Raw genomic sequence first — 144,179 nt, 5'->3', positions numbered from 1 at the left:
TCTAATTTTATTCCTTTCATTTATTGATCTTAAATAATGAGTCAGAAAAAAACTACAGAGCTTTGCTTCACAATTTTACCAACTTAAGAAAAACATTACAGAAGGGCAAACTTCCACTCCCCCATCTCACGTGACGCCTCTTGATCTATATTCCAGGTTAAGATGGTTTAGATTTGGTAATTTAAGTGAACGTGACTCAACGCGAAATGGATAATTTTGTACTTTGTCTCATCTCTGTGACCTGGTTAAATAATATTCACGTGCATATCAAATAAAAGAATTCGGGTACAATAGCAAGGAAGCAGACAAAGAAGTCACTGAAGGAAAAGGGCACATGAATAAAAACAAAAGACTTTCTAGTCCTCATTGGAATAAATTTGAAAGTGGATATTATTGGAGAGCGGTTGTTGTGGATAAAATTTTTCATAATATCCATTCTTTACACTCACATCGACATTTTCTGCACTGAATAGATTTAAAGATGAAGGGATTGAAGGATGAGAATCCTTATGCGGTAGAAAAGAATTCGGGTGCAATAGCAAGGAAGCAGACAAAGAAGTCACTGAAGGAAAAGGACAAATGAATAAAAACAAAAGACTTTCTAGTCCTCATTGGAATAAATTTGAAAGTGGATATTATTGGAGAGCAGTTGTTGTGGATAAAATTTTTCATAGTATCCATTCTTTACACTCACATCGACAATTTTTGCACTGAATAGATTTAAAGATGAATGGATTGAAGGATGAGAATCCTTATGTGGTGGAAAGGAATTCGGGTGCAATAGCAAGGAAACAGACAAAGACGTCACTGAAGGAAAAGGACACATGAATAAAAACAAAAGACTTTCTAGTCCTCATTGGAATAAATTTGAAAGTGGATATTATTGGAGAGCGGTTGTTGTGGATAAAATTTTTCATAATATCCATTCTTTACACTCACATCGACATTTTCTGCACTGATTAGATTTAAAGATGAAGCGATTGAAGGATGGGAATCCTTATGCGGTAGATATGCCGTTGTTCCGTCTATGAAAATAAATCCAGTTTCGATCTAACAATTATCTTTCTGGGGCTTCTTCTTCTGCTTATTGAACTTGTCGTCTTCTTCCTTCTTTTCTTTGACAGGACTGATGTCTTTCGTTTCTGACCTGAGTAGAGTCTGATGAGTGGTGCGCTGTTTCTCAACCTCTTTAAAGAGGTTGGCAAACCAACTGCCAAGACCATAGCCAGACATTGATGAACGACCTTTGTAATAGTCCATTCTATTGCCCAGTTGTCTTGGGCCAAGAGTATTAACATAGCAGTCATTATTAGGACAAATGAATACCACTTTTTTATTAGACATCTTGCTTGTTTTGAACACCGACAACGATGGGTCGAAAATGGCATGTAATCACAGCCAAACCTTTTGATATTGCTAGAGGATCACCTAATTCAGTTCATAGATAGATAAGATATTTATTTCAAAAAGATCACTATCACAAGCCCACAAAGGACCGAATTCGGACTTCGGAGTCGACATTATAAATGGTTGCACTAAAACTGGCAAAAATGCAAAAACAACAACGAAATAGAAAAGTCACTTAACATTCAATAATTAAAACTGTAAAAGGTCAATTAAAAAGTTAAAAAGATAAAAACTGGCCAAACTAAACTTACACATATACGAATCGGAAAAAGAATTAGAACGGACATAAAAAAAAGGAAGGGGGGGGGGAATAAGCGAATATACACAAAAAAAAGAGCGAGACATAAATGCATATAAATTAAAAGGGACACTAAGAAAGTATCAATAATCCAACTACAGTAAGTCAAAAAAAGAGTTAAAAAATAAAAACTGGTCAAGAAAGGGGGGGGACAAAAAAAGAGGAAAAAAAGAAACTATTGGGACATTTTATTCATTTTTTCTGTAATAAAGGGGACAAAAGTTCTTTCGTATCTCGAAGTAACGCAGCGAATGGGGGACAAAACAGGGATGGGCTCAGAAACAGCTCGAGGCGGCCGTAATCTGGATGGGGAGTGATATTTGGGGAAAATACTTGCCGTCCGAGGGTTTGTTATGGCATTTTTTGCAAAACGGAGACACCAATTATTTCTTCGTCTCTCAAGGGTCTCTAGTTTTGAAATATTTAACAAATGCAAATATGGTATCTTGCACTCTTTAAAAATAATTCTTAGAGCTCTCTTTTGGACATTTTCAATTTTTGTGTTGTTTCAGTTGAGAGTCCAGGGTGCCACACAGGACAAGCATACTCTAATATGGGACGCACAAAAGAAATGTATACTTGTAGTAAATGTGATTGGGGGCAACTAAATTTATTTAAAAGTTTAAGGAGGGAAAGCGAGGAGTTTGCTTGTCGTATGATATTATTTATATGGGCATCCCATTTCAAATTGGAAGAAATTGTAACTTCAAGGAGTTTAAGAGATGTGACACAGGTTTCAGGAGGAATAGAACCAAGAAAAAGGGGAGGGGAGTTCCAGATAGGAAGTGTTTACGGGGATATACTGAAGATGCTTTATATTGTAATGATGAATATGATCTTGATTGGTTTTTCGTTTTAGAACTCGTAAGAGGGGAACATTGCTTTTGCCAACTCTGATGTTTCAACAAATGAAGTATAAAGATTGTCTTAGATTCTCCTCAAAGTGTTCAATTGGTGAAAGGACAAGTTTTATTGCAGTCAATTTGTAGGGTTTAGCCATCTAGAGAAAACTGTTTACATGTCCTGCGATTATTGGCAGTAAAAGTGTAAAAAAGCTACCGCCCACTTGAAGGAGACGTTTTCTTTTAAAATCTTTTCCATTGTTTTTGTAATCCAAGAGACGTACAGTGGAATGATGTTGCTTTGTCTGTTGTCTAACACCTTCTGGCAAGTTTATATTGCCCTCAGTTAAATTTAAACAAAGTTGAGATATTAGATTAATAAATTCTTTGTCAACACCATGTTTAAGTAAGGCCTTCCTGAGTGGGGGTTTTGAAGTGCTTAGAACGGAAAATAAGCGTCTATTTTCGTGTAGTCTCTTCAGTGCCATGGTGGCAACTAATAGCCCTTTCTACTGTCCACCAGAAGATATACACTTACAAAAAGTTTTATTAATAAAAAGATGTTTTTGTTGTTCTTGTTGCTATTGAATAACGTACAAGGAAATAGCTGCTACTCTAGGGAAAATTATTATTATTATTTATTCAGCAGGAAAGTATCCTTTACAGTTAGTTGTAGTCCAACTGCTGTCAACAGAAGTGAGTATCCACTAAAAACATTATTCTGATAATTTCTCTATGGTCTGTCAATGTCGGGGAAAACTTTTAGCTAAAATAATTAAAAATTGTAATAAAATGTTTTTGGAAAAACCAAAGAAAATTTACTATTGCTATAGTATTTGGCAAGATTCCTATGACCAAATAAAAGCTATTGCCACTGCTTAATCTATGTCAGTATAATTCATACGGGGACTTGACGTTTTCAATAGTATTGAGCAAAACACATGGCTGATTATTGATAATTTAGCTGAATCCGTTAAACAGTTATCACAGGAAATGCTACAACTGTTTACTGTTCGCTTTCATCATGAACACATTTCTACAACCCTAGTTCTACACAATATGTTTCATCAGAGCAAGTGTATGAGGACCCTTGCTTTGAACTGCACCGTCTATATTATCTACCGAGTTGTTCCTGATTCAAGTTCTCTAATAACTCTCAATAAACAAATATATCCAGGTGCCCCCAAATTTCTACTTTCAGCCTACAGTCAGGCGACAAATACACCCTACGGGTACATTTTGCTGGATCTTAATCAGAATACACCCGAGGATTTACGTGTAGTCACAGATATTTTCGACAAAGAAATTACTGTATATCTTCCTGTGAACAGTAGAAAGGGCTATTAGTTGACATCATGACATTGAAGAAACTACACGCAAATAGACACTTATTTTCCGTACTAAGCACTTCAAAACCCCCACTCAGGAGGGCCATACTCAAACATGGTGCTGACAAAGAATTTATTAATCTAATATCTGAACTTTGTTTAAATTTAACTGAGGGCAATGTACACTTGCCAGAAGGTGTTAGACAACAGACAAATCAACATCGTTCCACTGAACGTGTCCTGGCTAGCAAAAACAAAGGAAAATATTTAAAAAAAACGTCTCCTTCAAGCGGGCGGTACCTTTTTTACACTTTTACTGCCAATAATCGCAGGACTTGTCAACAGTTTTTTTCTAGATGGCTAAACTCTACAAATTCACTCCAATAGAATTCTTCCTTTCACCAATTGAACACTTTGAGGACAATCTAAGCGAATTCATTAATGATGAAAATATTGACGATGATAAAAAGCTAGTTTTACTTCAAGATGAACATCGTCGCGTCGACAAACATAGACCGTATCGTAAGAGACCCGCCGCCATCAATGTCACTGATCCCCACCTCCCCTCTCCCCCCCAAAAAAAGGAAAAATCTTCTCAAGACTCTGCAGCAACAACAACACAATTAAAGGAGAAGGAATTGAATTCAATAGTGACACAAATTGGAAACCTGCTGCCCCACACCTATCGAGAACAAAGTAAAAGAGTATTAACATATTTCATGTTGGAAAGTGGTGATGATTATCAAGTTCAAGTCGATAGCACTGGAAACGAATTATAATTCAGGGAAAAATTTATAACCTACTCAATTTAATTTGTGATATGGTTCCAAATCGTAAAGGACTTTTATCATTTGACAATAATCTATACAACTTTCTAAATGCATCAAACTTCCCCAAAAGTCTTATTGGCAATAAGCAATTTCTAAAGAAATGAAGGGAATATATTAGGGGTATCAGCCCTCTAGCAACGTCATTTAAAAAAGAAGTAGAAGAAGAAGATTTTAAATCAATCTTAGAAAATACTAGCAATCCTAGTAGCAGCAGTGATTTGATACCACCGAGGATGATCGCTAGACAAAATTGAAGACGTATTGATGTCAACTCACCGTCACAAGCATCACCCTCCAGTGTGAAAAAGGGTAGTGGGCATTACACTACGTGTTTGATTTCAAAATGGATGAAGTTTTAAAACATGTCTAAGAAAATATTGGTGAAGCGGGAAGTCAAAGTTCCCCCACAACACTTTCTAAAGTTGCCTCTGACGTCGGTGGCAACAGCGGCACTTTAAAAAATGCAAAAGAGTATCTAGAAAATGAACCGAGTTACATTCTACATCGGAATCGCAGGCTTCGTGACAAACAATATCGACAAACTAAAGCCTTTTTCCCTCTGCATATAATCCCAACAGATCGTTTAACTCTAGATGAGATTCAAAAACGTCATAATGCACCCTACAAAAATGTTCTAGTGGCCATCAGTGTCTTTAGTCGCTATGCATATGTCATTCCATTGCAAAAAAAGAGAGGTATTGAAGTTGCTCAGGCCTTAGAAAGTATTCTTGAACAAGATAACTATAAAAAAACAAAGTGACAATGGTAGCGAATTTGTTAATCCACATATTCAAAAGCTTCTGTTGAAATATAACACAAATCTCTATTATAGTCGTAGTCCGATAAAAGCTGCATTGGTTGAACGATTGATAAGAACTATTCTTCTATTAATTTCGAGATATTGTACACTGAAAAATACTGCTGCTTTTATTCATGATTTGCAAATATTTGTTATATATTTGCAAATCATGCAAATATATAACAAACGACCTCATCAATCTCTGTCCAGTGTTAGCCCTCAGGAAGTTCATTGCAGTAAAAATACATTTGATACTTTTCTCAAACAATATTCCAGTAAAAAAAAATTGTGAAGAAAAAATTCAATGATGGCGATACTGTTCGAATTAATAGAGCCACCAATATTTTTGAAAAGGGGAATTATTTATGGTCCACTGAACTTTTTAAAGTGTCCAAAATCCTAGACACCGAACCCAAGACATATCGTCTGCAAGACACCAAAGATGATGAGATCCTCGGCGGTTTTTTTGAATATGAACAACAAAAAGTTAGAAACAGTAGTGAAATTTACCAAATTGAAAAAATATTAAAGAGCCGTACTCATGGGGGCAAGAGACAGTTGCTTGTTCGATAGCTAGGATACAACTCTGATTCTTGGGTTGCAGTTGAAGACATTAACAATGCCCAATGATTTCTATGTGACATTCATGTCCAGTGTCTCCGACCCTCTCTACAATAATTTGAATAAAACAAGTGATTTTTGGACGAAACTCTCTCCCACTATCAAATTTGACGGCGCGTATGAAGTGACTCTTGTCGACTGTATTCTCAAAAATACCTATGATATCCTGAGAAAAGATCGTAAATATGATACAAAAATTAGACCCTATGATTGGCCACCAGCCGTTAGCGAACAACTAAAAATTCAAAAGATCAATCGGTTGATTTGTCCATATGTTGAATTACCATACGAGGAGCTCACTTGCATGAATGATTTATGTCGTTCTATCAATAAAAGAATTTCCGTTCGTAAAAAAGGTGCCTTTCATTTCAAATATTCAAAGGAAGAGGGCAAGATCTACATTAGTTCACCCATTGCCAGTGAAGAGTTTATTCTTAATGATAATCTAAAAGATGTTCTTGGTTTTAAACTTAATATAATGAATGGTAAAAGTGCTGGAAACACAAATGTTATTTTTGCTAAATACCCGCCGGCATTCTCCACGAACACTTGTATATTTCTTTATGTTTCATTTTTTGAAATATCCAGAGTTGGCGATAGCAATGATCCACTCCTACGAGTTCTTGAACGAAAAACCAATCAAGATCATATTCATCATTACAATATAATGTACCTACACTATATTCCTGTAATCATTTCATATTTGGAACTCTGTCAGTTGACACAAAGAACTGGATTGGCTAATCCTCTGGCGGTATCTAAAGTTTCGGCTGTGATTACATGCCATTTTTAACCCGTCTCTGATGATGATCAAAAACGAGATTTCTAATAGAAAAGTGGTATTCATTTGTCCTGTTATTGACTGCTATGTTAATACTCTTGGCCCAAGACAATTTGGCAATGGAATGGACTATTACAAAGGTCATTCATCAATGTCTGGCTATGGTCTTGGCAGTTTGTTTGCTAAGCTGTTTTACTCTGCACTACCTCTGGCAAAAAAATAGATTGTACCTGCTGAGACAGATTTTGCATCTTCTACACTATATGATTGGGGGTTTGGCAAGGATTTTAAAAAAGTTTTTCGAAAATTTTTAGGTCCAGTGCACGAACCCTTGGCGAGCAATTGAAATCTCGACAAAATGGAAAAGGTTTAAAGAGGTTGAGAAACAGCGCACCACTCATCAGTCTATGCTCAGGTCAGAAACAAAAGACATCACCCCTATCAAAGAAAATAGGAAAAAGACGACACGTACAATAAACAGAAGAAGAAGTCTCAGGAAGAGAATTGTTAGATTGAAACTGGATTTCTTTTCATGGACTGAACAATGGCATATCTACCGCATAAGGATTCTCATCCTTCAATCGCTTCACCTTTAAATCTATTAAATGCAAAAAATGTTGATGTGAGTGTAAAACATGGATACTATGAACAATTTTATCCACAACAACCGCTCTCCGATAATATCCACTTTCAAGTTTATTCCAATGTGGACTACTTTATGGACATATCTTCGACATTTATAGATGTACAGGTGATAGTCAAGAAATCCGACAATGGAACGCCAATTCGTGCTGATGGAATATCCTATGAAAATTGTATATTACATAATTTATTTCGTCAAATCAGTGTCTACATAAATGTCATATTGGTGAGCACAAGCAACAATCTCTCATATTATACAAGCTATATGCAGTTCATGTTGATGACACCCAAGTCATACAAGGAATTGAGAGGCACCTCCAATGGATATGAATATATTACAGATACTGATAGTACAGATGCACTTAAAAATGCTACAACTAGCGAATTACATCTAGTTGATAAAATATATCATGAGATATTTAATATACCCCAATGGCTACCACCAAATATTAAAATGGATATAAAATTGACGCTTGCTCCATCCAATTTCATTTTAAGAAAGGAACTTCCTGCCAATCCTGATGTAACTCTCTCCCTCACCTCAGCAATACTACATGTACGAAAGCAGCAGGTTATGATTTCAGTTGCTTTGGCAATGGAAAAACTGAGAGCCATAGGACATAATATTAAACTGCTTTTTCCTCAAACAATCACCAATCAACGTCATATTGCCACAGGCTTGCACACATTCACCGACTCATCCTTTATCAATGGCGAAATTCCATCAAAATTAACATTGGCAGTTGTAAAAAGCGCTAGCGCAATAGGTTCGTGGACTGGCTGCCCACATAAATTTGAGATGTTTGGGCTTTCATCTCTTGTCTGCAAAGTAAATGGAATCCCATTCTACAATCTATCTTTTGATAAATCCTATAGGACATTGTATGAGTTGACAACGCAAACCCTAGATCATGATTCACAACTGTTTGAAAATGGTATAACCGAATAAATGTTCGCTAAAACACATGGTATCATTGTACTAGACTTGTCTCGCACTCAAATATGAGCATAGTACACATAGACGTTGCGATGAGATCGCACAGTATCGGACCCATTGCCTGAAAGTCCCACCCTAATTCTGTTAAGTCAATCTCCAACCAATAGATACATCTATACTAAAAGTTGTGCTTTGATACACCCAGTGCTATAAATAATATTCAAATAAGCAATGTATTTAATATGGACCTCTTCATGTTCATATACATATCAAATAGTTTACCATCGGACTTCCTTGGGAAAATTCAATGTGTAAGCAATACCCTAATCATTGTTAATAGAAGTCCGTCGACTGTGAATACCGCTCAAAGGCTGTGCATCTTTCAAACAACGAAGACTACTGAATTTTTTTTATCCTATCGGCCTATTCTATTCATTCTACACTCCTCTCATCAACAACTATATTGAAAACAGTGGAAAAACTATTATTCAAAATCGGAAGAGAGTGCAGGATCTGACGACTAAAAGTTTCAGTTTTCATGAGCTACTATATTTCGTCTTTGGATGTCCCGGTCACACCTACAAGCAGTTTCTCAACATTCAAGTAGACAATCCACGTCTGAACGACTTTATAGTGGAAAATATCTCAGACCTGTATATTCTTGATTTTAGTGCCCTACGAGTAAAGTGTTTCAGATATGTATGTAAATTTGTTTATTAATAAAAATGTACATACACAACAACAAGTACTTTATTATATAATTTAGATTTCTTCTTCTTCTTCGGTGTATAGACAACTGTCGCGAAACAATAATGCTGGTAGATCATTTGAATTCACTGCATATTGATCTTGATTGGCTGCAAAGTGGGTCACATTTTCTACGGTGCAATATAACTTCACTCTTATCGTATCTCTTTGTATAGTCAACGATACTATTTGTATTCATATTGTGAAATTCACGTGTTTCAATTTGTCTATTTGAAGCAATATCACATACAGTGTTTTCAAGTAGTGAATCACATTCTATAACAGCCAAATAAAAATCAATAGGTTTATAGTAATAATAGGCAGTGTCGTTACATAAAAGTAACTCTGTGACGTTACATAACCTGTTTTGAAGGGAGAGTCATTTACAAAGAATCTATGGCAATGTATTCAAAAGTACATCCACGATATTATTCTGCTTTGTTTTAATTAATATATCAATAAATTGAGTAAAAGCATTTGAGTCAAGTCGTTAAAGCTTCATACAATAGTCCAACGGTGGAGAATCATTCTCCATTATATTGTCAAGTTTTCCCTGAGAAAATATTTTCCGTTGAAGAGATAACTCGAGAAAGTTGTCATATAGAATCAAAAATTTTTGCATAATCACAAGATTCGAGTTAATTCTCTCTTTCTCAAATTCATTAATTTTTCAATCCTAACATTATCACTGCTGACTATAGACTAACCACGATTCGTTCTACTACGAGAATATTCGATAGCCTACTTTAAAAAAAATCTAACAAAAAGAAAGGGAACATTTTCCATTTCGAAACAATTTTATTGTGTGAGCGTAATTACAACAATGATATATTACACACATAGAATTACCGATATAACTTATTGTCCTCTATATACTTCACTATTACATTTAAAGCACTTTGAAGTCTGTGTATATGTACTATATCGACTTCTGCAGCGAAGCACAATTGGTCCTCTAATTTAAATTTGCTCAAAGATAACACGTAGCTTGCATATACTTCTTCCCACTCGAGATCCTCTCCACCACAATGTTTAGTGCTCCTGTATCATTGCTGCTGCTACCGGCTCCACTATCAACATCAAATAGTGTAAACATTCCACTCATTATTGCAAATATATATCCTACCAAATAAATAAACGAGGAAAGTCAAACTGTTCTCACTCCTTGAATTCTATTCTCAAACTAATAACAACTATACTGAAAATCATGTGAATTTACTGCATATTGATCTTGATTGGCTGCAAAGTCAGGGTCAAATTTTCTACAGTGCAATGTAACTTCACTCTTATCATATCTCTTTTTATAGTCAACGATACTATTTGCATTCATATTGTGAAATTCACCTGTTTCAATTTGTCTATTTGAAGCTATATCACATACAGTGCTTTCAAGTGGTGAATTATATTCTATAACAGCCAAATAAAAATCACTAGGTTTATAGTCATAATAGGCAGTGTTGTCGCAACCATGACGCAGAAAATAAATTGTCTTGTTACCCCAACAAATGAATCATAGACCTGATTCTTCCTCCCAAAATAATTTAAAACTATGACGACACAAGTCTGGTAGAATCAAACTAAAATCTCGTTTAGAGTTCTTTCCAATCATACCAGGATAAGTATTCTCCCAGTGATCACATTTGTCATAGTGAAAATTGGAGAATATTTGGCCTTTAGGGTGGGAGTCACAAAACCCTTTATGACAAAAATTACAGTCTTTAATTTGTGCTGCATATCCATTATGCAATTTGCAGGTATCGCATAGTTTGCACTTTTTATTATACTCAGCAATCATTGTACAATTTTCAAGTGAGGACCAACTGCCAAGAGTATACATACATAGTTTACATGTATAGAACATTTTTTTATTTCCGGTGTCAACTCTTTCACAGCTGAATATAAACTAATCCACGATGGATAGTTTCGGAAGGGGGATAGGAGAGAGAGAGGAATTACTCTGTGACATTACATCACCTGTTTTGAAGAGATAGTCATCTACATAGAATCTATGCCATCGTTTTCAAAAGTATATCCACGATATTATTCTGCTTTGTTTCAATTAATATATCAATAAATTGAGTAAAAGCATTTGAGTCACGTCGGAAAAGCTTTATACAATAGTCCAATGGGGGGGAATCATTCTCCATTATATTGTCAAGTGTCCCCTGAGTAAATATCTTCCGTTGAAGAGATAACTCGAGAAAGTTGTCATATAGAATCAAAAATTTTTGCATAATCACGAGATTCGACTTAATTCTCTCTTTCTCAAATTCATTCATTTTTCAATCTTAACCTTATCACTGTTGACTCTAGACTAACCATGATTTGTTCTACTTCAAGAATATTCGATAACCTACTTTAAAAAAAATCTAACAAAAAGAAAGGGAACATTTTCAATTTTGAAACAGTTTTATTTTGTGTCTTCATAATTACAACAATAATATATTACACATATACAGTTACCGATATAACTTGTTTTCCTCAATATAATTCACTATTGCATTTAAAGCACTTTGAATTCTATGTATATGTACTATATTGACTTTTGCAGCGAAGCATAATTGGTCCTCTAATTTAAATTTGCTCAGAGATAACACGTACCTTGCATATACTTCTTCCCACTCAAGATCCTCTCCACCGCAATGTTTGGTGCTCTTGTATCATTGCTGCTGCTACCGGCTCCACTATCAACATCAAATAGTGTAAACATTCCACTCATTATTGCAAGTATATATCCTACCAAATAAATAAACGAGGAAAGCCAAACTATTCTCACTCCTTGAATTCTATTCTCACACTAATAACAACTATACTGAAAATCCTTCCTTATATTAGTGCGTCACTCTCGTTAGTATTTCTAGCTCTCCGATTGGTCTAGAAATATGGTGTGGTCTTGTACTGTTCGTATTTCTAGCTCTGTGATTGGCTGTGATCTTGTTCGTCCCGTTGTTCGTCCCGGAGTAATATCTGGCCCTCTGTGGTCTTGTTAGTTTCGTATATTAATGCCTCCCTCTACTACTTCCTTTATCCCAATATATTCATAGCCTCCCTCTTTACATCCTCCCAAAAAGGTCCCATTTCCTTTAAGTTTTTCTTTGATCCTTACAGAATCCTCCCACCCTAACCGAGTACGACTTGCTTTAAGTTTAGCCCTACACGGTTGGCCAAAAAGGACAATCTCTGTTAATCTGTCACCCTTCATCTGCAGAGCGTGCACTAGCCATTTCAACATTTCTCTTATTATAGCCCTAAAAAGCGGCATTTAACCACACTTTTCGTACAGCCTACTGTTTGAAAGGGTGGCCGGCATTTACCCCCGGGAAAATATTCCCCCCCTGCGGAACACTGCCCCTTGAAAATACACCCCCTCCCAGATAATACCTCCATGGAAAACACCCCAAATAAATGCTCCCCCAGAAAAAATCCCCCCGGAAAAAAAATCGCGGAAAATATCCCCCGAGGAAAATCCACCCTCGGAAAATACCACCCTCACGCGGCTGGTTGATCTCTATCACTTTGGCCTTAAATAAAGGACTAGAACTCCTAATTTCTGATATAATGAGCAAACTTCGAAGTTTCTGCGACATTGAGGTGGAGGTGGTGATTAGGATGAGGCAGTCCTCCTCCTATACCGAATGAATTCCAGGGGTATCCAGGGGTGTCGTTTGGGGGGGGGAGCAAGAATGGCAGTTTCCCCTCCCCCAATAATATGAAGAAAAAAATTATTATATATCCTATGGTCCTTAACTATCCTGATATGAGTCCCTCTTCCCCCCCCCCCAAAAGAAATGCTGGAGATTCGCCCCTAAATCTCTCCCTTAAAACTAATTCTGTATTTATCTGATGGCTCAGTGAGAACTGGGATTTTCTGGCGTTAAAATTCTCGCTTTGATGTATCTCCCTCCTTCCCTAACTACAAAACAATTAGAGAAGTTTAAGAAGTAGAATGGTAGAAGTTTAAGTGTCTTTTTAAGCTCTGTAATTTGTCCATTATTCACAGATAGTATTTGTTATTGGGAAACATTCGAACAGTTTTTGCGGGGGAGTTTTCTGCAGGGGGGAATTGCGAGGGGGAATTTCCTGTGGGGAGAAATTGTTGGGAATAATTTCCATTTAGTAGGGATCAAATTGTCTGGCAAGAATTCTCCGTGGAAAAATGTGTGAATGTCCACAAGGGTGCTGCAAAGTGACATCTCCCTTCTTATTGCACAAAAATGTTTCTGGCGTTTATTGAGTCAAGCTCAAAACGAGCAAAAATTAACATGAGTAGGGCTTACACCCTCCGTGTCTTCCAAATATCATAACATAATTTGCACTTTACAGAAAACAAAATACATTTTGAATGTTTTCACTTTTTTGACTTTAATAAATAACGAATTATTAAGACTTTAAGGAATAAATATCAGTATATCTATATCAAACTGACGATCCACGATTATTTGTCTATTTTTTTATTTTTTTTAGTAAAGTGCAAATTATATTCTGGTCTAGAGAAGGCATGGGGGTTGTCAGCCCTACTCCTGTTAAATTTTTGCTCGTTTTGGGTTTGACTAGGTTATCTATTGTAATTTCCGTTCGTTTTTTGTTTCATTTATTTATTAATTGTGATTTGTGGTAGTTTTACACTTGGAAGACATGAAAAATTAACTCGTAAAATTTGACAACGCTTTCGTCCGTAAAAACTTTCGACTATGCTTTTTTTATAATCCAACTATGCTTTCAAAGGAAAGCTAAACCTTTTTAAGCTTTTCGGTGCCATATGTTCTTAGCTTGATTTTGATGATTTTTCACCTACATCTTTTTATTCTTGTTCTTTTGTCTGCTTTTTTTTTAATTTGGCGCCCGCTACTGGCAAAAATTGCAGAACTTCGTATGGAAGTCTTTTCAACAAAAATTCAGTTGCGGTTTTCTTCTGGACTTTTAAGATGCTTATAGTGTGTACATTCTTCTTTTTCACTTCCCTTAGCACTTCTCAACTAAACTAACAAACATACAACTCAAATAAAATTCTCAAATCTGGAAAACCCAATTTTCTGCGGGGGGAGGGGGATGTATTTAGGGGGTGGGGTGTTTTCTAGGGTGGGGTATTTTCCTCAAGGGGTATTTTCCGGGGGAGGGGTGAATTTTCCATGTGGGTAAATTCTCAACTAAACTAACAGGAGCTATTTTCTGCGGGGGGCATTTTCCGCGGGCGGATTTCCCCAAGGGGTATTTTCCGCGAGGGTATTTTCTACAGTCAAGGGTATTTTCCGGGGGGCGTAAACGTCAAAGTCATTGTGTTATGACTTTGGGCAGATAATTTCCAGTGCAGCAAGTGAAGAAAGCAAAAACTTGCCACATTAGGCTGAGGTCTTATACACTTTTTTAGGTACTTGTTAATTATGGGAACACACTCAAGATTTTCGCTCTATAAGATCTAATAAAAAATGGGTTCTCTCTGTATTTCAGTATGTTCTTGACAATAATCAGCTTAGCGTGAGAGAGAAAAACTACCATGTGGATGCATTTTAATTATATATTTTAGTTAGTGTTTTGGTTAGGCCTTTTAGCATAATTAATTTAAAAAACGTTTTCCCGAGGGAAGTAAACAGCAAAGTTGAAACTTAAAACGGACAAAAATTATTACTTCACAGCCTATTTAATATATATATTGATATAACTAGTATTAATTAGCCAACTAATTATGTTTCCCTATGCTTTTAGGATTATACAAAACTAGCGCTTTACTGAAAACAGAAAAGTCAAGCATAAAAAACAGGATTATTGATTTAAGAGTCTAAAAAAGAGTATGTAGCCTGACAGCACTAAACGAATCTATAAAGCTTTCCATAGTCTTACACCAGTTTCGACATTAGTAACTTTCAGTATACAATTGAAATTATCTTAAAAACAATAAGCGTAAAACTAAATATTTTTTTAACAACCGCGAAAAAATTGAACAGCATACAGAAATATTGGATTGCTTAATCAAGAAGGATTTTGCTCTCACCAGCTATAATACTAATAGTGGGTAATATACAGTCTTAAATTGTAAGAAATATGTTTTAGTATCACTTGAAATGAAGATCAAATAAGACATAATATGAACTCTGGAAATCCAATTATTTCTCTCTATACAAAAGTGAATTTCAAGCTATGATACAAATTCTAAAGCTAGTCTATAGTCCTAATACTATCAAGATAATCTTACCTTTGAACTTGTGTACAAACTAATCATGATAATTCCTTTTCAGAACCAAAACGAGAGCCAGTCATTGGACTAAGCCATTGTGCAGATGTGACTCCAAATTAAACGTAAAAAAATAACGACAATTCTAAAATGGATTGTTGCTTTATCTTAAAAGGGATTGATTCTAAAAGGGATTGATAATATTTTGATTCTATAAAAAGTGCCCTTAATTGGTTTGCTTTTACTGTACCAAAAGTCCTTTATTATGTTGTGTTTTCAGTAAAGCGCTAGTTTTGTATAATCCTAAATAAAACATAAAATCACGAAGAAAGGAAGAAAACGAGGACAAATAACAGCCAGTGAAAAAATTGAAAAATTGTGCAAATATTTCGGTCAAGACCTCCGCTTGACCGTCCTCAGTGCAGAATAAAACTGATAAAAATATAAAAACCAAACCTTAAAATAAAAACACAAAACTAAAATTGGACGACCCTTTCTTAGTAACGGTGAAAGGGTAACCGTTACCCTTTCGTAGAGGTTCCAAGCCCATATCTGCAAAAGTATCGAATTTTGTATTTTTTGCCAGAAGAAAAAACCACGGATGCGCGTTAATCTTCTTTTTTCTCAGAGTTATCGTATCGAAACAACGGTTCTAGAACATCGGAAGAGGGCTCATTTGAACGGAAATTAAAATTTCTGTTGTCGCTTTTATTTGACCAAATAGATTGAACGGTTACTAGCCCCCCTCTCACGTCCTTTTTCCCCCAAAAATTGTTCGATCAAAAGTTTCAGATAGCCATTTTGTTTAGCATAGTTGAAAGGTTCCAAAACTATACCTTTATATCTAACATAATCCACGCAGCCCCTGAGGATAGGTGTTGGGATGAAAGTATGCTAAGGATAATGAAAGACCTACGAAAACCAGTTTCATTCCCACAAAGACAAAATAACGGGTGATAGAATGGATTGGACTTGTATAACTTGGGCTATATATTTGCACATTAGAGGGGTGGGGATAAGGTTAGGTTACTTTACCCCCACACTTCCTCAATGTAAACTGTATAGCCCAAATTATGTTATTATATAAAGTAAATTATTATTTTCTTCATCATATTTTGGCACATTTCATTAGGATTAACGTACCTTAACTTTTTGGGTGTGTTCCGTATAATTAACAAGTACCTCTTTTTTTTTAAGAACCAATAAGACCGATGCTTATTGAAGTTTGTGAAGAGTGGGATACATTTTTTCCATGGACTTATAAAAAAGTCATTTCCAAAATTGTCGCTAGTGTCCTAATCCTTATACTAGCTCAACGAGAGTAAAAAAAAAGATGGTTTCTAAATTTTTTGGGGAAAAAACTGGGGTTTTGGATCGACCAGGAAAAAAAAATAATAAGATAAAGTGAATATATCGATTAGATCCCCGATAGCCAATTTTCGGTGATCGCAGCATAAGCTAAGGGTACCAATTCGGGAACAGGGAGGAAGCAAGGACTTTCTTCCATTCTCTGCATAAAGATGCAAAAAGGCATTTCTCAAAATTTCAAGGGTATTTTTCGCTTGAGGAAACAAAAACATCAAACTAAAGGTATTTTTCCACATCTAGGGTGTAATTTTACCCCCTTCCTGTATTTGGGCCTGTATAGAACATGGTAACTGAAACAAAACAATTATTAACTACAATGATAAAGAGTATTATAATTTAGTGATTTCTGGTCAATAATCTAGTGATTTGTGTGCTTATTCAGTGATTTTTTTTCACGAATCTAGTGATTTTTTTTCTCACTGGGTGGCGACCCTGAGGAGAAGAGGCTTTGGGTTCCAGCCCCCACACGCAATTATAAAATATTTATAAATTATAAGCTAATTTATATATTTATAAATCGGTGGATGTACAAATCTTTGCTTTTGTTGCAAGCAAGGGCATCGTTTGGGGGCGGATAGGGGCAGTTCCCGTCCCAATAATTTGGAAGAAAAACTATTATACAGCCCATATCTATTGTATATCCGAATAGGGACCCTTCCTGACCCTCTTCAGTAAAAATGCTGGAGCTAAGCCCCTGGTTGCAAGTTACAGCTGTGGTTTCGTCACAATTGATATAGCCTATTCACGGTGAAACCCTTTGAGAAATAGCGCAAAAAGTGCCATTTTAGTGCCATATGGCACTTGCACATGGCAGAATTTATGAAAAGTAATTAGATATGAGAAACAGCTTTTGAATGAGCCATTAAGAATATCTTTATGATGTTGTAGTAGCCCGTTAGACCTGTTGAAAGAAAGAAAAAAAAAAAAAAAAACAAAAAAAAGCGGGAGACATATCAGTGCTACCGATGCAAAAAAGTAATTTTCCTGGCTTTTCAGGAAAGGGGGCTGTAACTACTCTGTACAAGGTGTTGACTATTTTGATTCCAATGGTATACTTTTAATTTTGATCTGACGCCATTTTCGAGGGGTTTCAGGCTTTCTTCAAAATCATCATAGATTTTCTTTTCGCAATAAACTTTTACTTTTAAGACATACCGAAATAATATTTAACATTCCTGAATCAGTGTCAGATGGCAATTCTTTTTCACGATGCAGTTTTTTTTCAAAACTCGTTTTTTAACTTTGGTTACTATGGGCTGTGGTTCGCTCTTTACTAGGTTGCAGCTGCCGCTGCAACCATGAAATCTTGCCGGGACAGGCTTTAAAACAATGAGCCTAGAAAATGACTGAAAAAAAAACAACAGCGGATACCGATATTCCCGATACGATACATGCGATACCAATACGCACGATACCGATACGCACGATATCGATACGTCAGATACCACACACAGCCCTTCTCCAGGGACTATGGAGGGTCATATCATCATCAAAACCATATATATTGGACCTTTTAACTATGTTAAACTAAATGGCTTTCTCAAAATTTGGATCTTGTTGGGGGGAGGGGGCCAGTAGGGAAGAGGGGCTATTTGCCCTCGAATCTTTTTGGTTACTTAAAAAGAGCACTTGCAAATTTAATTTACTTTTGAATGAGCTATCACACATCTCTATATGATGCTCTGGCCACCCCCTAGCCCTTCTAGAAAAACAAAAAAAAAAAAAGGAGACACATTAGTGCTACCCGCGCCAAAAAGTCATTTTCCCTGGTATTCTAGGTAGAGGAGTGTAATTGTTCTACGAAAGCTGTTCAACCATGCCGATTTCAATGGTGCACTTTTATTTCGATTTGACGCCCTTTTAAACGGGTTTCAGGCTCTTTTTTGAAATCACCATAAATTCTTTTCGCAATAAACTTTTACTTCTTAAAATAACTGAAACAATAGTTACCATTCCTAATTTAGTGTTAAATGGAAATTTTTTCTCACTAGACAGTTTTTTGAAAAACACATTTTTTAACTTTTGATTACTATGGGCTGTAGTTCGCTCTTTACTAGGTTGCAGCTGCCGCTGCAACCATGATGCACTCTGGGCGGCCTGCTTTCCATAATTTTTGTTGTATTTTTCGTATTTTTGTTACTAAAGTATTATATTTTTATCATATTTAGGTATATTTCATTGGGATTAACCTAACTTCACTTTTTGGGTGTGTTCCGTATAATTAACAAGTTCCCTTTTTTAACCTAAGCCGTTCCGTACTAAATTATTTCGGGCGAAAACCAATTCGTTGCTCAAGCAATTGGGGTAAAATTTTAAGAGCCTTAAAAATAACTTTGATCCTTGTTTATTATTAAACTAATTATAGATATTTCATAGGTCCAAAATATTCAAATCCTCTTAGAATCCTGAGGGTATCTGCAGTCTAGACAGCAAACTAATTTTTAAAATGATACTAATATGTAAAAAAAAGTCCGACTCATTAAACGATGTGCCTAAATTTTGTAAAATAAATGCCTAGAAGTTATGGCTTTCCTTGAGAGAGATTCATACGAACCAAATGTATGTTTTTTTAGAAAAATTGGCAGGGGGTAGTATCTCGTAGATATGGATGACTTTGGTACTACGATCCTATACTGCACCGGCATAGAAATCCACTGATAATAAATTTGATCCTTCCTCCATGATTATGTTCGACCTTTTCTAGGCTGGTTCATGCCTTTGGTGAAAAGAGTGAGATAGTGCGTAGCCCCTTGAGAGAGTACCATACACACACTTTTTGATTATTTCAGTTAAATTGATCGAACGGAAGTGGTAGCCACGTTTAATTCGTCTTTTGGTTTATAGTTGTTATAGTAACCTTGACCTTCTAGAGGAAGAGCGTGTCTTGCAGCGATGGGAATACTTCGGATAATAACCACTAATTCAGTTGTAAGGAGTAATGCGTCTTTAGTAAAAGTTGAACTCAATCTTTTCTTCCAGTCACCGAAACTTTTGCGGTTTCTTTTTTGTTCTTGTTGCTAAGCTTTAATAAAAGTTGTGTCTGAAGGGCTTACGGAAGAAGATGCATAGAACCAAAGGATATAAAACGCACACTGTGGATTTCACGTCCATGGTTGAGATAATTTTCATTCATAACCAAAAAATATATAAATAGAAAAATGACATTAGTACCCATAAAGGTTTCATGGCCTGTAAAACGAATGGGGAGAATCAAATATTTTTAAAAGATCAACACAAAAATAAGAAAATAACAATCAAACAGTTCGTGTAACCGACTGCAGGTAAGGAGCGACTCAGGCAAATAGTAACCGAAACTCCATGAAACAGAATTTTGATAACAATAAATCAAAAGAATTGACTTCTTATGCTTATTCCAAATATATTACATTTATTAAGTTTAATGTTACCCATCAAACGCTAGGAAGCTATGAAAATTTTCCTGATTTTCCCAAAAAGTTAAGCGACCTTAATGTAAATCACACAATCAGATTCAGCATATCAGAGAACCCAACATTAGAGTTTTCAAGCTCTTATCTACAAAAATGTGGGATTTTGTATTTTTTAGCCAGAAGAAATATCACGGATGCGTTTTTATTTGTTGTTGATTTTGTTATTTTTTCCCCAAGGGTGATTGTATCGAACCAATGGTCCTAGAAGATCAAAAAGGGTTCATTCGACTGAAAATCAGAAGTTACAGTGCCCTTTTTAAGCGACCAAAAAGATTTGAGGGCAGTATAGCCAATTGATTTAGTATAGTTGAAAGGTCCAATAATTATACCTTTCGAGATGACATGAACCCACATAGTTTCTAGGGAAAGGGCAGTAAGTTACGCAATTTTCCCGCTCTTCGGATACAGTATTTGTTATTAGTAAATATTACGGATTTTTTTTTGGAGGGAGGATGGATTTTCCATGGGGATAGTTTTCTGTGGGGAGGAAATTTTCTGGGGATTTTCCAAGGGAAATTTCAAATTCTATACACTTTGCAGGGGAGGGAATGGGATTTCCTGACATCATTCGAAAAATGGTCAGAAATTTGAAAATAATTTTTTCAACTAAAAGTAAGGAGCTACATTAAAACTTAAATTTCTTTAAGAAAGACTGCTCATACACAAGGGCAATTGAATTGAATGAAAAGTATTTTAAAGTAATTTTAAGACTTCAACTTAAAGAGCTAGGGACTGAGGAGGGGGCAACCCCCCCCCCCCCTCATATACAGAATAATTTCTGATCGTTTTAAGTTTTAATGTTGCTCCTTACTTTCAGTTGGAAAAACTTTTTTTCCATTTAATAATAACAATAAATGATTGAAAAATTACCTCGAATAAAAAAAGCTTAAAACTAAAGAGGGCTTCCATTCCATCCTAGATGCACCTGCATCAAGAGAAAGAAATCAAATTAAGCACAAATTAAAAAACTGTTGTACCAAGGACAGTGAAAATGGCATCTGACTGTTTGAACTGCTTAAGTGGAAACTTGCACAACTATATATGTCTAACAAATTAGGAAAATCGAGAATGCGATTTCTAATAGAAATATGTCAGTATGGAGTTTCTGGTCGTAACGGCCATCAAATTCAGAAAAAAAGAAGAAAGTGGGGAAAATTGGATAAAAATAAGCGAACAAGACATAGGAGCTTAAGATTTAACACATAGGACCAAGTAGCTTAAGACTTTAAAGGTTTACTTATAAGGTATAGGCTACTTGACTTTAGGAATCAAAAGATTGTTGATTTTCGAATTTTTACGGACGAAAAGCGTTGTCAAAAAAAGTGTTTAGTTTTGCCTCTGTATTTCCATGGTTTAACGTGGCAACACTGACGATAATGTGATTTTGTCCTTAAAACTTCTTAAGTTTGAAACAACCAAAAGAAACATCCTAGAAAATCCCGGTTTCCAGGTATGAAACTAGGATGGTTCGAGGAGGGGGGGCAAAAATGTTTTATTTTGATGTCCTTGGTACTTAAACATTTTTTTTAAGTGGCGAATAAATAGCATCTTGGATTGAATTCACATGACTATTCCAATCAACATGCCACGCAGCCATAGAATTAAAACCCAACCTTACGGATGAAGTAACGGGAATATGAATGTGATTTGGGTTACAGCAACAAACATTCGTAATACATGGTAAAAAAATAATGAACGTGGTACAAAGTAAATAAGCACTTTCATAGGGTGATACGTGATATTAGAGGCATGCCTTTTCACAGATGCCCATACGATTCCATTTCAATTAATTTAAATTTATTTTTATCCCATTATAAACCAAAAATCTTAGAAAATCGCGGTTTCCAGGTATGAAACTAGGATGGTTCCAGGGGTGGGGGAAATGTTTTATTTTGGATGTCCTTGGTACTTAAACATTTTTTTTAAAGTGGCAAATAAATAGCATCTTGGATTGAATTCAGGTGACTATTCTAATGAACATGCCACGCAGCCACAGAATTAAACCCCAACCTTACGGATGGAGTAACGGGAATATGAATGTGATTTGGGTTACAGCAACAAACATTCGTAATACATAGTAAAAAAAATAATGAACGTGGTACAAAGTAAATAAGCACTTTCAAGGGTGATACGTGATATTAGAGGCATGCCTTTTCACAGATGCCCATACGATTCCATTTCAATTCATTTAAATTTAGTTTTATCCCATTATAAACAAAAAATCTTAGAAAATCGCGGTTTCCAGGTATGAAACTAGGATGGTTCCAGGGGGGGGGGGGCAAAAATGTTTTATTTTGGATGTCCTTGGTACTTAAACATTTTTTTTTTAAGTGGCAAATAAATAGCATCTTGGATTGAATTCAGGTGACTATTCTACTGAACATGCCACGCAGCCACAGAATTAAACCCCAACCTTACGGATGGAGTAACGGGAATATGAATGTGATTTGGGTTACAGCAACAAACATTTGTAGTAAATGGTAAAAAATAATGAAAGTGGTACAAAGTGAATAAGCACTTTCAAGGGTGATACGTGATATTATGGGCATGCCTTTTCACAGATGCCCATACGATTCAGCTTCAATTAATTTAAATTTAGTTTTATCCCATTATAAACCCAACGTAATTTCATCACAAAAGAACAAGGGGAACTACTTTTACAATCTTGCGACAAAAACTTTATTCTTTTTACCGGATATAAATTTCACACAGGATAACTGACCAGGTGGAATTAGATTTCCGTTGTTATTACCGGCTTATAAATTAGCACAGACAAACAGCAGAGCCAATCACGTTTCAGAGATGTGGGGTTATGTAGCTTCCCTTTCTGACAGGCGCTTAAAAATTGACAGGCTTACAAAAGAATGGCCATAAACATAAACCAATGAAACTGAAGCACACTTGTTACCATGGAACTATTACGAAGTAATCCTCCTTTTCCTATAACAAAGTATGCCTTCTTTTCCTTTTTTAATTTAGTTTCTACGTGATTAAGAAATTTTTTGCTTAGTCTTGTAGCCTTGCTTTCTATTGACCTCGATCTCAAACTCGAACTACTGTTGTAAATATTGTTACAGTTAGGCCGTTCAGATATTTCCCCATATTTTCTATATAATTCACTTAATCTTAGGGGTGTTGCTGAAATTCTCCCTTCGAAATGTGCACCCCCTCGAAATAGATTCAAATAAACATGCCAGATAATAATGTAACCTTTTTTGTATAAACCATTAGGTGCCTAGGCAATACGAGGGGGGAGGGTACCATTTTTGAGCCCCTTCCCCCAAAATTGTGGCCCGACTCGTAAAACACATCAAAAATGCATATAAGCAAACTTTCTTGCATTTTTTAAGTCCCCCCCCCCCCTGATAAAAGGATACGTCCTTCAATACAGAAGAAATAGTTCATAAATATTGTGCATAGAAATAAAACCAATTCTCCTTGTGTTCATATAGATGGTTCACGTTAGAAATTTAAGAAGGGGCCGATGGAATTCTTCCTCCTAAACATTCAGATATTTCCCCTTATTTTCTGTATAATTCACTTAATCTTAGGGGCATTGCTGAAATTCCCCCTTCGAAATGTAAATTATTAGGTACGTAGGCAATACAGGAGGGGGGAGGATTCCAGTTTTGAGCCCTTTCCGCCCAAATTGTGGTCCGAATCATAAAAACACATAAAAAATGCATATAAGCAAATTTTTTTACGTTTTTGAAGTTTTGTTGTACCCCACCCCCGAAAAAAGGGATACGCCCTTCAATACAGAAGTAATAGCTCATGAACACTGTGCTTAGACATAAAGCGATTTTCCTAATGTTCAAAAATTTGGCCTTAAAATTCTGTGGGAGAAAGGTTGGGGAGGGTGGGGTGCTAATCAAAATTTTACCCCTTGCGCAAGAGACCAGAACCATCACTGCTAAAATCATACATTATTATGCGGTGATAGACGATTGTCCTTCCCCCTGCTCCTCAATCTATTAATCTACATGTAACTGGGCTCTGAAGTCCAACAAAAGCCAGAAAACACAGAAACAAAAAGTTGTCGAACTAATCCCCAAACTTATGGCCATTGCTCAGGGGCGGATCCAGGATTTATTCAGGGGGGCGCAAAATAGGTTGATCCGATAAACTTGTGTTAGGAGCAAGTTTAATTAACGCAAACTTGCGTTAATTAAGTATATTACACTACTTTAGACTAAATTAGGGGGGGGCGTCCCCCCCCCTTTTCTGGATCCGCCATTGCCATTGCTGGTTATCGGTGGTGACAACACACCTATTCCCTTTCGGCTCAAACCACTGACACGGCGCAATTCATATTTCATTTTATTGCTATTCAAAGGAGAATTACGAAAAAAAGCATGAGGTATTTTTTTCACCTTTTTTCTTTAACCAGTGTGTGCTCTTCCTTGAACTCTTTGGATATAATTTTGATATGACAGCTATTACGTCATTAAGAAGACAAAAAAAATTCATGATTTTTTTAGTATTCCATAAAAAGTCATTCTTCTGGACATTCTGCCAAGACCTGTTTTAATGTATAGTTTAGTATACCATCGACAACATTCAATCTTAGGGGCTTTTCCCATCTTATTTTCTTTTCGTACGACAGCTCCTCCCATATCTACCGAATCCTCATTTCAAATTTGTTTTCGATAAAACATTGAACAATTGTGTTTGTGAAACGACTTTTTTCAAGGAGAGCTATACCGCCTGAAAGTATTTTTTGAAAGGGGGTGGGGCGGAAACTACTACTTTTTTGTTTCAACCTCAATTTTAATGGGAGTATTTCTGGTTTTCTGTTTTTGATGTTTTTTTAATTGTCTTCTTGTTTTCCAGGAAGGGAAGGGGCATCCCCCTGACCCCTAACTAGCAGCATAAATGGACCATTTTCAGTCTATATGCCTTTTGGGCGTCCATAGTACTTGCAGCAGGTGATAATGGTCCCGACAACGACATAGACAAGGAAGATGATAACGCTGGTGCTCATGATTCCAATTAGACCCCGGCGCCGCGCCGGTGGATCAACGCCGCCGACGAGAGGCCCGGTCAACCACCGCCGAAGTGTCGCAACGCCACCGGCTCGCCGCCGCCGGCAAAGGCGGCGGCGTTCGGTCGACTTTAGATTAGTTTTGCGGCAATTCTTTTTTGCGTCAACCGCAAAGTCGGAGCTTTTCCTTTTCGTGTGGTTTTGTATTTCGATTTTCCTGATTAGAAATCAAGCAGGGCTTGCACTATCCTCGAATTTTCGGGTATTTCCCCGATAATCTATGAGTCACCCCCCAAAAAAATTTGGTTCCCCGAATCCCAGAAAATCACGCTATCACGGTGCCACCCCTCGCGATTTACCACCAGTGACTTTCCCTGCCAAATATTACTTTGCATACCATAATTCTTCACTACTCTCTGGTTCGTCAATTTTCGTCTCTTTTATTACTTTGCATAAGAACCAGACAGATGCAATGTGCAATTGTATTGCAAATATTGCAATATACACAGTTCTTCATATGTTGACAAAAAAAGTATCGTCTTTATGAAAAGAGTTTAAATAATATCGAATGCAGTTTCCCAATTACAAGTCCTTACATCACTCGTAGTCAAGAATTTCATTTTCAAGTTGAATAGAAATATATAACGCATTCACTACATTCACTACAGTTGGATATTGAAATTGGTAGCAGAAAGATCGTTTCTACAGGTGAATTTAATAACCAGTTATTTTATTGAAAGCAGGGATGCCAAAAAGATATTTATTTTTTTCATTTAAAGCGGAGATGGAAAAAAATACTATCAAATTTACTGGGAAACCTTTGAAATATTTTGATAGACCCAGGATCTCCCATTCGCACTTGTTCATTGTCTTGGGTATTTTGCGATTTCTCACAGGCTACTGGCATAATTTGGTTTTTGTGTGTGCTCCCTTTTAATTAGATTCTTTGGATCTTATTGAATGCCACGGCGAATCTATGACTCAGTTTTCCAACAGCTTGAGGTATATCTGAATAATTTCGACATTTTTATTGTTGTCTTTGTACCCCTTTACTCATACCCTAAATTTTTTTTTCAAGTTTAACATTATTTCTCGTGTTTGTTTGAACCATATAGTGACCTAGTTAATTATTAAGTAAATTATTTTTTTAATGTAAAGCTGAGACGGTATCCTATCAAGGTGGTATCCAGAGGGGGGGTAGGGAGGTATTACATTTAAATGATAATATCTCGAATTTTTTTTAATTGAAAGCAGGGATGCCAAAGTTTTTTTTTTTTTAATTTAAAGCAGAGACAACATCCTATTAAGGTGGTATCCAGAGGGGGGGGGTTAGGGAGCTATCATATTGAAAGTATAAGAACGCGATTTTTTTGAAAGCAGGGATGCCAACAAGGTAATTATTATTTTTTTAATTTAAAGCAGAGACTGTTTCCTATCAATATGGTACCCAGAGAGGGGGGGGCATAGGGAGTTATTTTATTTAAGTTATAATACCTTGATTTTTTTTTTTTACTGAAAGCAGGGATGCCAAAAAGCTATTTTTTTTTCTTTATTTAAAGCAGAGACGGTATCCTATCAAGGTGGTATCCAGAAGGGGGGGGGGGTAAAGAATTCTTATATTTAAATGATAATATCTTGAATTTTTTTATTGAAAACAGGGATGTTAAAAATTAATTATTTTTTTAATTTAAAGCAGAGATGGTATCCTATCAAGATGGTATTCAGAGGGGGGGGGGGGCATAGGGAGTTATTATATTTAAGTGATAGTACCTTGATTTTTTTTATTCAAAGCAGGGATGCCAAAAAATCCAGAGGGGGGGGGGTTAGGGAAATGATAATATCTTGATTTTTTTTATTCAAAGCAGGGATGCCAAAAAGTTATTTTTTTTTTAATTTAAAGCAGAGACGGTATCCTATCAAGATGGTATCCATGAGTACAGGGAGTTATTATATTTGAGTGATAGTACCTTGACTTTTTGTCCAACAGATTTTCGTGAGTTATACTTGATGTTTTTTTTTTAATTGTTATTAAAAACCAGTTTTTAATACAAGGAAGGCTTTTCAGGAATCTAAAAGATCAAATAAAAAAAAACATCAATATCAAAGTCGCCCATTTCAACTGTTTTAAAGGTGACAAAACAGATATTGGCAAAGGGCATTATGAAAAAATTAAGCTTTTAAGTTCAAACTTACATTCCAAGTTTTTACCCAGATACATGACGAATTTTGTGATAATGTATTTGAAGTTTGCATGCAGCATCTAGTGATGAAAAAAAACTACCAAATCTAGTAGTTATTTATGTTAAGAATATTTAGCTAATAGATATTTCAACTAGCAAGCAAGGATTCTGAAACTCCATAGTCAATTCGTTTCAACGAGATTTCTACTTTTCTTGATGAATAACAAAGAAGACCAATTTCCAGCCAGCGACTTGTGAAGTTTTGAGCTCATGATTAGGCTCGAATCTGTTATAAATTTAAGCTCTGATTTGAGAAAGACTGATGAAAACATTAATGTTTGCTGTCAACATTGATCGCGCCGGCGGCGCGCCCCCCACAACTTACCGGCGGCGGGCCGCCGACATCTTACCGGCGGCGCGGTGCGCTTGTTTTGGCCCCGCCGCCACCGGTCTTCCCTCATCGGCGCAGCGCCGGGGTCTAATTCCAATAAAGTCAGAAACAATGAAAATGTCAATAATAATAGCTATGCGATTGATGATGTCGACGGTGATTAAATTGACGATGACGACGGTGATGATAAAGATGACAATGATAAGAATGACATTTGCTTGACTTGCTCCAGGACTAGGCGTTATCCGCCACGCAGGGCATATGAAATTCAGATGTTTCGTTGGAAACTGTTTAACCACAGGCTCCCCAGACTCACTGTCATTTGATATTTCGGCCATAGTGGGCACTGGCGCCGATTCATGAAAATATCGGCGGGCAAAGTACATATTTCAAGATAGAACTAGGGAACATTTTTTTTTCTTCGTTTTCCCACTGAAAATACCAAAAAGGGTATTTTCCAATGTGACTATCAAGAAAAAGGTAGTTACCGAAATCTAAGGGGGGAATCTAGGGGGACAATGCCCTTCCCGATTGGCACTGCTTGTAGTGAACCTTTCTAACTAAAAGGTGAAAACTTGCTACCTTTGAGATAAGCCTCTGAAATTGAGAAAATATAACAGTTAGATTAGATTCTGGCAAACTTTGAATCATACTTACACGGGTCTGAAGCCCCCCCCCCCCTTGTGACGCACGTGGCAATCAATTCATATCCCTGAAAGCTTGAAAAGAATCTAGATATTTTTACTGTTAATCCCCACCCCCAGTATAAAAAAAAACTCAGTCAAGGGCTTGCGTGTTCATAAGGTCTGTTTTATTAAGGTTTTCACAAACATTTTTGTCTGTCTGGTTATTTTGAACCAAGCAGAATTCTGGCATTGTGCCCCCCCCCTTACCCACAGGCGTTGTTGAGGTTAGAATGTTTGATTTTTGTTTTGTTTTTCACTGAAAATCCTTCTTTTGTTTCTGACTGAATGTATTAAAAATATATACTATTATACCTACTAATACAGAGGAAACGTGTCCTATAAAAAGTTCATTGTAGATATACAAAATAACTGAGTAACCATGTTGAGAACTGGATATATATTCTTCAGCAGGAGAATACCGAGATTTTCTTTATACTGGAGACTTGAGCGCCTTTTTCTCCATGTGTAACTTCCGCTCAGTTATACCTACGTTAACCCCCTCCGGTAAAATTGTGTACCAGTGTGTTGGACAATCGGAATTAAGTTACCAATTCGTTATTTAGTTGCAACAGGACATTTTCTCCGACGAAATATTTTCATATGGATGAATTATGCTGAAGAGGGAATAATAAATTTCAAAAGTAAAAAATATACTCTAGAAAGTATTCCACAAGAAACAGAGACAAACTAAAATTGTCAAAAATCTTTTTATTCACATGATATAAATACCACAAAAGCTTAAAACTTCGAAAGCACACAAAATAACAACTGGTCCCATTGACCATACACAAATAGGTCAATTACAAGTTTTATATTAACAAGGCATTATTAAAAGGCACTTCGAAACAAAATTTCTATCACAAGATCCAAAGTCATGGCGATAATCAACCTAGAGCGCCACCTCGAAATTTTTCCAGGAGGGGGGGATTACTAGTTGCTTTTTTAATAGGACTAAAATTGGAGGATTCCTCATTTACTCTTTTTATAAATGTCTTCTTCTTTCCCAGAGGAACATCGACCTGGCTCATACCCGGTGGCGTCCAAGTAATAAACCAATAAAAAGCAGTTTCTAATTCCTTGAAAGATTGAAAAATTTTCACAGTAATTAGCAGAATTGGTTATCCTCTTAATTAGCTATATTCCAATGCGACCTAGGCACCGGCCTAGTGGGATTGTACCAAAATTCCTACTATACTTTGAAACTACTGTTTATTAGCTGTCATAATTTAAAATCAATATATATATAATTCTTGTAAATCATCGTTCAATGTAAACAGCAATTTAGAGAATCATAACATATTAAATCTCCAAAGTAGGATTAGTCCCTTCAATACACCGAAATGTTTGGTGTCACATTCGGGTAACTAAATACAAATTTATTATATGCGTAAATTGCACAGCAGCATCATATCTGCACATCAAGAAGCAGCACATTATATCAGCAGCATCGTATCTGCCTATTCTTATGCCAGTTAGGTCTTTTGGGTGTCCGGGCACGTTACATGTGTAATCTACACAATATATTATCAGGGCTTTATCAAAATACATTTTCAAAATGTTTTTTTTTTTTTTAATGGACCTTAATCCGCTGAAAACAACTTCAAAGGTATTCTTGAGATAAAATTGAGGGGGGGGGGGTCATGCCTCCAGATTAACCTGTTAGATAGTTTTTGGCTGCTATATATCAAAATGAACCTACATTGTTCAAGTACATAGTCTTTACGGATTTTTTTTATTTTCAACCCCCCCCCCCTTCCCTCTAACCAGGAAGAAAGATAATTTCATTGAATATATACCAGAATGAAGCCATGCTCCGCTACATAATTATTCTACGGATTTTTGTTCATACTTAACCCCCCCCCCCCCCCAGAGGAAAAGAGAAAGTTCCCTGTGATATATACCAAAATGAAGCTAAATTGTTCAGTTACACAGTCGTCTTATGGATTTCCACTTGCTTTTGAGCCTCCCTCTGCCCAGTAAAAAAAAACACTGCTCCTATGGAAAATTTCACAAATTGTACTTAAAGTTTCTTGTAAAGTTTTGAAAACATCATATAATTACGTACATCGATTTTGGGTGTGACAAAATGTCCTGGAAGCACTTAAGAAGACTGTTCTAGCAAATCACAAGAACGTAACATTTTATTCAAAGCCTGGGCTATTCAACCCAACCCACTTTCAGATTGCATGCCAAGCCGAACTGTTCCAATTCTCTGCTATTGTAACAGAGGAGGAGCATCATCCCTCTAATTTCAATTTGGCACATGATTCAGCGTTCCTTAGAAATTCAAATACTCGAAAATACATGTGTGATTTTTGTGTTGATTATGACCAGGCTAGGTATTCTGAAGGGGAAAAAATTATGGTGTGACACAAGGGGGGGGGGTATGCACAATACTTCCAAAGGTCATAAACCAATATTTATTAATTAAAATATTTCTCAATTTCCAACTTAGTTCAACATATAGCCTGTAGGAGGATTTATGTTCAAGACCTCGATGTCAATCGTATCTGGTATCTTAACGCTTATAAGACGATTGTCAAAAACCCGAGGGGATGGCTACTTCCTGAAACATGGTGTATATCTCACAATTCCTCGTGTGACACACAATTCTACCATGCTTGGCAGTTCCCATGGAAGATATTTTAGGGGCGCCAAATTTCAAATAAAAATCTAATGGTCATAATCATTTAGTAATTTTTGAAATTTTATTTTTGCTAAAATAAAGTAGGTGTAGTTAAGAAATGAAATTAGTTAATAAATTGATTAATAAAACAAAAATAAATTAAAAAATAATTGAAAAATAACAATCAAACTAAAATCATCATTATTAATTTATTAAAACATCGAAAATAATTTTGTTATTAAACAAACATTTTGTTAAAATTTGGCCTTAAAATTTTTGGGAGACGGGGGGGGGGGGGCTTAATAAGATTTTGCCCCGGGAGCAAGAGGCCAGAACCGCGACTGGTAACAGGACAGCATAGAACAGGAGTATCGAAGTATGTATGGACAAACATTGCCCCACTGATCCTCCAATTGAGAACAGCTTATCAAAAGGTTTTAAAAAAATTTATCTCAGTTGTTCGGAATATTCAGACACGACCTTGTGGCGACCCAGCAACCCTAAATTGAAAGTTCTCTTCAATATCTTTGGATGAAAAGTTTTCAAAATTAAGGAAAAAGTCAATACTTATTACATCATTAAAATCCCACTTTTTAGCCTTAATTGAACGAATATAAAGAAGTAATTACAAAAGGCTGCCGCTAAGTAAATCATAATTAAAACGCTGAAAAATAAAAAAAAGTGATTCGTGGCTATCACACAAAAACGCAAATATCACCGAGATTTCAGATTCTAATCTCAAAAATTCACTTTGAGAATTAGGCTTCGGTGTTCCGTTACATGGGAAAGCGTAAATAAATTATCGTCTCCGATCAAGTACCCAAAATTAAACATTAATCATTACTGTCGACATCGGTCAATTTCTTTACTAACACTGGAAGGTAAAACTTCATGGTATAGTTATTGGTCCAGTCGTATTTCTTTTTATTAAAAAATAAGGCTACAATTCATGATCGGCCGTTACAAAGATCGTTGAATTATTCCTGCAGCTTCTGATATTCTTCGTATAATCCATACGTGCCCGTATCTAAGATTTTTGTTGGGGGAGGGAGCGGGTTCAAAAAAAATCAAAAATGTAGTATTTTTATTACATTTTTACCAGTCGGCCATACATTTCAGGGAATGTGTCCAAACCCCTTAAGCCATCCCCTGAATACGGCCTTGAATTCATCCTATTTTTAACGTTTTTCAAGTCTGCGAATCCTCCCCCCCCCCCAAAAAAAAAACAAATCAGGTATAGGTGTGAATAGAGCTTCAACTCGGAAAGAGCAATTTGCATTTTTTTGAAAATGACTCGCGAAAAAAAATCCGCAAAAATCTTTTTCTTGTTAACCGACAATTTGGTGAGATTCCAGGAAAGTTTCTATGCATCTTGAAAGGGCTTCCTCCAACCTTAAACCCGCGACCATAATTTTTTTTTTTTGACAGGGTTATCATTTGTTGATTATGAACATTAGTGTACAAAAAGAATAAATAAAAAATTCAAACAAGTAAAAGTAAGTAAAAATAAATAAAACGCGATCTGAACATTATTTTCAATTTCTTGCCAAAAAAATCCCAGCAATATACTAGGGTGTTCCGGGACTAAATTATCATTAATGATCACTAATTATTTGTTTTAATTAAATTCGGTTATTAAATAGACCTGGTAACCGGTATATAATTAAATTTTCGGATTAAATCAGGTGTGTCAGAAAACCCAACTTTAACAAAACAAACTTTTACGTAGAAGAACTATTGAAACATTGTATTTATTTTAAGAATAATATTGACAACTTATTAACTACTTTTGTTTCTAAATGTAAACTTCGTAGAATCAAACAAGGGCGGATCCAGGATTTTTTTTCGGGGGGGGGGGGGGGGGGTACTAATTTTTTACTTTTTCGGGGGGGGGGGGTTACTAATTTTTGACTCAGTTTTCGACTAATTTTACTGATTTTTACCTGGGTTTTACTAATTTTCGACTTATTTTCGACTCGGTCAAAAAGTTTTTTTTTTTGGGGGGGGGGGTCAAACCGGGTAACCCCCTCCCCCCGGGATACGGCCTTGGAATCAAAGATACACATTTTTCCTTCATTTCCACCAAAGCTTCTTGCATTAAAAAAAATCCTGCTATTTTCAACATTCAATATTTGTTCACGAACGTAAATATATTCAAACTAAATCTCATTAAAGAGTTTCGTAATTAGATTAGATCCGAATTCATTCTACTGAATATTATTTCTTGAGCCCACGTACTCTTTTTAGGGCGTTTTAGATATTTAGGACATTATTCTCTATACTCACACATGGCTTAAATATCATCTATTACATGAAATACTAATATATGATGAAAAATACGAGAAAAAAGATTGTCATGGCGCAAATGAAAGAAGTATATCATCTTGAGCAAATAAGCGTACAATAAATTTTAATAATAATAATAATTATAAACAATAATAATTAAGAAATAAGCATTACAATAAATGTGCGAGGAAAAAAGAGGGGAAAAAAGAAGGAAAGAAGGAAATTAAGAAGGAAAAAAGACTATTCATCCAAAAGCCCACCAAAAGCTATGTCACTGAATTTTATGATATACCAGTGCTTCGACTGTCCGCTATTCCCCAGGGTTTTCCCGAGTTTTATCAAAAGATAAATGAGTTTTCCAAAATCTACCCACAAATCAATGTTCGTAAATAAGCGAATGTTAACATGAAATATAACTCATTAATATTCGTTAGCGGTAATTTGGGGAAAATTGGGTATTCTCCCGTAGATACAGCCATGGCTATGGACAACACTGCAAAGCATAATGACAGGCACAGCTTCAGATATTTATATCAGAGAAATTGAAATGCTCCCTTGAAATTCTAGTACATATTTTCGTCTTATTGAGCATTAAACCCTAAATTTTGTTGAATTTCTGGGCACTCTCTGCTCAAATTATCCATTTTTTTGTTATTATTCCGCCTGGAACTTCTGATCACCCCCAGAAAAGAATTTTTCTGGGTACGTGCCTGCTCCTAATTTTTAACAACTTTTGTTAAAACAGTCTTCAGCACAATTTGTGCTGAACAACCCACTAACTATTCAGCCTCGAACTCAGGGCTGTTAAATGACCAGAAAATCCCAGGCTTGTGGAAAAATTTACAATTTTCCGACGATACCGAGCCCAAGACTGAATTCTTGGGGGAAAGATTAAGGTTTGGTAGCTCTACTTGAACTAACTGGGCAGATAGCACACACCCAATCTCCCAACGACAAATTCTTCATAGTCAATTCGATGGGACTTTGCCGCTGATAATAATAAATTAAAATTAATTTAAGACAGAGGGAATTTGTTGCAATAGAGGGAAAAGATTATGCACAATATCTATTACATGCACATAATGTATCTTAAATATTCAGAATTTATACTAAATATTTATAGTATATATGACATATACACAGTGTATCTCGTACAGGAAACTCGGAAGGCGTTTCGGTGCACATTTTTATATAGTTTTCAATTTGTTGCTAAAATTTGTCGGTGTAAAAACTTATTGGAGGATAAAATTAATCATGGTGTTTGTTTTTACATTTTATAAAAGTTTTTAAACCTTAATTACTTATATTTAACTTTATTAAAATCTTATTATTGATCATAGTTTTGTTAGCAGATATTATACACACTGGGTTGAATTATGCTTGCCGAACGTGAAGCAGGATTCGGCGTTATATATATATTGTTCTCAACCCTGCTATATCGATTGTTATAAACTGTGAAATTGTTCGATATTCAACATTTATATTTTGTGATACCACTTCTTATAATTAATGTGCTAAAATTTACCTGTCGCAAATGCAAAACATCACTATACTGCCTCAAAAGGTCTTGGAGGGGGGATGTGAAACCGTCGGGTCTTTTTGACAACGGCATTGATAAACGAAGTATGTAGTAATAATTTGAAGATAAAATCCCACATTTTTGTCAAACAATAAAAAAAAAAAACTTAAAAGCAGATATTATGAATTTTTCCCAAGCCATGATCACCACAAGAAGATTTCTTTAAATTCATATTCCTTTTTTTATTTAAACATTATAATTAACATTAACGACCATTTGATTAAACAAATATATAATTTCCAAATATTTTTTTTTTCAATTTCTCGAGACTAAACTTCCTTTAAAAATATTTATGCTACATTTCTACGTGCTATGACATAAATAAAAGCTACTTAGCTTTAAAAGAGAATCATGAACTTACAAGAAGGTGACCAATACGTGAACATTCATAAGTAAAAGCTGTTTAAGATATAATAAATAGTGACATTAAATTTAAATAACAATTTACCAAAAGACCTTTGGTTGGTTGGGGGTGGTTTGAGGATTTCTTACCAGCATTATATAGAAAAACTAGTTCTCGGAGGAATATTTTCATGATTTAAAAGAGGGGGAGGGAAAAAAATTTATAATAAGGGTAGAAATGTTGGAGGAAAGGGTAAATAGAAAAAAATTATTTTCAAAGTTTCTATCGAAGGTTACTTCAGGCTTAATATTTTATCGTTTAATTTCAGTCTCGCACTGGTCGCTCAAATTCAAAACCATTTAAGTGCAAAAAATAATACTTGCAGACATGAGGAGATTTAGAATTGGATGAAATATATATTATTGACAGTCCTACTGAATTGATTAAAAAGGTCTGAGAAATTTCTAAACGGATCGAAAGACTTCAAAAAGTCCACTTAATTATAGACCATTAATTAACCACTTAATTAATTCTAGAAGAAGTATGAGCACAAGTCAAAACTTGTAAAAAAAAAACCTAGCACCTGTTATTACAAGACTCCGGCAAATTTGTAAGCAGGATTCAAACCTGAGGTTTAAAAAGGGAGGGGGGCTGAGCTTCCTTTTCCAATAATCAGAAAATTTCATGATTTTCACCAATAGTTCATATACTTTTCATACAATTTGTCTGTCGTAACTGTTTTCCAAACTAACCTTGCCGCCCCCATCAAAGAAATTACTGGAAACATGTCCAAGTTAAACAGACAAGCAAAAATCATTTCAGGTATGAGTCAACAACTATTTAATTACTCCCTTTTATCTATTTTAGATCGAACTTCACTCTAGGATGGCATTTTAGTCATAGAAGATTTATTTTAGTAATAGTAATTTTAGTCATAGTAATTTTAGTCATTTAGTAATTTTAGTCAATCATAGTAATATGACAATCATAGACAATCATAGTAATATAACAATCATAGTAATTTTAGTCATTTAGTAAATTTATAGTAATTTTAGTAATTTTAGTCAATCATAGTAATATAACAATCATAGTAATTTTAGTCATTTAGTCAATAGTAATTTTAGTCATAGAAGATATTTCGGAATTTGAGGTACAAATAAGTATCAAGATTTTTAAAGCCGCATGTAAGAAAATAAAAAGAAAGCGCATTTCATCATTTTTTAGTGTGGTTTGGTGTTTTAAATTTTTTCGTTCCAAAAGTGCCAAAAAAGGTTGGAAAGCAACTGTTCAAGAAAGTAATTTTGCTACCTTTTCTATGGAAATATTAGAATACAATTTTGAAACTATCATTGAACAAAAAAATTGTAAATGTGTATAAAGTAAGAGTAATCTCAGCAATTTTATAGCAAATATTTTTCTTTGCTATTTTCTTTGTCTTTTTTTTTTGCTTTTTAGTACAATAAAAAAAAAATCAAATTTTGCAACTCCCACAAAACGTATTAAAAATCACAGTCAAAAAAGAAGTATCTACTAATCAACGAGTATTTTCAACTAAAATTGTACAAAATAACCGACGAAAAAACCGGCAAAGTTACAAAAAAAAATAAAACAAAACAATGGCACTAAGCGGTGATGGCTTTGGACTCACTAGGTTCGTCATGAGTCTTTTCCTGAGCCTTAGGCTTAGGCGAGGGAACACTCGGAGTTGGGAAAGTGAAATGAGAGCCAGTCGCGTGCGGCGTTGATAAAGAGCTTGATGGTGCTGCGGCACTTAGCTGCGGAATAGAGAACCTTGGACTTGCTGTAGCTAAAGGGCTAAGTGAGGACCAAAAATGAAGAGCCCCGAAATGATTGGAGCTTGGAGTCTTTAAATGCGTATATGTAGACGGGTAATAAAATGCTCCAGGAGATGGTGGAATAATCGCCATGAACGGAGTATGAAGGGCTGACGACGGACTATGTCCATGAGGAGAGGCACAAACAGGAGACCCAGAAATTGATGACGCAGAAGAGGGAAGCAATGCAAAGGGACTTAAGGGGAGGGGTGAGTGAGACGATATGGAGGATGCACTTGGGGGACCCGGTTTAAACAAAACCGAATCAGGTACTAACGCTAAAGGCCTTGGTTTCGGTTTGGGCTTCACAACCTTTGGTTTCACAATCTCTTCCGTCTTTTTTGGCTCAGTACCTGAGTTATTTTCAGGTTCTTTTTTGACAACACTGGATATCTCTAATTCTTCATTTTTCTTTTCTTCCATTTTATTTGGCCATACGTGATTAGCCACTTTGCGATCAGCATCTGGGCTTAAATTCAAGGGCGTCGCCTGATATCCATCGGGCCCAATGGCAATCTGATGTTCAGCGGTCGTCTCTTGACTTTCACCATCAGATTCCGGCTCTATCTTTATATGTGGCGGGGTATATTGTCGCTTAAGCGCCGGTTTGTCGCACGTCTGCGACTCGTTTCCGTTCATATCAGTTCTTACATAATACGGATACTCTCGCTTGTAAGTTTCGCTATTATTTTGTATCGATGGGACGAGCGGAGGAACCTGTATTTTGCTTTCGGGAGATTGAGATCGCAATCGTTTTGGCTGATTGCCGGCTTCGGGCGACGCCGCTCGTCTCGACAGGTTGACAACATTGTCTAACTTTGTATTTTCGAAATTAAAATAAGTTCCTCCCCAAGGAGGTTGCATTTCAAAAGGAGATGTGGGTAAACGCATCCCATTTGGTACGTATGAAGGCCCAGTCTGGAAACCTTGATATCCCATCCCTGAAAAAGAAAAAAAAACAAATAGTATACCTCAATAAATACCACGCAAATAAGTATAAATTATAACAACAATATGTAACTTGGTGACTATATATCAAATCATACTCAATCAAATAAACCGTACACCCGAGCAGGGTTGGGGGGGGGGGTGAGCTTTAGGTCCGGTTACCCCTTAATCCGAATTTTTAATGGTTATTCTTATTTAAATTATTAAAAAAAACTGCCCCCTCCGAACATAAACAAATCTCTACGTGCCTGATTTAAACGACCAGAGTTCGAGTTTATCGAATGACTCCGGAGGAGTGAATCTGAGTGAGGGTCTAGCAATATAATAATAACAACATGGTTTTTAAGCCGGAAAATCCAGTTTTTTATACATACGACGTAGTTTTCACGAACATTTCCTTGAGGAAATCACTTCCAATAACCTTTGCCATCCCTGCACAGTTATGGATACACCTACCCTTCTTCCTCCCTATTGTACAGACATATCCTACATCAGCGCCAAGAAAAGACATAAGATTATTTTTCTATTTAAAAAAATATAGAAAAGCGACAGAAGAGAAAGAGAGCGGCATTTCACAAAAATTGCTGTTCATCCCACTATGGGAGAAAATAGGTTTATATAAAAAGGAAAAAAAAATCATTATTGCCATCTGGATGCTAATGGGCAACTAAAATTACTATGCTAAGCTGTCTAGTACCTTAAATCACAGCTATTATGAAACTAAGTTAATTTTGGTGGGAAATCCAAATTATCCAAGTCACGATTAAACCACAAGACGCGTCAAAAAAATAAAAAAATTCAAGGTTAACAAAGAATTGGGAAAATTTTTCAGGATTGGTAGTTAATTATACCTTTCGGCTCCAAGCACGTGAACAATAAAATACAACACTGATCAAATACTCCACTGAGCCAGGTACTTTTCATTGGGATTTGATAGTATGAAAGAAACTTATGCAGGACGGGGTAACTTTTTCCAAAATGCCTTGCTTGCGACTTCTAGAAGTATCATTTTGAATATTGCAAACCCAAAGTCTTAATTAGACTCAAAATTATACGTATCATTCTTATTTAGGTATTAGGCATATTTTTTTTACTTATCAAAGTGCAAAGATCGGGGATCTTATCCATCATCCCCGGATCTTATCGGATCATAAGATCGGGGATCTTATCCATCATCCTCGATCAGATCGGAGGCGTATCCAGGATTTTTGTTCGGGGAGGGATTGGGGTACAAAAAACATTTAAAAAAACGCATCAAAATATCGTTTTATGCATTTTAATTATATTTTTACAAGTCAGACAAACGTTTCAGAGGGGGGGGGGGGTCAACCAAGGAAAATCTTAAGATTCTGATCTGGCTTCTTAAGCCATTTTTTTTCTTTTTTTTTGCAAACACCTTTCTCCATTCTACTTTGATCAGTGGTTTAAGGACTTCGATAGGATTGTCATCAAAGGTTCTCTCTTCATTTCATTTGGCAGTGAGCTGTAAGATCTTAGCACTTTGGTGAGTCAAAAGGAGATTGTTACAAACTAACTTATCCAATAACAAACATGTCTATAAGTGGCACAACTGGCAAATGGATTGATTTTACTGCACTTAACAGTGAAAAGTGACGACTAATACCTATTACTAATTTTAATTAGATTAATTTATTTTTAACTGATTTTCAATTACAATTTAATTAAATTTATTAATTATCTAATTTTGATCAGAAATTTTGATCAGAACATGCCAATCACATGGTGAAATAATTAAAGATGAAATGACCAGGTTAGAATAGAATAACATCACAATGCAGGTTATTTATTCTAGACATGGGGAAAGTCAACTCTTCCTCTGGTTATATAATTTTAATTTTGGTTTTGAGAAGGATCTAATTTAAATAAACAAACTGTTAATTTAGTATCGCTAAGAATTTTTACAAATATTTTTCTACTAGATAAAGCAAGGTCGTTTTCCATACAAATACAACAATACGATGGTTGCAGCAACAGCTGCAATCTAGTAAAGAGCGCTCCATGGCCCATAGCAACAGAAAATGCCAAACTAAATAATAGGTTTTTTATATCACCAGCCACTTTATTTGGACGAGTTGCATAGATATATGTTTCGATGGCTAAAAAACAAGACGCTTTGCTCGGTTTCAATTCCAACTTTACTTCCATCGGAAAAACTTGGTTTTTTAACAATTAATTATGCAAAAGTCGATATAATCTCTGGCGCTCTGGTGGGGGAGGGGATGATGAACGGGCCTTAAATATGTTTACATTTTACTAGAGTCGTTTTCATATTCTTAGGTTCAAATCACAGCCGAGGTCATCTGTAAATGTTACACTCTTACACCTAACGGATGCATTTAGCATCTAAATGACTTAAATCCCTGTTTTCACTTTTATGATCTAGATTTTCGCACATGGAGCAACAAATCTAAGGTTAACCTAATAAGACCTGAACAGGTTTCAAATCAATAGTAAACGGTAAAAGTTATGTCAAATCCGTCGCGTCACAAAACAGGTAATATAAATTTGACTTGGTATAAAATAAGGTGAAAGCTGTTTTACGACCTATTCAAATCACAATCAAGCTGCTGTATACCTGAATTTCAGGAATCTAACAGTTCGCAATAATCAACTATTAGTAAAGAGCGACCAAAGGCAACAAAGGCCGAAACAACGAAGGCAACAAAATATATATATATATATATATACGTATATATATATATATATATATATATATATATATATATATATATATATATATATATATATATATATATATATATATATATATATATATATATATATATATATATGAGCAACTTGAAGTGAACAGAAATATTCCGTATATATATATATCCCTCCTCAATCCCTCGCTCTTTACGCTGAAGTCCTAAAGTTATTTAAAAATAAATCTTGTTCAAATTAAACGGCCCTTGTGTTTCAGGACTCGTTTTTAAAGAATTGTGACAAAAAGTCAAACTTTAGCGGAGAGAGCGAGATAATGAATAGGGAATAATTTCTACTTGTTTTAAGTATTAATGTTACTCCTGACTTTCATTTGAAAAAAAATTTAATTATTTATTTAAATTCTAATAATTTTTCAAATCACACTGGATCACACTCCTATCTATAACAAAATTCCATTTTGTTATAGATAGGAGCTTATAACCTCTGCAATAGGGTTGCCAAATATGCTGATTTTTGTTAAGATTACTTGATATTTTGGGGCGTGTCCCTACTTTTTCGAAAATCAGGCAAATGTTCTCAAGCTCGTAGCTTCTGATGGGTAACAATAAAAATAATAAACAATATGAAATAAAATTCCTTTTTTTATAGTTTCGGTTACTATTGGGCCAAGTCGCTACTTACCTATAGTTCGTTACCCCGATCTGTTTAGAAGAGACAATAAATGAAATTAATAGTTATTACAGACGTTGATTTTAAAATTTCATTTGACGGTTCATTAATGATTTAGTGTTTTGTTGCGCACCAGCTATTAGGGAAGTGGGGGGCAGGAGTTTCTAAAGCCTCAAAAAAACGTATTTTTTACCCAAATGTTATAGCTTCGGGTGATGAGTCTTTCAGATAAATATGGAGGGGAGGTCTTTACCTCAAAACCTCGCTTCATTTTGAGGAGTCTCTAACACTAATCCAGCAATATGAGTGCTGCGGGGTGACAGTTCCTCTTCATTGCAAAATAAATGTTCCTAACATAAATCATTCTAGCTACTTAACTGACAGAACCACCCAGAGTACTGCATCAAATACAACCTCCACCCACCCCTCAACACGGCTTTCAGGTCCATAATAATACCCTTAGACCCGTCATTCCCAATGTGGGGTGAAGACCCCACCGGTATGGCATGGCATTATTTTTGTGGGTCATGGGCAGGAAGTGCACCCTTCGGCTGATTATACTTTAGACCCTAAATTTTGAGAAAAAAAAAAAAACGCTTTTCATATGAATGAGGGCACATTCCTATGCATTCAAAGACCAGAAAAGATACATAGTAGTATTGCAATGACGACATGCATTGTATAAAACATGTTTTATACAGACAATATTTTTCATTAACATAAAATGTACCTGGAGGACGACCCCCCAAAAATACCAAGTTAACGGCCTTTTAAGCTTCCTTCAGATGAATACATGCTAAATTTGAAATAACAAAAATTTAAAGATCAAGACATAAAGATTTTAGGAATTCCCAGATGGGGCATGACCAAAAATCGGTTGGGAACCACTGCGCCAGACAACACCATAAACACCATAAATTATACTTGAACACCATATACCATAATGAATTCTGCAACACCATAAATTCTACCTAGTTTGCTTCTTCTTTTTTTTACCTTGTAAATCTTTTTTTCCAGAACATCTAGGACTTCCTAGAACATTTCTAGAAAATCTCTACTTCAATAAAAGAGCCTGGGCAAAAAGTGATAAATTGTCGCGCGCCGTTGCTTTCAATACTGCAACTTCTAATCATGAAAAACTCTCAAGTCGCACCCTCCTCTCAAAACTTTTTCCAGGTATGTTTACAACTGTCAATCCTGTACCTACCCATCTACAAGCAGATAGGTAATACACTGACCTTGGTTGAACAAGATTAAGGTTACAAACTGTACTGCTGAGAGGTTAGAAGGGTTTAAATACTAAGAGGAACATTGAGTAAGGTTAGGACATTTTATTACACAAGACATGAAATATATCCTTTACCACAAACGGAACTCCATGTACGTAAGGGGAAGAATTTCCAACTTCGCCCGATTTTCGCATTTTAATTTTCCTGGAATGATGTCCCCTTTTGAAAAAGACCCAGGAGAGAGGGGGGCGGGCCTGGCTTGATTGCAGTTTATATTTACATTTATTCGATCCTGTAGAGTGAAAAAATTATCTAATTTTAAGAGTATCAATTTTTCCAGAAAAACAAACAAATAAAAAAATTAAATCGAAATTCTAGCGTAAAAATTTGTTGAGCAAAATACAAAAAAAGAAAAATTATCAAAATTCTAGCGGGCTTTCCCAATATCATAGATCTACCCCTGATACCCTCCTAAAAGACGTCTGTCCAACTGTATTTTTTCAAATGAAGAGATGTTCAGACTATATTCCCCCCCCCCACCAACACCTGGAGCGCCTCCCTTGAAAAGTGAAAATGTGAACCTAAAAAGTGATTTTGAGGCTTCAAGCACCTTCTCCAAAGATATAGCTTATAGCTGGTACATAACTATACAATGCTGTTTAGCCGTTAGGATTACAGTACAAATGGGCTATACACTTCATTTTCCAGTGACATCGAGCGGTAAAATGTGGTCGGAGACTGAGAGGTTATAAAAATAGCTTTTTTGATAGCGTTGAAGCGATTGGCTGCTAATATTTGAGCTCGATAGTGTGTTAGCCCTATTCAGACCTCAATGGTTTTTTTTAGAGGGCGGGGGGGGGGGGGCATAAAATGGTAGAAAATATCACTTTGAAGAGGTATAATCTTTTTTGTTCATTGAAGAAGACTCACAGGGTATCTGATACTAGACTGGTTCGACACGATCACTTCTGGTGACGCATCCGTAACCATTCTTCCCGGAAGACAACGCAACATTTAGTCTTTTTCTAGATAGAGACTTGAAGTCTCCCCAAATGAGTTTTTAGAAATATTAATTTTGATCACATAATACTTATAAAGGTCGCTTCCTTTTTGTGGGATATTTTCCCCTTTTTGAAATTACGCATATTTTTTGTACGCTAATAGCGTTTGGTGTGTGTATTCAAACTTATTCAATTTTACGTGTTTGGGATTAATACAAATAGCAAATCCTACTGATGTACATGCATATATTGTTATATTGTTATATATTGTTGCATATATTGTTACCAAATTCCTGTTTTTGTTTTTGAAGTTTCGGTTTATAAGTAATACGGTTTGATAGCAATTAAAATTCTAAAACACCAAAGTTCGATAAACAATATATGTACCAAACGTATATTCTTTTTATGCTGATGTCCAACATGTCATGATATATTTCAAGATTTTCATGTCAAGATATGTATTCGCAATAATTTAATATTATTGCTTAATTATCATTGTTAATTTATTTTTTAATAAATTATTTATTAGTCATTCCTATTTATTAACTTCGCCCTCTACTTTATTTTAATAAAAGTAAAATTTATAAAATTACAAACCAATTATAACCATAAATTGTTTATTTGAAATTTTGCGCCCCTAAAATTTTGGCACCTACGGCAAGTGCCCCCTCTGTGGGGCAATTGCCCGCTAGATCTTCAGGGATTTTCTATAACTTTTGAGAGACATTTTCCTATAAACGCTGATTCAGAAATAGTATCTATTATACGGATTTAGTTGATAATAATTTTTGACTATTGGAAAAAAAAATTATAATTCCAAACAAGAACCTGAAGCGAAGACCGACGCGAACTCTTAAAACGAACAGAAATCATTCAATGCAGCGAGGAAAGTTGCCCCCTCCCGAGCCTTCCCCTGCTATTTATTTATGCTCAAGTCTGAATTGTATCTCATTTGTTTCAACAATATTTTATTTAACACAAGAGCAATTTATAAACGAATAACTTAGTAATCAGAACAATTCCAACTAAAAAGGCTCATTTTGTTGCATTTACTTTAAACAACAAGAATTTCAGTCCGAATGTGTTTAAAGGTTATCAGTAAACAAAATAATTTCAATCACCAACTGGCTAGATCAGCATGCGTTCTAAGAGGCTTTCGGGAAAGCGGTTTCTCTCTCTTTCTCTCGGACTTTCTCATTTGCGGGTGTGTTTGCGCGAATACCTGCATAAAGGCCATACTAATTCTTTCATCACCAAAATTGATACTTTAGTTCAGCGGTTCAGCCTTTGCACGGCTTTCTATCTATTTATTTTCATTCAAAATCTGTCTTATTTAATTATTTAATTTATTTTACTTACTTAAATTTTAAATTTGATTACTTAAACTTGTTACTTCAATTACAGGAATAACAATAGAATTAATTGCTGAAGAAACTTTGTTCTGAATGGGGTTCCAATAATCCCCTCGAACACTGTCTTAAAAAAAGAAATGGAAATTAAACGTACCAATGGTGGCTACTTTTTTCGTTTTTAGCGAGTTTACCTGCCAATGATCAGAACGATCATTGGTCTCGTCTAACTTTTATTTGAAACTATACTATACTATACTATACTATACTTAAACTATACTTAAACTATACACTTAAACTATACTATACTTAATTTCCGAGGAGGGACCACGTGACTCTACCTTCGCAAAGTAATTTAACAGGGTATTTTTTTAGGGTCAGTGGACAGGAAAACTCATGTCCACATTAAACAATTTGCGTTTTATCTGGAATTTGGCTACGACTCTAAAAAGATCGTTGGCCTCGATAAGTCCCAGGTGAAGTCCCTAAGTACCTTCTTTTGGCAATGGCTTCTCCAAGTTTGCCCACAAGAATGCAAAGCCTCCCCTTGACCCTGAGCTAGAACATACAGCTCATACTCAAGGTGGTTTTAGAAGGCTCGAAGAACAAAAACCACAGTATACAGGGTTTTTTTTTATCGCACCTGTTTAATAAAGTCATTGACCTCATTAAATTTCACATCTAAAAATTATTTATGTCCCTGGTAATCTTCCCAGTTGCGCGTTGGAAGTGACTTTAGCGGGGGGGGGGGACTTAAAAAATCTATAAAAAAGGGCGAATTTAATGACAGAAGAAGGATAGTCTTAGGAGTCGCGGGGGAACGGTGTGAAAACTTGATACCTAACATTTATCATGGTTGCAGCGATAGCTGCTTCCTAGTAAAGAGCAAACCACGGCTCATAGTAACCAAAGACCTAAAAACGCGCTTGAAAAAAACTTCTTAGTAAGAAAAAGAATTTTATTTGTAGCTGAATCGGGAATAGTAACTTATTTCGACTAATCTTAATAATGAGGGCTCATTGCGAAAAAAAAAGCCTAAAACCCTGTATCAGGAGAATTACAGCAGGCCACCTTGAACAACAAGGAAATCATTTTTTGTATGGGAAGTACTGTTTCCAAGGGAGATCGTGTCGAACCATTTATCTTAGAATCACGAGAGATAGCTCTTTGAAAGGAAATCGCTATATCTAGTCCACTTTTTAAGTAAAAAAAAAGAGATCGTGCCACATCAAAGTGGTATTTTCTGACATTTTTTGCCACCAAACGTCAAATCCAAGCGAATGGAAATTCTAAGGTAGTCAATCGATTTTCCTTGGTCTAAAATAGGAGGTTTTGTGTCTCAGATCACAGGAATGGCGTTTTTTTTTTCATTTCGTGCCACAAAACATTCAATTTTTGCCCAAAGAGGGTAAAAATGCCAGAGATTCGAGTTTCTAAGATAGCAAATCAATCTTTCATGGTTTCAAACCCTAGACAGGAAGTTCTGAGCCCCCCTATCTTGACAAACCACAGCAAAGTAGTATAAGTTTTTTTTACAGTATACTGTTACTCTCAACTAAATTAGTGACCTCCGAAGGTTGAAAGCCTTGATCATGGCTAGGTGGAGTTTGTAAGTGCATGACTTGGGGTATTTTTTCTAGATTTAGACGAAGCAGGCTATTAAAAAGACTGTCAAGCAGATCGGGGTAATTAACCGTAGTTAAAAAAAACAATTGTTAGCATTACATATTTTGTTATGTTTGAATTTTTTCTACTATTGTTAGCAGGCAACCACAAGATCGCAAAGAGATGGTTTTCGGCTTAATAAAAGCTACCGGTACTGGTGCATTATATGGGCCTTTCTGAAAAGGCAAGTTTGGTTAATGTTAATGAAATAAAATAAAATAGGATGAATATATAATAGTTTATAAACAAATGTGGGCTATATATATGCACATTAGAGGGGGGAGGTAAAGCATAGCATATATTAAATACGTAACCTAACCTAACCTAGGTACCTCCCCCCCCCCCCTAAACCCCCAAAAAAAACAGTTTAAATATCGTAAACGTAATGAAAACCAATCTACATTCCATTTCTTAATAGCGGTCTCTTTGAAAATAACCGGTCTCTGGCGGGTTTCGTCTGTCATTGCATGACTGGTTTCCATGCATAGTATATAAAAGTGACCATCTAATGCACTAGTACCAAGCTACCTCCTCTTACTGCCATATGACACCTTTTGGTGCCATTTCTTGAGTGGAAAGGCTGGGAAGCATAACGAGGGTGATAATGCAGTCTCCATGGTCGAACATCTTAAACCAAAAGTTTATAATTCTTCCTCTTGTATCCCTCTCCGCTTCTTCAGTATATCCCTCCCTCTGGTATACTTCCTCTTCGCTTCTTTAATATATCCTTCCCTCTTGTATACTTCTTATCCGCTTCTTTAGCACATCCCTCCCTCTTGTATACTCCCTCTCCGCTTCTTTAGTATATCCCTCCCTCTTGTATACTCCCTCTCCACTTCTTTAGCATATCCCTCCCTCTTGTATACTCCCTCTCCGCTTCTTTAGTATATCCCTCCCTCTTGTATACTCCCTCTCCGCTTCCTTAGTATATTCCTCCCTCTTGTATACTCCCTCTCCGCCCCCATGCTTATTACATACAACGCATTCTGAAAGAAAAAAAGTCGTACCTAATTAATAAAAATCGTTTTATTTACTTTCATGTTTGTGAAAACAATTACGTTTTTATATGTAAATCCGGTACTTAAGTCTTAAAGCCACACCAAACAAGAAGTGAAGTTAGATTAATCCTAATGAAACATTTCTTACTTATAATACGCAGAATAATTGTAGCTAAAACATTTTGGATGCAACCCCCACCCCCTAATGTGCAAATATATAGCCCAAATTATATATTTTCAATGCATTTCTGTCACCCGTAATTTTTTTTTCCAGTTTTTGTTTCGTCACAGTTGATTCAATTCAAAGGTAGACGGGTTGAAACAGGAGAGACACATTGCGAGAATAGCTGAAAATATATTATCGAGTCCATCTCTGAATTGTAGGCTTGTTATTTTTTTACAATACAGTGTTCTCTATATGAGTTGAGTAAATAAATTCATTCCTTTCTTTTCAGGACACGTTGTGTTCAAGATTGTTCAAATATAGTGTATTAAAGACTGCTGCGTTTTTGTGTATTATGTGTATTACAGAAAACGATTGTGCATTAAAGATTGTTGCGTTCTATTGTATAAAAAAAATACTGTTCTGTAATAAATGTATTAATGTGTTTTTTGTGTATTAATGTGCATTACAGAAAACGGTTGTGCATTAAAGATTGTTGCGTTCTATTGTATAAAAAATGCTGTTCTGTAATAAATGTATTAATGTGATTTTTGTGTATTAATGTGCATTACAGAAAACGATTGTGCATTAAAGATTGTTGAGTTCTATTGTATAAAAAAATACTGTTTTGTAATAAATGTATTGATGTGATTTTTGTGTATTAATGTGCATTACAGAAAACGATTGTGCATTAAAGATTGTTGCGTTCTATTGTATAAAAAAAATACTGTTCTGTAATAAATGTATTAATGTGATTTTTGTGTATTAATGTTCATTACAGAAAACGATTGTGCATTAAAGATTGTTGATTTCTATTGTATAAAAAAATACTGTTTTGCAATAAATGTATTGATGTGATTTTTGTGTATTAATTTGCATTACAGAAAACGATTGTGCATTAAAGATTGTTGAGTTCTATTGTATAAAAAAATACTTTTCTGCAATAAATGTATTGATGTGATTTTTGTGTATTAATGTTCATTACATAAAACGATTGTGCATTAAAGATTGTTGAGTTCTATTGTATAAAAAAAATACTGTTCTGCAATAAATGTATTAATGTGATTTTTGTGTATTAATGTGCATTACAGAAAACGATTGTGCATTAAAGATTGTTGAGTTCTATTGTATAAAAAAAATACTGTTATGTAATAAATGTATTAATGTGATTTTTGTGTATTAATGTGCATTACAGAAAACGATTGTGCATTAAAGATTGTTGCGTTCTATTGTATAAAAAAAATACTGTTCTGCAATAAATGTATTAATGTGATTTTTGTGTATTAATGTGCATTACAGAAAACGATTGTGCATTAAAGATTGTTGAGTTCTATTGTATAAAAAAATACTGTTTTGTAATAAATGTATTGATGTGATTTTTGTGTATTAATGTGCATTACAGAAAACGATTGTGCATTAAAGATTGTTGAGTTCTATTGTATAAAAAAATACTGTTTTGCAATAAATGTATTAATGTGATTTTTGTGTATTAATGTGCATTACAGAAAACGATTGTGCATTAAAGATTGTTGCGTTCTATTGTATAAAAAAAATACTGTTCTGTAATAAATGTATTAATGTGATTTTTGTGTATTAATGTGCATTACAGAAAACTATTGTGAATTAAAGATTGTTGCGTTCTATTGTATAAAAAAAATACTGTTCTGTAATAAATGTATTAATGTGATTTTTGTGTATTAATGTGCATTACAGAAAACGATTGTGCATTAAAGATTGTTGCGTTCTATTGTATAAAAAAAAATACTGTTCTGTAATAAATGTATTAATGTGATTTTTGTGTATTAATGTGCATTATAGAAAACGATTGTACATTAAAGATTGTTGCGTTTTATTGTATAAAAAAAAATACTGTTCTGTAATAAATGTATTAATGTGATTTTTGTGTATTAATGTGCATTACAGAAAACGATTGTGCATTAAAGATTGTTGCGTTCTATTGTATATATATATATATATATATATATATATATATATATATATATATATATATTTATATTATATATATATATATATATATATATATATATATATATATATATATATATATATATATATATATAAAACTTAGGACTGATTTTACTGCTCATATTTTTTGTGTTTTTCTTCTGAAAATTTGAGTTCATTCTGTTCTGATCAGTAGTCTAACAGCTTTGATGAGAATATCATCAAAGTTCTGTGTTCGATGTCCTGTTGGGCAGGGAAGTTTAAGTTTGAGTACTTCTGATTCTGATTGGGATCAGTAAGTTTCCAGATCTTGCACACAAAACGTTTCTTGTGTTTAATTAAACACAAAAAGAAATCTGAGAAGAATGATGTAAGATAGGAGAGGTAGGATCTAAGCAGATTGATTAGCCATTGACAGGGCTAGAGATGTTGACTAACAAAATAAAAGTTACTAAAAATTATTGGAAACATGTGATTAATCACGAAACTTAGGAATGGAACTCTTCAATGAGAAAAAATGAAGCTAAATGGCATTTAAAACTTTAAACTTTTATATTATAATAAAAACTGCAAAATTCGCAGAAACGAAAGTTACCAAAAATTCGTGACAAAACTTGATTAGCCCCGAAATTAGGAACGAAACTATTAAATGAAATAGGAAAAAATTTAAAACAGCATTCAGAACTTGATAACAAGTATGAAGCAAAATACAAAACTGTAAAAAAAAAACGAAAAAACTATGCAATTAATCCATAAATACATTGATATAAGCTATATCAGGCACGTACGTGGGTAGGGGAGGGGGGTGTCTTGGCCAGACCACTGCGGAATTTTAAACTTTCCTAAATTTATGGGCACGTTTTATTCAATTTATCAAACCAAATTTGTTCCTTTTATTAATCCCCTCTCCCATTAATGAAAAAGTTGTGCGTATGTTTCGAACATGGCGGATAAAATAAATCAAAACTGTCCCCAACAACATTTCGTTTAGTTAAATAGATTTACTCACCATTTTTTATTAGCAAGCAGAAACACGTCTGGTGGTAAAAATTGTTACTAAAATTATGTTCACACCACAGAAACCCACCACTTAAAAATGATTTATTTATAGTAGTTTATTTCGAAGCCGAAATAAACATAGGGGGGAGAGAGGGTTTAAGGATCAGAGAGTTGTGGATCAGACGGTTTTCTTGGCGGGGGAGGGGGGTACATATTTAGGCCATTATTTTCCATATTTTTCTGTGCGTGTGTGTGCGTGAGGAGTGAGGGGCTTTAAACCAATCTGAGATGAAGTAATCCCCTCTGCACTTTGTGCAGGTGTTGTGATGAAGATTTAGAAGATGGATTTATCCCGTCAACAATTCTACAGATCATAGAAAAAAAGGAAAAAAAGAGACCATTCAAATAATTTTTATTTTCCACAGAATCTCTTGAGATGAAAAATAATGTTACAGACTGAAAGATTTAATCAAGGAAATATATTTACCTCTTTCAAATAAATGGTAACAATTTTGAATAAGAATTAATTTGATTGGCGCTCTTGGAAATTCTTAAGAGATATTTTTCATTAACATCCTCTTCGACTTCGGAAGATATTCGCCCCTTAAAGCACCTTCTCAAGATCTGCCCTGGTATACTAGAACAGAATTATGAAGACAGCGTGCAAAGCACAAACGCGCCATCTTTCACAATTTTTTGTTGTCCATAAGATGGCACTGTAGCCTTACTATCCAAAGGAAAGTTCAGATGGCCAGTGCCGTTAGCAAATCAATTTGGACAGGTCCACGTTTTTACTCAATTTAATCAATAATTTCAATCTTTCTTTTTTAATGTTCGAACACTGACGAGAACATTAATTATCATTAAACAAAGATACCATTTAAAAGTCTTATAGTTTTAAAAAGGTAGTTCACGCCTCTGGTATAAATGAAGAATAAGAGTTAAGTTACCATTTGCGAAGGCCAGGATAACACGGAGAGAGGTAGATCTAGAGAGAGGGAGGTCAAGGGCTCCCACCAAAATTTTCTGGTGCCCTCATTACGTTTTTCTTTTTCTCTTTTTAAAATAAACTTGTCAATTTTGTCAATTATTGGCACCCTTGTCACATTGCCCGCCCCCCCCCCAAGATTTTGCTCTAGATCCGCCTTTTAGAAATAAAGAAAAGAAAAATTAGAAAAAAAAAAATCAGAAATTATACCTCTCCAGTTGCACTTAAATCAGTCCAGATAATGGCGCAGAACCAGAATATGATCAGATTTTTCAAGACCAGCACTACTACTAGAACTGATTCGTAACCCCCCCCTCATCATGATTATCACTGGTGACATAATTTTCAATTTTAAATCATGTTTTGAAATCTTTAAAAAGGGGACTTTCTTTACTGGAAAATTAATTTTCTTGCCAATATATGGTGCCAAATATGAATTTGTATTCTATAAATTTTGTACTTATTGATGATGGTAGACAGGAGTGGTACTTACTCAGGGCATCTAGAGGTAAATCCTCCACTACTTGGTTTACAGGAGCCCCCTTTGATTAATAAGGGGCTGGTCAGCGCATTTTTTCCTAGGGGATGACAAAAACACGGAAAAGGGACATTTAGGCCTCAATTTCTCCGTGATGTGTCTAGGTCCCTAGGATGTGTTTCATGACACTAAACAGTTTTAAATGGTCTAGTTCGGCACCTCCTCTGCTACTTGACTTGCAATAGCCCCTTTTAATGATCACCAATGGAAACAGGTTACAAAACCTGTAACAATACAGGTTACAACCCAAAACAGGTTACAGGTTACAATGGAAACAGGTTACAATACCTGTTTGAAAACAGGTTTTCAAACAGTTTGAAAATTTAACAGCCTTTAGAAAAGTTGTCGTAAATACGCATATGAAATGTTACTCATAAATAATTGAAACTTACCTAGACGAGCAAAAGGTCCCAATAAAGTAGTTGGGTTGTAGGGTGGAGGTGGAAGACCATAAGCTGGTTGTTGAGGGTGACCTATAGAATTTCCACCAGGATACGGAGGCGCAGGACCCTGAGAGGCTGGCCTAGAACGAAAAATTAAATTTAAAAAACAGTATATACATTTTTAGATATACTCCCCTCCTCTCAGCCCATACTGTTTCTGCTAATACTTGACTTGTGATTGAAAGACAACAGAGTACATTTTCAAAATGTACCATTTTTTTAATGTACAAAAATTGCCAGTTCAAAATTTATGTGTGAGTTGCCTCCTTATATTCACCTTAATGTTAAACATTCATTATATTTTTTATTTGTTTTCTGTCTGTTTCTCATTTGAATGAATTATATACTGCGCAAGAAAGTGCTAAAATATGATATACACGAGCCCTTGTCGGTGAGCGCTTAGAAACTAAGACACGTTCCTAATGTTTTTTTAACATAAAAAAGTTCTCACAAATAACCTAATATCATGTTGACAACTGTGACCATCCTTCTAAGTAGACCCCGAAGCCGCGCCGAAAAGTTGGTGGCGCGCCCCCGAAAAAAAAACCGTGGTGCGCCGCCGAGCTTGCATCAGCGCGCTGACGCTGACGCTGCCGCTGAGTCTATCGGCGGCGGCGTCACTAATACGCCACCGTTTTTTTTCTTTTTTGCTTATCGATATAGACCTCCGAGCTTCAACCGTCATCCCGGCTAATCTGTTTCTTAAAAATAAATACTGTTCTCTTGGGGTCGCCATGTATATCGGTTCGTAGGAAGGAGAAGAAGAAATTTTTCTTGAAACAAAAATTCTACCTTCTACTTTAAAATTCTGTTCATTTTTCTTTCTGATTTTTGGATGAAAAGAGGTAGGTAAAAGAGCATTAGGCGGTTCAGGATGTTATCATAGGCAGCGCAATCGCGATGCCTAAGCAAAGAACAATGTTGGCACAATGTTGTTTTTTTTTCATACCAGGGCAATTCGTGTCGAAGGAGATGTCGTAGAAACTTCGAAAAGGGCTCATTCGATTGGAAATTGGAATAGCTAGTGCCCTTTTTAATGGTCGGAAGTAATATTAAGCCAGCTAACACCCCTTCCACGACCACCATTTTCTCACACACATTCAATCAAAATTTTATGAGAACTATTTTGCTCAGAGTACTTGATTTCCACAGAGAAAATATATTTTTGAGGAGGCTACTCCCCCATAATCCTTAGTGAAATTGTTTAAAGTTATGTGCGGGGGGTATGTAAGAACAATGTTGCTACAATGTATTTTTTTTTTTTCCTTAGACCAGGGCACTTCGTATCGAAGAATTTGTCGTAGAAACTTCGAAAAAAGCTCATTCAATTAGAAATTGGAGTGGCTTGTGCCCTTTTTAATAGTCGAAAGTGATTGGAAGGCAACTAACACCCCTTCCACGCCCACCATTTCCCGAAACACATCCAATCGAAATTTTGAGACAGCCATTTTGTTTAACGTAGTTGAAAGCTCTGGAAATTAGGTCTTAGTGGATGACAACCACCCTCACAGCCCTTAGGGTAAGCGTTGTAATTTATGCCCTAGGGGCATATAAGGTGTTAATAGAAAGCGTTGTTGTAGAAACCCAAAAAGGGATCGTTCGATTGGAAATCGAAAGGCCTAGTGCCCTTTTTAACAATCGAAAGTTATTGGAAGGCATGACATTTTTATAGTAAAGATAGATGTGGGTATAATGTATCATTTTTGTTGTTGTTGTTTAGACCAGGGCACTTCGTATCGAAATAGTTGTCGTAGGAACTTCGAAAAGGGCTCATTCGATTGAAAATAGAAAGGGCTGATGTCCTTTTTAATAGTCGATAATGATCAGAGGGAAACTAATCCCCCTCCCCCGCCCACCCTCCCATTTGCCTTTATGTTCAAAAAGTTAATGTTGCCTTAAGATTGAATCAAAAAGCACAGTGTTAATGCTAATTCCAAATAAGGCATCTCAGCAGTATCCCAAGAAATACTGAGGGTATTATGTTCAAACTTTCGTAGCTACATCTGCTCTTAAAGTTTAATCAAGTCAAAATAGCGTAAGTGCGTCCATGCTATCAAAGAAAGTAAACAGATTTTTTTGCGAATGGTATCAAGTTTTCCATTTCAGGTCAACTAGATGAGGTATGAAAATAAATTAAACACTACTATTTGTATTCAGATTTTTAAAAGGGTATGTGTTGTTAAAAATTACTGAAATTTTTTTTCCAGCATACAAATAGCAGGCAAAACTATAAATTCTTAATAAAACGAAAAGATTTAAAGTATTATTTTCATTTTCCCTGAAAAGACTTAGTCTTTTCAGGGAAAGGAAAATAATACTCTAAATCTTTAAGACTATGTCAATATAAAACGAACAGAAATTAATTAAAAAAACTGTTTCCACAAAATAAGTTTTTCAAAGAAAAGTAAAGAACTCCATTGAATAAAAATCAGCAAAAATAAAACCAAATAATCTACCAAGCGTGAAACTACCACATATCGGCATCGATAAATAAATGAAACCCAAAACGAACAGAAATTACAATAAATAACCGAGTCAAACTCAAAACGAGCAAAAATTAACTTAAGTTGGGCTCATAACCCCTATGCCTTCCCAAGGCCAGAACATAACTTGCTCTTTACTGAAAAATATACAAATGAATGTGCATTGTCAGTTTAATATACATATACTGATATTTAGTAATCAAAATGTTAATATTATTTGATTTATTAAAGTTATAAAAGTAAAAACATTTACATTTTTTTCAGTAAAGTGCAAATTATGCTCTAGCCTTGGGAAGGCATAGGGGTTTTGAGCCCAGCTTATGTTAATTTCTGCTCGTTTTGAGTTTGACTCGGTTATTTATTGTAATTTCTGTTCGTTTTGGGTTTCATGTATTTATCATGCTTAATGGCTCCAGGCAGAGTGAACAAACTCACTTTTGTTACATCAGTTGTAACTGAAGTGATGTAACCGCTGATATAAATTTGTTGGTGTTGTTAAGCCATGGTATCTGACTTGTATACAATGTTTTTTCGATGTTGATATTTGTTTTGTTTTTTCACTTTCTTTTCGTATGTATTTGATGAACAGGAGATGTTTGAACCTCAAAATTCGAAAGTTATAAACACATTAGCCGAAATCATTAAATAGAAGGAAATGACTAAACACGGGGTTTTATAGGAACACTGCGATGTTAAACATAAACACAACATAGGTTTCCCCAGGGTCTAGTGGCTGAAAATGAGGATTCTACTTGGTCTGATCGACGGTGAATATAAAAACTTTCCGCACGGCCCAACAAATTCCAGTTTTGTCATATTTTTCTTGTTTGTTTTTAGCCAACCATTTAAAAATCCTTACTAAAATCAAGTTGAGGTTGAACGTGCTTGGCGAAGTGGAATTTTTATTAATTTTTAATCAGAAAAATCAGCGCGCCGTGGCGCGCCGCCGGTCAGAAATCAGAGGCGCGCCGCCAAAAAATTTGGCCGCCGCCGATACTAAATCACACATTCGCCGCCGTCATGTCGGCGTGGCGCGGCTTCGGGGACTACTTCTAAGAGTAGACACACAATTTCTATAAAAACAAATGAGATAAAGCCCACTTTTTAACAAGAAAGCTTGTCTGTAATTTATTTTACTTATGATTATAGTGTATTTAATTACAATTTATTTAAAATTCTACTATTTACAATATATTTATGCATAATTAAAACTATACGTGTTTACACACTAAGAGACAAGGCATGCGTTGAAGGGTTGTCATCACATGTCAAGTTTGGTTATTTCATCAGCATTGCACCCATTTTTAGAGGTGTTTCCACCTTTCTAAGACTAAGCAAATTTTTCTATGCTAATAACTTTAAAGTAATTATTCTAATAACTTTAAACTCAAATCAATTGCACATATTAGGAATCAGCATAAAAACAGATTATTGCATTAATCTTCAATTACCGCTCATTGCTCTGATATGTAGAAACGTTTTTCCGCATCTCAGCGCAATGCAAGTCTTTGCACCCCCTCCAGGTAATCAAATTAAGTGGGCCTATTTTTAATGTAATATATCTAAATGGCACCAAAACAGATGCTGCACTCGGGGACAAGTGTACCCCATCACCCTCTTCCCGTAGCTAAAACTCTGTCATTACCACGAACAATTTGGTCAATATTATTAGAATTTCATCGGGCATTTTTTTTTTTTTTAGATCGTTTAATGTGCAAGAGAGTATTGGCATCACCTGAAACTAGTGTTTTTACTGAAAACATAATGTTTTATATTTACTTACAGAAATAAATATTTCCTTCCAGAAGCTAGCAATACTGGCGCTTTCTTATTGCAAGAAAAAAAAATCAGACAATTGAAAAACAAAAATGCACAAACTTTTAAGGGCCCATAATTGAGTATACATACAATTGTACGGATATGCACAATTGGTGCTTATTTTAATACATCAAATATACAAAGCACATTCCTTTTTGTTAAGTGTTGGATATGCATAGTAAAAATATAAAGAATAAAGATTTAGACTAAAATTAGGCGGATGGACAAAGAATTGCAATTAAAGATGAAGACTTCATTTAGTAGATCAGTATTCCCAATGTTATTCAATTTTTCTATAGCCTGTTGAATAAACATGTTTAGTTTCATCTGCAAATTTAACTTAGAAGAAACTAAAAACAATAAATTGATTATATCTCTGAATGACATAGCTTAAAATAATGCACAGTTGAATTTGGGCATGTGTATTTTTCTTTATTTAGACTATGTAGTCGAACACTATTTGAGCATCCAGGTAAATCAACCTTAGAAGGCTAGTTCAACGTTTCAAGAATACAATTACCTTGGTTTTCAGTCATTAAATTATTCAGTCATTCAGTCATTAAATTATTCAGTCATTCAGTCATCATTCAGTCATTAAATTATTCAGTCATTCAGTCATTAAATTATTCAGTAATTTTTCGGTTATTAAATTATTCAGTCATTAAATTATTCAGTCATTCAGCCATTAAATTCAGTTATTATTCAGTCATTAAATTATTCAGTCAAAAATTTTTCAGTCATTAAATTATTTTAATAATTAAAATATTTTTTCTGCATAAGTAAGACAGGTCAAAAACTTCACTCACATTTGGTCGAAATTAGCGGAATTTTTTCTTGACAAGCAACCTAATTTAAAAATATACATATTTTGCTCATAAAATATGATACGTACGTTCAGTAAAAAAAAAAAAAAGAGAAAAAAAGGAAAAAACCTGAACCATAAATGTCAAGAGTAAACAGTAAAAGGTAAAATTAAAAATCTGTATATGAAGAATTTTTCCCACTGACTAATACTGTTGTTGTTGTTTGGGGTTTGAGACGTTGGACCAATAGGTCATATGCGTTTGTATCACTTGATTTTCGTGCCTTACGTAAACACTAGCTTGCTTGGGTGTCACTTCAGTCAATTTTCACTGAATTCGTATATATCTGATCTTAACCGCTAATAGCAGCACAGAGTAGACTTAAAAATTCTTATACAAATTCGGGATATTGTGAGGAATAGATAGATAGCGTTGATACGTAGTTTTCAGTAGGCGGCGAAAGATAAGCTAACTTTTGCATAGAAATGCAGTGATTACTTAGCAAATATGTTTAGCTTGCAATTCTGTTCCAGCAACATCTATTACCAAAAATACTTACAACACAGTTTGCTTCACCAGCAGTGAAAGAGCTGGAGGATTTGTAAATTATTAGGTAAAAAAAAATTTATACAAACTTGACTTTAAGATAAAAATTGAATTTCTATATTTGTAAGTTTCTCACACTGCTTGGTCAAAAAGGACGATTACATGCCCATCTATAATAAGAACGAAACAGATGGCAGATAAAATTTGTCTTTATTGAGCACTAAGAGCGGCTAGTTCCATTTATAGATGAGAGTTTAATTTGCTGATGTGGACATATTTCTATCCAAGAAGAGCATTAATTTATATTTTGGATATACGAAACTTCTTCTTTAAGCTGGATGTTAGTTTTGATAATCAAAAGTGATTTGCAATTTGCTCGGTAACCATATTCCAATCCAGCACTGCCAATCGTATTAGTCTCTGCTTTACTCAAACCACCATAATTTTTGGAATTTTCTTTAATTCAGGTGAAAAATTTTAAATATGTATGAATATTGTAGCAAATATTTTTTAATGGAAATCAAACTATATTCCATTACTGTTGTGTTTGAAAAATTTTGCAATTGCTGTAGAGGAAAAGGGAGCAGGGGGGGGGGGCACTAATCTGAATTCACAAAAAAGGTAACGCATACTTCTTATATGGTAATAATAAAATAACATCTATACGATCATAACCGAAGATTACTGAAGAATGGTGCATGTCGACTGTCCCCCCACCCCCAATAACTCATTTGACCTATTAGGGATAAAATCTGTGAGCAAATCTGCATATTTGCATCAGCTTATTGAGCCTTAAGAAGCTTTTATTCCCCGTATAGAACAAGAATATTCCCCGTATTGAACCCGTATAGAACTGATAATCTCCGTATAGAGTAAAGTACTAAAAGTTACATTTTAAATGAACCAAAAAAAGTAAATAGAAAACTGACGAGAGAGAATTTTATTTTAGTCACTAAAAGAAACAGCCAAGGCCATCTAGACAGCAAAATTACAAAGTTAATTGTAAAAACCAGGGGTGAGGAGTTGGTCCACTTCACCACCAACTCTGACTCCAACTCCTGAAACTTTAATCATAATTACTCCGACTCCTATACTTCAAAGAAGTAAGAATACCGACTCCAACATTCCAGCTAAGTTACTGCAGAAATTAATGAAAGAAATTGGTATTAATGAGAGAAATGCATAAAAGTAATACTGTATTCTAATTATAGTCTATAATCAGCCAATAACAATTATGTTTATTATTGCCACTTTTTAGTAGTATTTAAGAGTATTTGGCTTGATTCCAGGATTTATGTGTTTCCATAACTCCGACTCCAAAGGATATTACATTATTTCTCTTACTCTGACTCCATTGAATGAAAATTGACTAAAACGCTGATTCCAACTCCGCGACTCTGACTCCACAGCCCTGGTAAAGACCTAAATAGGAACATTAGTCTACTTGCTTTTTCGTGCTTTTTGCTTTGCTTCGTACTAAAAATAAACTAAGCCTTTAACTGAATTCTGGATTAAGACTACTTTAAATTAAAATAATAATTTGGTTAATTAAACAATTAAATATTAATAATAATATAATTGTAATAATTAAACTTAACAAAAAATAATTAAATTCTAAATAATAATAATTTAATAATAATCAAAAAATTTAGTAGATTAAAATTAATTTTCCCTGATAATGCTACACTAATAAAAAAATAAGAGATTTAGCTTCTGTGTGAAAAGTGCCCCCTATTTACATTGGTTTAATTTTGTGGCTATTTTCGTAGCCAATCAAATCATTCCTTATTCAGGAGAGACAATTAGTCCCGCCTTTTAAAAACATGATTGGTTTTAAAACCATATCAAGCTCAGAATTTGTATCAAATGTAAGTGCTGTGCATGATGAATGTATATCATTCAAAACCCTGATTGGGTCTTTTGCATGAAACTAAGCCAGTAAAAAGAACAAAAAGTTTAAGCTAAGCAACTTCTCTGTCTCTCTCTGACTAAACTGTCAGTGGTTACTTATAGTTTTTTTTATTCAAAAGGGACGTGTGGTAAAACACAAAAGATTCCTCTATAATCTATTTTTCATAGTCTTTTGACTCAATATTCTAGACGTTTGAAAGAATAGTATTAAAAAATCAACCCTTTCACACAAAGAATAGAACACAGTCAACCATGGGCACCGGCAAGGAGCAATGGCCCCCCTTGAAACAAAAAGACACTAACAAAATTAGGGCTGTTTTTTCACTCATCAATGTGCTAAGATCTTACATCTTTTGTCAGAAAACGCTTAAAAGTGAAATCTTTGAACTAAGATCTTACATCTTTTGTCGCTTTTTATACAAACTTCTTTCATCATTCTGCTCTTATCAGCGTTCTGGGAACAATGATGAGTATATCATCAAAGTTCTCTCATCATTGTTTTATATGGCAGAACAGTGGCGGTCTTCACATTTTTTGCTAACATCAGTGAGCTGTAAGATCTTAGAACAAAGATGAGTTAAAAAACGATAATCTTTGCAGAAAGATGCAAGATCTTAGATGCAAGATATTAGTGCTAAAAAACGGGCCTGTTATCTAAAAACATAATAATGAGAAACATCCCCAGTTAAATATATGGTAAAAACAAAGCTCCTGATAGCATTTGCCCCCAGGGACGTTAATTCACGAAAATGGAAAGGAAGGTAAAATTTACTTTTTTAAATCTAACAAGGAGGAGAGGGATTTTCTAGATTTTTAGATATTATCAATGAACATACCAAAAAAGGTATTTTCAATGGAAATACCCCCCAAGAAGTGTTTTTAAATGAAAATACAAGATTGTGCAATCTTCAAAACCTGGGACAATCCCCTCACCTACTTACCCACTCTCCTAAAAGTTCTCAGGTGGTACTCTTGCAGCCACCTATTTTTTGCGTCAAAAAGCTACTCTTTTAATCTTCGTTTTTTCATATTAGTCTTCAGCTTTCAATTCTCACTTTTTGTTAATGTCTATTTCGTTACGTTTTTATTCATGTTGATTTTATTTTGGACATTTTTTTTTATTCTGTTTCTCTAATTGTCTACAATGTTTTTACCTTCCTGTACAGAGGATGCTTTACGGCGATCTTTACAGATATATCAGGAAGTTTCATATTTATTTCTATTGGTCTTAGGTCTCTTGTTTTTCTTCTTTCTGATTTTTCTGCCCAGTCAGAGTTACAAAAATTATTAATAAGGAATATACAAAGAAATGTATGAGGGTTCACCTGTAGGGAGGAGATTTCTCTGTATCTCTACTCCTCTGTAAGGAGTCATGCCTATGTAGGACTGCTGAATCATGTCTTTCCCACTCAGTGGTTGGCACAGGCGTACGCCTCATATCAGCTTCCACTTTACTACCAACGACATCTAACCTTCCCCGAAGACTTAATTTCGTTTCACTAGGAAGTCCTTCAGGAAAAGATACAAAACTAAAAAGAAATATAAATAAATATTTAAGATAGGAGTAACGCGATCAACTTTACATTTTCAATTGCCAGAAGGGAATAGTATTAATCATTATTGGCAAACAAGAAGATACAACTGATTAATTTGATACCTTGTGCCTTGACCTTGAAAGAGTTAATACTCAAACTGCATTGGGAGGCTCTGAGAAGATATACGTGTAACTTAATTCTATTCCACTCAACCCTCAGTCAACTCAATCTTCATTCCACCCAATCCCTGTTCAACCAGTTGCAGGGGTTGAACTGAATAGGGTCGAGTTGAACAGGAACGGATATGAATTGGGTTAGCTGAACAGGGGTTGAGTTAAACGGGAAATGAGTTAAATTGAGGTGGCGCTGAACAAGTTCAACGTAGTGTTGAGTTACATGAACCCTCTGAAAAAGATTAAGGTCAAGATTCAAAATATTTTAAAGGATTTTCTCAAGCTCACACGCCATCTATCAATAATCATTAAAGATGGCAAGGAAGTAGTATCCTTTATTTATAATTCTTTTGTTGGATCTTGTCATTAATTTCAAAGGTCAGCCACCTTTTCTACCTAAAAAGTTTTGCCACCTTTTTCAATTTAATCAAGTTTCACGAACAAAGTAGCAAAGAGAACACTATGCAAAAGAGCGGACCTTTTTAATTAAAGATTATCGCATTTAAACAGGGATGTAGCTAAATTTAATTTTTGACAGGGGTTCACCGCTCTTGCAATGAGGGGATTGCAACTAACGAAAAATCAATATGTTCAAATAGCACGTGTTTGAATTCACTATTCGAGGTTTGCTAAATTTTTATGGGAAAAGAACTGAGTTCGGTTTTTTTTCTGGTTTCTATTAATATTCATATATATATATATATATATATATATATATATATATATATATATATATATATATATATATATATATATATATATATATATATATATATATTTTTTTTATATATATATATTTTTTTTTTTTTTTTTTTTTTTTTTTTTTTTTTTTTTTTTTTTTTTTTATATATTTATTTATATATATTTTTTTTTTTTTTTTATATATATATATATATATATATATATATATATATATATATATATATATATATATATATATATATATATATATATATATATATATATATTTATTTATATATATATATATATATATATATATATATATATATATATATATATATATATATATATATATATATATATATATATATATATATATATATATATATATATATATATATATATATATATATATATATATATATATATATATATATATATATATATATATATATAAAACATTCAGAATTATTTGCAGCATACCTAGATATATATATATATATATTTTTTTTTTTTTTTACAAAAGATGCCCATTGAATCAGTGGCGTAATTTACTATGGGGCAGGAAGGGGGGGGGGCAACTTTCCCACCAGACCTCGGTTTGTCTATCCCCCCCCCCCACAAACAAAATAAGTGAGTAGAATTTCATTTTTTTATTCAAATAGTAGGGGAAACAGCTTCTGAAGGGTTTTTGTCTAGAGTCCCCCCCTATTTTCTGAAAAAATTGTTTAACAGCTTTTATTTATTCAGGCGTGTATGAAAGGGACTGGCCTTTAAGCCCAAAATAATGTAAGAATTGTTACGTTTTGTGATTTTATCAACAACTTTCATTGAATCTGCTCTTTTTCGTCGTTTTTTTTTATTTTATTTTTTTTTTAGTTCGGTCTGCCGTTCCAAAATGAATTCTTGTCACGTGTCAAGATTTACTCATCTTTGTAAATATAAATCCTACAACAAAAAAAAGAAGACAGAATAATGACAATAGTTAATACGACACAACAACAAAATGAAACAACAGCTTCATCAAAGATACAACTTCTTTATTCAAAAAACCTTCCTGTATTCTAACTCTTCCAACCATTAAAAGAATTCAAATAAGAAAAAGACTCATTAGATTCTCAAAAAAATAATGATAAATAACAGACAGTTAATTACCGAAAATAATGTTGAGACGCGTCATTAAAAATCACGTTTCACTTCCTCTTAGTCTCACCCCCACAAAAAAAAAATTGAAAAACATATGCCTCATGAATGTTTCTTTCAAGGGATTGCCCACTCTCCGTCACAGATGTCCTCGATTATCTCTCAATAGAATAATTATGTTTTTTCAATTTTTGAGTTTCAACTTCTGTTTTTTTGGGGATTTTTCAACTTAATTAATAATTAATTTTTCATTGATTTCTCGAAAGTTAAATATTTCTGACTTGCCAAAGGAGTAGCTCGTTGATCGTATATTCTAATATCTTTGTTATATACAAGTGGTATGTACAAGGAGTGGCTATTTGTACATATTAGTTTGATTTGTCTTTTCTTCTTTTTATTCTCTTCTGATTTTATTTTTGGTTCTTTTTTAAAATTATTATGGTTAATTTTTTTTTCCTTTTGTAACACTGATAACACATTGTTGTTGTGATACAGACCATTTGCTTGATAGTTTTTTTTCTTTCTTATTTTGCTTTATACTGTTTTTGCTTCAAACATTTTGCTTTTTTTTTTGCTTCAAACATTTGCTTGATAGTTTTTTTTCTTTCTTATTTTGCTTTATAGCCTACTGTCCATCGACCAGTTTTGTTTGTCATATTGGGCCAACTCGGATAAAGTCTCTAATACTTCTATTCCAGCTCGTATCCCTGCAAAAGTATGGTCGATTCCATGCCCAAGTCTCCCCTCCCCTCACCCCGGGCCTAATAAACACAAAGCGACGGAGCATATAGCCCCTCAATTGATTTCTATTCTAAGACATTCATTCATCAAACTAGTTCTAATAGTGTAAAATCCAGGAGTGTTCAACACATGGAAAAACAACCTGTACCCCAACAACTTTAAGGCACCTGTTTCCCATCTGGTAAACTTGGAAAATAAGGGGGAATAAAAGACCCTTTTAAAATTTATATGCCTTTAAGAAGTCTAAGTCTGATCATTCTGAAGACTTTATGAGTCGGACAGGGTTTTAATAGATGTAAATTCCGCGAGGGGTTGCACACTATTTTTTTTTCACGAAATCAAAAAATTTTAAAATCAAAAGTCAAAATTAAAAAAACTTTTAGCAAAGTATCTTGGTATGTCTAGTGTACGGAAAATTAAATAAAAAAAACAATTTTCAACTGAAAGTAAGGAGCAACATTAAAACTTAAAACGAACAGAAATTATTACGTAGCCTATATGAGGTGGTTCACCCCCTAGTCAATACCCTGCTCTTTACGCTAAAGTTCAAATTTTGTTCGACTCACAAACCCCTAAATCACAAAGGCCATTTAATTAGAATAGATAGCTCTTTTGATAGTACTAAAAAAAACTTTAGCGTAAAGAGCGAGGTATTGACTAGGGGGCGAACCCCCCTCATATATGTAATAATTTCTGTTCGTTTTAAGTTTCAATGTTGCTCCTTACTTTCAGTTAAAAAAACTCGTTTTTTATTTAATTTCTGATCGTTTTTTAAATCATGCTGAGAAATCCGGCGCCCCATTCATAGAAATGTCCCTTCCCCCATGAAAACACCCTCCATGGACAGATCTTCCCACGTAATCCCCCTCCCCCCACCATAAAAATCCCTCCTGAAAACGTATGTATACTTCCCAATAACCAATACTGTATGTAAAAAATGGGCGAAGTTCCTAAGATGCAGCCCTTCCCCTGGGAACTGTGGGGGATGAAGTCACCCTCAAAGACATATTTTTTAGATTTTCGACTATGCTGAAATTTTGTTGGGTGACATCGGGAAAAAAATGAGCGTGGGAGGGGGCCTAGTTGCCCTCCAATTTTTTGGTAATTTAAAAAGGACACCAGAACTTTTAATTTCCGTTCGAATAAGCCCTCTCACGAAATTGTAGGGCTATTGAGTTGATACGATTAAACCTGGAAAAAACAACAACAAATGAACATGCATCCATGATCTTTTTTCTGGCAAAAAAATACAAAATTCTACATTTTTGCAGATATAAGCTTGAAACCTCTACAGTAGGGTTTTCTGATGTGCTGAATCTGATTATTTGATTTTCATTAAGAGTCTATCACTTTTAGGGGGTTTCGTTTTTCGTTACCACGCACTGTTTGATAAAGCGTGAGAAAGCATCTCGGGGGAGTTAGTGACAAAGCTAAAAGAATTTTCGGAGACATCATAATGTTCATCCCACAAATGAAGAATATTTGGCCCCCTTTTGAGCATATATGACTTCTTTTCAGTCTTTACTGTAATTTACAAATTCTTTTTTTAGATTTTCGGTTACTATTGAGCTGAGTCCTCCTTACTTACGGTTTATTATTACGAATTGTTTGACTGTGAAAACAAATTTTTTTTTTTTTATTACAGTTTTGAATTAAAGTGTAAAAATTTCATTTTACACTTGCCTTTCCTTGCCTTTCAAAAAATTCTTTTTTTTGAGTCAGGAGGCAGGCGCTGTAATTAATTTTTCGTTGGGCACCACCAACCCTAGTAAGGGCTCTGCTTCTAGCCCATGCCGCTGCCCTCAAATTTCGACATTTTTTTCATGTAATTTACCGATTTCGATGCGTTTGAAGCGAGGTGGGGAAAAAATAATTTAAGAATAATACAACCTGATTTCTAATTTAAATTAATATACTTATGTAAAGAGAGACGGGATCTCCCTAAAAAACAGCCTGGAGAATAGAGTCCCAGGAAAATATAAATGAGATACGTTAGAAAATGCGAGAAAATGTTTAGGCCATTATTATTTGGGCCTCAGGGCAAATATTTAGAAAGGAACACCCAATGTTCATGAGTGGTAAATTTTGCTGGCAAGATATGAATAATTTGCAAAATAATTAAATGAGGTGGAGATCCTGTGCAACCCCCCATCCTCTTAGAATGGGAAATGAAACCACAAGAGATATTTTTCTTCGCTTTTAAGTCAGAGCTGAGCTACTAAAGAAAGACAAACATTAAAAGCGAAATATAATCCGGGTACACACACAGGAAGGTATACAAGCCACAAATGTCACAGAAGGGTCACAGAATCATTTCCTTTGTTTGGTTTTACAGCTGGACAAAAAGAAAAAAAGAAAAAAAAAGATACTCATCCCCAAATTTCACATGCTATATATTTTTTTAATTTTGTTTTTCTGACAAAGAGTCGGCTTACTTTTTAAACATTCCAGTATATTTACGCATACTTACTAAATGGCGTGGGAAAATATAAAGCCTGAAGGTCGATTTTAAGCTATCCAATGACACTCTCGCAGGGTTTGAATAATAATTTAATAGTACACATTTAAATCTAAGACTCAATGGGCGCGCACTTCCAGGAATCATATATACCGTGGCGTCAAGCGTGGCGAAAGGGTGCCAGGTGTGGCTGAAATGGTGCCAAACTTGGCGGAACCGCGTTCTGGGACATACACCAGGTGGCCGAAAGTGGGCACCCCCTCCATTAACCAACAATTTTGCAGATATGAATTCTCTGAAATTTACTCCATGCTAGTAAATCCCCCAGAGGGTGCACAAATATTACCCCAGCGCCAGCACGAACAGGGAAGAACGAGAAGTATAGCCTACGGCAGTAATAGAAACTTTGCATAATACAGAATCGCTAAAAATCCTTGAAAATTTTAGCCCCCCCCCCCTACTCCACCAAAAAAAACCTTGATCTTAAGATGAAATTTATTCAAAATGAAATGCATATTCAACAACAACACTATACTAATCTCCTAAAGGCACCTTGGCCTGTAATCTCTTGGGCCTGGATTCTTTTTTTTGCTCCTATTAAATTGGCTGGCTGTTTTAACATAAATAATAATAAAAAACTTTCAAATACATTTTCTTTTTAAATATTTCACTGGCATTACTAATTTTTATTCACATTAAATAGGGTATAACATAGGCTTTACACATCTTACGTAGTGAATCAACAAAGGTTCAGATACCATTAGGATCAAAAGAAAAATGAAAGCCTAGGTTCCTAATTAATCACTACCATTATCATCCAGGTCTTTGCACGGCTGTCAAGATCCGAAAATAATTAATTTTATTTTACCATTATCCATTACACTATCCTTGAAAAGATCCTGCAGTTCACGCAATACCATCCATTACTATAGTTTAATTTATGCATTTTACCTATAATATACTACTCAAAATGGCAGTTCTACAAGTAATTAATGTTTTCAGCGTCATAAAGACAAAGCGTGCAAGAAAAAAAAGTGGAAAGAATATCGCGCTTACGTCATTTCAGAATCCCCCCCAATCCCCCCATACACACACATATAAGAAATATTACATTTTTACGCACCAGATCGATCCTTATATTTTTTTTAGTATCGGTTAATATGGGCTAGAGAGTTCGTTCTTTACTAGGTTACCCTAATAGGGCAACCATGATACCAGGAGGTTCACCAGTTTTTTTAAGGTGTAAAGAGGTAGTGGCGTAATTTCGTCACAATCTGGGGGGGGGGCAATTTGCCAAATTTCAGTGGATGCTTGAATTATGCAGGCTTATATTAGTTTTGACAAGATTTTTGAAGAATCTGGTCAAGAGATATATTCTAAATCCAAGAAATACAAAATGCGGTACTGTTCTATTAACCGGACTCTTTTGAATACGGCAATGCATACCAGTCGCGAAATAGATCGAGATGCGTGATGAAAACAGGTTTACAATGCCTTCTGGGATATAAACAAACGCAATAACTGTATTTAAATTGGGGAAAAGGTACCTAGGTGAGGTTAAGTTACGTATTTAATATATGCTATGCTTTACTCACCCCCACCCCCCACCCCTACCCCTAATGTGCAAATATATAGCCCAAATTTGTTTCTAAACTATTATATATTCATCCTATTTTATTTTATTTCATTAGCATTAACCAAACTAGCACTATATAAAAGAGCCCGGCTAATAGAACAGTACCCAAAATACATAGTAGCCTTTTTCCTACTTACCGATAAACAAACTTCTGCCCTAGCACCTTCTTGATAATATTTTTATCATAATAATATCGTAAAGCTCGACTGAGTTTATCATAGTTCATGTTAGTTTTATTTTTTCTAAGTCCCCAAAGCCGTGCCACTTCTTCGGCGTTGATTAACTTGAATTCACCATCGTTTGAAGTCCAGGTGATAATATGCTCATGTTGTGAACTCAATAGCAGCTCGAGCAAAAATTGCCATAAAGTCACATTTGAATCTAACGAGCCAGGGCCCCCTGAAAATAAAAGTAATAAATTAATTGAAGACACAGAAATTGGTGTACAAAAGTCCGTCCCCTGGGGGGGGGGGGTAGGAGGGTCGAAATAAGAAATATTCCTTTTTTAGCCACTATTCTTAAATCAATACAGAGGGGAGTCCTATTAGACCAATCTCATTGGGCAATCCCTTCTATACCCCCTGTTATGCAGGTATGGACATATGCGTGCCACTATTTTTACTACCCACCATTATTGTTAAAAGTAATTGCAAAGGCAATCCCCAGAAGGGCATGTTTAAACTACTTCAAAGTATCTCCCATCCTAATTAAAAAATTTGGGATAGGGGTATTAACAGGGGGCGAAGGATATCAACATAATTGCTACGATTGTGTCTTAAATCCCCGAAATCGCAGTTTTTGGCCTAGGATCCTTGAAGTTCAGGAGTGGTCCTTCTAACCTATCTTGGGGGTAAGGGGGTTCCCTCTACCCTCACCCCTCCTGGTCGATGCCATGCATAAAACTATATACACGAGTAATTATAATCAAAAGTTCAGCGGAAGACAGGAGGGGGGGGGGCCTGAAATCGAAAAAATATCAAAAACAATTTTAACCTATGGGAAGTGGGGAAAATCCTTCGTGTCTAACTTATGATAGATGCCAACTAACCACCCTGTGTCCAGGCAAGTTTACATACATGTTTAATTCACTACCAGACAAAAAAAACACTTTTTGGGAAAATCCTCCACCTGATCAAATAATCACGTCAAAAAATTCGTTTTTTAACACGGTTTCATCAAGTATGTGAAATGCACTCTGCAACGATTGGTCTTACAGTACACACGGTCTGAATAGGGTTATAAATAGGGTCATATCCAGTGGGAGGGGGTTGCACTATCTGTCGGGGGTCATTAGATAGAAGCACCAAATATTTCATGAAAGATAGGCCTACTTACGTTGTAGGGAAAAGGAGCAAAAATTCAAATTGCCCCCGGGTGCGGAAAACCTCCCTATGCCTCTTTATAGAACTAATAAATTTTACATATAATCCGATAAATTCGATAAATACACTTATTTGTCTATCTCGCCAGAGCAGCCTCGCCATGAACTTTACTCCTCATTAACCCTCCTTCTTTTTAATAATAACACAAAACTTTCATCATTACTTTATAAAATATATACATTCAAAAAGCGGCTTTTCTTTAACTAAAACTAAACTTTCTCGTCACTATTGGGTTAAACATAAAAAGGTAGAACTAAAAGTCAATGATGTCATTATGAAGGATTTAAGTATTCCCAGTCATATCTATCCAGATGATTTTATAGAATGTCGTTTTAGTGAGATTCGTGTATTACGTGAAAATACGTGCTTTATAACGGTTGGCCCACAGAAGAAACAAGTCTATACCTCCGTAATTATTTGGAACACAAGTGGCGATCTCACAAGTTTACTCCCAAACTTGAGAAAAAAAAACAATCGCTTATAATCTAACAGTGTTTTTTTGGCTTAATTGCTATAGGAAACCTCGTGGGAGTCTCCGAAGGCTAGGAATAATTTCGTATGCTAGAAATAACTTATGACGCAATGATTCTGGCATATTCAACAAGACAAACAAGATTTTAAAAACAAAGACACTGAATAGGCTAAACGCTGAAACCTTTTCAAAGATATTACAATTTTAAATTTTTAACGAGGTTATGTTTTCATCCGAAGAAAAGTTACGAACCAACTGTGAAAACCAGTTTTCTAACGTGGCCACAAACTATATTTCAGGTGGAAAAGAAATAGTTGGTCAATATACCAGCAAACAGGGACAATCAAAGCTATTTATCCCTCAAGGATAGCTCTTATAACGATTTTTTTTTCTAACACACAATAAAGTAAGAATATCTAGATACTGATCTCAATTTGGGCACCGATTTACTTGAACGAGAGTTCGTTCTTACATGACTGCCCAATCGGCTAATACCAAGGGACAACCAGTGCTGCCAGTTGCCAAATGGGACACAAATGCGCGCCATCTGGTCACTCTGGGGACAACAGCTAGAAACCAACATAATCTAAGCTGGTTTTAATGACCCACGCCTTCGATAAAAAGGAAGGGTGCCTTAAACTGCACTCCTGCCCCCCCCCCCCGAAAAAAACTCCACACCCTTCCAAGGGTTAGGCCATCTACATCATGATCGAAAAACCGAAGGCAGTCCCTGATTAACAAGAACAAGAACCAAAAAAAAAACTTAATCGCATAAAACCCCCCAAACAAAAAGAAGTCTACAAATAAAATACAAGTGGGTTACAAACAGAATAACAAGAAACAAGGCTACAAAAAAAAATAGTTAAATTAACCAAAATTCGATTGATTTCAGTCATCAATTAAAAGTAATTTACATCTTTGAAAGATCTCATCTCGAAACATCTTTGAAAAGAGTGGCTTCCGGATTAGATTTCTTTGTAAGTGTAAATGGTTTGGTAAATACATACAAGTTACGCTAATCAGGGGAGGAGGAGAGTATGAGGGGGAAATTTGTCCCTTATATGTTTTAGCTCGTCTAGGTTCCCCCATAAATTTAAAAAGAAATATTTTTTTTTGAAAAAAGCTAAGTGGTATTTTCACCGATGAAATCGAACAAACTACTCCCCCCCCTAGATTTTGAAAAATCCATTTTACCCCTCCCGAAGTCCTACGGATAAACTTTCCCACAAACATACAGCTTTGAAACTTCATATTTTTTCATACTGAACCAAGAGGTATGGGAACACCCGTGAGCGTAACTTTTGGGTTAAGCTTCAACTTGTTATCGAACGAGTGAGGAAAACTCAAAGTATGATTTTCATTTTCTTTTTCAACCTCTGTCCCAGTTCTACCGTGGCCCCTCGTCGAATATAAATCTTGCAGGTTATCCCCCTAACGACTAATGGAAATTCAAAGATAGTAATGACCACTTTTTTTTATTTTTGGCCAACCTCTGTCCTGATTTTGCCAAGATTTGATGTTAAAAATAAATCCCACTGGTCGTGTACTAAGCTATTATCTAAAGAGTAAGGGAAATTAAAAATTGTAAAGGTCTTTTTTTGCTAACCTCCATCCTCATTTTTTCAAAATTGTCGTTAAGAATAAATATTACTGGTTTTGCCCTAACCAATTGGCTAACGAACAAGGGATATTCACAAAGTTGCATTGTTCATTTATTTTTTTTTTTTTTCGCCAACCTTTTTCATAATTTCACGGGGGTTCATTGTTAAAATAAATCCTACTAGTTACGTCCTAACATTTTAGAACGAATAAGGATAATTATCAAAACTGTACGGTCTCTTTCTATTATTTTTGACCGACCTTTGCCCTGATTTCCCCGAGGTTCATTGTAAAAAAAAAAAACTCATTCCGCTGGTTATATCCTAACCTATTACCAAATAAAATTTTAAGGGCCTTCACTTCGGTTTCTCTCTGCCCGAATTTGGCAGTGGTCCCTAGTTGAGTAGCCCCGGACGCAAAAAAAGGGGGATTAAAGGAGGATGTTCCCAAAGCGAAAATCTAAGCTCTGGTACACAAGTACTCGCGATTTCTCCATTTCTGTTATTGAAATTGAGCAATTCACTTGCCAAACTGATTAATGAACAGCCGAGAAAAAAACACATCCAATGCAGGTTTTGATTATTTAGTATTATTCATTCGGTACAAAAAATTCCCACTTTACACGTTCGGTTATAGGTCTGATTAGCTATTTGTTCAAGTGGATTTAAGTGTAAGTTTAATGGTTAAAAAAAAAAAACTACGTATTTAATGTCCAAAATTGATACTCAATTCGGTATTATTACACCACGGAACTAATAAGGGGAAAATACACTGATAGCATGATTTATAATACGAACACTAGATGCGTATTCACATTCAGAAGCTTTTTTTTTAATAGACCTTAGAAACTCAGTATCCATTAAAGTGAGAAACCGTGAAGCTACTGTAATAATTAACTGCCATCTAAAAGCATTTATCAAAACGTATAACCACTCAAATTGTTTTTTTCTGTATGCCTTAGATGGCTATGCCCGATAGCAATAATTAAATTACGAGCCATTTAGGAATTTTAAAAGGGGAAAAAATACTACCCGACACCAACACCTGTGCTGTCTTAAAGCCACAGTAGCAAGCAAAAAGAGACAAGTCGCATTCTTAAATAACTAATTATATCCACATGAAGGGTTTAGGAGATATCTTAAAACAGGGGAGATGAACATAACGATAAATATTATCATCAAAATATATCATATGAAATTACCTATGTTTCGCTCACAATGTGAAAGACCAATAAGTTAAAGCTTTATTGTTGGGTCATATGTTAAACGCATAATATAGCCATAATTGTATTTTTTACGGGTAATAAACTTAGAAGATCTTAAAGTCAAACAAGCTTAACTTACAGTCAAAATTAACAGCCTATATGTATATTTCAATCTATTTCAATCCTCACATCCTACTGATTATCTGAAAACTTTAAAGAAAATTGGGCAGAGAGGTAGGTAAAGTATGTTTATTCACCTTACATATGAATATGCCTGTTAATCCCTGGTAGTTAATACCAGAGAAATGGCTAAATTTATAGTCAAAATTTTAGAATACCTATGAAAAGCCAAGCTTTCATTCTATCTAGATCCTGACATTCTATCGACAACTCTAAAGAACCTAAAGAGAAAGGCGAGAAAAAGAATGTTTATTTAAAGAAAGAAAATCAAAATTTCACGGGACCGTTGGTTCCAATGTTGGGACGGTTGGTACAGTTCCTAAGACCTCCAGAGGGCGCAAGCACACTGATCAAAAATAACGTGACCGGGAGGATAGCGAACGAGACGTATGGACCACATTCGCCCCCTGATAATTATCTGCTCTTTCGGAACATCCGTATTTCCCATAACTACAGAGAAGTACTGGTGCATGTACCCAAGATATCTTTTTTCCTGGCGGAGGGCCAAATGAGCTTTGCCCCACCCCCAAATGGACGCCTCTTCGTTTTTGCGTAGCAACACTTGAGTGGGGACAATCACGGGATTTTTATTCGTGTTTACTTATGCGTTAAGTAGAGACACAGTGGTCAAATATGGTTCTGAAGTATGGGCGCTCAAAAAAAGGGAGGAAGACTCGCTTGATGTTTTCCAGAGAAATTGCCTTCGGATTGTTTTGGGTACCCGACTGACTAACCGTATTTCAAACAATAGGCTGTACGAAAGGTGTGATTCAATCCCGTTTTCTAGGGCTATAATGAGAGAAAGGATAAGATGGCTAGGAAACGTTCTACAGATGAAGGATGACAGATTGCTAAACTTCGTCCTTTTCGACCAACCGTCTAGGACTAAACGAAAAACAAGTCGTCCTTGGTTGGGGTGAGAGGATGTCGTCAGGAAGGATATAAGGGAAACTGGAACTTCATGGGAGGGTGTAAAGAGGGAGACTTTGAATAGATTGGATTGAGGTGGGACGTGCGTAGCTGTATTGGGCTCAGGCGGCTTGGTGTTTCGGTGAGTTGTTAGTAGTAGTAGTAAGTATAGACAATGTGCAGTACATTTTAGCACTAACTGGATCATATCGAGCTTCAAAAAATTTTATTCAGTATAGGATAGTCTTTATTATAATTCTTCATTAGCGGTCCTTCTTTTTAGAAAATATCCCTGGGAATGTAAAAAGTTAAGAGCCATTAAAATACCTCAGCATTAAAATTTAAAAGTATAAAAAGTGAATCAATTTTGCATCTGATAGACGCTTTTGATGCAATATCCAAAAAATGTCATATTTCAGGTAGACATCCGGACCCCCTGTCCCCTAGTGCGGACATGTCTACACATAAGGACCGTTTTTTAGCACTAAGATCTTACATCTAAGATCTTGCATCTTTCTGCAAAGATTATCGTTTTTTAACTCATCTTTGTTTTAAAATCTTACAGCTCACTGATGTTAGCAAAAAACGTGAAGAACGACACTGTTCTGCCTTATAGAACGATGATGAGAGAACTTTGATGATATACTCATCATTGTTATCAGACCGCTGATCAGAGCAGAATGATGAAAGACGTTTGTATAAAAACGACAAAAGATGTAAGATCTTAATTAAAAGATTTCACTTTTAAGCTTTTTATGACAAAAGATGTAAGATCTTAGCACATTGATTTTTGAAAAAACGGCCCTATAGTTTTCTTGTCTGTTATTAAAGTGTGTTATTACTACATTGTAGCGCATACCCGTTAACATAAGAGATAAGGAAAGTTGAGCTCCACCAAAAATGTCAGGTTATTAATTAACTGCCATACTCTTCTCTAAGATAGAGGCTGTGTGTGCCTAGGATCGTAGCCCATTATCAGTAATATATTATTACTTAGGTTTTGCAATCTCCAATCCACACAGCACGGCCTATACACATATGGTCCGTACATTTAACTCCAAACCGTGAAAATGCTCCTATTTTCTTAAGGCCTACGACAACCGGAACATGGGTATGTTCAAATAAACATTACAATCTATTAAAGACATTATGCCCATTTTCTTACGATAGAAAATCGTACCCATTACGAGAAGAGAAAAAAGATATGCACAAATTTTACGGTTGGTGGTAAGGGATCTTTAACGAAACGATAAAACCATAAGACAGTTTTGTGGCGAAATTCTGCGAATTTTCCCGTCTTTCATCAGTAGAAAAAATCGGAAGTTAAAAACCAACGGAAGTTGAACGATTTAAGTGTTTAACCTTTCTTATATGGTTCGTTGATCTACTTTTTGTGAGATCATAAAGGAGTAAAATTCTTATGCATCAGGGCTACAGTTTAAAATATTTTGTTGAATATTTTTATATCCAAGGGCCACCCACAATGACATGTCAACGGAAAAAGTCCCCGATAAGACAAAAATAATTATCGATTTCTTGTATCTTAAGAAGGTACTTGTATGATATATCGACCATAGCTATATCATCCAAGTACCCATGTTAAGAAAACAATTCTTACTTCATAATATGCAGAATAACCATAGTTAACACATTTTGCATGCTGTCCCGCTAGACTTTACCCCCAACCCCCTGATGCGCAAATATATAGTCCAAATTATGTATTTCCTATCTATGCGTCTCCGTTGTTTCAATCCGTATACCTGTAAATTGAATCATCTGTGACGCGGGAAAAACAAATTACAATGCATTGAAAAAAAAAAAAAGGGCTATATATTTGCACATTCGGGGAGGGGGGTAAAGTATAGCCAGGCTGCATGCAAAATGTGTTAACTATGATTATTCTACATATTATGAAGTAAGGATTGTTTTCTTAACATGGGTACTTGCTGTGGTCGATATATCATACAAGTATCTAAAAAAATATGACGCATCTTTAACAAAAAAAAAAAAAAAAAAAAAAAAAAAAAAAAAAAAAAAAAAACTGAAACCTTACCCTCTCGGGAAATATTTTATGCACGCGGTCGTGTTAATATCTCTAACGGCCTACAAATATTAGAGGGGGAGTAGGAAAATTTTTCTTTAGGAAGTGTTCAAAGACTTTGAAAAAAGTCGAGATAGAGGAAAACTGGACCACTTAGTTCACCTTAGGATCACCTAGTTACTTTAGTCCCCTACATACCTGAATATAAGAATTATGAGCAAATGCCCCAAATTCTATACTCTACCCCTACAAAAATACTAATAAAATTATACATACCCCTTGGTCAGATTTGGTGCGTCTACCCTCCCCCCTCCTCCCAGCAAATTGTAATTGCATTCTTGAATTCTGCAGCATTTCGATATTTAGACATATACAGTCAGACATGAGCGCAAGAGAGAGGGGTTCAGGACCGTCCTCACAATATCCTAGATCATTATTATTTGTCCCATATTTTCCGATGTGCTTTGTACCACTTCGTCTATTTAGGTTTTGTTCCCCCCCCCGAACCTAATTTTTGTATGTGCAAATGTAAAGTATACCACATAAAAGTTACAATACCCTTAAATGTTTTAATGCAATATATCCTTTTGATTACTACAACCAAGTACTATCAATAATAGCATGTTGACTTGTATAATGAACAAAAGACTGACTTATACCATACGTAATCACCAGAGGGTATAAAATTGGGTATGATGAATAAATGAAGCATACCTCTGATGATAGGAATCAAGAGTACAGGCAAGTAACTCACAAAAGACCGATTTTTCGGTAGGTGGACTTGTTCCAGTTCGTTAGTTTTGGGACCGGAAGTGCCCGCCCTGTGCAAAGGAAATGTCACTGAATCTTATGGATCAAATGCCTCCGCTAAGAATATTTTATATGGTGTTAAGAACATAAGGATTTTGTAAACGCTGGGACGGAACATTGCGTCCATCTTCCTAAGAACATGCTTTGAGTTATTTATTCTTGCGTAAAGTGTTTTATAAAAACCAACTTCTTTAAAACTGTTCCCGGACTACATTAGCCGAGGGGTTTCCAACTTTCAAATTCTGTGGACACCGGCCGACGCATGTCATTCGTGTTGCGAAGTTTACAATGAGGGGTACAAAGAGGTGTTTCCAAGAGCCCCATTCGGGGCGAGAAAAGTGGTGCTTAAAGATGCACACCTAGTGGCGGAATCGGCAACACCTCGAGATTGTCAAATTCCACAGAACAAATTTAAAAAGAAACTGAAGAGCATAAAATCTACTACAATTTTCTACTCCTAGTTATTAGCGTGATAATATATACATTCAGGGGAAAGCGCTAAAATGCCAATTCTAGAAATTCATAATTTAAGGAGGAAGGGTGGTAGGGATATGAGGTGGCAGGGAAGATGGGTGGTGGAGTGATACAGAGGAAGGATGGTGATATGGCAGGGAGGTAGCATTGGGAGAGTCGTATTGTCGTATTTGTGTGATATGGAAATAATATTGTAGAAAGAGTCTGGTTTGTTAATTGGCTGGGTACTTGTGCATTATATGGGCCCACCGCCATATACTCTATAACCCACCAAACGGGTATTTGCAATAGAGAAATGGAATGCAAAGCGTGGTTTTCATTGCGTTTACAATATTTAAACTGTTGTTTGTTGGAGTTTAGGGTGGGAAAAAAGGTACCTAGGTTAGGTTACATATTTAATACATGCTATGCTTTACCCCCAACCCCCTAATGTGCAAATATATAGTCAACATTTTGTTTCTAAACCATTATATATTCATCCTATTTTATTTCTTTTTATTAGCATTAACCAAACATGACTTCTTTTGTGGGCCCGTATAACACACAAGCACGATTGACTGATTTGTTTTTCTTTTTGTTCTTTTCTTTTTATTATTATCTTTGTATCAGAGGTGAAGGAATTGGATAGTAGTTTACGCTGCAACGCTGGCAAATATGTCAGTTTTTTAAGTACTGCGTTTGCAAATAGTGAAAAACTTGTTTGTTTATGAAAAAAGAAACCTAAATATAAAAGAAACATATTTCTTCTTCTTCTTCTTGTTTGGAGTATTACGGAGACGTGTCGCATAATCTCGTTACCGGAATCGAATTCTGGGCCCTGTGGTTAGTTGTTCCAGATGAGGTCCAACTCTGGGTCCCGTATTACCAGAGGCGGCTTTAGGAGAGGGAGGGGCGGGGGGGGGGAGTACTTGTCCCAGGCACAAAAATTTTAGGGGCGCAAAATTTCAAATAAACAATCTAACAGTTATAATCATTTTTTAACTTTTGAAATTTTATTTTTATTAAAATACAATAAAGGGCACAGTTAATAAAATGAAAATCATTAATAAATTCTTAATTAGCTAATAAAACTAAAATTAATTAAGAAATAATAAATATATAAATCATAATGATTAGAATGATTAAATTGAAATAATTAATTATAATTAATGATTAAGATAGCACATTAAAAACAATTAAAAAAGAAATTTTCAATTAAAATTGATAAATTAAATAATTATGTTAATAAGTGAAAATTTTGTGGGAAATAAGGGGGTGCTAATCAACACTTTGTCCCAGGCGCAAAAGAGGTAAGAACCGCCACTGCTTATTACTAAGCGGAGATCAATCCCAAGCATCACTACAGGACAAATATCTTAATAATAGCCTATCCCGTTGAAATTTTATCTAATATAAATATCTAAATAATACCCCACAAATTGAAAAATCAGCTCTTTTCTTTCAAATCATTATTTAAATTCTCTCTTACTAATAGATTTGAGAGGTAAATTTAAACTTAATCACTTTAACATCTGTGGAATTAGAATAGAAATACATTTTATCGATGCAAGAACTTAATAATAATAAAAATATTTCAAGGCATTTAAGCCATACACAAAAGTTGATACACATAATGTAAGAGTTGGTAGAAAAAGATGTATACAAACAAAAGAAATAAATTTGAATTTAGTAAAGAAAGTCAACTAGGCAGCTATATTAAGGCCCGAGCTATATCATGTGCTATATCCAAAAATAACAAAAGAATGATCGTAGCCTTTTTATGAAGTTACTAAAAACCATTTTTTAACTTGAGGTTGATATTAAAATAGACAAAAACTACTTATATCCCCCTCCGTAGACAGTGATCCCGTACTGACAAAAGAAGCATTAGTAATCAACTTCCGTTTTTTCACAACTTTGGTTACTTTGAAGGGGTTACTCTTTACTTATTGTTCACTGCCATAAACTATTTAGTATCACGAACTTCCTATAATTCTCCAAATTGTTTTAGTTAGATTTTTTCCATTACTCCATTTTGCCTCCCTCTTGATTTTGAAAAATCCTTTTTTGGTATTTTCGTTGAAAAATGTTTTTTTTTCATATTCATAGAAAAAACTGAAAAAAAAGTGACCCTTGAATTTTGACAATCACATTTAGCCCCCATCCCAATTTCTGCGAATTTATGTCAGTGGTAACTTGTAAGTACAACAGTTGTAAGCCAATCAAATTACTCCTTAACCGTATACCAAATAGTCCGTGCCTGTAAGGAGCAACTCGGGCCAATAGTAACAGAATCTCTAAAACACGGAATTCCAAAAACAGTTAATACATAAAAAATTGGCTTTATCATGCTTAGCCTATTTCAAATATATAAAATTAATTATGTTTAAATTTACCCATCAAAGGCTATGAGCCTGAGAAAATTTGCGTGATTTTTGAAAAAAGGGGCAAACGATCAAGAGGGTTATTTACGGTTCATACATGTTCCCTGTGAAAGATGCGATTTTGTGACAAGCCTACGGCTGAACTTCTTATTGGCGAAGGATCTAAACTTACTTGAAAAATAGGAAAATAGTCCCTTTTCGAAAATCTTCAACCAAATTCGATGCAGAGGCGGCTTAGGGGGGGGGGGGGTGGAATCATGATTTAGGCGCTAATTGGGCGCAAAAGAGGCCAGAATCACCATTGATTCAACGTATTTAATCTAACACCAAATTTCAAAACCGTAATTTTGTAGATAGATGGAGTTGAATCTCAGCTACGGAATGATAGCGAAATTGCCCCGGGCGCAGAAATTTTAAAGGAGCAAAATTTCAAATAAAAAATTTAATGGTTATAGTCATTTCGCAACTTTAAAAATATTATTTGTATTAAAATAAAGTAGAGGGTGGAGTTAATAAACGAAAATATTTAATTATTTATTAATTAATTAGTCGAGTAAATTAAAAATAATTAAATAACAATGACTAGAATAATTAAATAATAATAAAAACTACCAATAGTTAAATAATTTAAATAATAAATTAAAAATAACTAAAAATAAATTATTAATTAATCTATAATTTGAAAATAATTTTGACCTGAAATTTGACCTGTTAATAAATGAAATATTTATGAAAATTTGACCTGAAAATTTTGTGGGAGACAGGGGGGGGGGCTAATCAAGATTTTGCCATGGGCACATGAGAGGCCAGAACCGTCATTGATTCAACGTATATAATCTAAAAAAGTACGTAGGCTACACCAAATTTCAAAACCGTAATTTGGTAGATGGATGACTGTATTCTCATTTTCACGTGTTTTTACCTATTCTCAATATATTTTCAATCTAAAAAAAAAAAAAAAAAAAAAAAAAAAAAATCAAAAAAGGTTCCGGGAGGGGAGACTCAGTTATCGAATCTTAGCAAAATATTCTCGTTTTATGGAAAACTTTAAGACCGTAGGACTGCACAAAAATAAAATACCAAAAACTTATACAAAGAGCATAAATCTTATTTTAAGTACCAAGGACAGTGAAAAAGAAATGATTGATTTTTAAAAAAAATTACCCAACCAAACGATCCCTTGTCAATACCTTGTTCTTTACGTTAAAGCTTTTTGGTACTTTTAAAAGAGCTATTTATTCTAATTAAACGGTAATTGTGATTTAGGAGTCATTCTTAAAGAATTGGGACAATATTCGGACTTTAGCGTAAAGAGCGAGGTATTGGCGGGGGGGGGTGACCCCTCATACAGGTAATAATTTATGTTCGTTAAGTTTTAATGTTGCTCTTTACTTTCAGTTGAAAAAACTTATTTTTTTATATTTATTAACGTAAAAGATCTCAGTGTGTAGTTACGCACTTTTAGGTAATGGCGAGCACCAAATTAAAATAAAGAAACGTGGGCGAAAAAAATAGCACAAAACATATGACATCAAACAACTCAAGAATATGTAGCTTTGATTTGAAGGTGCAGTTGTCTTTGGGAATCAATGGATAGTTTATGTCTGAATCGCTGTCAAATTTCTCTAATTAATTTTGCTTATTTTATATTCACAATTCAACGTCGAAACACTGACAAAGGTGCGGTACTGCCAAGGCCGTATACAGGGGGGTTAGGGGTTTCGACCCCCCCCCCCCCAGAAATGTTTGTCCGACTCGTAAAAACGTAACAAAAATGGATATAAACCAATTTTCGATGTGTTTTTTTTTGTAAAACCCGCCGAAAAAAATTCGGTACTTGTTAAGAATCCAGTAAACACGCGTTAAGTGAAGTTTCGTTAACGCTAATGAAATAAAACAAAATAAGATGGCAATATAACAGTTTGAAACCAATTTGGGCAATATATTTGTATATTAGGCGGTGGGAGGGGGGGGGGGGGTAAAGCATAGCACATATTAAATACGTAACCTAACCCAACCTAGGTACCTTTTTTTGCCCCTTTAACCCCAAAAAACTAAAGTTTAAATATTTTTCGCAGAGTGAGCAATACCTCACTATGCAGCGGAAACCTGTTTTTCATATAGCATCTTTGAGATTTCGATGCGGTTCTTCTCGCGTGTTTACTGGATTCTTAACAAGTACCAAATATTCTTTTGTACCCCCCCCCCCTCGAAAAAATGCTGGATATGTCCCTGGGTACTGCTTAAAATTTTTAAACGATTTAAGGAAAAGTTTTAAATATCGCAGTATTTCAAAAGTCTTAAAAATCGCAATATTTCAGGTATGAATAGACCTAAGAGGGGTCAGTAGGGCTTAAAATGTTTTTATTGTGATGCCCTTTGTATTTTAAGACAATAGTATATTAAAGCAACAGTCTGAAGCTTTTCGTGTTCAATCAGGGGTCATCTTAGCACAGGACTGATTGGAACTTTCTTGGAGGTCGAAAAGGTAGAGGCACAAAGGTAGAGGCACAAAAGGTAGAAAAGGTAGAGGCACAAAGGTACAAAGGTAGAGGCCGGAGCTCCATCCTGGAATATGTATTTTCTAAGACCACATAGTTGAAAAAGGGATAAGTCTTTTTACTAGAAAGTGAAAAACCATGATAAAAATTCTGAATATTTCGATCACATATAGCCTACAGCGATCGTCGTGTCGCTACTACACAGCTGTGTATGTGATCGAAATATCCAGAATTTACTGTCTAATAAAAAGATTTATCCCTATTGAACTGTTATTTGTACGTCCATCCTGGAAGTAGCCTATCAAGTTCGTCCTTAAATTTATACACCCCAAAATACAGCCCGGGATTTAGCAACTAAAATGACAATATTCCTTTCATTAATGAAACATCTTCAACAAATTAGAGAAATAAACATGTTTTTTGCAGGTCGTTCACACTGTTGCCTGTTCTATGGTTTGATAGATAAATAAGTATTTAAATTTATGCAGAAATACTTTTTGTGCTTTAAACTTAATTTTCCGGTATGTTTTCTTTTAGACTTTGATACTAAGCTGTCACTTACATGATTTGCATCGCTTTCAGCCATGCAGCTGAATCGTCTTACCACTCGAAACAAAAAACAAAACTACATGATAGAGACAGAGATTGTTTGAGGAAACACCATTTCGAAGATATTTCCTAATTCGAATCGATTCTAATTGGTAACCCCAAAAATTAGTAAATGCAAATATATATGTATGTAAATATCTATATGTATTCACAAAAATTCCGGTACTGGTGCATTATGCGGGACCACCGCTATAGTATCAAGGAAACCAGTCACGAAACCCGTCAACCGGGCTATTTGCAAGAGACCGCTATAGATAAATGATTGCAAAGCGTTTTCTCAATGATTTACAATATTTAAACGTTTGTTTTTGGGGTTTGGGGGGGGGGGTAAGATACCTAGGTTAGGGTACATATTAAATATATGCTCTGGTTTTTCCCCACCCCCACCCCCTAATGTGCAAATATATAGCCCAAATTTGTCTCTAAACTATTATATATTCATCCTATTTTATTTTATTTCATTAGCATTGACCAAACTTGACTTCTTCGCGGTGCCCGCATAATTCACCTGTACCAAATTTCCTTATTTAGGTCGGTCCAAGAAAACTTTTCTACAAAATTTACATAAAGAAACTTCAGTTATTCGGGGCCTAAACAAACAAAAAAGGGGAGCGACATTTTCTTGTAGAGAAAAGGCTCGGTGCATAGAAGATTATTATCAACATGGTTTTCTTAAGAAAACCATGTTACAAAAGGATTTTGTCGGGAGGGGGTTACATAAAAAAAAACTGAAAAAACGCATAACAAATTTGTTTATATCCATTTTTGTTACGTTTTCACGAGTCAGAAAAAAAAATTCGGGGGAGTTCAAACCGCCTACCCCCTCCTGCATACGGCCTTGCTGGCGTCCAATATTGACTGTGCTAATTTTCTCTTATTTTGCCAAACTAGTATTACAAACCCGACTAGTAATCACATATAAGTACAAAAAAAGACCGTCAACAACTTTAGTATTTAGCCTCGGGTTATAGATTGACATTAGGTGGAGGGCTGGATTTTTCCTGTGGGGCAAAACAAGAAAAGCACATTTTTGCCATTAAGTGAATTTCTTCTGGGCCTTTTGACCCAACATCAGAAACATTCCCTACCCCCAACGTGTAAATTATCTAAGTGCAGATTATGTTAGAAACAAAACAGTCATACCAGCCCATCAAAATCAGTTAAATATATAAGTATATACATAAAATACAGAATATATATATATATATATATATATATATATATATATATATATATATATATATATATATATATATATATATTTATTTATATATTAAGTTCAAAATAAGTTAAATCACAAAGTAAATGGCAGTATACATTTATTCTAGTGGCCGGATTCGAACGCAAGGGAAAACAACGGCACAAACTTTGCCCGTTATTCACTAAGTTCGGTGCTGTGTATGCAACGAATTCTTCTATAAAACAAAAAATAAAATATTTCGATTTATTTGAGCTTCTACAGATCATTTTCGATGGGTAAGACAACACCGTTCTTTACTTGCAGTTCCCCACTTTACGGGAACAAATAGAGTCTTCAAGCGGAGTTTAGTATGGCTATAGTCAAATAAGCCTCTAAAACAATTTTTCAATGCGAAATGCTAATATTTTTTTAAATATAATTTTTCTTATTTTATAGGACTTGGAGTGTCAATTATGTGTTTTTACGCCAAAACCTTACTGTGGATTTAGTCAGGCTGCCTTCTGGAAGTCTCAAATGATTTTTAGTAGCATTCGTAAAATAGAAGGTAATTTCGGCCAACCGTCTAGGGCTAAAAGAAAAGCAGGTTGTCTTCGATTGGAGTGGGAGGATGTAAAGAAAATTTAAGAGAAAAAGAAACTTCCTGGAAGGGTTAAAGAGGGAGGCTTTGAGTAGATTGGGATGGAGGAGCGTGCGTAGCTGTGATGGCCTCAGGCGGCTTGGCGCTGCGGTGGATTGTTTAGTAGTAGTAGTAGTATCGAAATAAGGAATACAACATCAAACTTTTAACTATAATTTTAAATGAGTAAGAATAATTAATGGGGGTGATGCAGGTTTTACTGAGATTTTAAAACGGAGTAATAAGTTATTTAGAAAATAAAAAACATAGTCGGCTCTGCTTGCAATTTAAAAATTTTCTAGAAAGCAGTTTAATGATACGAATGTAAGTTATATCACTTCCATCAGCGCCCCACGGAAAATTTACCAAGGAAGGGGAAATGCTACCATGAAATCTCTTCTTACCAAAATTTAAATGGGAATCTCTCATTTTCGAAATTATTCAATGTCTTCTTGTTTTCCCCGTACCTCCCCCTTCTGGCACATTGATGCTTTCCTGTTCTACCAGATTTCAACATTTTTTTGAGAATACACTCAATTAAATGGTAAACTTATTAAGGAACAGATAAACACGCGACAATTGTATTGCAGATCAGATAGGCATTTTACCGGATAATGCCTAATCGCTTTAAAACAAAGGGTTTCTCACTCCGGAAACTATATTTAAACTTTAGTTTTTCGGGGGGAACTTAGGTTAGCTTATGTATTTAATATATGCTATGTTTTAACCCCCCCCCCCCTAACGTGGAAATATATGGCCCAAATTTGTTTCTAAACTATTATATTTTCGTCCTATTTTGTTTAATTTCATTAGCATTAATGAAGCTTCACTTCTCGCGTGTTTATCGGTTACTATATAAGTACCAATTAAATAACCAAGGGGTTGCCCATTCTTCACCACTCGGTGACTGCATCTTGCAGTGCCACTTGATTCGTCACACCAATCCGTGGCGCTCGCCACGGGGAGGTAGGCGATTTTTAAGAGTGAACAACCCCTTCGTTGTATAAATGATCAAAACAATAAATTCATGAAATAACAGTGATTTAACACAATACTGAACATACTAAATGACTAATTAGAAAACTCAATGACTTGGTAATGAGGCAACGCAAGTTTCGTTGCGTCACTTTTAAATCAAGTTTCGATATCATTCCTCTTGTGCTTTTTAGCGTCCTACCCAAAACAACTTAGTTTACATTGGACCAATGCCACTACCCAAAACTCGTTTGAGTGATTGTTACCCAAGGGTAACAATACCGAACATACATCACATCAGCCTATTAAAATTTATTTTCACCTGTAAGGAAATATACAGATCTCCAATATCAATAGCCTACCAACTGAAAATAAATTTAACAGTCATGTCAATACTTATTAAAAACACAAAGGAATAAATATAAAGACGACAAACGGGTCTATGGACAGTAAAACAAAAAAACGAAGAAGAAACGAATATTTCACCCGTATCTAACAAGGCGTCTTCAGTGTAAAAAAAAAGATATAAACTACAACTAAAAAGTATATATAAAACTAAAAAAGACTAACCTCAAATATATAATATACTATACTTACAATATAACTATATATACAATATACTTCGTGTTTTTTGTCATGGCTGGCCAGTTCGGCTTTAGATCTTTTATTCGTCAATACTTATTATATCAAGTATTGATATATATAAAACAAAAATGTATATAAAACTAAAATAGACTAACCTAAAATATATAATATATTATACTTACAAAATGACTATATATACAATATAATATACTTCGTTTTTTTTTTGTCATGGCTGGCCAGTTCGGCTTTGGATATTTTATTCTTCAATATTTATTATATCAGTAATTCCGAGTGGTAAGGTAAATTGAGAACCGTCATGAGCAGTCTAGCAGTGAGACTTTCAGCCCAAAATGAGTTGGGAAGTATAGCATCACAGCTCAGCAGCCCAGTTCCAGTCTAGAAAAGCAGGACGCCTTCTTGGAACTGAGTTTCACCGACACCCGAGGGGGCGCTTACTTTCCAGCACCTAGAGTACATCTGAAAATGCCACGTGTGCCGCAGTTCTGCCACACTCGGCACGCGACACCTTGTGTCAGTGGCGGATCCAGGGGGTGGGGGGGGCATGCGCCCCCCTTGACGTAGACTTATGTAGTGTAATTTACTTAATTAACGCAATTTTTCGTTAATTAAACTTGCTCCTAACGCAAGTTTATTGGATTAACCTATTTTGCCCTCTCCCCCCCTAAAAAAAATCTTGGATCCGCCCCTGCCTTGTGTAGGCTATGTGATTTCTGAGAGAGAGCGACCCCTGCCCAGCACTATATAGTTCATACAGGATTTCTATTATTAACATCGATATAAATGCTAAATCCCTTTAATCAATGAGCCATTTAAATACTAATGACAGTAAAAATTAAGTCTGATTATTTGAATCTATGCGGACGTGCATACGACCACAAGGCCGTATCCAGGGGGGGGGGGGTACCCGGTTTGAACCCCCCCCCCCCGAAATTTTTGACCGACTCGAAAATAAGTCGAAAATTAGTAAAACCTAGGTAAAAATAAGTAAAATTAGTCGAAAACTGAGTCAAAAATTAGCAACCCCCCCCAAAAAAAAAGGTCAAAATTAGTAAATCCCCCCCTGAACAAAAATCCTGGATATGGCCCTGTACGACCATATATATCTTTTGAAAATTAGGTAAATTCATAACACAAGGGTTTACGAAAAAGATCACCGTATGCAAATATGCCATTTTTAGGGATAAAGTGCGGCAAAAAACAGACGTCGGTGAATTTCAGCAGACAACTCAAAAACAAATAGAAATTAAACTGCTTAAGAAGACGTAACTTTCCTTTAAAGGTTTAGTTGTCTTTGAGACTCAACCATTTACCTCTTCTTCCCTCCCCTCACAAGACTTTTAAAATACCTTCCTTTGGTATTTTCATAGAAAAACACCCTTGTTGGTATTTTCACTAGAAAAAAAAATCGAAAAAAGAATGAATTCATCCCCTACAGATTCGAAGATACATTTAACCCCCCCCCCAAAAAAAAAAAACAAAAAAAAACATTTTCGTCAGTTGGTGCCTCTGATTTCAGCTATCGAATAACTAATGCTTGTTTTCTCATACTAATTTGAAGAATTAAATTCAATAATAATACTAATAATTTATTATAAGCCAAAAAAACAGGCCACACAGCACAGTATTCTTAAATGCACTCAACAAGAAAAATAACATAATTATCAAGTTTCACTCATTGATGTCAACGCTTCAGTTACATATTTACATAGCTGCCTAATTGTCCTTTTTACAGTCGTCTTCAGGATCCCCGGGAACTCCAAGTTACCACCCTCAAAATACTTTCCCCTTGAAAGAGAAAGTTGCTGGCACTCGGCGTATTACCCGACAAAAGCTACGAGTCTGAGAAAATTTGTCAGATTTTCAAAAGAGGAGAGACCCAAAAAAGGTCAAGCGATCTTAATGAAGATCACAAAACGACTCCTGAGACACAAAAGACCTAGAATTTGAATGAAAAGTATTTTTTTTTAAGAACTTTAAGATTTTAACTTAAAGAGCAAGGGTCGAGAAAGGGACAGCCCTCTCATATAGGGAATATATTATTTTCACTTTAATTTTAATGCAAATCCTTACTTTCAGTTGAAAAAAATAATTTAATTTAATAAAATCCAGAAAAGAACTGTATAGTCATGCTTGTGTGCAGGATTTTCTTTCGGGGGGGGGGGGGGTATTTCAGGGTGACAAAATTTTGTTAATTGCCAAAATTAAACGAACACGATAGAACATAAGGAACCATAGAGGGAATTGAAACATTCCTTGGATTGTTTTTGAGAGACGGGCCCAAAGCCACCACCCTACGAAATCCCCTGAACTCAGAATATTCTAAACATCTAAGGCGTGAGCAGTCACCAAGAATATAGACTTTTTTTGGCAAGATTATTTGGTTCAAACCAAGAATGTACGCATGTTTTTATTATTGTCTCCTTTGTTCGTTGTAAAGATTACATGTAACCAGCAACTTTCTTATGGCTAATAATAGACAATCTAACCTAAAAGTAAGAAAAACATTACTTAATATACCCTGGTTTTGAGGGCCTGAATTCAGCAATTTCAGGATCAATTTAGTCCATGGATGAAGACTCATTAATTCCTTGTTTTATAATAATAAAATCTAATACCATGACTAGCACTGAATAACTAAACAAAAAAAAAAATCATACCAAAGCAATTAATCAAAGGAGCGCAAACTACCCCTGTAACTATAAGGTATATATCAGGGTGACACAGTGATTAATTATGGCTAAAAGTAGTTAACCGTACAAATTGGTAAGTACCCTATATCATTATCTAAATGAAAAGCTAGCAAGTTGTACGGACTTTTCTCATTAAATATAGGTAATTTTCACACAACCTTAAGGGATATTAAGAATCAGAAAACACTCTGAATCAAGCGTACAAGCGTACATGTTTATTTTGGAGGGGTGAGTTTTTTTCTGGGGGTGTGGGCGGATAATGAAATAGCAAAAACCAGATGCTTTATATAAAAACTGAAGTTTATTATGAGGAGAATCGCAAAAATAATTATGAATTTTGCAGGAAGTTACCTCCCTCTACGTATGTGCAGTGGTGTCAATTCACGGACACTTAAGAGTGGGGTAAAAAGTATTTTTCAAAGTACATGTGGATAGGGGCAAACTTGTCATTTTTTCCAATTTCTCCCATGAAAATACGAAAAAAGGGATTTTCAATGAAATTACCCCCCCCCTCCACAAAAAAAAATATTTTTAATAATCTAGTGGAGCAAAAAAACCTGAGTGGACATGTCCTCCCCCCTACCCCATTCATAACACTGTGTATGTGCCTGCTTTGAATTCAGGCCATATATTTTAGAATAACGAGATGACCCGTTTACAGATATAATGTGTTCGAGATTTTCAATGTTTCACTGAAGTCAGTTTCTGGGAGGGGGGAATTTGGGACTTGAACCTTGAACTGCACTTTATGGGTGAACAAACTTAATTTCTGGATAGTCAGTCGTAAAAGAATGCCAGCAAAGACAAAAATGATCTATTCTTGTTAAATCTTCATGAAAAAAAAAATACGGAATTATGTGTTTTTTAGAATTGAGCAGTAAGGTCCTCCTCGCCTTGAAGGCGCAATTAGATAGGGCTCTCAATAATTTCATATGTATTTAAAATAAACTATTTCAAGCTGTTCCTTTTTCAAATTAACGGCCTTGTTATTTGCCACCAGGCCACCGCTCGAAGAAAGAGCATCATACAGACTGGAAAGGTCTAAATAACACATTCCTTAGAGTGTAACTGAGGTCATTCGTTAAAAAAAATGGGACTTTTGCAAAATGATGATCTTCTTTATCTCATCCTGTAACCCAGAATGCGTCGGGTGTCTTTAGATCCGACGGGTCTAAAGAGATGGGTGGACATAGGCCTGATCTTTTGACATAGGGACATGAGAGGACTTGTCCAGCAAGGGGGTTGCATATCATACTCATACCCATTAAAAACTACAGTATTACTGTCTTTGCACATACCAAACGTTTCACCTTATTTAAACACCAGAGTTGCCGATTTACTCTAAAGGGACGAGGTCTTTCGGCCTGACTTTAGGAAGGTTTCCCGATTCCCTTCTGCGCAGGTAGGTACACAGAGCCAAAATTTAGGAGTGGTTTCACAAAAATTATCCGTCGGCAAGGGTGTACACCCCGGGAAGTTTACAAATTCATTCACAAATTTTTCGCGATTTTCTTAGTCTTTTGGACAAATTTTGGGGGAATTTTCAGTATTTTTCAATTAGCTGGTACCCAAGCGATATATTGCAGGCTATCGGGAAGATGCTAAAGGAAACTAGTCAAACAGGTATCTTTTAGTAGAGAATTGGATCGCAAACCGTGGTTTGTCATTGCGTTTACAATATTTAAACTATTCTTTTTTGGGGTTTAGGGGGGAAAAGGTACCTAGGTTAAGTTAGGTTACGTATTTACCATATGTTATGTTTTACCCCCACCCCCCTAATATACAAGAATATAGCCCAAATTTATTTGTAAGCTATTATATTTTCATGATATTTTTTTTTATTTCATTAGCCTTAACTTAATTTCACTTCTCGCATGGGTTCCAGCTAATTGACACGTACCGAATTTTCCATGACATTCAATAGTGTGTAGGTATGCCTTTCGTTATATCTAACGTTAATACACAAGACATCTTTTAGAGGGGGAGGGGGAATGTTATTGTCGTAGGTGCAAAGGATTATCTAACCCTTCTATCTATGACCCTGTCTCCGACACCTCGGATTCTATTTCTATACCCCCAGTCTCGCCTTCGTATCTCCGGTATAACTGAAGCGACACAATATATCACCCCTTTGTTTCTTTATTACTTAGACCAGTGGCAATTCTAGTGCATGGTATTTATTTCAAATATTTGATTCATTATCCTATTATATTCTTTTCTTGTGCGGATTCCACGCATTAGAAACTGGGTTGAAACTTACTTCTAATTCTTCTAAGAGTGAATTGAAACTTAATTTCGCATGACAGTTCAGTCTGAGTCTTCTTTTTACATCAGAAAGATGCTTCTTAATCAAAATACAAGTTTTAGGAAACAGGATAGGTTTAGCTCTCAAGAAATGTTATAATTCAAATCATAAAGAGGGACTGTCCAAAACCATACCATACTAATTAGACATTTCTTAGACAAGACAGTCTTTGATTTTCACAAAGAATAGTATTTAAAGGTTTCTGACATTGCTGGTTACAAATACGAGGCTAATGTAGACCTTGAAAATCAAAAAATGCTCAGTACATATTTCACAAATGATAGACGTCACTCTGTTTAAATCACTCGTGCAAGAGTTTTGAAACTGCATGATTGGACGTAGGCACATATGCATGAGTTTTTCGTGAAAAGAGGAGGGTGTAAAAACGTGTATGCTCAGTACACATCAAACATTTCGTGGTAACGAACTGTAAGTAAGGAGCGACCCGACTCAATAGTAACCGAAACTCTAAAAAAAGGAATTTTGATACCAATAGATATATCAAAAGAACCAGATTTTGCTGATTTTTGCTGATTTCAAATATATTTATGCTGCTTTCAAATATATAAGCTTCATCAAGTTTAGTCTTACCCATCAAAAGTTAAGCGCCTGAGAAAATGTGCCTTGTTTTCGAAAAAAGGGGAAAACATCTCTTAAAATTCATATAACCTTAATGAAAATCACACCATTAGATTCAGCGTATCAGAGAACCCTACTGTAAAGGTTTCAATCTTATATCTGCAAAAATGTGGAATTTTATATTTTTTTCCAGAAGAAAGATCACGGATGCGTCTTTATTTTTTTTTTTTTTTTTTTTTCCAGGTCTTTATCTGTTTTGTTAGTCTCTATTTGTTTTTTTTCCCCAGGGGTGATCATATCGACCCAGTGATCCTAGAATATCTCGGGAGGGCTCATTCGAACGGAAATTAAAAGTTCTAGTGTTCTTTTTAAGTGACAAAAAAATGGAGGGCAACTCACCCACATTTTTTCCCAAAGTTACCCGATCAAAATTGTGAGTTAGCCATTTTATTCAACTTGGTCGAAAAATAATAACTGTTTCTTTGAGGTTGACTTAATCCCCCACAGTCCCCGGGGGGAAGGGCTGCAAGCTATGAACTTTGCCCAATGTTTACATATTGTGTTGGTTATTAGAAAGTATAAAGACATTTTCAGGGGGAATTTTTTCTGGTATTAGGGGGGAGGGGTGGATCGGGGGTTACGTGGGAGAATTTTTCCATGGAAGAAATTTTCATGGGGGAAGGGACGTTGCTATGAAGGGGGCGCCGGATTTCCCAGTATTACTAAAAATAAAGATCAGAAATTAAATAAAAAAAACAAGTTTTCAACTGAAAAACTTCAACTGAAAAATTTCCGACATCAAAACTTAAAACGAACAGAAACTATAACGTATGTGACTGTGTTCGCCCCCTAGTCAAAACTTCGCTCTCTACGCTAAAGTTATTTGAGTACTTTCATAAGAGCTATTTATTCTAATTAACGGCTTTGTGATCAAGGGGTCATTCTTAAAGTATTAGAAAAAATTCGAACTTTAGCGTAAAGAGCGAGGTAATGACTAGGGGAGCGAACCCCCCTAATATACGTAATAAAAATATACGAATATAGAAGTTCGTTACGTAAGTTAATTCGTAAGTTACGTATATTTATCAAACAGTTCGTGGTAACGAACTGTAAGTAAGGAGCGACCCGGCTCAATGATAACCGAAACTCTAGAAAACGGGTTTTTGATACCAATAGATACATCAAAAGAATCAGATTTCAATGCTGATTCCAAATATATAACGTTCATCAAGTTTAGTGCTACCCATCAAAAGCTACGCGCCTGAGAAAATTTGGCTGATTTTCAAAAATAGGGGGAAAGACCCCCAAAAGTTATAGAACCTTAATGAAAATCGCACCATCATATTCAGCGTATCAGAGAACCCTACTATACAGGTTTCAAGCTCCTATCTGCAAAAATGTGGAATTTTGCATTTTTTTCCAGAAGAAAGATCACGGATGCGTGTTTATTTTTATTTTTTTTTCTCCCTCAGGGGTGATCGTATCGACCCAGTGGTCCTAGAATATCGCGGGAGGGCTCATTCGAACGGAAATTAAAAGATCTAGTGCCCTTCTTAAATGACCAAAAAAATGTAGGGCAACTAGGCCCTCTCCCACGCTCATTTTTTCCCAAAGTCATTTGATCAAAATTTTGAGATAGCCATTTTGTTCAGCATGATCGAAAATATGATAAATATGTCTTTTAGGATGACTTAATCCCCCGAAGTCCCCGGGGGAGGCCTGAAAGTTATGAACTTTACCCAATCTTAACATATAGTATTGGTTATTGGGAAGTATACAGACGTTTTCAGGAGTGTTTTTTTCTGGTAGTGAGGGGGGGGGGGGGTCGGCGGTTATGTTGAAGGATTTGTCCATGAAGGAAGTTTTCATGGAGGAAAGGAAATTGCCATGAAGGGGGCGCTGGACTTGCCAGCATTATTTATTGGTTATTGGGAAGTATAGACATTTTCAGGAAGGATTTTTTTCTGGAGGATGGGGCTGGAGGAGGGGGTTACTCGGGAGAATCTTTCCGTGGAGGTAGTTTCTTATTTAAAAAACGATCAGAAATTAAATTTAAAAAAAAACAAGTTTTTTTCAACTGAAAATAAGAAGCAACATTAGAACTTAAAACGAACAGAAAATATAACGTATATGAGGGGGTTCTCCCCCAAGTCAATACCTCGCTCTTTACGCTACAGTTTTTTTTAGTGCTTTCAAAAGAGCTATCTATTCTAACTAAACGGTCTTTGTGATTCAGGGGTTTGTGAATTAAATTTGTTTTTAACTTTTAACGTAAAGAGCAAGGTATTGACTAAGGGGAGAACCCCTCATATACGTAGTAACATGTACGTAATAAAAAAAAACAATAAAAAAACAAGCGATATGGCTCAATAGTGATTGAAACTTTTGAAAACGGAATTTTGATTTCAATAAATGTATCAAAAGAATGGGTTTATAAAGCTGATTCTAAATATATGAATTATATTAAGTTTAGCATTACTCATCAAAGGCTAGGAGCCTGAGAAAATTTACCTGATTTTTTACAGAGGGGGAAAACACCCCCTACAAGTGAAAGAATTTTAATGAAAATCCCATCGTCGGATTCAGCGTATCACAAAACCCTATTACATAGGTTTCAAGCTCATATCTGCAAAAATCTGCAACTTTGTATTTTTTGCTAGAAGAAAAATATACGAATATAGAAGTTAGTTACGTAAGTTAATTTGTAAATTACGTCATAACCAAATTTAGAGACATCCATTTAGCAAAAGAAATGTAAAATTTTTATGCAAATTTTGTTTACTTATTCAATGACAGTGAGCCAAAATAAAAGTTGCATTAACTAAAAAACGATCAGAAATTAAATAAAGAAAAACAAGTTTTTTAAACTGAAAGTAAAGAGTGACATTAAAACTTAAAACGAACAGAAATTATTCCGTATATGAAAGGGGCTGTCCCCTCCTCAACGCCTCGTTCTTTACTCTAAAGTTTGACGTTATATCATAACTTTATTTTTTAAAACAATAACCAAATTAAGTGTAAATAGCGAAGTATTGTGACGAGGACAGTCCCGGTCATATACAGACTCATTTCAGGTTGTGTTAAGATTTAATGTTATTCCTTACTTTCAGTTTAAAAAACTTGTTTTTTTTATTTAATTAGTAATAAGAACGTTCGTATATAAAATTAAACAACTTCCTAGAAAGCCATTTAGCCAAAAAAAAAGTTAAATGAATGTGGAATTTTCATTTTAATTATTCATATACGGTGAGCCAAAATGAAAATCTGTATTGATTTGAAAACCTTCAGAAATTAAATTAAAAAACAAGTTTTTTTACCGAAAGTAAGGAGAAACATTAAAACTTAAAACGAACAGGAATTATTCCGTATATGAAAGGGGCTGTCCCCTCCTCAACTCCTCGCTCTTTACGCTAAAGTTTTTATTGCTTTAAAAAATAGAGTTGTGAGAAATAGTCAGGTGTCAAAAGCAAAAAAAAATAATTTTATTTGATAAATTGAGTAAAGAGTGCTCAGAAACTGGCAAAATTTAGGATTTGTATGAGGTCCGGTTCCAAAGACCCTCTGCTGACGGCTCTAAGTAAGCTCTGTGGGGCTGTGCAACCTATTACACCTTCAGCTCCCCAGCATAAAATATAAATACATATTAGTTAATAAAAAGTCTAGAGATTGCAGTAAGACTGTTCTAAATCAAAACACATCAAACGTCTGCGTGGAGCGCCAAAATTAGCTTATAAGATTTCTAAGATACCTAATTACTTATCTGGGGCTAGTATTGCAAAATGGACGTCCAACATCAAACGCATCAACCAAATATTTCACAAATGATAAATAAGTCACGCCTCTTTGAAATCAGACGCACACGAAGGTCTTTAATATGTATAATCACAGGTACAAAAGTTGAGCCTCGTTTTTTGACATTATCCAAACCTACATACACACAGGGAGGCTCCCGTTTAGATTCGCCCTAGAGGACCTTGGCCTTCAAAAATTTTTTGGCCCTATGCATTTTGTATGCCCCCTTTAAGACAAACCCTTTGATTCCCCACCAAAGATAGAGATTATAATGCACTTAAAAACTCCAGTGATGAAATCCGTATATTAAAATGAATGTATCTATGGCTAAATATACAATCGACAAAATAGTAAGACTACACTCTGGAACAATGGCTAAAGAAATTTGGCATGTTTCAAACCAGCCCCATTGAGAAGAAATTTATTTTAAAGTTAGGGGATGGAAGTCCAAGAAGATAGTTTGAAAATGGCTCAAAATGCAGAACAAATGTCTCTTGAGATTCACTAAACTAAAGCTTTCTTAGGAGGGTCTTGCAACACAAAATCCAGCCCGAAACCAACTATTACTACGATTCTTGTGTGTTGAATAGGCCACTTGCTAGTTTCCCACATAAAGGTTTCGCACGCAAAATCTGGAACTGTGCTTAGGAGCAAACTTTCCTTCTAGAGGCTTGGACAAAATCAACTTAAATCTTTATCAATAATTATATTATAAAAGTGTATTTTTACAACAAAAAAAAACTATAGTTTTACCAAATTAGGAGAACTAGACTTATTATGAGAAATGTTTTCTTTTACCTCAAAAATAGTTTTATGCAAGAGAACAACATTTTCTGAATAAGACAGCCAAGCGAAGAAGTCTATTAAAATTCTAAATAATTCATTAAGATTCTATTAGAGTAAGGTTAATTAAGATTGATTGAAATTATATTAAGATAATTAATTAAGATCTATTAATATTTTAGATATTGAGACTCTAGATGCTTTGCACCAAGGAGTATGTGAAACTTACAAGAGTGGAAACTGGTGCTACTTTCATAATTTAGCGTTTGGCAACGTTGGTTGATCCCAACTGCAGGGTATTTGTGTTTTTAAGTACTTGAAAGTGCAGGGGAGGATAAAGAAAAGAGAATTCCGCCACCAATAGGCCTATCAACTTAGTCAACTATTCGGTACTTGTATGATATACCCTCAGCAGCTCAAACAGTGAAGTTAGGTTAATCCTTATAAAATATACCTAAGTATGATAAAAAATATAATACTTCGGAAACAAATTTGGGCTATATTTTTGCACATTAGGGGGGTGAGGGAAAATACAGCGGGTATGTATGCAAAAAGTGTTAGCTACAATTATTCTAATATTATGTAGTAAGAATTGTTTTCTGACTTCAAACTGTCCAAATACTTTACCCCCACCCCTAAAGTACAAATACATAGCCCAAACTATGTATTTCCCATCTATTCTGACACTTCTCTTTGTCTTTTCTCACGCTAAGTTGAAATAAACTAGCGAAAGAAACCGGTTTACGGGGCATCAATGCATGAACAACTTAAGCTGCAGGGGGTATATCATACTAGTACCAATTATTTTATTACAAATTTTTCCAAGGAAGCCTAGGCCTACTTTGTGCCTACTATATTTTGGCTTAAAGTAGCTCCTGAGAGTAAAAATGGTGTTATCACTTTAATTCTGTAGCATTGTAGGTAAATTCTGTCATTATCTAATTTTCTCGTTTTTAAAAAGCCGCCAGACGCTAAACTGTTAATGACGCTAGCCGTTTTTAAAATCCCTGTCTTCCCATGTTAAATCGCCGAATATCTGAATGATAAATCTCCCATTCTTTTTATATTTCACTATCAGACTTGATGAATTTTTTTTTTCTACGCAAAACGGCTCATGGATAACTGGTGCAAGGAAAATCGCAAAATATTCACACAGATGTTCCATTGCAGCCGTAGCCGGCCCGAAAACTATCATGAGATGTATAAATAGCATAAGCAAGGGAATAGACTAAATCCAAGGTCTAGAAGCCAAGAAAATATCTTCAAACAGCTAGCTTTTATTAACCTAGGCAAGATGCGCCTAATTGATAATACAATTTTTATCTTGTATGTTTATTTTCTTGAAAATGTCTTCGCTGGCCTTGAAGATTAGATATTTCTTTGGATGGCTCCTATGTCCTCTGTCATATATTAATGGATAACTTCTGATAAATATCATTAGTTTCTCAGTTATTTGCATCGTATGGTTCAAAAAAGCGTTCAATTCAAAACCAAGGATGCGTTTTTCAACGGCTCAGTAGAAATATTTCGACACAGCCGTCCAACCGTTATGATGCGTAAACCTGCAGTAGAAAAAAACGAAGAAATTTGGCAGATCACACAACAAACGGCTGTTTTTGTGCAGAAACACAGCAGAGTGACCAAGAGGGTTATGACTGAAACTATCCAGAGCTTAAACTATGCCCCGGGCAAGGCCGTACCCAGTATTTTTTCGGAGGGGGGTTTACTCCCCAAAAAAATTGTCGGAGGGTGGGGGGGGGGTACGAAAAAAACTCAAAAAACACATACAGAATTTGTTTATATCCATTTTTGTCATGTTTTTACGAGTCAAACTAACATTTCGTGGGGGGTTAAGATCCCCCTAACCCCCGCTCTGGGTACGGCCTCGGCCCCGGGAGGAATCTCTTGCAGCATATATCATCCCCCATTACCCTCTCAAAACACACGATGAATGTTTGATAAACTTGGACTAACTTTCGATTTTAAAAGCGATACTTTCAAAAATGAAGCACAGGAAAAGTTTTTTGAGCACACACCTTAGCTAAATTCTAATTTATAAGGTTTTGAAGAATTTGTGTACTTGTTTTTTGCATTTGGATAAAATATATTCTAATATGGCTTAAAATCTTTCTGAAACCATTGGAATTGTGTTTTCAAAACATGACTGAACGAAAAGTACACTCACCAAAATTCATTGGGGGGGGGATCTTTTCTCTTGAGTTAAGACTGGTTATAGACGTATTCCTCTTCTTCCACGTAGTCCTCTAAGCCATGGAAATCCAGAATTAGTACAGATACAAGCTCTTTTTCCTATTGCATACAGAGCCGCTACTAGGGTCAGTTGTGCCATGGGAAAAATTATTGCAGTGCCCCCTCCCGATTCCCGGTTGCCCCCCACCCTTGAACACCTTTGAGTGCATAGTTTAGGGCACAGTTTATATAATTATCCAGTAAGCTTATCGCAGATCATTTCTGGTCTTCGTTCTCGGTGCGAACAAAAAGCTCCTCCCACTTCTTTCTTCACTTATGGATCAGTGTGTTTGCGTCTATCAATGAGAAATGATTACAAAGTGCATTAGTCGTAATAGCGGGTTTCCACTTGTTTCCGATTGTTTCGCGTCTGACTTGTCTACCCGTGAAAAGATCTGATGCCGCTTATGTTTCTATCTGCAAAAACGTACTCCGGAGGACTCGCACCCCGGTCCGGGTTTTTATAATGGGTGAGATAGGGAATGATCATACTGGATAATTATATAAACTGTGCTTTAGGGCTTAAAAGTATAACTCTCCTGACTTGTCTACTTTCCAAGAAGCCCATCATGTAGATCTTTACATGAAGTATGATTCAAAATATTGATTTTTATTCTTCTTACGAAGTCGATCTAAAACAGGATATACAGTTTTCACAGCCGAGTAACAGATGAGAAAAACAAAAAAGGGGCATACCTCCGTTTACATCCAATCCATCATCCTCTTCAAACTCTCCCATCAGAATAATTTTTTTAAATAAAAAATCACAAGATCATAAAAAAACAGATTGCACAAGTTCAGGAAGCACGGTTTTCGAGAGTATTGATAGACCTAAAAAAGAGGCTAATTAAAATATGCACATAAAAAATATATAAAGTAATGCAGAAGTGCCAATTTACGAAATTGAACGAAGGAGGGCAAGGATTATCTTCAACTTTTTTATGAACGAAAATACAAATAAAGTGTATTTTTCAATTCTACGGGGGATTTGCTTTTTTTAAATGAAAATTCTAAAAGGGTATTTTTTCAAAATATAGGGGAGGGGCTATTCCCCGATGCCTCCTCCAAATTTGGTTCCCTTAATGCGATATAACTTAAAATTTCAAACAATATTTTGGAATCACAAATCGAATGTTTCAACTTCAATTCTACTTATTTTCTCAAGTTTAACGAAGACACTACAGTCTAGAAAATATTCAATTCTAACTTTGATTTTACTGGAAAGGGGAGGAGAGGACCTGCATACACTTATAAAAATCTGGTTACAAATACAATCGGCCATGAGTGCGGTGGAAACTGTTACCTAAAGAAATTCTCTCAGAACGGGCGAAGTCTATGGTCATTTCTTTTCTATCCCTTATTACAATTTATTAAATTTATTTAGCAAAACTGTCTTATCAGATACAAAGATGAAAATTCACATCTTCAATCAGTAAAGTGCCAATGGATTCTCATTGTCGCTTGTCTTCTAACCGCAGACAATTAGAGACAATTTGATGCAAAAATTATTAATCAAACTTGATATTTGATTATTAAAGCAAGTCAGATTTCTAACAACAATATCCACTAAGCTTCAAACTTTTGGTTTTCATTTTTTAGGTTAATTAATTGTTGTGACTCTTGTTAAATTATATACAAATATTTTTGCAATTACCATCCGCCGGGCCCCGGTATTTGACACGCGGCAGGCTTGTATATATGGATTCTCGTTGTCGCTTGTCTTCTAACCGCAGACAATCTGCTGTCTTTTCATACTGCAGTGTTTTCAAATATAGTTGATTATTGAAGCAAGTCCAATTTATAACGACGATATCTACTAAACATCAAACTTTTTGTTTTTTTTTAAGGTTTTTGAATTGTTGTAATCACAAAGATCACTGGTTTAAAAAACAGTTTTTTTCCCTTGTTAAAATATATACAAATATTTTTGCAATTACCAGTTTTTTTGCTCTACGCAATTTAATGTCTTTTCATACTGCAGTCTGTTCAAAGAAATTTGATTATTGACGCTACTCTGATTTCTACTAAGCTTCAAACTTTTTTTTAAGGTTTTTGAATTGTTGTAATTCCTTGTTAAAATATATACTAGAACTTTTGCAATTATCAGTTATTGCTGTTTACGCAATTCAATGTCTTTTCATACTAAGGTCTATTCAAAGATATTTGATTAACAATGTAAGTCCGATTTCTAACAACGGTTCTACTAAGCTTCAAATTTTTTGTTTTCTTCTATAAGGTTTTTGAATAATTGTAATCCCTTGTCAAAATATATACAAATATTTTTGCAATTACCAGTTTTTTGCTCTACGCAATTTAACGTCTTTCCATACTGTTGCTGTTCAAAGATATTTGATTATTGACACTACTCCAATTTCTACTAAGCTTCAAACTTTTGGTTTTCTTTTTTAAGGTTTTAGAATTGTTGTAATCCCTTGTTAAAATATATACAAATATTTTTGCAATTACCAGTTATTGTTGTTTAAGCAATGCAATGTCTTTTCATACTAATGTCTATTCAGAGATATTTGATTAACAATGTAAGTCCGATTTCTAACAACGATTTCTACTAAGCCTCAAACTTTTTGTTTTCTTTTTTAAGGTTTTTGAATTGTTGCAATCCCTTGTCAAATTATATGAAAATATTTTGCAATTACCAGTTTTTTGCTCTTTAAGCAATTTAATATACAATTCTCCATAATTGAAAATTTTCAATTTTTTCACACAAGTGTGACAAGTTCAGTTCAGTTCATTTTATTTAACAGCAAAATACATTTAACTAATATTCCAATACCCGCCCCAAGAAAAATACAAAACAACACTTGCGACTGGGCGGGTACATACAACTCATCTACTAACTAATAATTAACTATAAACAAAGGAACAACAAATAAAAAAAAGAAGGAATAAACAGGAAAAAACATTAATAAAAAAAATTAAAAATAAAAATATAACTATGAACCTTGACCTAGTAAATATTTTTTCAATTTATTTTTAAATAAACCCAGGTGCTCAGCTACCCGAATGCTCTCAGGAACAGAGTTCCACACATTAGGTCCTGAAAATCTAGTATGGCAGCTGGCCGTGGTGCCACTTCTATTCTGGACAATGAAATCAATAGCATGCCGAGTTTCATAATGGTGCAAAGATCTATTGTCACTAATATAATCCCAAAAATCCTCTAGACTAACGTTATTCCTGCATTGATAGGCAAAAATTCCTATTTGGTAGTCCCGTAGCTGTCCTACATTCAACACTTGCAACTTATAGAAGCAAGCTGAAATGTTATGTATACCTTCACCATACCCACGAATAAGACGCATTGCCCACCATGTGACAATTGTGATTGCAATACTGATGTATATAAAAATGACGTCACTCACATGATTTTCTTTTTCGAAAATTAAGACTCTTAACTAGGCCCCCTCCCACCCTCATATTTTCCCAAAGTCACCCGATAAAAATTTTGACATAGCCATTTTGTTCAGTATGGTGGAAAAATCTAACAGGCTAACCATGTCTTTGAGGATGACTTAATCCCCCACAGTCCCAGGGGAAAGGGCTGCAAGTTATGAACTTTGCCTATTGTTTACATATAGTATTGGTTATTGGGAAGTATACAGACATTTTCATGGGGGATTTTTCTGGTGGTGGTGGGGTTTGGGGGAGGGGTTTACGCGGGAGGATCTCTCCATAAAGAATTTTTTCATGGGGGAAGGGACATTGCTATGAAGGGGGTGCCGGATTTCCCAGCATTATTTAAAAAACGATCAGAAATTCAATTTAAAAAACAAGTTTTTTCAGCTGAACGTAAGGAGCAACATTAAAACTTATAACGAACAGAAATTATTACATATATTAGGGATTCACCCAGTCAATACCTCCCTCTTTACGCGAAAGTTTTTTTTAGTACTTTCAAAAGAACTATTTATTCTAATTTAACGGCCTTTGTGATTCAGGGGTCATTCTTAAAGAATTGGAACAAAATTCGAACTTCAACGTAAAGAGCAAGGTATTGACTAGGCGAACCCTCTAATATATCTAATAATTTCTGTTCATTTTAAGTTTTAATGTTGCTCCTTACTTTCCGTTGAAAAAACTTGTTTTTTTTTATTTAATCGCATTCAAGGTCAAATCCAAACAGCCATTTAAACTGAGACCCATTTATTTGTCTCAAAGTCTATAAGCGAATTAAACAGCCCTAAGAAGGGAAAGTGGGAAATCTTCTTCTTCTCTATTATATTTCTGGGGATAACCCCCCCCCCCTCCAGAGAACAACCAAAAAAAGGAGAATATTCATTTTAAAATGAATATGACTATATTCACTTTGAACATAACTGACCGCAATAGCCAGATACCCTCTCCCTTCCAAAAAAAGTCCTAAATCAGCCTGGGACTAATAGAAGAGTTGTGTCATATCATCTCACCTAGTTTCTACAGGCAGTCAAATTTATACTGCAACGAACTGCTTGTAAATAAACACACTTAATTTGTCCTTGGACTCCCCCCCCCCCGCCATTTCTTAACTTGTTACTGATACGGATTTCAACGAACGATAAGCCAATTACTTCTAATTTCAAAATTACTTAGGTAATTAAATGGAAACCCCGACAAAAAAAATCAAGCGGAAATAATTATATGCCTTGTTTATTTAGTTCTTTTTTCATCATTTTATTTGTCTTCAGATAAGGTGTTGTGTTCAATATGAGTCAAAGGTTTTAGTCTTATGATGACGTAAACCATCACTTATCTCAGTGATTGTCATTTCAGTTGAAAACTGACAAGACTTTTAATTTGCAACAGCTTTTCCCTAACTCCTAGCCGAGTGGTTAACGCTCTGGACTTGAAATCCTGAGGTCAGGGGTTCGAATCCTAGTGTCGCTGGTTATTTGGTTTGGGGCGGGGATTAATGGTGCGACTCTGTAAGCTTAGCCGGAGTCAGCCCAGTTCTAAATGGGTACCTCGAGAAATCTGGGAGGAAAACACAGAAACTGTCGGATGATTTGCCCCCAGCCACGTATTGCACTCCCAGCCGAAGGCATCGAATAAGGAGATCGGTACCGGCCACAGTTTATAGATTATATAAATCTATAATTATATATAAAAAATATAGAAAATCTAATTATATAAATATCTAATTATATAATTATATTTATATAATCTAATTTATATAAATATATAAATCTAATTATATAAACTGTGGTACCGGCACAACGCATACATTGGTCAGCATGCGAAAAAGTTAAGTTTTTTCCCTAACTGAAAAGCTCCCCCAGCCAAAGAAATACAATTGGACAGTGGCGCCAAATCACGAAAATGCAGGGGTGGAGGCGAAACATACTTTTCACTATCTAGGAGGCAATTTTGTTGTTTTTTTTTCAATTTTTTCAGTGAAAGTACAAAAGGTATTTTTAGATGAAAATACCCCAAAAACATATTTTTCATAATCAAAGAGGAACAATTCCTCTTCTCCCAATTGAAGCCCCTAGACTTGGATTTCTTCAAAGTGAATAAAGAAAAAAGGGTACTTTCGCATTATCAGGGCCTCTCTAAAAAGTCAAGTTTGGTTAATACTAATGAAATAATATAGGATGACTATATAATAGTTTAGAAACAATTTGGGCAATATATTTGCACATTAGGGGGAGTGGGGGGGGGCAAAGTATAGCATATAAAAATACGTAACTTAACCTGGCCAAGGTACCCCCCCCCCAAAAAAAAAAACACCAAAAAACAACACATTAAAGATCTTGAAACCACGCTAAAGAATGTATTTCTCTACTTCGGTGTATTTAATCATCTTGTAAAAACTGGTTTTTCATTGCGTCTTTCCCGTTTGACTGTAGGCTCTGTAGCATCTCTTGTTGGACTTCTTTAGAGGGGCCCTGATAATGCAAAAGTACCGAAAAAAGCGACATCTTATTCACTCCATATCTTATTCAATCTCAGTCCGTGCAATATAAAACGCAATTAAGGGATATAAATCTGATCTTACTGATGGAGTATGAGGGATTATAATATTAATTGAGTTACAGAGATGAATTAGACCAATCAGAGACTAAAGATGGAGTATATCAAAGGGACTCAAGGAGATCACCATGTGGCTAAATTTCCCCGTCGAGTGTTTCCGAGTGAGTTTTGGCAACTTAACCTGAAGTGTTGATTCACTGAAATATTGATGTAGTTGGAGGATTCTCTCAAAACCCGTTCTTGGTTCTTTCCGCAAACTTTCTCCTTAACGGTTTGTATAAATAAGCCCGTTCTTTTGCACTAAGATCTTACCTCTAAGATCTAACATCTTTCTGCAAGGATTTCCGTTCTTTTAACTCATCTTTGTTCTAAGATCTTACAGCTCACTGATGTTAGCAAAAAGTGTGAAAGACGCCATCTTTCTACCACATAGAACAATGATGAGAGAACTTTGATGATGCGCTCATCATTATGCTTAGACTGCTGATCAGAGCAGAATAATGAAAGACGTTCGCAAAAGAACACCATAAGATGTAAGATCTTAGTGTTAAGATTTAACTTTTAAGCGTTCTTTTTCAAAGGATGGAAAATCTTAGCACAAATACGAGTAACAGAACGGTCCTAATGATGAAAGAACTTTGATGATATACTCATCATTGTTCTTAGACCACTGATCAGACCAGAGTGATGAAAGGCGTTTGCAAAAGAAAGCCATAAGATGTAAGATCTTAGTGCTAAGATTTCACTTTTAAGCGTTCTTTGTCAAAAGATGTAAGATCTTAGCACATAGATGAGTAAAAGACCGTCCCTAATAATTTACACATTCAAGCAGATGATAGTAGGAGAGCAGATAGACTAATCTCCTTCCTGTAGATGATCTCAAATCGCATACGCACAAAAGGAGATGGAGGGGGGAATCTCCAAAGACTACTCGAAAGACTTTCACGTGAAAATGCAGCTTTTTGTATGCTCTGACTCAAAAGGGCTCAACGCCATATTTTGCGGGGCTCCATGTGCTTGAACAGTTAACTCTGTATGTAGCAAAGGGCTCATGCCTCTGGTAAACATATAATGACCTATTACGCACCCCTTTGTCAGACTCCACAGCTTGGATAAACTCCTTAAATCATTTCCATGTCCTAGCTCTGTATACATACGGACTTGAGACTGGTTCATAATACTAAACCATTTTTTAATTCTTTAATAAGATAATGCGAGATAACAATGGGCAAACAAAGAAATATACTATTTAAAAAGGTGACACTTAATGAACCTTTCTCCGGGCGGTTTGTTTAATGTTGGTTTCACGTAAATTACAGGAAAAAATTACGTATTTTCTCATTTTTCTGTTTTTTATACATTACGCCTCGTCGAGCATGAATTTACTTCTCGCAAATAAGGCAACATACTCAATCAATTTGACTACATAAAAATCAACAAGATTCCACCCTTAGGGAAAAAATTCAACTAGGGAAAGACACTGTTGTTCATTTTCAAAAGAAAAATAATCGGACGAAAATCCCTTAAACAATTTATCTACACAGGCCTCACAAAACAAATAGGCCTACAGCTATGAAGATATTTCTTCCCAGGTTTCTGTAAAACTGTTAAATCGACAAGTAGGGTGAGGAGGTTACTTAGGAGGTGTTTAAGGAACCCTTTACCCCCCTTTTAAGAGTACAACCAGGAAATTACGTCGGGGGGGGGGGGGTACTACCAGGCTTTTCGTTTCTAGCAAGATTTAAATAGGAGCATTTTTCGTTTTCATCTCTTGACACGTTCATTAAACATCTTTTCCCAAGTGGAGTCATTGCCCCCTGGCCACACCCATGTCTCCCCTGCTCCAAAATTCGATGATTGTAACAAAGCACAACCTAGGCTATATCTTAAATCTGACATCCCGAAGAGTGAGGGGGGCCTGAGGTCCGGACTTCCCCCGAATGGTTTAAATTTCAGCAATTAGTTTTTTTTTCCATATCTTTGCAAATAAATCGTCTGTTTTTACTAACTTTCCTCCCCATCTGAAATAAGCTACAACCTATCATGTCTGCCTTGAGTGTGCTTGACTGAAAGCACCGATGTCCATATTGATTTAAATATTTATAATTGCCTTGCGAAATTATGATTCTGTCTGGTATAGAAAACGCTTTTTATTGTCATTTAATTCTTTCTTAATGTGCCTTGCCCAAGGAGCAACACGCGTTGTAGCTAACTAAAATAAACTACATACGAAACTATAGCCAGGCGCCAATTTAATGAACACACATTTTTTTAAGGCCATGAGATAAACAAAAACATATCCTTGATCAAGACTAAAAATCAAGTTTTTTTAACTGAAAGTAAGGAGCGACATTAATACTTAAAACGAACAGAAATTATTCCGTATATGGAAGAGGCTGTCCCCTCCTCAACGCCTCGCTCTTTACGCTAAAGTTTGATTCTGTCTTACAACTTTATTTTTTAAAACAATAAAAAACTTAAGCGTAAAGAGCGAGGCGTTGAGGAGGGGACATATGCTATGCTTTACCCCCCCCCCCTAATGTGCAAATATATAGCCCAAATTTGTTTCTAAACTATTATATATTCATCGTATTTTATTTTATTTCATTAGCATTAACCAAAATAGCACTATATAAAAGAGTCCGTTTAGTACAGGAGTACCAAGAATTATTTCAAAATACCCGGACAGAATACTTAAGCGAAATAACAACTTTTATTTTTTTTAGAGTATTGCCATGGATAAACAAAAATTGTCATGGCTTATTGTCATGGACAAAAACAAATCAAAATGCCTGGACGGAAAACCTAAGCGAAATAGTAACTATTAATTTTTTTCTTTTTTAGCATATTGCTATGGACGAAAAAAAATATTTCAAAATGCCAAGACAGAAAACCTAAGTGAAATAGTAACTATTAGGCCCTATTATTTCTTTTTTTTTTTTTAGCATATTGCCAAGGACAAAAAGAAAAGAAAAAGAATTATGTCAAAATTCCTAGACAGAAAACCTAAATGAAATAGCAACTATTATTTCTTTTTTAGCATATTACCAATATATATATATATATATATATATATATATATATATATATATATATATATATATATATATATATATATATTTCAAAATGCCTGGAAAGGAAACTATAGATGTATTAAAAACGGTGACAAACTGAAATGTGCTTTATATGCAAATGTAACTACGATTTACGATATCGAGCAACAACTTTCCTTCAGGACTTAAAGACATGAGCGAAATGACTAATTAAGAAAAACCTGAACACACTCCTAACAGTATATTGAATATTAAAAAACGAAATAAATTCTTAAAGATTTTTCATACCAGCAACAATCATGCTGCATTGGCCAGCTTTTATGGTCTTAGCATTGGTGCAAACGAGAAACACTTTACAGAGGGAGAGTTTTTGAAAATCACGTTGATAAATTGTTCCAAATATGTACTTAAATGTCTCCGCAATTAAAAATAAATTACCGAGATAATCAAAGAAATTACATTGTAAGTTAGAACAGTTCACTGTCACATTTAAAATATAGCGAAAAAATAGGGACGAACAGGTGAAAAATGATTTGGTGTCTAGCTGTGTGCTTAGCAATGCAGTTGATGAAAACAAATTCATCAAGATTGTTTTAAAATGAAAATATTGTGTTGTTTTTAATTTTCGTAGTTTGACTGATATTGATCCATAGCCAAAAACAGTTGCCAAGCCCTACCCATACCTGCCTCCAATTCTGAACTAACAGGTCGATTTATTATATATAATTTCCTGTTATAAAAAAAATGGTTTCGTTTATTCGCAAAGATCCAATCCTACTCCAGAACAGTAAGGAAACTATGGAAGTATTGTCAAAAAAAGGACCAAAACCCCAACCAGTCCCTTGCATCCCACAAAAATCAGAAACAAATGCATAAAAATTCTAAATCGGCTGAGTTTTAGGGCTCAAAAACTTTCTTTTATTTAGCCTTCCAATATTCCACAAAGTTTAACTTTTGCGTGTTTATCTACAAATTGGACTTAAAAAAAAAGCATGGTACTTGTCTAGGATCCAGAAAACCCGCGAGAAAGACCACATCGAAATCTCAAAGATGCTTAATGAAAAACCAATTTTCGCTGCATAGTGAGATAATGCTCACTCCGTGACATTAAACTTCAGTTTTTTGTGGTTGAAGGGGAAAAAAAGGTTCGAAAAATAGGTGCAAAAAGGTGCAAAAAAGGTTAGGTTACGAATTTAATATATGCCATGCTTTACCCCTTCTCCCCTAATGTGCAAATATATAGCCTAAATCTGTTTCTGAACTATTATATTTTCATCCTACTTCGTTTTATTTCATTCGCATTAACGAAACTTCATTTCTCGCGTGTTTTCCGGATTCTAGACAAGTACCAAAAGCACATGCTCTTTTGGGTTGTTTAATTCCTAAAAAGGGACCTAAACTAAATTCCCTGCTTTTGAACCCCTCCCTTCCCAATTAAAAACCCAGTGTTTGTTCGACCCTGATGATAACATGTTTGTAAATCTAGATGTTATCCGACACTTAGAAAGCAATAAAAAGACCCATTGAAACCCATTGTAACAAATTTCATTTTGTTCTATTCACTTTTTTCTGGAGGGTAGCATACCCTTAAGAAACACGATACTATCGGAAATATCCACCTAAATCGGATACGGGTACTAAGAAGAAGGGGAATAGGAAGAATGAGATTTCCGTTGCACTTTCTGCCATAGTGAAATTTGAACTGCGATATACTGAAATGAATTTTAAATTAACCTGTAATTTCAGCTGATGGTATATATAATGACGGTTTTCATTGTAATCATAATTAAATGTATGTTGTATTGAGCTTCTGTGGTTAACCACAAGATGTATTAGCAGACTTTGACCAAGATTTGTAACAACAGTGTTTCATATTTTGGCAACAAACTTTAAAATAAAAAAAAAAAGATAGCAAAAGTTTAAAATTTTGAGTGTCTTGAGTTTCAAGTCAAGCTACGTTTAGAAGTTGATAAGTCAACTGTATTAGCCAAGGCTGTATCCAGGAAATTATTTCAGGGAGGGGGGCTCTCCTCGGGTCGGACCTAACCCATGTCTAACGGTAAAAGAAGACAAAAGATAAGAACATAAAATACCGTATATTGAAGTTAAGAAACTTAATAGTTACAAAATGAATTCACAGAACAAAATCAATTCGACGTGTTTTTTGAGTTGCGAACATTGATTGCGAACGTGTTTTTTGAGGGTATCCATGCTTTCTAGTGCGGGCCTTTTCCCTTGAAAGTATCGAAATAAGTCGTTATCCGCTTGTCGCTTTCTCATTGTTTCAGTGTTAGATACAAACTGACCAGTGTCAAACTGATACAGTGTTAGATACAAGGGATTGGATTGCACCAGCTAAGAGAAGGCTGAGCTGAAGAAGATATGCTGCCTAATCCTAATAATTGACTTTATTGTTCACTCAACGGCAACTAGTTGAAGCTAAGCCGGTAATTAGAGTGACCTTGTGATTTGGTAAGCTTAAAATATGGGAGTTACATAAAGAGTTCAAAGTGGTGAAAAAAGCAATTTTCCCGGACATTCCGGGGGGGGGGTTCAAACCTCCTAACCCTCCTGGATACGGCCTTGGTATTAGCAGACTTTGACCTAGGTTTGCAAAGGTATGTTATTTAACAATTTTGGCAATGAGTTTGGCCGAAGTCTAAAAATGTCAGGGAATGTCTCCTATTTAAACTAGGCTGTCACTAGAAGCAGGATAAGGATTTAAATCCACAGGTATTAGGAGACTACAGCCAAGACTGATGCCCATTATTCTGATTAACTTTTCTCTTTCACCAATTTGTAGGCAAGAATTTAAACTTTTTAGGATAAGGTCTGTCAAAAGGTAAATGAAGGGAGGGGATGTCCCCCCCACTGCAACATCCATTCTAAATAATAAAAAAATTCCCTGCAAAAATCAGGGTTTGAGTTAGATGTACCACGTGGCTATCGACTATATTCTATCGATTAGTAACGGCGGTGTAATCACCAGATGTCTCCTCTAGATTTACTTCTTGCTCGAAACCAGAGATTTGATGTGAAGCAATAAGCTCGAACCAAAAGTATTTTGTTCTCACTTTCTAGGGCTGTATTGACAGAACGGTCAAGATGGTTAGTCCACGTGTTACGGTGAAGGATGATAGATTGCCAAAGGATGTGCTTTTTAACCATTCATCTGGGGCCAAAGAAAAGCAGGCAATCCCGGGGACTGGATCACAAGAAAAATCTCGATGAAACTGGAACTTCACAAAAGGGCGTAACGAGTAGTCTAAAGCTTTAATAGACTGGGGTGGAGCAGGAGCGGGAGCTGTGTTAGCCTCAAGCGGTTTGATGCAACTAACTGTGGGTAAAGCAGTAGTATCTGATATCCTAGTAGATTCAAGATACTCCCTTTATTCTAGTAGATTCAAACTACCCTCGGGCATCAAGACCTACTTTTGGCCGAAAATGGGTCTTGACTTACGACAGTAGAGCGGTTACGGCCGAGACCGTCAGAATTCCTCCCCAGATTAAGTGTTTTGCCGGGACACTGGCAACATTACAATATAGTGGTTTTTCATTATTTCGGAAAGTTGTTGACCGATGTAGATAACAAATTAGATGAATGCATATGCCGCCCGAGTTAACATCTACGAAGTTGATTTCCAGTTCTTACATAAACCTAGGTAAACTTGGAAAGATTTTGTGCTGGGTGAATAGAACTAAAAAAAAATAAAATAGATCTATAGCCCAAACGAGATTCCAAGAAGGTATTTTAACCTTCTCCGACTAGTAAGGTTTGAATATTCTAGATGATCGAACTTTGAACGAACATTCAAAATTATTGTGAAAGCATTTTTTGGTTAGAGCTAAAAAAAAAAAATCATACTCAAGAGAAATTAAAATATTAATGTTAAAGAATTAGTTGTTCCAATTGATTCTCTGCCGTACTCCCCCTTAGCGATACTCTTGAGGGAATAATAAAACTGTAACAACCTAAGCAAAAACTAAACTACTATTAGAACAAAAAGACCTCAGTCTTCATCTTTGAGCCTCCTAGGAAAATTTTATTCAGAGACAGAGCCCTGTAGACAGACCCGCACCCAAGATTTGTTTCTGGACAGCTGTAATACAATGAAACTGAAAGCGAACTTAAAATCAATTAAATAGCTTCTTTGATAAGTATAAAGCAAGAACTTTATTGTTATTAAATAAAAAAAACAAGTTTTTTAAACTGAAAGTAAGGAGCGACATTAAAACTTAAAACGAACAGAAATTATTCCGTATATGAAAGGGACTGTCCCCTCCTCAACGCCTCGCTCTTTATGCTAAAGTTTTTTATTGTTTTAAAAAATAAAGTTGTGAGACAGAGTCAAACTTTAGCGTATAGAGCGAGGCGTTGAGAAGGAGACATCCCCTTTCATATACAGACTAGTTTCGGCTTTTTTTAAGTTTTACTGTCAGTCCTTACTTTCAGTTTGAAAAACTTGTTTTTTTTTTATTAAATTTCTGGACGTTTTTTAATTAATGAAGGTTTTTATTTTGGCTCACCGTACATGAACAATTAAAACAAAATTTTCATATTAATTTACTTTTATTTAGTTAAATGGCTTTCTCGAAACTTGTTTAATTTTATTTACGAACTTTTTTATTAGTAATAAATATACGTATATGAAAGGGGCTGTCCCCTCCTCAACGCCTCGCTCTTTACTCTAAATTTTTTTTTTTTTTTAAAAAATCTATTTGTGTGACATATTAAAACTTTTACTTAAAGCGTGAAGCAGGGCGGCGGTGACAGCTCCTTTCATATACGGAATAATTTCTGTCCTTTTCAGGTTTTATTGTCACTCTTGGCTTCCAGTTAGAATAACTTTTTTTCTTAGTTAATTTATGAAAGTTTTTGAATTAATACAGGTTTTGATTTTGGATCACTGTACATGAATAATTAAAACGAAATTTGCATATTAATTTACTTTTATTTAGTTAAATGGCTTTCTCGAAACTTGTTTAATTTTATTTACGAACGTTTTTATTAGTAATAAATATACGTAACTTACGAATCAATTTACGTAACGAACTTCTATATTCATATATTTTTAATTTGATTATTAGGGGTTTCACCCACTATTCAATACCTTGCTCTTTAAGCTAAAGTTTGAAATTTGTTTCAATTATTTAAAAACAACCGCTTAATCACAAAGGGCGTTAATTAGAATAGACAGCTCTTATGAAAGTACTAAAAAATCATTGGCTTAAAGAGCGAGGCATTGATTACGGGGTGAACCCAATTATGTATGTAATATTTTCTGTTCGTTTGAAGTTGCGATGTTGCTGCTGTTGCAGTTGAAATACTTGTTTTTTTATATTAAATTTCTGATCTTTTTTTAAATAATGCTGGGAAGTCCGGCGTCCCCTTCAGAGCAATGTCCCTTCCCCCATGAAAACTTCCTTCATGGAAAGATCCTCCCACATAACCCCCAACCCACCCCCCACTACCAGGAAAAATCTCCCCTGAAAACGTCTGTATACTTCCAAATAACCAATACTATATGTTAACATTGGGTAAAGTTCATAACTTTCAGCCCTCCCCCCGGGAATTTCGGGGATTAAGTCATCTTCAAAGACATACTTATTATATTTTCGAACATACTGAACAAAATGGCTATCTCAAAATTTTGATCAGGTGACTTTGGGAAAAAAATGAGCGTGGGAGGGGGCCTAGTTGCGCTCCATTTTTTTTGGTCACTTAAAAAGGGCACTATAAATTTTAATTTCCATTCCAATGAGCCCTCCCACGATATTCTAGGACCACTGGGTCGATACGATCACCCCTGGAAAAAAAAAAAAAAAAAAATAAAAACGCACCCTTGATCTTTCTTCTTGCAAAAAATTCAAAATTCCACATTTTTGTAGATGGGACCACCTTTAAAGTAAGTTTCTCTGACACGATGAATCTGATGGTGTGATTTTCATTAAGGTTCTATAGCTTTTAGGGGTTCTTTCCTCCTTTTTTCGAAAATCAGCCAAATTTTCTCAGGCGCCTAACTTTTGATAGGTATACTTAAACTTGATGAAGCTTATATATTTGAAATCAGCATTAAAATCTGATTCTTTTGATGTATCTATTTGTATCAAAATACCGTTTTCTAGACTTTCGGTTAGCATTGAGCCGGGTAGCTCCTTACTTTCCTTTCGTTACCACGAACTGTTTGATTGTAGCTAGTTTTGAGTAGTGTTGGGCGATGTCTTAATTAAACAATATATCGATATTTTTACTTTCGATATTCGATACATAGATTTCGATATTTCTGATCAATTTTTTGCTCAAATTAACTTTAGGGTTTGGCAAAATCTCCCGCGTAAAATTCCCCCATGGAGAATTTCTGCTGCAGAAAATTACCACTCCCACGAAAATATTCCCCAGATAACTTTGAAAATTTTACCTGGGTTATTTCACTCGCCCCCAAAAATATTTGTTTACTTTCCAATAACAAATATTATATGTAAACACTTGACAAATTTCATAGCTTACAACCCTTTCCCCAGGGACTTGCAGGGCAGTGTCATCCCCAGAGAAATGATTACTTGACCTGTAATAAAACTGTAACAACTTAAGCAAAAGAAATTTTACACAGAAAAATCACTCGCCCCCAAAAATATTTGTTTACTTCTCAAGAACAAATAGTGTAGAAATTTTACACAGAAAAATCACTCGCCCCCAAAAATATTTGTTTACTTCCCAATAACAAATAGTACATGTAAACACTAGACAAATTTCATAGCTTACAACCCTTTCCCCAGGGTCTTGCAGGGCAGTGTCATCCCCAGAGACATGATTACTTGACCTGTAATAAAACTGTAACAACTTAAGCAAAAGAAATTTTACACAGAAAAATCACTCGCCCCCAAAAATATTTCTTTACTTCTCAAGAACAAATAGTGTAGAAATTTTACACAGAAAAATCACTCGCCCCCAAAAATATTTGTTTACTTCCCAATAACAAATAGTACATGTAAACACTAGACAAATTTTATAGCTTACAAAACTTTTCCCAGGGACTTGCAGGGTCGTTTCATCCCCAGAGACATGATTACTTGACCTTTCAACTATACTGATCAAAATGGCTATCTCAAAATGTTGATCGGATGACTTTGGGAAAAAGGAGCATGGGATGGAGGGTAAATCTAGTTGCCCTCCGATCTCTGTGGTCACAAAACGGGGAACTAGAACTGTAATTTCCGTTTGAGCAGCCCCTCTCCCGATCTTGTATGATCATTGCTTCGATACGATCACCCTGGCCAAAAAAAAACAACAGAACCTTTTAGGGGCGTTCCCACTCTGTCTAAAAACATTTTTTATATAGATTTTCATACAAATTTTCTGAGGCTCGCAGCTTTTGATGGGTTCATGAAACTTGATGAATTTTGGCCATAAAAAGCCAATTTATTTGATGTATTAATTGTTATCAAAATTCCGTGCTTTAGAGTTTCGGCTGTTATTGGGCCGAGTTGCTCCTTACTTACAGATTGTTACCACAAAATATTTGATTAAATGATCAGGCTTGGAATCCACTTTCAGAAAGGACATTGGTGGCGTACATGGCCACTAATTGGTAGGCTACTTGTCTAGAATAAAGAAAACATGCGAGAATCGTATTGCGAATATCAGATAGGCATTATCTGGAACTTACATAAGACGTTGTATAAACAAGGGATTTCTCACTCCGGGAACTATATTTAGACTTTAGTTTTTTGGGGGGGCTAGGGGGAATAAAAGGTACCTAGGTTTAGTTAGGTTACGTATTCAATATACTCTATGCTTTCCCCCCCCCCCCAATGTAAAAATATATAGCCCAATTTGTTCCTGAACTATTAGATTTGTATCCTATTTTGTTTTATTTCATTACCATTAACAAAACTTCACTTCTGGCGTGTTTTTTGGATTCTAAACAAGTACCCACTAATTTTATGACAAGTTCGTATAGGTATTTCTGAGACCCATATTACAAAAACTTCCACGACTTGAACTAAAAATCACTTTTTACTGGAACTAAAAACTCCCAACTGAAAATCTGGAGAGCCTCTCCACACCCTTCCAATAAGTTTCCATTTCCCTTAAATCTTCCCTTACAAAATCCTCCTACCCCATTCAGGAAGATAGATGCAGCTGCTGACGAAGCTTACTTTGCATTGACTACTGAAACTCCGTCATGTGCTCCCCACAAACTGGCTTGATTCTGCAGTGGCTGAATCACAGGGACTGTGACGACACTTGCATCTGTTGATACAGATCCGGGTTGCAGCGGTAGCTAGCAACCTAGTAAGAGACGATCAAGTCCAATGTTAAGAAATATAAAAACCCATAGCTCCTAAAAAAGAAAGTCAGATCAAAACAAAAAGTACACTATTAGAACCGCCTTGCCCGAAACCCCTGTATAGGAAACTTTCTGTCCCTTGGCTTGAACAGCAAGGGAAATATATTGGCTTGAAAATCAAGAAAAGTGGAAGCTACTACAACATTCTGCCTAAACAGTATATTTTTTTTTTTTTTTTCTTTTGCACAGATAGCTTGGCACTGGAACATCGTAGAGAGTTGTTCAATGGCTCATTTTAAAGGAAATTAATTGGGTTAAAAATCTTTTGTAACTAAAATAAATTATTTCTAAGGGATAATACATTTTTCCACTAAAAACTGCATTCTTGATTGACAAACCATTGCATATAGTATTATGCTTAGTTAGCTGCCCGAGTCTTTGAGGTTCGTCTCTTACTATTCCAAAGAAGAAAATTCCAGTAAGGGTCAATCCATGTCTCTTGCTATTTTATTCTCAACTTAAAGATGACATTCATAGTTAATACACAATTTCTAGAAACGTGAATTGAGGTAGTTGGCAATCGTGACTTGACCTAAAGTGTGATTTGAGCAAGGCCTATAAGCTTAGTAGATATTTTATGCAGCCAAGACTTTTGGAGGTTCTCTGCAACTTTTAAGAGTACACCCACACTAAACGTAGTTTAAGAACAGGCCTTTGTCAACTTATGGATACAGCTGTGCATGCTCTGTATCAGCATATGTGAGTCAGAGGATTGAATACATTATTCTTCTTCTCGGCCAATTGCGAAGTAAATTTCTATGTTGGATGTTTTCTGCTGGACGTTCACCGGTAGATACCAGAAAAAGCCAAAATGATATCGTTTTCGATAACGACATTGAGGTTTCGATATTCGATATCAATATTTGGTGCAATATATCAATATCTAATATCGCCCAACACTAGTTTTGAGGGGAAATCTTGTAAGAGCATTACAATAACATTTTAAAACAAATTCTGGTACTTATCTGTTAGCCAGTACACACTCGAGAATTTGGATCAACAGGTACAGAGTTGAAACATCTGAGACGCTTGGGAGATAGATAGGATAGGCCTATATATAATATGAGCTGTATATCTACACATTAGAAGGGATTGGAGGTTAAGCATAACGGAGCTGCATGTAAAATGTAACCTAACCAAAATACCAACTAAATATTTATTAAAATATAGCTACAATGTAGTTTTCCACTGATCCGAAGCTAATTGTCTCCGTATAAAACAGCAATAAACCGGTTGGTGTCTGATTTTACAGATACAAATCCTCGAGCGTATACTGGGCTACTGGCTAACAGATAATTACCCAAATTCTTATAAATCAGGATTTAGGAAAAGTATCTACAGACTCTTTTAGCCTCAAAATCCAAACAGTCTTGGGCCTCATTTGCACAGTAAATCTATTCCTTAAAATTTCATTTTTACAATACACTTTGTTCCAAGTTCATAAAAGGGTAGTGCCCTTTGGGAGGTTCCAGGTTCATTACCGGGAAGTTTTATTATTATTATTATTTAATTGGCATTATGAACATAGCCCAAATTGTACATTTCCCATGTGTTTTTCCGTTTCTTCATTTCGTCAGCGTTGACAGTGACACATGGCAAAACGCAGAGGGAATATATAGATTGGCTGTATATTTGGAAATTAGAGGGGGGGGGGGGTAAAGCATAGTGGAATCGCAGTAGCCCCAATTCTAGGCTTAAACCCAATTCCTGTTGCTTCAATAGATTTTTAAGCTTCAAGGTTTTTTTTTCTAAATTTAAATAATAAATTTACAGTTATTTAAAACCTTATAAATTGGGATTGAGCAGAAGTATAGGTTCAAAACATTTTTGAGCAGAAGTGCGTCATTTGAGCAGAAGATCTACTGGTACTTGTGCATTATACGCTACCCACGAAAGAAGTCAAGTATGGTTAATGCTAATGAAATAAAATACAATAGGATGAATATATAATAGCTAAGAAACAAATTTGGGCTATATATTTGCACATTAGGGGTGGAGGGGGAAGCATAGCATATATTAAATACGCAACCTAAACTAACCTAGGTACCTTCCCCCCCCCTAAACCCCCAATAAACAATAGTTTAAATATTGTAAACTCAATGAGAAACCATGCTTTGGGATCAATTTATCTAGCAAATACCCGTTTGTCTGGTTTTCGTGTAGTATTTCCTTGTACATTCTATAGCCTAGAGGTGGGTGACATAGCCTATAATGGACCAGTACCGATCTACTTTACAAGGTTTTTATTTTATAACTAAAAGTTTGCTAAAGGTCATCAACGGTCAGTGCCCTCTGAGGGAAAAAGCATGGGTCAATATATACCAAATCATATTATTGAGTTTCAAATAAAGTGAATACACCATTCGACGTCTTTTTTGATTCGTATTACGAATATAATAAGCATCTCTACTGTAAATGAATTTCAGCCCCCCCCCTCTAGGCCTATAGCCCATACCTAACCTAACCTAACCCTGAAGTTGCATATATAGGGGGGGGGGCTGGAAATCAAATCCTATAGAAATGCTTATTTTATTCGTAATAAGCATAAAAAAAAAGGCATCGAATGGTGTATTCACTTTATTCCTAACTAAATAATATGATTTTGTAGATATTTACCAAAGAATGGAGGTAGGTGCTTCAAAACATCTTCCCAGGAGATCATTGAGGCTCTGGATGCATTCCTGGCGGTTTTATTCACATAGCTCAACTACTTTCCAAGATAGTCCCTAACCAAAACCCCTCATCTAGAGGACTATCTTTAAATAATTACCAATTTATAGTAATATGTCACAAAACTTCATTTTATCCATCAATTATATTAGCAGCCGTCTTCCTTGTTTTATCCGACAGTAATTGTTCTCTCTTCCACGTTCAAGAGTCAACTGATTTCAGAGAGGAATAATAAGGAGCAGAATTAGCACAAACTCCGCCTCAAAAGCGCATCAAAAAGCCTCTGTATTATGGTACAAAGTTGGTTGATTTTCTTATTTTTTTTTTTTTACATTATTAAGATTTGATTGTCTAATATTAAGACTTGGCATCTACGCAGAAGTTATTTTCGGGGGGGGGGGCAGTAATAGTTTTTAAAGAAGGTTCAGTTATTAAAAGAGAAAATTAACTTGATAATTTGCATAAAAAGTAACCAGAAATTCCAAAAATACCAAGATTCCAAATAGGAGTGGGGTCTTGGTCCCTCCCCCATGTACGTCCCTAACCTAGATCAATCAATTACATTGTATGGAACTATTACTTCTAGTCCCGCCATTCGTAAGTTATATCATAAGTATGAAAGTAGTGCATAAGGTAGGGAGGGGTTAACCACGAATTTCTTTTGAGGAGGGGGATGCAGGGCTGTGTAGTCAGTTATAAATTATAACGGTACTTGTGTATTGTAGCGACCACACTTTGAAAAAGCGATGTAGCAGAGAAGCGGTGTAGCGGTAGCAGAGAAAGCGGCGTAAAACCGCTTTCTCTGTGTGTACTCGGAGATAATTAGCTTAGCTTGAGTCAGATAAACTACTAAGCAGGTACATTTTAATTAAATATTTAATATATAGAGTTGGTTAGGTTAGGCTAACCACGGATATAGTTGGTATTTTAGTGGCCAACTATATATAACCATATATATAGTCGGTAAATATATATATATATATATATATATATATATATATATATATATATATATATATATATATATATATATATATATATATATATAGAGTTGATATTCAAAATAATGCGTTCTGGGCGTTCAGCTGTCCATAATTCTCTGTTGTAGTTTCCATAATTTTGTTACTAAAGTATTATATTTTCATCATATTTTGGTATATTCCATTATGATTAACCCAACTTCGCTTTTTGAGTATGGTCGCTATAACACAAAAGTACCCAAAAATTTACTAAGACTCCAACTAGCCCTGGGCATCCAAACTACCAACTGCCAGGGCTCCAAAGCCCTGGGGATGTGTAACAAATTTTTGTGAAAAATACATTTCTAATATTGTATTTACTATATTATTATAGCAGAAAAGACTGCGGGGAATAAAAAACAAAAAAAAACATACAAAGGTCTATTATCACAATTAAATGGAAACCTACTGGATAGGCACAGGAGTAGAAACAGGCCAAGTGTTTGACCTATTTCTCCAAACCTAATCCTTTTTTCCAGAACGTTGATATCTCCTAGGAGAAGCTAACTTCTATTAAAATTTTAGCATAAAAGGAGGCAAAATGCACCATTTCGACGCACATTCAAAGCCCCCGTTGTGTCTACTCTTTTGTGAAAATAACAAAAAGCCTCCGTCTCCAAATCTAAGTTGCCCCTCCTATGTTACTACTGTATGCACCCCCTACTATTGTGTAATGAAACAGCAGAGAAGCGCTTGGCAAAGAGATACGTGGGCATTTTATTTTTGCTTGTCCTCGACTGCGGTAAGGGATGAGCATATCCCGTAGCTTCCGTGGCTAAACCTATGCACAAAGAACTGACTCAGAGGAGACATGTGTAAGGTGGTTCTTAGTGGCGCCAATTGGGATGATGCATTTGTCTCTTACCCTTGGGTCCCCCCACCCCAAAAAAAAATCAATTTTTTGGTATTTTTATTGAAAAATAACCTTCTTGATCTTTTCATTGAAAAAAAAAAAATCGGGAAAAAAGGTACAAATGCCCCCCCCCCCCACTAGATTTTGAAAACTCCCGTTCTAACATTTTTCATGAATTGGCACTACTGGAGCACTTCAATTTTTTTTGTAGTATGTACCATTTTTGGTGACAGCCAGAATAATTACATTGGGAACACTGCCAAACGAATACAAACACAACAGGTTAAGTTTGGATGGAAGCCAACAAACGATGCCCAATATCTAGGACGTTTGATTATTTTTTTGTCAGCTGATTCGTCCAAACAAATCCAAATTGCTATCATCAAAAACTACTTATTTGTTTAAAAAAAAGAAACCTTAGGCTAGGCCTCCAGACGCTAGGCTTGATAATCAAGAGACGTTACATTGGGGACATCAGTGACTATTCGGTGTAAAACCAGTTAACACAAACATAAGATCTGACGATCTGTAACCCATTTGTCAATGCTGCGAAATCTAGTTTTTTCTCCCGTTTAAAGCCAATTGAACTTTGTAGGCACTAATGGATGTAGTCAGAAATTTCTATTTATTACGGATTTTGTCTATTTTTTACGAAATGATTGTTTTAGCTTTTGAAGAAAATAAATTTCAATTATATATTTACGTAGGAAATTTTCCGGCACTTTAACGTAATCGCAGAATTACTTGCGCTAATATTGATATAGCTAAGAAATAGACATATACTAGAATTAGAATTTCATCCTTAATGCAAATATAACATTCATTTGCGTCGGAAATGAGATTTACCCCGCCCTCCTGATGTGCAAATATATAGGCCTACCCTAAAAAGTATATATGCCACTCTTTTCTTCAAATTGATTCAACGGTTTGTCAAAATAGCCAATGGAAAATTCGTGGCATATACACAATTCGGTACTTATGCGTTATATCTTACTCACCGCTATATATATACAAGGAAATACTACAGGAAACAAGTCAAACGGGTATTTGCAATGGATAAGTGGATCGCAAAGCGTGATTTCTTATGGCGTTTACAATTTAAACTGTTGTCAGGTTAGGGAGGACCTAGTTAGTACTTATGTATGCTATGCTTTCCACATGTGCGTATTAGCTAATTGTTTCTAAACTATTATATTTTCGCCTATTTTATTTATTTCGTTAGCATTAGCCAAACTTGACTTCTTTCGTGGTAGGCATATTAGTACACACGTTCAATGTTTCCACATTCAACGGAGATGGGGTAAATTTCATTTCCAACACAAATTAATGTTATATTTGGATTCAGGACGAAATACTGATTCTGAGCGTTTCTATTTCTTAGCTATCTCAGTACGCAGTTAATCAGAAAATTTACTGATAGGTCTTAGTCTATCTCAATTTTGACAAAAAAAATTTTACTTCAATTTTGGGTTTTTAATCTCTTTTCATTTAAAGTATGTCTATTTCTAAACTATCTTAATATTAGCGCAACTTCTACTACTGTGGTGTTAATACATAATTACCAATTTTCCTAATGCAGTTTTGGATAGGTCTACTAAATTCCAAAATGTAATCCTTTTTTTAATATTGAAATTTCGGATACAAAAATTTAAAAAATCCTTACCCAAATGGAGGGAATGGAGAAAATACAACCTGGTTTAGGGATTAAACATACAAATCCTATTGGCATTAGAATGCTTAAATTCTTTTTTCGAGTCAAACATTTTGGCTGTAAGTTCTAAGATGTACTAGAGATTAACATTTCTAAATTTCAACTCGTCCCTGTTTTGCGGAATCAAGCTACTTTAATTGTTTAGGACGGTTTTCAACTGTAGTTTTGTACAATAAATTTAGAAAAGTAGCCTAAGTAGCTTATCTTTTTTTTCTAGCATCCATAGTTTCGATACAATTTACCTTTTCATTGAGTTTTTGATATTTCAGACAAAAAAAGGGAGGGAACAAAAAGCATTAAGCAAAACTATAGATGCTAGAAAAACAATATTATGTTTTTTATTAAAAAGTGAAAGATGACATTAAAAAACTTCTTAGGCCACAACTTTTTACTTCTGGAACTGTCGCACGTTGCTGCAATCCAAAAGAAAAATCAAGGAAATTACTTCCCCCCCCCCCCAAAAAAAAAAATATCCCCTGCGGATAACTGCACCTCCGCGAAAAAATTTTACCCCCGTGTAATAATAACAATCGTAATTTGTAATTCAAAGTATTTGGAAAATTCTCTCCCTGAAAATTTTCCCCACAAGCAAATACATCGTATTTTCAAATTTAAAAGTTTTTGAAAACTTAGGTAAGGAATTATTAACTTATCCATCCGATGTTGTTTGCTAATTAATATCAAGAAAATGTGAATAATGTGAAAGGCAGCAATTCTCAAGTATTTCTGTTCAGGGATCTCTAATTTCCTTCAGCAAGAAAACCATTCAAAGATTAAGAAGGCCTTAGGGGTAGGGGGAGTTATAACTGAAACCTTCATAAGAGCGTACTCAATAACTTCCTAAAGTTTATTATTGCGAAAAAATTGTGCTGAATTATGGAAAATTGCACTATCGAATTAGGTACAAAACGTTCAGTAAAAAGACCCAGTTGTATTTCTTGATAAAAGTTCAATTCTTTTCTCCAGGGTTATATCGGGGACGTACACAGGGGGAGAGCCTCAGGACTTGTCTCCCTCGAACTCTTATTTTTTCGAATTTGTGTACATTTTTATTCAAATTATAAAAACGCTTTTTATCATTCCTCCCTACTCTCACCCCCAAAAACCTTGAATAAAATCCGCCCCCCCCCCAAAAAAAACACAAAAAAAAACAAAAAACTTGTACGTGCATAGCTTATATATCCAGAGAGCGTTAATATGGATGAAAACTAGCATACTCTGAGCTACACAAAACCTAGGCGGGGTTCTAAAGCCACTGAGGTCGCATAAAATGGGCCCTCAGTCTCCCACCCTACGAACTACCCTGGCTTGAGTCTTTTTCTCACACTTTGAATTACCCAGCAACGGTTCAGTAAAGATGGCCCCAGTTCATATGTCAAAGCGTAAATCATAATGCATAAGAAACGGGGTGCTATTATTTTGAACAACCGTCACAAGCAACAACCGTCATAACATCCAACCGTCAGAATTACCAACCGTCACAACATCCAAAAAAATTTATAAATTTATATAATAGCAATAAGTATATAATAGTTTAGAAACAAATTTCGGCTATATATTTGCACATCAGTGGGGGGGGGGTTGGAAAAGCATAGCATATGTTAAATACGTAACCTAACCTAACCTAGGTACCTCCTCCCCCTAGACCCTAAAAAAACTAAAGTTTTAAAATTTTGGATGTTGTGACGGTTGGTGGTTCTGACGGATTCTTTTTGTCGATGTTATGACGGATTTTGTGGATGTTATGACGTTGGATGTTCTGACGGTTGGATGTTATGACGCATTCCCAAAGAAACAATGTTAACAAAACAAAAGAAAAACTATTTATAGACATACAACCACATTTTCAAAAACAGTAACGGACCCATCGCCACGGATTAGCACGTAAGGCGCTATGCCAAAATACAATAAATCCAGGATGTACAGATACTCGACCAAAATAAGTGTTAGCCTTAAGTGATTCAAAATCAAGCCAATGGCTAAGCGCCCAACCTTCACTTAAAAAAAAGACAAAACAAAAAAAAACTAACCTAACGAGTATAAACATGAAGTCGTACGCCAAACCCAAACCATTAATAATGCATAAGCGTAAAGCATGATTCATGTGTATTTTATATACTCTTGTAGCTGTATTTAATGTACGCAGTCTGTAATTACAAATTCCCCTGTCTGTTCAATAAGGGGATCAATTTAAAAGTCCAATGTTTACAGGAGAGCGAACGAAGAGTTCCGACGTTCTACTTTTCAACGCCATAATAAACATCGTGATGAAGTTAAACCTTTTGACTTTCTTTGACTGAGGTCACAACATCAAAGGAATTCTAAGAACATCACCCAGTCTATTAGATTAGGGAACAAATACAAAACTCCAAATTTTACAAGTAAGCGAACAAAGAGTTTAAACGTTCATTTTCTCAACGTCATAACGAACCTCGTCATGAGCCAAAAACGTTATAACTTTATTTGATTGAAGAACTGGGTAAAACCACTAAAATAAAATTAACCCTTGTTATTTTACAAATGAGCGAATAAAAAGCTTTGCATTCTTCTTCTCGGTGTTGTAATGAACCTTGTGATCAGGTCAGAAAACTTTTGACTTGATTTGATTGAGACCGCAAATTAAAGATGAAAGGAACTGTAAGAAAATCCTCTAATCTATCAGATAAAAGGGAAAACGCAGAACTTAGTGAGCGAACTAAGAGTTTTGCGTTCGCTTTCACAACGTCAATGAGCTTCATGATGAGATCAAAAAGTAAATCAATATTATTGCTTAAAGAAATGCGATTTGGATAGAAAAAAATACCGTCTTTTTAGGTTGACTCTCCTGAGTGCAATCTGAAAAATTCCACCAAGTATTTGGAATTCAAAAACAGATCTGCCTAATTAACAGTTAGTTTCTTTATATTTCGTTGCTCCACTTATTTTCTTTTATAGAGACTTATATATAAACTATTATTATTAACATCATAAAAACCGTCATGTTTCACTTTTCTTAAGTTCTCAGTTCCAGACTTACCAATTGAGACCTGTTCTAGACAGTACTGAGACCTGTTCTAGACTTACCAATTGGTGCAAAAGCACTAATAAAAATTTACGCAATTTAAATCATTAAGGACATCAAAGTAAAAAACATTTTTTGCCCTTTGGATCGACTTCATACTTAAAAACCCAATTTTCAAAAAATAATTCTTTTGGTTGTCTGAAAATATGAAGTATTCAGGGCAGTATCAAAATTTTGTCAATGTTGTCACGTTAAAAAGCTAAAATAAATAAGTAAAATTAACCAGTTAAATCTGACAACGCCTTTCATCCGAAATTCAAACATTAACAATTTATTGCTGCCCATAGACAACTAGACCTTCAAAGGAATAGATTTTTAAGCTATTTAGAGCCGTATGTTTCAACTTATCTTTGGGCAATTTTTCACCACGATTCTTACTTTTAAATTTGGTGCCCGCTACTACTAAAAACTACATAACTGCATATTGAGGTCTTGTTCATTAAAAACCGAATGCTCATTTTTTCTAACTTTTTTTAACGTGTATATGGATGTGTAAGTCTCCACTTAACCAATTCAAACAATCAGGTCTTATTTTCATTGTCCTTGGTACTTTGAATGCATAAATGTCTTCCACTTATCAAAAAGACACCTCAAATAACCAATCCCAAAAACAAATAAAAGAACAGGGAGAAGACAAAAGAAGATGTCATTTGCAGATAATAATGCTTACTTAGGTCTGAACTAAATAAACTACCCTTAATTTTATTGGGTATGTCCTATGATAGTCAATATACCATTGGTTAAACTTAGATTTGAAGAACCTCGTGGAATAATTGATAAGGACTCGTTTGCTGCTAACCATGATTTATTGTCCTCTTTTTTCGATGAAAAAAGGAGTCTGGGTTTTTCCATGACGGGTAATGTGAATGAATACCCAGAATGTCACCGAAGATTTCTCATTTAAGATAGGAAAAAGGAAAAAGAACACTATTCAGGTCGAGGGTGCGTGGATAACACTTCTTATATTTATGATCTCCCATTCAGATTTCTCAGAGTTAGGTCTCAGCCCCACCTTTAAATGAATTAAATAATAAAAACAAATTAACTGAAAGTAAGGAGCGATATTAAAGCTTAAAACGAACAAAAATTATACCGTATATGAAAGGGGCTGTCACCTCAACGCCTCGCTCTTTACGCTAAAGTTTTTTTTATTGTTTTAAAAAGTAGAATTGTGAAAAAGAGTCAAACTTTAGCGTGAAGAGCGGGGCGTTGAGGAGGTGACAGCCCCTTTCATATACGAAATAATTTCTGTCCGTTTAAGTTTTAATGTCGCTCCTTGCTTTCAGTTAAAAAAAACCTGTTTTTTTTATTTAATTTCTGAACGTTGTTGAATTGATGCAGGTTTTGAATTTGGCTCACGGTACATGAATAATTAAAACAAAATTTCCATATTAATTTTTACTTTTTTAATTAATAAAAAACTTATAATAACCTAAGTTTAATGTTTGTTTCAGTTATTTAAGAATGACTCCTGAATCACAAAGGCTGTTTAATTACAATAATAACCTCTTTTAAAAGTTAAAAACAAAAATTTTGCGTAAAGGCATGGTATTGAGGAGAGGCAGCCCCCCTTAAATACGTAATATTTTCTTTTCGTATTAAGTTTATAACCGCGTATTAAGCTGCTTGAGATAAAATTAAATGCTACGATTGACCGAAAAATAACACAAACAAAATATTGTTTATATCGGTTTATATATTGTTTATATATGTTTATATATTGTTTATATGTGTTTATATTGCTTATACTGCTTATATAAACCATTATTTAACAGAATTCGAACTTCAGCGTAAAGAGCGAGGTATTGACGAGGGGGCGAACTCCCTCATATACGTAATATGAGGGGATTTTCCCCCTAGTCAATGCCTCACTCTTTACCCTAAAGTTCGAATTTTTTTCCAATTCTTTAAGAATGGCCCCTGAATCACAAAGGCCGTTTAATTAGAATAAATAGCCCTTTTGAAATTACTAAAATATACTTTAGGGTAAAGAGCGAAGTATTGAGGGGGGCACGAACCCCCCTCCCGTAGAATTAATAGTTTCTGTTTTGTTTTAAGTTCTAATGTTTATCCTTACTTTCAGTTGAAGAACTTGTTTTTTTATTTAATTCCTGATTGTTTTTTTTTAAATGCTGGAAAATTCAAAACTTTATGGAAATTCCCTGCCCCCATGAAAATTTCCTCTATGGAAAGATCCTCACACATAAGCTTCTCCCCCTCCCCTTCAGAAAAAAATCCCCCTGAAAAGGTCTGTAGGCTATACTTCCTAATAACCAATACTATATGTAGACAATAGGCAAGGCTCATAACTTACAGCCCTTCCCCCGGGGACTGTGGGGGTTAAGTCATCCTCAAAGACATAGTTATTTGATTTCCAACTATGCTGAACAAAATGGTTATCTCAACATTTTGATCCAGTGACTTTGGGAAAAAAATTAGCGTGGGAGGGGGCCTAATTGCCCTCAAATCTTTTCGGTCACTTAAAAAGGGCACTAGAAATTTTCGTTATCATTCGAATGAGCATTCTCGTGACATTCTAGGACCACTGGTCGATACGATCACCCATGGAAAAAAAAAAAAAAAAAAAATATAAACACGCATCTGCGATCTTTCTTCTGGCAAAAAATACAAAATTCCACATTTTTGCAGATAGGAGATTGAAACCTATACAGTAGGGTTCTCTCATACGGTGAATCTTATGGTGAGATTTTCATTAATATTTTATGACTTTTAGAGGGCGTTTCCCCTTTTTTCGAAAATAAGGCAAATTCTCTCACGCTCGTAACTTTTGATAAGTAACACTAAACTTGATGTAACTAATATATTTAGAATAAGCGTAAAAATCCGATTCTTTTGATGCATCTATTGTATCACAATTCTTTTTTTAGAGTTTCGATTACTATCGAGCCGGGTCGCTCCTTACTCACACTTACTCACAGTTCGTTATGACGACTGTTTGATATCTCTTCAGATTTCAAAGGTAGAAAGCATATATATATATATATATATATATATATATATATATATATATATATATATATATATATATATATATATATATAAAAATAAAGTACGAACAGGTGAATATTAGATTTATATTTCTTATTTTCGGCTAATCATCTAGGACAAAACGAAAAGCAGCAGGTTCCCGAAGAGGATAGGAAGAGGTCGTAAGAAAGGATTCAAGGGGAATTGGTGCTTCTTGTGAGGGTGTAAAAAGGGAAGCTTTGAAAAGATTGGGATGGAGGAGGAGCGCGCGCAGCTGTGTTGGCCTCAGGCAGCTTGGCACTGCAGGTTGTTAGTCGTAGTGGTGATAATTCTCCTTTCATGATTTAGATCATGAATCTTAGTTTTTTAACATCTCTCGAAAGTGGCGGGACAATTAAGACTGTCAAACATTTTTCAAAGTTCCTCAAATATCTGAAACTCGAGCGGTAGCCCGCTCTTCGTCACCTGGGTTATATCTCTGAGTTCCACTTATTCTGCCATGTATGGGACACTTTTACTATGCCACACCTCCTCGTACCTCGTACCTCTGTGACACACGCTATCACACTATGCACACGATTTTTTAATGCGGGCAGACTCTTGCTGAAACTTGCCCCTACCCACCAATAAAACGAGCGGATGGTGCTATACTCTAGATTTTGTGGAAGAATAGTTGACACAACCTGAGATGATTCAGGAGATACTAGTGCAAACACCCTGTTTAACTGTTTCAATTAATTTGCCAAGTTCGGTTGCAGAAGAAATAGAGTTCTGGCCGATCAGTTCTTCAGATCAATCTCAAGGAGATGGGAATTTCCCCTCTCCCAGTTTTCAGATATATTTTGGAATAACAGTGTATGCAGAAATAATCCTACAAATCTGCTAATCCTCAAAAAATTATCCAAGAACGGATGTCTGAATAATATGTTCGACCAAATTAGTCGAGTCAGCCAACAAAAGTATATATATATATATTTCTGAAGTGGCAAAAAGACTACTTTCCAAACAAAACGTGCAGTTCTACCTGCTTTTTACGGGTATATCTCGCACTTCGATTACCACGATTTCCCTGCATATGGTGAGAATGAGATAATACTTTTTTGTATTTACATTCCTAGTATGTGTAGCGGGAGAGAATTTTGTTGGTTCAATGCCAATAAAACGGATTCTTCGGAATAAAGGGGGAGGCGCAAAATGTCTAGAGTGGAATGGCCACTCTCAGCAATTGACGCGCCTGGGTGGAATTTTGTTGGCGTACTAACTATTTTTTTTAACTGCTTTAGCGGTAGAAATTCTGGGATCCATTGATATAACCAGAATGAATTACTATCCTTAGTCAAAATTTAATTCTATTACAGCATATCCCAGAACTATTTTAAAAAATTTTACTTTAATTTTGAGTCGAATTACCGAAGGGAAATTCCAAAAATAAAAAACAAACAACACGCTGCAGCCCAATTCCACATTTTTATTCACCATTTTACGACAACCGAGGCCGTATCCAGTGGGAGTTGGGGGATTGATCCCCCCCCCCCCCGAAACAACCGTCTGAATCGTAAAAACATAACAGAAATGACAATTTTTGATGCGTTTTTTAAAGTTTTTGTACCCCTACCCCCTCGGAAAAAAATCACTTTTGTAAATACCCCTTGAAAAAAAATTTTTTATAAACCCCCCTCCCCCAAAAAAATCCTGGATACGACCCTGAAGACAACTTTTAACTATTTTTAACGGAAGGATTGGTGGCGTTCCTAGGGTTGGTGGCGCCCTAGGGAAAAATGAATTACAGTACCTCTCTCAAATATAAATATAATATCCCGACTCAAATAAAAGCAAAAAACAAATCTAAGTGAAAAATTTGATCAAAATGGGCAACCTCCAAGCCATGGCACCTTGTTCAACTTGCTCCTCCCCCTTTGAACGACTTTGCCTACAATATACGGATATGTTTCACACCTGAATTGCCACAATTCCCTAGAAAATAATGACAGGAGCGTCAATTGAAGAGAATGTAAGGTGGGGGAGGGGGCCAAATGTATCTTCAAAATCTAAGGGGAGGCAATTTTGCTGTTTTTCTATCTTTTCAGTAAAAATACCAAAAGGGTATCCTTTAAACAAATGGGGAAGGGGGGAAAGCAAAATATCTAGAGGGCGTTTCCCAACCCCTTCAATTCACGCACCAGGATGGAATGTTTTTGGTGTGTACTATTTCTTTTTTTTTAACTACTTAATGGATAGTTACAATCATATAACTAGAATCAGGGGCGGATCCAGGATTTTTTTAGGGGGGGGCGAAAAATAGGTTTATCCGATAAACTTGCGTTAGTAGCAAGTTTAATTAACGCAAACTTGCGTTATTTAAATAAATTACACTGCTTTAGACTACGTTAGGGGGGCGCCCCCCTCTGGATCCGCCACTGACTAGAATGAATTACTTTCTCTGTTAAAATTTTATTCTTGTTACCGGATATCTCAGAATAATTTTAAACAATTTTATTTCAATTTGCATCGATTCACCAAACGAAAACAGAGAGGCTACTTAAATATTTTTTTTTATTGACTTAACATTTCACACCGGGGCACAGGAGAACTTACAAAAACACACCACAGACAATTTAAGCACAATTTAAGAAATAAAATTAAAGCACACTTTTTAAAACAGAACTATCAGAAAACAAACACATTTTTCTCTTCTAAAGTACCATCACTTGCACTAAAATAAAACAAATTCTTTCACAAAACTTCGGAGTTGCCTACTAAACAAAATCTGTCTGGAAAAATATTACAAAAACAGCAAACCATGGGCGGCTTCTCTGCATGTGGAAATGTACGAAAAAAAACTAAGTATTTTACAAGCTGATAAACAAAAATCTAGCCCATTATAGACGAAAAGTTCCATCTTCCAAAATCCCTAGTCAATCCAACAAGTAAAACTTTCGGGAAATTAATCGCAACCAAATTTTAGCAAGGGCGTAATTTGCTATGGAACAGGGGGGGCAACTAACCCCCATTAACCCAGTTTGCCTCCTTCCCCTTTCCGTTAATATACCTTTGCCTTTATGATATCTATTAAATAAACAAAACTAGTTTTTTTTTAACTGAAAGTAAGGAGCGACATTAAAACATAAAGCGAACACCGTATATGAAAGAGACCCCTAGTCAATACCCCGATCTTTACGCTAAAGTTCGAATTTTTTCCAATTCTTTAAGAATAACCCCTTAATCACAAAGGCCGTTAATTAGAATTGATTAAAAAAAAAACTTTCCGAAAAATAAGTTTTTCAAAGAAAAGTAAATGTCATTTTAAAATTAAGATCAGCAGATACAATACCTGTTAAAATTAAAACCCAAAACGAACAGAAATTAAATAAACAATCATAGCAAAAAACATACAACAAGTAATAATATAAATGAATAAATAGATCAAATAACGAGTAATGTTCAGACTAAGTATGAAAATAAATCTTTAGACGAAAAAAAAATTTAGCTACTGAAGTATAAATGAAACTTGAAACGAACAGAAATTGAATAGACAATCAATCCAAACAAACGTACATTAGATACCGATATAATTGAATAAATAAACCTTAAAATGAGCGAAACCTAACCTGAATATGCAAATCAAGCTTGAAACGAACAAAAATCACTACAAACAAGAGTTTGGGTATGGCCTCCTTCTCTCACTGTAAAAGTCTAAAACCTACTGCGATTGTAAAAGTCTAAACCTACAACACTTACAACGCCTACCCCCTTGGCCCTGGGGGGTTGTATTGACATCGGAGTTCTTGTTGTCTAATTTTCGAACAATTGTAAAAAACTGGCTATCTCATAATTTGTAGCGAATGCGTTTGGGGAAAAAAGGGCATGGGGAGGCTAGTTGCCCTTAAATCTCTTGACTCTTGAAACGTGAACTAAAAGTTTCAATTTCCAATCAAATGAGCCCTCTATGAAGTTTATACGAGTATCCCTTTCATAAGAACCAAACATGCCCTTAGGGCATAACTTAAGAACGCCTTCTCCCAGGCCCTGGTGGGGTTGTATTGACACCGGAGTTTTTCTTATTTGACCTTTGAACTATTTTTTTTTTTTTTTTTTTTTTTTTTTTTTTTACAAAATGTCTATCTCAAATTTTTCATCAGATGGGTTTGGAAAAAGAAGGCGTGGGGGGGCTAGTTGCCCTCGGATCTCTTTGGATTATTAAAAAGTGAACTGGACCTTTCAATTACCAATCAAATGAGCCCTCACTGAAGTTTATACGAGTATCCCTTTCATAAGAACCATATACGCCCCAGGGCATAACTTACAACGCCTGCCACCGGACCTGGGCGATCGTGTCGACACCTGAGTTTTTGTTATCTGACTTTTGAACAATTTTTACCTTAATGGCTATCTCAAAATTTTTATCGGATGCATTCGCAAAAAATGGACGTAGGGGGAGGGGCTAGTTGCCCTCCAATCTCTTTTGACTCTCAAAAACTGAACTAGAACTTTCGATTTCCAATCAAATTAGCCCTCTCTGAAGTTTTACGAGTATCCCTTCCATAAGAACCATACATTCCACCAGGGCATAACTTACAACGTCTGTCCTCGGGCTCTGGGGGGCTGTGTCGACCCTGGAGTTTTCGTTATAAGGTCTTTGAACTATTTTTTTGAAAAATGTCTATCTAAAAGTTCTTATTAGATGGGTTTGAGAAAAAATGGCGTGGAGGGAGGGGGGCTAGGTGCCCTCCTATCTCTTTTGACTTTTAACAAGTAAACTAGAACTTTCAATTTCCAATCAAATGAGCCCCCTCTGAAGTTTATACGAGCATCCCTTCCATAAGAAACATATATGCCCCCGGAACATAACCTACAACGCCTGCCCCCGGGCCCAGGGAGGCTTTGTCGACCCTTGAGTTTTTGTTATATCAGGAGTGGATAGAACTACTGGCAACGGGATACGACATCAGGCTACTATCCTTCGACATTGCGAAAGCTTTTGACAGAGTATGGCACCGTGGCCTGCTAAAGAAACTCTATGTGTATGGTGTTCGTGGATGTCTATTAAAAGTGATTGAGAGCTTCCTTTCCGATCGTTCACTGCGGGTTGTTCTTGACGGGTTTATTTCCCGCGAATATCCAGTGAAAGCAGGGGTACCCCAGGGCAGTGTCTGGGGACTTACGCTCTTCCTTATCTACATAAACGACATGGGAGACAACCTCGTAAACCCTCTGCATCACTTTGCCGACGATACCACGACACACTCAGCCGTCCCTAAACACGAAGACCCAACACAAGCCTCCCTTTCCCTACAGATGGATCTTTTGAAAATTAAAAAGTGGTCTGATGCATGGATGATCAACTTCAATGCATCGAAAACAAAGGAGCTTCTAATTACCCGATCAAAGGTGCCACGCGAACACCCCAGTTTCATCTTCAAAAATGAAGCTATAAAGAGAGTTGACGAGCTTCGTCTACTGGGGATTCATTTCTCAACCGATCTCTCTTGGATCAACCACTTTGATCGGGTGAGAACCTCCTGCGCAAGAAAGCTGGGAGTTACTCTTCGCTGCAAAAACCTTCTTCCATCAAGCTCAATCATTCCACTCTACAAGTCTTGTATTAGACCCATAGCTGAATATGGATGCCCGCTATTTGCTGGTGCTCCGAAAACGCTTTTGGCACCACTTCAGAAGAGCCAGAATAGGGCAAATAGGGCGGGCTGCACCTCTACACAAGAATTGCTCCAGCCTCTAAATGAAAGGTTTGATGTACCGTCGATGGCTGTTTTCTAAAAGTACATGAATTCGCCTCCCTCAGACGAGCTCTCTCAAATTGTGCCCCCTTCGTCCAGCCGACAAGGTAGACACGAAGGCACACAGCTCGGTCCAATTATCCAAGGGAGTATACGCCGAAAACCGAGTACTTGAGGAACAGCTTCATCTAGCGTTGCACTTCTTTCTGGAACGATATTCATAGGGATATTATCCCTGCAAATCCCTCTGTTGACACCTTCAAAAAAAGGTTAAAAAGATATTAAAAACCCAGAGGCCATTGAAAGAGGTAAATGAATAGCGGCATATCAGATACTTTGAAATACCTGGCGCCGTGAATATTGGAATAAAAAAAAAAAAAATAGCTATCTCAAAATTTTTATCGGATGTATTGGGGAAAAGGAAGTCGGAGGGAGGGGATATCCTCCAATATCTTTTGACGCTTAAAAAGTGAACTACAACTTTCAATTTCCAATCAAATGAGCCCTCTCTGAAGTTTATACGAGCATTCCTTCGATAAGAACCACACATGCCCCCAGGGCATAACTTATAACCCTTGCCCTGAAGACCTTGGGGGAAGTGTCATGCTCAAAGATATAATTTCTAGAACTTTCAACTATGTTGAACAAAATGGCTATCTCAAAATTTTGATTGGATGTGTTTGGGAAAGTGGTGGGCGTGGGAGGGGTGTTAGTTGACTTCCGATCACTTTCAACTATTAAAAAAGGCACTAGCCATTTCAATTTTCATTCGATTGGAAATTGAATGGGCTACTGTACTTTTTAATAGTCGAAAGCGATTGGAGGGCAACTAACACCCTCTCGCGCCCACCATTTCCCCAAACATATCCAATCAAAATTTTTAGATAGCCATTTTGTTCAATGTAGTTGAGAGTTTTGAATATTATGTTTTTCAGGATAACACCCCCCCCACAGCCTTTAACCCTAGAAGGGTAAGCTTTCGTAAATTTTACGACGCAAAAACACTTTTTAGCGGTTGCCATGGAAACGGATGCATTGCGCGAACCGACCTCCCCGATATGTTAATATTATGACTAGCCGGTTCTTGTGCCGTCACCGAGGTTTTATTATCTGAACTGATTGGGGAGATATTAAGGGTGAGCTTTAAAATTTACTAAATCTTACAATCTATGTAACTTTTTCACCTATTTCAGGAAAATGGATTCTTTAATAAAAACTTGTTTATTAGCAGGATTCTTCGGACAGTGAGGCCAGATAAGTTTATTGACGTTGGTGACATTTTTCGTAGCCAATTTTCTGAGGAAATAGCACACGAAAATGCTAAATTTGGCTATTTTCTGATTTAACAAATGAGTAGCAAAAATTTTTCACACTGACAAATAGAAATGTCACGACTGACAACTGGTTTACATCGATTCCATTTGCAGCAGAACTACTGAAGGGACCATATCGACTGACTACAGTTGATACAGTACGAAAAAACAAGAGAGAAATTCCAGAAGAGCTGCTTGTAAGCAAAGGGAGAATCACAGGAACCTCAATATTATGTTTCGATCGGGAGCTTACTCTAGTGTTATATCCTCCTAAGCTATCAAAAATGGCCCAGCTTTTGTCAACTTGCCAAGAGGTTACCAGTATCATGTATCCAGCCAAGAAGCCTGAGATCATCGAGCACTACAATAACACCAAAGGCGGTGTAGACACATTTGACAAAATGTTTAGTTCAATGTCAGCGGCTCAAAATACCAACAGGTGGCCCATGTGCATGTTTTATGGGCTGATCAACATCGTTTGTATCAACAATTATGTCATATACTCCTTCAATATTTCCAAATCTAGCGGAAGACCACTTTCATGAAAGGATTTTATGAATGTTCTGTTCAAAGAGTTGACCCAGCTGGATATGACCACTCGCTTAGAAACCCCCACTTTGCAGCGCTCGATAAGACTCGATATCAGTCAAACAATGGAGTTGACAGGTGAAATACGTTCGGGAACGTCTGTGGAAGGGAGAAGAATGACCTGCAGCTTCTGCCCAGCGCGCAGTCGCCGAATGACTACCAATTTTTGCAACCACTGCAAAAAGCCGTTCTGCGGTGAACACCGTGCGAAGTCATGCACACCATGTGAATCCAAGAAATGAAATTAACCTTTTGTGCTGGGTAAAGCATTATCTGAAGATCTGTTTTCGATAAGTCTCGCTTACTATTAAAATATATTTAAGTGACGAGTTTTAAAATTCGATGTTTCTCCAAGTAGTAATTTTTACGAAATATTACCGTCTAAGAAACTTTTTGTGAAGCTCACCTTTTTAGGGTTAATATAATGGCTGTAAGTTTTCTTATAGAAAATGTTGTCGTAGAAACTTCAAAGAGGGCTTATTCAATTGAAAATTGAATGGACTAATGCCCTTTTTAATAGGCTAGTCGAAACTAATTCGAGAGAAACTAACCCCCCTCACACGCCCACCATTTCCCCAAACACATCCAATCAAAATTTTGATATAGCCATTTTTTTCAACGTAGGTTGAAAGTTCTGGATATTATGTCTTTGAGGATGCTAAACCCCCCACGCCCCTCAGGGCAAGGGTTGTAAGTTAAGCCCCGGGGGCATATAAGGTTTGTATAGAGAGCATTGTCATAGAAACTTCAAAAACGGCTCATTCAATAGGAAATTGAAAGCATTACTGCCCTTTTTAATAGTCAAAAGTGATAGGAGGAAAACTATAACCCCTCCCACGCCCATCATTTCCGCAAACACATCCAATAATTATTTTGAAATAACCATTTTGTTCAACGTAGTTGAAGAGTACGAAGATTATGTCTTTGAGGATGAAAATCCCCCCACAGCCCTCAGCGCAAGGGTTGTAAGTTATGCCTTAAGGGCATATAAGGTTTTTTATAAAAAGTGTTGTCGTAGAAACTTCAAAAAGGGCTCATTCGATTGGAAATAGAAAGGGCTAGTGCCGTTTTTAATAGTCGAAAGTGATTGTAAGGCAACTAACCCCTCTCTAACGCCCACCATTTCCCCAAACACAATTTTGAGATAGCCCTATATTTATGGCTATCTCAAGATGTTTAAAAAAACTACTGTAGCCATTAATTCTCTCCTTGATTTTTATCAATATTTACTCAAGTTCAATATATATATATATATATATATATATATATATATATATATATATATATATATATATATATATATATATATATATATATATATATATATATATATATATATATATATATATATATATATATATAATTATATATATATATATATATATATATATATATATATATATATATATATATATATATATATATATATATATATATATATATATATATATAGGTATATAGGAATATATATTGTGAAAAAGTACTGAGTATCTACTGCTAAGTTTTCCCATATGATGTAACTGTAAGGGGAATGTTTATTTTTCAATATAATTTAAAGAAAACGCATTACAGTCAGCATAACTAAATAAAACATTCCAATTTTCGTACCTTTTTAATAGTTGAAAGTGATTGGAAGGCAACTAATGCCCCTTTGACGCCCACCATTTGCCCAAACACATCCAATCAAAATTTTGAGATAGACATTTTGTTCAACGTAGTTGAAAGTTCTGAAAATTAGGTCTTTGCCAGCATTGTCGTAGAAACTTCAAAAAGGACTCATTTAATTGTGAATTACGGGGGCTGATGCCCTTATTAATAGTCAAAAGCGATCGGAGGGCGAATGCCCCCCCCCCAACGCCCATCATTTCCCCAAACACTTCCGATCAACATTTTGATATACCCTTTTTGTTGAAGGTAGTTAAAAGGTCCGGAAACTATTTTCTTGAGTATGACAACCCCTCACAGCCCTCAGGGCTAAGGTTGTAAGTTATGCCCTGGGGCATATAATGTTTTTATACAAAATTTTTTCGTAAAAACTTCAAAAAGGGCTCTTTCAATTGTAAATTTAGAAGTCTATTTCCCTTTTTAATAGTTAAAAGTGATCAGAGGGAGAACCAGCCCCCCCCCCTAGCTCATCATTTCTCCGAACATTTCCGATCGACATTTTGATATGGCCATTTTGTTCAACGTAGTTGAAAGGTCTGGAAATTATGTCTTTGAGTATGACATCCCTCCCCTCATAACCCTCAGGACAAGGGTCATAGTTATATCCTTGGGACAGATAAGGTTTTTATGGAGAAGTTTTGTCGTAGAAGCTTCAAAAAAGGCTCATTTGATTGGAAATTGTGAGGACTAGTGCCTTTTTTATTAGTCAAAAGTGATCAAAGGACAAATTCCAGCCCCTCCCCACGCCTATCATTTCCTGAAACACTTCCAAAATTTGTATATAGCCATTTTGTTAAGCCTATCAGAAAAGTCCGAAAAAATAACTCTTTGAGGATAAAAAATACCCACAGCCCTCAGGGCAAGGGTTTTAAGTTAAGCCCTGGGTACATATAGGGTTTTCATAGAAAGTGTGGTCATATAAACTTCGGTGGGGGCTCATTGGGTTGATAATCAGACGCTCAAGTGCTCTTATTAAGAGACAAAGTGATCAGAGGGCTGCTACCACCTCCCCAATACACACACGTCGTATTGTCCCGACATGCGACTAATTGAACTTTTGAGATAACCATTCTATTCAAAATAGTCTAAATATCATATAACAAGGCTTTAGGAGTTGAAACAAACCCCAGAGATTATGGACAATGGTTGTAAGTTATGCCCAGGGGGTATTTAAGGTTTTCGTGGAAGAGATGGTTGTTTCACTTCAGAAGAGGCTCAGTCTTACTCTCTGAAAAAGACTATGTCAATATAAAACGAACAGAAACTAATCAAAAAAAATTTTTGTACAAAATAAGTTTTTCAAAAAAAAGTAAAGAACTCCATTAAACAAAAAATAAAAAAAAAAGATAAACAAAATTAGTAGAACCCTATCAGGAGGTCCGACGATTCACCCCTGCTGCCACCTACAACCTTTTTTAACACCATATATGGGCATAGAACCACGTGGTTTATGGTTTTTGTCAATGAGAATGAAAAAAAACAGGAATTTTGTCACATTTATGTATGTTTTCTTGGATGGTTATGTGTGTTGGTCGATTTATTTGATGTTTTTCTCGGATGTCAACATCAAATTATGAATGTTTTATGGTTTTTGTCAGTGAGAATTTGAAAAACAGGAACTTTCTCACATTTATGTCTGTTTTTATGGTTTTTGTCAGCGAGAATGGAAAAACAGGAATTTTGTCACATTTAAGGATGACAACAGCAATTTATGTTCCTGTTTTATGTCTGTTAGTTGTCAGTGAGAATGGACATGCTTGAGGTGAATGATACGAGATTGTTTGGCTAGCCTGGCCTGAGAACTTGATTTACATAATCGCTAGGGGAACTTATTGATTCACGAAGTGGGAATTAAGAAACATTATTGCTTCTTTAATCTTAGGTCTGAGGGATAAACGTTCTTTAGGTCAGAGAGAAAATTAATATTCTATTTTTAAATAGGGCTTCATTGATCTTTAGTGTCAGGAATTATAATTGACATCACTTGTTATCTTGGAATTATGCGGGAGTCTAAAGAGATAGAAATTCTATTTTTAAATACGGCTTCACGGAGCTTTAAGTCGGAGAGATAAATTGATATTCTAACGAAACCCTAATAGTTTAGCTAGGAAAATTTATGAGATGAAGAGATTAACGTAGGAAAGGGTTTCCTAGAAATTTGAAATGCGTTAGCGCAGAGATGCCAAACAAAAGGAACACGCTGAAATTACGTTTAGGGATTATTTGGGCGAAACCGTTTTATCCATTTTATGGGATTATTTCGGCGAAACAGTTAGAGACATTTTGAAAGAAGATTTTAGGAAAGGTTTTAGAAGAGAATTTGAGGGTGAAACTCTGTGGTCGTTATAATACACAAGTTCCATTTGAACAGTGTTGTGAGGTCCTCTACCCCAACCCCAAAGGGTTCCGATCCCCCACCCCAACCCCGAAGGAAGCCCCCGGTACTCAAAGGTCCCCCAAGCTCCCATAGAGCCCCAGCCCCCCAAACGCCCTCCTCAGACCCTCAAAGGCCCTCCTCTGGTCCTCAAAGGGCCCCCGGACCCCCAAAGGGCACCCCGGACCCCAAAGGCCCTCCCCGGTCCTCAAAGGTCCCCCGGGCTCCCAAAGAGCCACCGGCGCCCCCAAAGGCCCACCCAGACCCCCAAAGGCCATCCCCGGGCCCCCGAAAGGCCCATCGAGCTCCCAAAGGACCAACGGGGTCCCAAAGGCCCTACACCGGTCCCCAAATGTCCCCAGGCCCCCAACTGTCCCCCGGACCCCCAAAGGCCCTCCCCCGGCCCCCAAAGGGCCAACCGGCTCCCACAGGACCAAACGATCCTCAAGTGTCCCCCAGACTGCCAAAGGCCACCCTGTGCTCCAAAGGCCCTCCTCTGGTCACCACAGGTCCCCCCGGGCCCGCGAAGTACCACTGGGATGCGCCAGGGGCCAGGAAAGTGCCACAGGATGTGCCACAGGGATGCGCTACGGGTCATGAAAGCGCCGTGGGGGATGCGCCACAAGGATGCACTGCGGGGTCTGAAAAGCGCAGTAGGATGCGCCGCAGGGATGCGCCGCAAAAAAAGTAAACTACAAAGTAAAATTTTCGAAATTTTATCCCCCACACTTCCTCCTCAGCCCCCCCCAGGCCATCCCCTGGGCTTCCAAGGTCTCACGGGCACCCACAGGGCCCACTGCCCCCCCACCGGTTCCCCCACCACCCTCTCTGGGCCCCCCCAACAGGCCCCGCTCCCGTTGTTTATATAATTTTTTATGGCGTTATTATATCTTTTCTGAACAAGTTCCATTCATAATGTCATTCCTAAACCCATTTTCCAACCTCAAAGAGTCCCCTCCTGAATTCATAAATACTTTCTTGAATTTTTTAACATGGTATTTTTCTAACTTTTTTACGTATCTTAAAATGACATGAAATATGCTTACGGCTCTACCAATCGTACTCTGTGCTTGTTCATGGACACGATGCGACTTTTCCACTGGTACTCTATGGCAGGTTATCGGCACTACCGAGTTTATTGCATGCATTAAATCAGTATTTTTTACGCAGTGGAAGGATCAACACACAATTCATATCTGTAAAAAGTGAAGATGAATTATTCGACGATAGTATGTGCACATGAAAAAATCATTGTCGTGTTGAACGCTGACAAGGAGAAATACCTGTACTATGAAACGAGTGCAAGCGGTAACACTATTGGAAATGTATACATGTGTTGTCATGACAGCGAGAAGTTAGATTTCTTTGGACTATCGAAATCATTCAAAATTGCTCAAAGTGGGTATGCGAGAGTGAGAGCACCAGAGATGATAGTACTAAAGGAGAATGCCAACTTAAAAATAATTGTCGATGATCGGGGGCAACTTCTAGCTAATGGTTCTGGTAGCACGATACCTATTGATAGATCCTATTCCCATCTTTCTGGTATTACTATTCAAATGAAATCAATGAAGAAAAGAAAGGCCTACTGCTGCACTAGTTTAATAAATCATATCATGTCTACCTGCCAGAACTGCTATCTATGCGAAAATAATGTGACAATAGACAGTGAAATCGCAGGCAGAATAAAAAGGACATTAGCAGACAATATCATCAATGAATATAAAGATGAATTGACGGAAAGTGAAGCGCAAGTGTACTAATAATGTATAATAATGTATTTAACATATTTTTATATTAATATTCTACATGTCCTTATTTCATTAAAAATATCTTATGCATTATTTTGTTAAGTGTTCACTATTTTTAGGGTATGCTAGAACGTCAAACGTTCAGAATATCTATTAAAAAGGTCAGAGATGTAAGAAAAAGAATTTTAGAGATAATGATACTACTAGCAGTTTCAATGTTTCATAGAAGATAGAAAAGTTCAAGATCTCTTCTGAATTTTACCAAAGAACACAATTCAATTCTAATTTCACCAGAGAAAATAAAAATCTTCCACTTAAGTTCTTTATTTCACAAAGACATAAAGAATTTAAAGTTCACATCTAAATTTTTCCGTAGAAGATAGGAAAAGTTATACTATGATAGTGATTATTTTCCATGGAGATAAAAAGTTTCACTTTAATTCTAAATTTTCTTAAATTCAATTCCGACCTTTCTCAAAGAGTCAAATTTAAAGTTCAATTCCAAATATTTTCCCTGGAACAAGAAAAGTCCCAAGACATAAAAAAATTAAAGTTCACTTCTAAATTTTTCCGTAGAAGATAGGAAAAGTTATACTATGATTGTGATTATTTTCTATGAAGATAAAAAATTTCACTTTAATTTTAAATTTTCTTAAATTCAGTTCTGACCATTCTCAAAGAGATGAAAATATTTAAAGTTCTATTCCTTATATTTCCCCGGAAGAAGAAAAGTTCAACTTCGATTCTGAATTTTCTCAATGAAAATGAAATAAGTTCAATTCTATTTTCCCAAAATAATATAAAATTTACCACTTCATTTCAGATTTTTCTCAAAGAGATGAAAAAATTTAAAATATTGTTCCAAATTTTTCTTAGAAGATAGAAAAGATCAAGTTCTAATCTGAATTTTAACAAAGAACACAATTCAATTCTAATTTCTCCAGAGGAAATAAAAAGCTTCCACTTCAGTTTTAAGTTTACCAAGAAATTAAAAAACTTAAAGTTCAGTTCTAAATTTTTCCATAGAAGATAGGAATAGATATACTTTGTATGTGATTATTTTCTATGAAGATAAAAAGTTTCACTTTAATTCTAAATTTTCTTAAATTCAGTTCCGACCTTTCTCAAAGATGTGAAAAAATTTAAAGTTCATTTCAATATATTTTCTCGGAAGAAGAAAAGTTCAACATCAATTCTGAATTTTCTCATTGAAAATTAAATAAGTTATTGATCAATTCTATTTCCACAAAATAATATAAAAATTTTCCACTTCACTTCAGATTTTTCTCAAAGAGATGAAAAATTTAAAATACTATTCCAAATTTTTCATAGAAGATAGAAAAGTTCAAGTTCTCTACTTAATATTACCAACACACACACTTCATTTCTAATTTCTCAAGAGAAAATAAAAAGCTTCCACTTCAGTTTTAAGTTCACCAAGACATAAAAAATTTAAAGTTCTGTTCTAAATTTTTCTGTAGAAAATAGGAAAAGTTATACTATGTTAGTGATTATTTTCCATGAAGATAAAAAGTTTCACTTTAATTCTAAATTTTCTTAAATTCAGTTCCGACTTTTCACATAGAGATGAAAAAATTTAAAGTTCTGTTCCAAATTTTTCATAGAATATTGGAAAAATAATACTTTGATCGTGAATATTCAAGTTCTCTTCTGAATTTTACCAAAGAACACACTTCAATTCTAATTTCTCCAGAGAAAACAAAAATCTTCCACTTCACTTCATTATTTCACAAATAAATAAATAAATTTAAAGTTCAATTCTAATTTTTAGGTGGAAGATTGAAAAATTAATACAATACTTTTGAATATTTTAACGGAATATAAAAAGTTCTAGTTCAATTTAAAATTTTCTCAACGAAGTCAAGGAAAGTTCAAGTTCTCTTTTGAATTTTCTCAATGAAAAAGAAATTAGTCATTGATCATTTATATTTTTTTCCAAATAATATAAAAAATTTCCACTTTATTTCAGATCTCTCTCGAAGAGATGAAAAATTTAAATACTGTTCCAAATTTTTCACA

At 35.4% G+C, this 144,179-nt stretch overlaps 1 protein-coding gene across 1 annotated transcript; it reads right to left on the bottom strand.

The window, feature by feature from the left end:
- Window positions 1-32,965: 32,965 nt before the first annotated feature.
- LOC148953797 (uncharacterized) lies at window positions 32,966-119,270 on the bottom strand. Its single transcript, XM_089085647.1, has 6 exons — window positions 119,182-119,270; window positions 99,737-99,871; window positions 68,837-69,098; window positions 61,658-61,861; window positions 52,721-52,851; window positions 32,966-38,069 (listed from the first exon to the last, which is right to left on the bottom strand). The coding sequence occupies exons 2-6, from the start codon at window positions 99,777-99,779 to the stop codon at window positions 36,916-36,918; spliced, it is 1,794 nt and encodes a 597-aa protein (XP_088941773.1). The 5' UTR covers window positions 99,780-99,871; window positions 119,182-119,270; the 3' UTR covers window positions 32,966-36,915.
- Between the last annotated feature and the right edge of the window lie 24,909 nt (window positions 119,271-144,179).

The sequence above is a fragment of the Artemia sp. Qi Xiang Cuo genome, chromosome 3 (assembly GCF_049724085.1).
Source record: "Artemia sp. Qi Xiang Cuo chromosome 3, ASM4972408v1, whole genome shotgun sequence".
Taxonomy (NCBI): Eukaryota; Metazoa; Arthropoda; class Branchiopoda; order Anostraca; family Artemiidae; genus Artemia; species Artemia sp. Qi Xiang Cuo.
Note: the sequence above shows the minus strand (reverse complement) of the source record. Positions and strands in the feature narration are given on the sequence as shown.

Coding starts and splice junctions, on each gene's coding strand:
- LOC148953797 (XM_089085647.1), bottom strand. CDS start 99,779: ATGGGAGAGTTTGAAGAGGATGATGGATTGGATGTAAACGGAG. Junction 61,862..68,836: donor GGGCAGAAGTTTGTTTATCG/GTAAGTAGGAAA, acceptor ATTTCTTTTTAG/TTTTGTATCTTTTCCTGAAG. Junction 38,070..52,720: donor GGGACCTTTTGCTCGTCTAG/GTAAGTTTCAAT, acceptor TTTCTTTTTCAG/GGATGGGATATCAAGGTTTC.